Source organism: Dipodomys spectabilis, unplaced genomic scaffold (genome assembly GCF_019054845.1).
Source record: "Dipodomys spectabilis isolate Male_0828 unplaced genomic scaffold, ASM1905484v1 ptg000240l, whole genome shotgun sequence".
In the NCBI taxonomy this organism is placed as follows: domain Eukaryota; kingdom Metazoa; phylum Chordata; class Mammalia; order Rodentia; family Heteromyidae; genus Dipodomys; species Dipodomys spectabilis.
The window spans coordinates 4033213-4174633 of record NW_024870917.1 but is presented as its reverse complement, the minus strand read 5'-3'; the positions used below and the strand labels follow the sequence as shown (position 1 = coordinate 4174633).

The following is a 141421-nucleotide window of genomic DNA, read 5'->3' as shown; positions in this document are numbered from 1 at the left end:
GGCTCACAGCATTACAGTCAGACCCAGGAGGTGCGCAGCCCCGGGCAGCTCTGGGGCCATGCTGTAGAGATACCCCAGTCTGCTGCATAGGAGTGAGATAGAGTCCCCTGTCCACCAGGGGCGACCCCTACAGAGAGCAACGAGAGAGCCGGGCATGGCGAGGCCTGCGTGCCCCACTTCTGTTTCCAGGCACCCTGGCTCTGCCTTTGGGAACTCCCCTTCCCACTGAAGCAAAAGAGGGGAACAAAGAGTCCCCATCAAGTTCAAGCTCAAGTCCAAAACCCAGGCCGCATCCTTCCCTGAGGTCCAGGCCTGGCCACCAGACAGAAGTGGTGTATGGTGCCTGAGGGTGGCTAGGCAGAGCTTGGGCCAGCTCCAGGCTATGGAGAGAGAGAGAGAGAAAGAGAGAGAGAGAAAGAGGGAGAGAGAAACATACTCTAGTGGAATCCACAGAGCCCCTCGACCAGCCTGTGCCCGGAGCTCTCCTCTGGCTCTCCAGTATGAGGGAGGGACAATAAACTGTTGAGCTTTGTTAAAAAGCGAAGCACTGGATTGCGTCCCTTGCAGTAGAGAATTCTTATTGACACGAGGACCTAAAGGTCTTCTCTGAAAAGTATCCATGTCACAGTGGGTCTTTAAATGGTGGGAGTGGGGAGAGAGCTCTGGCCCCATCCTCCAGCCCCCCTGCAGGCTGGGTACGGCAGGTACCCCCACAAACCCAGAGGAGGAGCCTTCGGGGGACCTGGGGTGTGACTCAGTCCCTGCGGACACACACCTGCAGGACAGGCCTGGAGACCTCGGGCATCCCAGCTCCTACCTGAGAATGAGCCCTCAGAGCAAAATGGGGTTCACAGGCTCCCTGCCAGAGGTACGGGGCACCCCACAGTGCTTCTTCCCAGAACGCTGCCTGGGACTTGACACCTGTACATCCCAGCTGACCACCCTCCCCCCCCCCCCCAGGTCCCTCCTCTGCCTTTCAGGAAAAAATCTCACTGTAAATCAGTGATTATATCATCACCCAACTTGCAAAGGCAAAATGGGCTCCAAGCCAGCGTTCTGGTGCCAGGAGCCGAGGAGAGATTTATTCCTTGCCTGTCTGTGGCTGTGGAAATGACCCAGACGTCCCGCGGCAGAGTGTCAGGGAGTCGTTGGTGTCCAGCCAGCCAAAGCTGAGATTTCTGTGCTTGCTGGATGATCTCATCGGGTGCCTCACATCTCTCATTCACAGAGGGGGACCCCGAGAGTCTCGGAAGTCTTCAGAGAGGACCCTGTGCCCGGGATCTCAGAGGGTGGTATAGATGCTGATGTCAGATGTATGGATTTTACAGTTTCCTCCCACTGTCGCTGGCTTGATTTAAAAGTGTCCACTCACATTGGGCGGCCGGCTCAGCTCTCCCAGCCACGCACCCACACCGGGGCCAGAGGGGGCCTGAGCCTGCCCCTTCCCGCCCACCCTCACCCTCAGCTTCCAGGTCAAAGGGATGCTGGTCACAGGGACTGAGATGAGCAGGACTCGTCCGTAAGGACCTCGAGGTCCCACAGAGAGGGCAGTGTGGTGTCCATAGACTGGGCAGCTCAGAGAGGACCGGCCAGGGCCGTGAGGTTCTGCCCCTCCCTTGCCACGTCCTGACACTCTGTCACCGGACCCTCACCCCAGCCCCACGGGGCAGATTCTCCAGCCCCAGATGACAGAGGAAGGAGCTGAGGCCTGGAGAGGTGACACAACTCGTTCATGGCTGACCGATGCCAGGGTTCTTAGGGGCACTTTAGACTTCGTTTTAGATGATTTTACATGTCACCACTTAACCATCTTCTCCACCTGGGTGCTCCCAGTGTCCTGGCACAAAGCAACTTCCGTTTCCTCTCCCAGACGCCCAGTGATTTCCTGCCTGCGGGTCTAAATCAGGGCTCTCCTCGGCCGCTCTGGTGGGTCTCTTATCTCCCTGGGAAAACAGATGGATTAGAAGAGAACTTTTCAGTTGCTTGCTAGGAACTTCCTGCCCGTTCCTACCTGCCCTTCAATGCTTTCCCCCTCACTTCCGGACTGCCCCGTGGTTCCTTGTCTGCTTATCGCTGCTGTAGAGCTGAAAGCTTTTCCTGCTTGTGCAGACATTTCCTCTGCGCATCGGCCCAATCAGCAGCCAGGCCGGAGCCGGAGCGCCTCCCCCAGCTGCCCAGCTCCCTCGCCCCCCTCCTCAGAGCCGCTCCCGCGGGGGACGCCCAACTGGTGTCTTCAGGGAAGGGGAGATGGCTAGATGCCTTGAGTAGGAGCAGCAACGGGGGGAACGATTCCATTTCTTTAGGGGCGCCCCTGGAAGCCATACAGCTCTCACACACTCAACGTTGTTCCGTTGTGCATGATAAAGGAGCTGCCAGTGTTCGTGAGTGGCGTCGTGTGGAGACTAACGGCTGCATCTAAGCCTCGGTTCCGGCTGTGGATTTGGACCAGAGCTGTGCAAGAAGAGACAGCGTGGGGAGAAATCCCCACTTTGTTCTGCATTATCTTGTTTTTGACACTGCATGTGGGGCTACACAGATCTCAAAATAAACTCATGGAGGCGCGTGTGCAGGGGCGCGGGGTGCCGGGGCTGCGCGCAGAGCGAGAGGCGCCGTGGGGACTGGGGGTCCGAGGGGCACGGCCACCACACAGGTCCCCAGAGGCCACACAGAGCCAGTCACAGAAAGAGAAGGACAAAAGGTTTCTTGGTGGCAGGGACTGGAGGACCAGGGATCCTGACAGAGGGACACCGTCACTCTCTGGGGACAGAGAGAAAACTGACTGAATTGGGAGACGGAGGCAGGGCCCAGCTGGCTCCTGGGCCTCGCTGGGCACTTGGACCTTCCCTGGGGGCAGTGGCCATTATGGGACTTGGCCGAGGATGGGAGGGAGGCCTCAGGGCAGGTGAGGGGAAGCTCAGGCCAGGGGCATTGTTTTCCTCAGGGACACGCAGGCCCTTGTCCGGTCCCTGCCCCAGGATCCTTGTGGAGGCTTCTTTCAGAGGCGGCCGCTTGCTTCATCCAAGACCCCACCGCACCCCCAATCCATTGCCAGCCACACGGAGAGGCTTCCTCTGGAGGTCTGGGGGCCAGGAATGTCTGAGCTCAGTGCCAAACACACCAGCATTCCAGTGCTGGGGAGACAGACAGGGTGACCCTGTGTAATCAGGACAGAGGCCTGCTTAGATCCTGTGTAGCTGGGGGGAGGGCAGGGATGGGTCCCCCAAGCATAGCCTGGGACCATGACTCAGACAAGGGGAAATGGACACAGGACAGTGCTCCACTCCTTTTTGAGCAAGGCGGTGGGAGCTGTCTGGATGTCCCGGCTCAGCCTCCTCCCACGGGGCTCAGCCTCCCTCTGGAATCTTCCTTTTGGGTCTTCTTGGAGGGAGGCCGGCCTTCGTGGCTCATGGGAGCCGTGTCCCCAGCCCACTCAGAGAGGACTGAGTCACCCCGCCGGCCCGAGGCCCAGCTGGCAGAGGCTGGGCTGCGAGAGCCCGGGCTCCGTCGGCAGACAGGGAGACCCCGAGGTCCTGACCAGAGCTGAGGGAACGTTGGGGTTCCTCAGGGAACGTTGGCCTGTCCCCATCCTCTCACCACGGAACCTAGCATCATCGCTGTACCAGGCTCACTAGGCCAGCTGTGTCCACCCCGGAGAAGAGAGCACTGGACGCTGAGCTCAAGAGCGGGCTCAGTCCCGACGTTTCCATCTGTCAGCTGTGCGGCTCCACCACGCCGGGGCAGGGCTCTCCCTCAGCCCTCAGTCCCTCTGGTGACTGAGGGACACGGTGCCCAGGTCACTTCCCAGCCTAAAACCTTCTGGGAGAGCGACAGAGGGGGGAGGCGCTCCAGACAGACTGCGTACATACATGCGTGTGCAAAATGAAACTTCCTTGTACAACTAGCTGATGTAAATAACGGCGTAGAGAGAATACACACACACACACGTACACAAGGGATGGTATAGTTGTAACAAATAACTAAGAACCCATGAAGATAAAATTTGGCTGTCATGGAGACTAGCAGACAACTCTTTTCTACAAACATTTGTGTCGAAATGGAAAGAGCTAGGCATTCATCCTGATTTTTCTTTTTTGTCAGTCGTGGGGCTTGAACTCTGGGCCCGGGCACTGTGCCTGAGCTCTTCAGCTCAAAGGCGAGTGCTCTACCACTTGAGCCGCAGTGTCACTTCCTGTTTTCTGGTGGTTAACTGGAGATGAGAGTCTCCTGGACTTTCCTGCCCCGGCTGGCTTTGAACAATCCTCAGATCTCAACCTCTGAGTAGCTAGGATTACAGGCCTGAGCCCCCAGGGCCCAGCTATTCACCCTGATTTTTAAGGAGATCATACTTTTTCTCAGTGGCCAAGAGAAGTCCTTCGAAGAAGAGTTAACAAGCTAACAAGATGGAAAGAAGGATGGAATGAGAGCAGCCTTCAAGCCCATAAGATGTCTGATTCAACAGGATCACCAGTAGAGTCTGAAAGCATTGGGCGGCCAATCTGCAGAAGAAGACGTTCAGTTGGCAGAAACTTCACTCCTTGCAGCAAGCACCAGAGAAAGACACAGGGCCACCATCCAAAGTCACGCCACTCAGAGCTCCTCACAGCAAAAAACATGTACCCCCATCATGGCAGAGGTGGCCGTGCAGAGGAGACACATGTCTAACCCGCAGCTGGGACTGCAGAAGGGGAAGTAAGAGTGGTCCCATCACACAGTGCCCCCAAGTCTGAGAAACAATATATGAGTACCATGGGTAATGATGGGTGCTTACGAATGAAATTAAAATGTTATCCTTGCTTTCATACAGACAGGTAAGCATGTGGACAGACAGACAGATTAAAAACCTGCAAGAGCCAGTCATTGCTCCTGTGATGAGACAGAGTCCTGACCACCCCCTGGCTGGGTCCCTCGGCACTACGCCATCTCCCCTCTCGTGCATCCAGAGCCCCAGCCGCCCTGGCCTTGGGAGTTTTTCCTGCCTCCGATGTTCCCCGGCGTCTTAGCTGCTGCCACCACCTCCCCTCCCCTGTCCATCGCGCACCCTCCCCTCTGAGGAGCCCCCTGGCTCCCCTGGGGCAGGACACAGCTCCACTACTCCAATGCTCACATGCTTGTGTGATCGCAGCAACTCCTCCACAGCTGCAGATCCCACACTCAGAGACTCACAAACCCATGTCTGTGCTGAACATATGCAGATTTTTTTCTTGTCCTCATTTCTGGACAAGACAGTAGAGCAACTGTGTCCGCTGGGTTCGATATCCTAAGTCATCCAGCGGTGATTCAAGGGAGATGGGAAGAGGTGTGTGGAGGCCATGGAAAGCCTGCATCATGCTATGGAAGGGGCTGGAAAGTCTGCAGATCCTGGTCTCTACCAGGGCCCCACAGACACCAAGGGAGAGCTGTTTCCTTCCTGACAGTCTGACAATTCCATGACCTCTTCCGGCTTGTTTATGTCTATCTGTCCAGCACTAGGAATTGGCCTTTCACACAGAAGGTCTTTTCTTCCCTGGGTGAACTCATGAGGAAGGAAGCAGGTACCTACATACTTCTACTTTGATCTGTTACCTGGGACATATACAAACGGCAGATCACATGCTCTCTTTCCCATTTCTTTGGGATCTACCTGGAGTATTCTGTTTATTTTTGGCTTGGTTCTTGGTCTTGTGTTATCGCTGTTCTTCAGGTTCTCGGTGGTTCAGGGTTTGAGGAACTGAAGATGGTGTCATTGCAAAGTGAAGTTCCTGTTGCCTCCTTCTGAACCTTAGCAGGATCATGACTGACCTGATCATGGCTGTCTCTGCAGGGACTGCCAGAGTACACGCCCTTCCTCTTGGAACCCTGAGCCCCCGTGGATGGGCTCCGCCCACTACAACGCCATGCTGTGGGGAAGCCCAAGACCATCCCATGTTGAGTCGTACAGCGCAAAGGGACAGAGATGCCAACCAGGCCCTTTGTCCCTGCAAGGTCCCGTACAGCTGTTAGTCCAGTGAGCTCTGTCCATCTGCTACTCCCCAACATGAATAGCTGTGTGAGCCCTGATGCTGGTCAGGGGCTAGCGGAGACAGGGGTTCCTCAGCCTGGGTGACAGGCAGGCTGGGGGGGGGCTGTGAGAGGAGATGGCAGCTTCACCCCTACTTGTCACATGGTAGGGGGTGGGTCTCCTACAGAGCTCCTCTGGGTAAAAGCAAACAGGCACAGCAGCTCGATGAGTTTCTGACCTACAGGGCGGAAAATTCCGTTGGTTTTGTGTTTTGGAGAGTTAGTCCATGTGGTCTCTTAATTTTCCAAAACAACTTCTCCATTGGTTTTCATTATCCGTGTGACTGCTGGGGAATTCGGATCCCAAAGGTCAGAGCAGCCTTGGAGAGAAACGAGGAAGGAAGCCAGGCCCTGAGGGAGAGGAGCCTCATTCCCACTTCTGGGGGAGAGGTGCTCCGGGACCTGAAATCTCTCTCGCTTTATGCAGACTGGCGGTGGCCCGGGCCTGGGCCTGAGCCGCTTCTTCCACGGAGCTGTGGAAGCCGGGGCAGCGGGCAGCCGCGGAGGTGACTTTCATGTGAATGTCTGCCATGTTCATCTTCTCTGCAGAAGCTGCAACTCCCTGTCCTGCTTAGCTGTGGCTGACATGTCTGTTGGCTGGAGGGAGGTGGCGGGCCCCTCTGGGTCCCGTCTCTAGGGGAGACACCCTCCACGTGGTGGTCGAGAGCGTGGGCCAGCCTCAAGGAGTATGCAAGGAACCGCAGCAGTTTCGGGGTACGGTAGTGGGGTGCCACTGTGAGCCTGGCTCACACCGAGGCCTGGGAGGGGCTGCTCACTCCCAACCGTCTCTGACACTTCACCACGCTTGACTCACTCCTCTTCAACTCTTGTGGCGGCTTCTCAATGCACCCGGGGTGGGGGGTCCCCGCCAACATTCCATTCCGGGGTGTAGCTTGAGACAACCTCTTTGGCCTTGATGCACCCCACAAAGCCTCTGGTTCTCCCAGCTTCCAATGGGCCAATTTGACTTTGCAAGTGCCAGTCCTTCCACTTGACCCATAATAGCCCTCCATCCTTCACATCTTCATCCATTTTTTAGTGTTTTCTTCCCCCACCCCCACCCCAAGGAAATGTCTGGAGCCTTCTGATCACACCCATCCCCTGACCAAGTTCTTCTCCATGTGATTTGAAGTGGGCGTTTGTGGGACTGAACACCATCCCACAAGAGAGCTAGCTCCAAGAAGATCAAAACCTTATATCTTGGGGTCCAGGCTGGGAACCCCAACACCTAGCCCATAGTAGGTGGTGGCGACCTTTTGGTGGCTGGATGATGTGACTCATTCACTTGGGATGGATCAAGTGAGTCACCAGGGTTTGGCTTGTCCTGGTTTACGGTGGACTCATCTAGAACGTCACAGACATTTGTCACTGGAGAGGCACGCCATGCACACTTGTCCCTATGAGAGAAGCAAGGCTTATAGATTATTTTTGTTTTGGGGGGAACAGCTTTCTAGACAGGCCTGAAAACAGCCCCCCTCCTTACTGCAACCACACTTTTCCCCGCACCTGAGCTGGCTGTGGCTCATCTGGCTTAGGCTTTCCTTATCCCTACTTCACATCGTACACAAAGAGCAGCTTTTCCGAGCAATTGTGAATCTCACTGTTAAAAGGTAAGACGATGAAGCTTCATGAGGGTAGCCAGGGAAGTTCTCCATGCTGTTGGTGCAGGCAGAGAATCCCTCAGCAGGACTCGGAGGCGCTGCCTGCGTGGGAAAGGTCACTGAAGTGGGTGGCATTTCAAGCAAGGGCTTCGCCCATCCATCCACAGGAAGTGACCAAGAGAGTCGCAGGGGACCACGGAGTAGGAGGACCCCGTTTCTGTCCAGATGTGTAACCGAAGTCCTGGACATACAGAACAAGAAGAATTCCTACAAATTATTGAGATGACGAAAGCCACAGGGAAGAGGAGCGAAGAGGTGAGAAAGCAGCGGTGTGAAGTTCTGGCAGATGCCATCCACACGTACTAGAGCTGCCTGAACTGAGCCTCGGGTTGTAGCAAGCGTGGGTTAAAAGGCAAGGGCACTGCCTGCTGGGGTGCACACGGGGTAGCTCTGGAGAGCGAGGGGCAGCGCTGGCTCACTTGCGTGTGTGCTTCTGCTCTGAGGCCCATCGGTTTCCTTCGGTGGGGAGGGGATCCACCTGCGCGTACGCGTGTGCGTGTGCACACACACACACACACACTTGCGTGGAACATGCAGAATGGTGTTGCTCATGGGGAAAGCCCACCTGTGCATTTCATGAGATGAGAGAGTGCTCAGAATAAAGAAGGAGGTGTGGGGTGAACAAGTGCCCTGCACCTGCAGCCACAGACAGACGGGGCCACACGGGAAACGCCAGACTCAGAGACCGCTGTCCACCTCTGCTTTGCTGTGGGGACACTTGGGGTTGAGATGGAGGTGGTAGAGAAACTGGGGGACGGAATGCCGCTGCTTCTCCTCTTCATCCTCAGCACCAACATCACCATCACCACCATCACCCTCCTGGACAAGGTCTTTTTAGGTAGCCCAGGTGAGCCTTCAAGTCTTATCCTCCTGCCTTAGTTTCCTGAGTGCTGGGATTACAGGCGTGCATTCCTGACTCCGGAGCGTCTGCTTTTCTTCCCAGGAGGACGATGGATGGGCCAGCGTGGCCCAGGAGATGATGGACAGCCAACGGCTTCTGGTGTGACCACTTTTCTGAAGGTCAGCTGCACATGCTTTTATGAATAAATATCGTTTTCTAAAAGATAGAAAGCAGGCCCACCCTCCCCTCCCGTTCCCCCGCCCCATTTTCCCATAGCACCGATGAAGGTCCACAGCTGCTTCCTCTTTGGCAGGCAGTACGCCTTCAGACAAAAGACTTGGAGCTTCAGAGCCTCTGTTTCCCGACTACGCAGTGAAGACGATGGCAAAGATGGCTGGTCCTGCTTTCCCCAAGGGCCTGGGACAACACCCTCAGAGCGGTGCTCTGAGCCTGCTGACTCGCGCACTTCTACCTCTGCCCCGCACTTCCTGCTCCTCCCACACCTGCCGTGGCACTTCCTGTTCCTCCCACACCTGCCCCCGCACTTCCTGCTCCTTCCCCATCTGCCCTGATACTTCCTGCTCCTTCCCCATCTGCCCTGATACTTCCTGTTCCTTCCCCATCTGCCCCCTGGCACTTCCTGCCCCCCCTACATCTGCCCTGGCACTTCCTGCTCCTCCCACACCTGCCCTGGCACTTCCTGCTCCTTCCCCATCTGCCCTGATACTTCCTGTTCCTTCCCCATCTGCCCCCTGGCACTTCCTGCCCCCCCTACATCTGCCCTGGCACTTCCTGCTCCTCCCACACCTGCCCTGGCACTTCCTGCTCCTTCCCCATCTGCCCCCTGGTACTTCCTGCTCTTCCCACACCTGCCCTGGCACTTCCTGCTCCTCCCGCACCTGCCCTGGCACTTCCTACTCCTCCCACACCCGCCCCCCGCACTTCCTGTTCCTTCCCCATCTGCCCCCTGGCACTTCCTGCTCCTTCCCCATCTGCCCCCTGGTACTTCCTGCTCCTCCCACACCTGCCCTGGCACTTCCTGCTCCTCCCACACCTGCCCTGGCACTTCCTGCTCCTCCCACACCTGCCCTGGCACTTCCTGCTCTTCCCACACCTGCCCTGGCACTTCCTGCTCTTCCCACACCTGCCCTGGTACTTCCTGCTCCTCCCACACCTGCCCTGGCACTTCCTGCTCCTCCTACACCTGCCCTGGTACTTCCTGCTCCTCCCACACCCGCCCCCGCACTTCCTGTTCCTTCCCCATCTGCCCCCTGGTACTTCCTGCTCTTCCCACACCTGCCCTGGCACTTCCTGCTCCTCCCACACCTGCCCTGACACTTCCTGCTCCTCCCACACCTGCCCTGGCACTTCCTGCTCCTTCCACACCTGCCCTGGCACTTCCTGCTCCTCCCACACCTGCCCTGGCACTTCCTGCTCTTCCCACACCTGCCCTGGTACTTCCTGCTCCTCCCACACCTGCCCTGGCACTTCCTGCTCCTCCCACACCTGCCCTGACACTTCCTGTTCCTTCCCCACCTGCCCTGGCACTTCCTGCTCCTCCCACACCTGCCCTGGCACTTCCTGCTCCTCCCACACCTGCCCTGGCACTTCCTGCTCCTTCCCCATCTGTCTGGTGTTATAACCAGCGGGCCCTGGATCTTGGGGGTGGGGCAGCCATGGCTCAGCCCGCTGGAGGGGCGGGGCATCAGGAGGTGAGCCTCACCACCAAGGGGGCGGGGCCACCCAGAGGTGCTGGCGTCACAGCCCGCAGGGGGAGCTTAGCCAGGGCACACGTCAGTACAACTTCATCCGGTGGTCAAGGCAGTGTTTCCAGCCCAAGAGCCGGGGGATGGAGGGTCTGCGGGGCCTCAGGTGGGCCCTGCCTGGGAGGCTGATGCCCCCAACCACACCTGCAGCCGGCGAGGCTCGGCGGCCGGAGACCGGAGGGAGGAGGTGCGGCCCGAGAGGCCGGCGCGCTGGGCCTCTGTCTCCTCCTGCCAGGCCCGAGCGGCGCTGTGTACAGGACAGGCCTGTCTGCCAGGACTTCATTATTAAAACCAAATCTCTTCATCGTTGCCACTCTGGGGAGGCCAAAAGCCTCCGCATTTTAATTAGTCTGTAAATTTGGCTCGAGTATTAAAATGTCACTTGTAAGCAAATGCTCCGGCGCCCGAGTGCGGGCCGTCCTGTGATCCCCTGCCGCACCCCGAGTGCGGGCAGTCCTGCCATCCCCTGCCCAGCTTCCGCCCTGCCTTTGTTTCCTTGTGGGCTTCCAGCGTCGCAAACACGAAATGCCACTGTCCCTGTCACGGTGCATGGGGAGGGGGGTCGCGCCGGTGTGACTGGAGTGTGTCAGGGCGTCCGTGCTGGCTCTGGTGGCCACACGCACCCCCCCCCACCTTGATGTCCCCGGGGGCTGGAGGAGCTCCTCCCTCACCCCAGGCTGGACGCTGGCAGCCCCACTGAGGGGCACTGGGAGGCCTGGAGTGCCGGCCGCCACCTGTACGGCGTGTCTAGGGGTTCCGGAAGGTGGAGAGCTGGAAGGACGTTGCTGTGTCCATGGGGCCCCTGCAGAAGGAAAGCCAGAAGACGAAGAGGAGCCGAGCTCACATGTTCCCCAACTCCAAGAAGAGCGCGGAGCTAATGGCGGGTAGTGGGGGGGAGAGGGGGGCTGAGGGGGGCGAGTTCCAGTCCTTCCCTGGCAGAGTGTCACTCCTAGTCAGAGCATGTGACTAAGAAAAAAAAAAGTGGACAAAGAGCACGAGCCAGCAATGGTAGGAGGAACAATAGCTGCGTGCCAATAAGCACAAGAGGAATCAACCCCATGTTCTGAAGGATGGAAGATACAACGTGGCTTCTGGAACCTCGACTTTGAAGAGCAAGGCAGCACCATGTCGGGGCTGAATCCCAGATCCGAGGAGGATCGCTCCGCCGCCCGGGCACACTCCACAGAGCAGATTCCCTCGCAAATGGTGGAGGATTTTGTGTGGCCGGTTGTGACTTGGAAGGCTGCACAGACAAATAAGAGGGCGGCCTCTGTCCGCCGCATTCCAGGCGCGCACGAATGCATCAGAGCAGCGCTTCTTGCAGGAACTGTTGAGAGGTGGAAGGGTCCGGCTCTGGCCTGCCCAAGGCCCATGGCCGCCCACGGGCCAGGCCCGCCCTGCTGCCCCACCGCGGACCCCCCCCCCCCCCCGTGCGGCTGACAGCACCCCTTCTGTTGCTCTCCCTTGGTGACCACCATGGCAGCGCAGTTCCCTCGGGAGGGAGAGTCCCAAGCCAAGCACCACTCGCAAGACCCCGCTTCTTCCCGGTTCTTATTGTTCCCAAGCAGTGTGGTCTTGGGGAGCAGACAGTGCTGGAGGTTGCAGGGAGGATGTGGGCGGGGCTGGAGGGGGCAGGGGGGGGGGGTCTGAGCTCTGCCCCCCCCCATTCCACTGGAAAGTCCCACACGCCGTAGCTTCCTGCACAGCCAGGAGCGAGGCCAGACTGCTTATTTGTGGTTCCCAGTTGATCAGCCAGCAGGAGTGGCTTGCTCCCCGGGACAGGCTTGGCTCTCCCGTCCCGAGCCACGGGGTGCTGCGGTCCAAGGGCGGGCGTTAGGCCCCGGGGGCTCTGGTGGGTCCATTGTGTGCCCTTCTGCAGGCACAAGTCTGTATGCGTGCGGGAGTCCATGTGAGGGCTGGGGGAAGGGAAGGCATGCCCACACTGATCTCACCGTGTGTGTGGGGGGGGGAGGGTGTGTGTGTGTGTGTGTGGTGTGTGTGTGGTGTGTGTGTGGTGTGTAGTGTGTGTGTGGTGTGTGGTGTGTGTGTGGTGTGTGTGTGGTGTGTGGTGTGTGTGTGGTGTGTGTGTGGTGTGTGGTGTGTGTGTGGTGTGTGTGTGGTGTGTAGTGTGTGTGTGGTGTGTGTGTGGTGTGTGTGGTGTGTGGTGTGTGTGTGGTGTGTGGTGTGTGGTGTGTGTGTGTGTGTGGTGTGTGTGTGGTGTGTGTGGTGTGTGTGTGGTGTGTGGTGTGTGGTGTGTGTGTGGTGTGTGTGGTGTGTGCGGTGTGTGTGTGTGGTGTGTGTGTGTGTGCTGTGTATGTGGTGTGTAGTGTGTGGTGTGTGTGTGGTGTGTGTAGTGTGTGTGTGGTGTGTGTGTGTGGTGTGTGTGTGGTGTGCGGTATGTGTGTGGTGTGTGTGTGGTGTGTGGTGTGTGTGTGTAGTGTGTGGTGTGTGTGGTGTGTGTGGTGTGTGTGGTATGTGTGGTGTGTGTGGTGTGTGGTGTGTGTGTGTGGTGTGTGTGTGGTGTGTGCGGTGTGTGTGTGGTGTGTGTGTGTGGTATGTGTGTGTGGTGTGTAGTGTGTGTGTAGTGTGTGTGTGGTGTGTGGTGTGTTTGTAGTGTGTGGTGTGTGTGGTGTGTGTGTGGTGTGTGCGGTGTGTGTGTGGTGTGTGTGTGTGGTATGTGTGTGTGGTGTGTAGTGTGTGTGTAGTGTGTGTGTGATGTGTGGTGTGTTTGTAGTGTGTGGTATGTGTGTGTGTGGTGTGTGTGTGGTGTGTGTGGTGTGTGGTGTGCATGTGGTGTGTGTGGTGTGTGCTGTGTATGTGGTGTGTGTGTGGTGTGTGTGTGGTGTGTGTGGTGTGTGTGTGTGTGTGTGTGTGCTGTGTGTGTGGTGTGTGTGTGTGTGGTGTGTGGTGTGTATGTGGTGTGTAGTGTGTGTGTGGTGTGTGGTGTGTGTGTGGTGTGTGTGTGGTGTGTGTGGTGTGTGGTGTGTGTGGTGTGGTGTGTGTGTGTGTGCTGTGTGTGTGGTGTGTGGTGTGTGTGGTGTGTGTGTGTGTGTGGTGTGTGTGGTGCGTGTGTGGTGTGTATGTGGTGTGTGTGTGTGGTGTGTGTGGTGTGTGTGGTGTGTGTGGTGTGTGGTGTGTGGTGTGTGGTGTGTTTGTGGTGTGTGTGTGTGGTGTGTGTGGTGTGTGTGTGCTGTGTGTGTGTGGTGTGTGTGTGGTGTGTGTGGTGTGTGTGTGTATGTGTGGTGTGTATGTGGTGTGTGTGTGGTGTATGTGGTGTGTAGTGTGTGGTGTGTGTGTGGTGTGTGTGTGGTGTGTGTGGTGTGTGTGTGTGTGCTGTGTGTGGTGTGTGTGTGTGTGTGGTGTGTGTGGTGCGTGTGTGGTGTGTATGTGGTGTGTGTGTGTGGTGTGTGTGGTGTGTGTGGTGTGTGTGGTGTGTGGTGTGTGGTGTGTGGTGTGTTTGTGGTGTGTGTGTGTGGTGTGTGTGGTGTGTGTGTGCTGTGTGTGTGTGGTGTGTGTGTGGTGTGTGTGGTGTGTGTGTGTATGTGTGGTGTGTATGTGGTGTGTGTGTGGTGTATGTGGTGTGTAGTGTGTGGTGTGTGTGTGGTGTGTGTGTGGTGTGTGTGGTGTGTGTGTGTGTGCTGTGTGTGGTGTGTGTGTGTGTGTGGTGTGTGTGTGGTGTGTGTGGTGTGTGTGTGTGCTGTGTGTGGTGTGTGTGTGTGTGTGTGGTGTGCCACTTTGTGAAGTCAGCTCCTCTGAGGGCCAGGCCACCAGCAGCCACCAAAGCTCTCTGTGGCCTTGAGGGGACCTGGTTCTCACAGCAGCTGTTCAGGGGCTCCGGTGTCCGCGCTGCCCGGCGGGCTGGAGACGCGGGGTCCCTCCAGTACTGCACAGAACAAGCAGGTTAATGAATTACAACGAAATCAATGGACAGGCCAGGAGCGGCTGCCCGCCGCGCGCCAGGGACAGCTCAGCTCATCTTCGTGCCTTGGCCAGGGAGTCACAGCTCCTGTCCAGGCTGGGCCCAGGAGCGCCACTGCCATGCTGGCCCAGCCCAGACCCCACGTGCTCTGGGGGCGTGATGTGGACGCACCTCAGCCTCTAGCGGCCCTTCTAGATGAACCTCGATGCCCCGAGGGCCAGGCCGGGTCTGCCCTCTGCTGCTCTCCTCCTCTGAAGGCTGAGACAGGACGCCTCTCTGCATTCGTCCCCGGCCGTCACTCAGGACAACTCGGGAGCGCTCGGGGCATAACAGTAATAACGCTGGGACAGCTCTAACCTGCTCTCCCTGCCTCCTGCCTAGCCTCCCCCTGCCTGCCTCCACCCCGACCCCCTTCCCTCCCTGCCTGCCTCCACCCCGACCCCCTTCCCCGGCCTGCCTCCACCCCTGACCCCCTCCCCCTGCCTGCCTCCACCCCGACCCCCTCCCCCCTGACCCCCTCCCCCTGCCTGCCTCCACCCCTGACCCCCTCCCCCTCCCTGCCTCCACCCCTGACCCCCTCCCTCCCTGCCTGCCTCCACCCCTGACCCCCTCCCTCCCTGCCTGCCTCCACCCCTGACCCCCTCCCTCCCTGCCTGCCTCCACCCCTGACCCCCTCCCTCCCTGCCTGCCTCCACCCCTGACCCCCTCCCCCTCCCTGCCTCCACCCCTGACCCCCTCCCTCCCTGCCTGCCTCCACCCCTGACCCCCTCCCTCCCTGCCTGCCTCCACCCCGACCCCCTTCCCCTGCCTGCCTCCACCCCTGACCCCCTCCCCCTGCCTGCCTCCACCCCTGACCCCCTCCCCCTCCCTGCCTCCACCCCTGACCCCCTCCCTCCCTCCCTGCCTCCACCCCACCCCCTCCCTCCCTCCCTGCCTCCACCCCACCCCCTCCCTCCCTCCCTGCCTCCCAGGATGTCTGCAGAGAAGTAGAGACCACACAACACCAGTGTTCTCAGAGACCCAGAGTTCAATGAGGGAGGATGAGCCCGCAACCTCTTAGTGTCTCCATGCGGGGGCAAATAATGAGTTCCAGAATCTTCTCCTTCTCCCTCCCCAAACCATGTTTCCCAGTCCGGAAGCTGGCCCCCAGACTATTTCCTCCCAGTAACTTTGCCCCCGCTGGGAGGAGGGGAACTCTGCATTCCACTGGCTTTCTAGATGAGCTCAGAGAGGTTGGATAACTTGCATCAGGACACACAGCCAGTAAGTCGCAGAGACGCAAAGCAGGGCCCCTCGGTCCTGGTGACCGAGCCCTCTCCCCTTCCATTACACCTGCTGCAGGGAGGTTAAGTCATAAACCACAGAGGTGTTTAGGGTGTTAGTTGCATGCCTGCAGGGGACTGGGAAAGTATTAACTATTTCCAGCCCTAAAGTAAGTTGTCTTAATCCTGGCGCAAGTCCACATGTGTGTGGGGGGGGGGGGGGGGGAGGCTGAGGAGGCGCCGGTCTCTCCCTCCAGCCCGGCTCCTGGCCACCGCGGAGCCCAGGGACTCGCTGGGCTCCTAGACAAGTGTCAGTGCAATGCCTCCGGAGGCAAAATCTTCTGTCGCTCGGCTTTGAGCGCACCTTGCCTAGCGGCTCCAGCCCCTGCGCGTGAGCCTGGGGACACCCAGTCTCCCCAATGTCCCTGAGCCCTGGTTTGGAGCGGGAGGCCTGGCCGAGGGACACTGTCGGCTCACCCGAGCTGTCTGCCGGCTGCCGGGCCAGCTCCGGCTGGACGGCACTCCCGATCCTCACGGCCTGGAGAAGAGGCCCCGGCTCCCAGGAGCCCCCACAGCACCTTCCAGCTGATGAGACCTGGATGGGCAGCAGCTGGGAGCCCAAGGCTGGCTGGGTGGAAGAGCAGAATATTCCAGAAAGAAATGAAGCGGCTCTTCAGCTTGTTCAGCCTCCGGGCTGAGTGTTTCATTTTGTTTTGTTTTGTTTTTTCCTCCTTGAGTTTTTTTTTTTAACTGGGCCCTTAAAATGCTTTTTTCCTCAGACTGGAAGTGTGGCTCCACGGTGGACTGCCAGCAGTGAGCAAGAAAGCCGAGCCAGATGGCTAGGCCCCGAGTTCAAGACACGGCACCAGCACGCCTCACTCCCATGAAAGTCCCCTTTCCCCAGGAGAGCCAGCCGCGGGAGGGAGCCTGCCCTGCAGGTGGGCTCTCAAGTGTTTGTCCCCGCCACAGGACTCTGGCCCATGCTTCCAGAACATTCTCACCCATTCATCTTTCCACTACAGTGGGGTCTCTCAATGTTGAGGCTGGTGATGGTCTTGTCGCCTGCCTTGGACTGAACAGTGGGCGCGGCAGGCTCTGGAACCCACAGGGCCTTTGCACATACTGGCCCAGTGCCTCACGTCCTGTCCCCCAGATCTACACGGGGCCACTTCTTGGACATCTCGGCTGTATGTCCCCCTGAGAGCCCCCTGGTCCATAGCTTCACAGAGACCCCCAAGCCCAGCAGACAAGTCCAGCCCATCACCCGCCCGGACTTGCTCCTGCCCCGCGCCCCTGAGGCCACAGCCTCCTCTGCCAGCGGCCTCCTCTGCAGGGAAGGCAGCTCCCTGGAGCCCAGCCTGCGTCACCATCCGCACCCAGAACACCCCACAAGTGCCCACACACAGCGTCCACACACAGCGTCCACACACACAGCGTCCACACACACACAGCGTCCACACACACACAGCATCCACACACACAGCATCCACACACACACAGCATCCACACACACAGCATCCACACACACACAGCATCCACACACACAGCATCCACACACACACAGCGTCCACACACACACAGCATCCACACACACACAGCATCCACACACACACAGCGTCCACACACACACAGCGTCCACACACACACACAGCATCCACACACACACAGCATCCACACACACACAGCATCCACACACACAGCATCCACACACACACAGCATCCACACACACACAGCGTCCACACACACACAGCATCCACACACACAGCGTCCACACACACACAGCGTCCACACACACACAGCGTCCACACACACACAGCATCCACACACACACAGCGTCCACACACACACAGCATCCACACACACACAGCATCCACACACACACAGCATCCACACACACAGCATCCACACACACACAGCATCCACACACACACAGCATCCACACACACACAGCGTCCACACACACAGCGTCCACACACACAGCATACACACACACACAGCGTCCACACACACACAGCGTCCACACACACACAGCATCCACACACACACAGCGTCCACACACACACAGCATCCACACACACACAGCGTCCACACACACACAGCGTCCACACACACACAGCGTCCACACACACACAGCATCCACACACAGCGTCCACACACACACAGCATCCACACACACACAGCATCCACACACACACAGCGTCCACACACACACAGCATCCACACACACAGCATCCACACACACACAGCATCCACACACACACAGCATCCACACACACACAGCGTCCACACACACACAGCATCCACACACACAGCATCCACACACACACAGCGTCCACACACACACAGCGTCCACACACACACAGCATCCACACACACACAGCATCCACACACACACAGTGTCCACACACACAGCATCCACACACACACAGCGTCCACACACACAGCTTCCACACACACACACAGCATCCACACACACACAGCATCCACACACACAGCATCCACACACACACAGCGTCCACACACACACAGTGTCCACACACACAGCATCCACACACACACAGCATCCACACACACAGCATCCACACACACACAGCGTCCACACACACACAGCGTCCACACACACAGCATCCACACACACACAGCATCCACACACACAGCATCCACACACACACAGCATCCACACACACACACAGCATCCACACACACACAGCGTCCACACACACACAGCGTCCACACACACAGCATCCACACACACACAGCATCCACACACACAGCATCCACACACACACAGCGTCCACACACACAGCTTCCACACACACACACAGCATCCACACACACACAGCATCCACACACACAGCATCCACACACACACAGCATCCACACACACACAGTGTCCACACACACAGCATCCACACACACACAGCATCCACACACACAGCATCCACACACACACAGCGTCCACACACACACAGTGTCCACACACACACAGCATCCACACACACAGCTTCCACACACACACACAGCATCCACACACACACAGCATCCACACACACAGCATCCACACACACACAGCATCCACACACAGCGTCCACACACACACAGTGTCCACACACACAGCATCCACACACACACAGCATCCACACACACAGCATCCACACACACACAGCGCCCACACACACACAGCGTCCACACACACACAGCATCCACACACACACAGCATCCACACACACAGCATCCACACACACACAGCGTCCACACACACACAGCATCCACACACACACAGCATCCACACACACACACAGCATCCACACACACACAGCGTCCACACACACACAGTGTCCACACACACAGCATCCACACACACACAGCATCCACACACACACAGCATCCACACACACACAGCGCCCACACACACACAGCGTCCACACACACAGCATCCACACACACAGCAGCCACCACACACACAGCATCCACACACACACAGCATCCACACACACACAGCATCCACACACACACAAGCATCCACACACACAGCATCCACACACACACAGCGCCCACACACACACAGCGTCCACACACACACAGCATCCACACACACACAGCATCCACACACACACAGCATCCACACACACACAGCATCCACACACACACAGCGTCCACACACACACAGCATCCACACACACACAGCATCCACACACACAGCGTCCACACACACACAGCATCCACACACACACAGCATCCACACACACACAGCATCCACACACAGCGTCCACACACACACAGCATCCACACACACACCAGCATCCACACACACACAGCATCCACACACACAGCATCCACACACACACAGCATCCACACACACACAGCATCCACACACACACAGCGTCCACACACACACAGCGTCCACACACACAGCATCCACACACACACACAGCATCCACACACACACCAGCATCCACACAGCACACAGCATCCCACAGACACACAGCATCCCACACACACACAGCGTCCACACACACACAGCATCCACACACACACAGCATCCACACACACACAGCATCCACACACACAGCACCACACACACAGCGTCCACACACACACAGCATCCACACACACACAGCATCCACACACACAGCGTCCACACACACACAGCATCCACACACACACAGCATCCACACACAGCGTCCACACACACACAGCATCCACACACACACAGCATCCACACACACACAGCATCCACACACACAGCATCCACACACACACAGCGCCCACACACACACAGCGTCCACACACACAGCATCCACACACACACAGCATCCACACACACAGCATCCACACACACACAGCGTCCACACACACACAGCATCCACACACACACAGCATCCACACACACACAGCATCCACACACACACAGCATCCACACACACACAGCGTCCACACACACACAGCATCCACAGCACACACAGCATCCACACACACACAGCATCCACACACACAGCATCCACACACACACAGCGTCCACACACACACAGCATCCACCACACACACAGCATCCACACACACAGCGTCCACACACACACAGCATCCACACACACACAGCATCCACACACACAACAGCATCCACACACTGCGTCCACACACACACAGCATCCACACACCACACAGCATCCACACACACACAGCATCCACACACACATGGTGTCCACACACACACAGCATCCACACACACACAGCATCCACACACACACAGCGTCCACACACACAGCTTCCACACACACACAGCGTCCACACACACACAGTGTCCACACACACAGCATCGCACACACACAGTGTCTCACACACACATGGTGTCCACGACACATAGTGTCTACACAGCGGGCCTGGACAGGGCTGTGCAGCCCTGGCTTTCTGCCAACGCTCCTGGGTCCTGGTTCCTGGGGTTCTGGGCAGGAGCAGTGGAGTTGGAGGCCCAGCCCTGGCGGCCGGAGCCTTGACTGTATGTAAAGTAGCTGTTTTAGCAGCTGCCACAGATCGCCACAGACTGATGGCTTTAATAACAAATGGGAACTTCTCCATCTGCTCTTCGAAGATAAGCGGGGCCTGAATCAGTGTGCAGCAGAGGCCAGGGGCGGGGGGTGAGAGGAGGGTGGGGGGGGGAGAACGGAGGGGCAGGGGGGAGCACAGACAGGGGACAGGGAGAGGGGGCACGGGGGGACAGGGAGGGGAGGGGAGGGGAGCACGGGGGACAGGGAGGGGAGAGGGGAGCACGGGGGACAGGGAGGGGAGGGGGGGCACGGGGGGCAGGGAGGGGAGGGGGAGCACGGGGGGACAGGGAGGGGAGGGGGGCACGGGGGACAGGGAGGGGAGGGGAGAGGGGGACAGGGAGGGGAGGGGGGGCACGGGGGACAGGGAGGGGAGGGGAGAGGGGGACAGGGAGGGGAGGGGAGAGGGGGACAGGGAGGGGAGGGGGGGCACGGGGGACAGGGAGGGGAGGGGAGCACGGGGGACAGGGAGGGGAGGGGAGAGGGGGACAGGGAGGGGAGGGGGGGCACGGGGGACAGGGAGGGGAGGGGAGCACGGGGGGACAGGGAGGGGAGGGGGAGCACGGGGGACAGGGAGGGGAGGGGAGAGGGGGACAGGGGAGGGGAGGGGGGGCACGGGGGGACAGGGAGGGGAGGGGAGCACGGGGGACAGGGAGGGGAGGGGGAGCACGGGGGACAGGGAGGGGAGGGGAGAGGGGGACAGGGAGGGGAGGGGGGGCACGGGGGACAGGGAGGGGAGGGGAGCACGGGGGACAGGGAGGGGAGGGGAGGGGGAGCACGGGGGACAGGGAGGGGAGGGGAGCACGGGGGACAGGGAGGGGGAGGGGAGGGGAGCACGGGGGGACAGGGAGGGGAGGGGGGAGAGGGGGACAGGGAGGGGGGAGCGAGGGGGACAGGGAGGGGAGGGGGGCGGCACGGGGGACAGGGAGGGGAGGGGGGGCACCGGGGGACCAGGGAGGGGAGGGGGGGCACGGGGGACAGGGAGGGGAGGGGGGGCACGGGGGACAGGGAGGGGAGGGGGGGCACGGGGGGACAGGGAGGGGAGGGGAGAGAGGGGGACAGGGGAGGGGAGGGGGGGCACGGGGGACAGGGAGGGGAGGGGGAGCACGGGGGGACAGGGAGGGGAGGGGAGCACGGGGGGGACAGGGAGGGGAGGGGAGCACGGGGGACAGGGGGGGGAGGGGGAGCACGGGGGACAGGGAGGGGAGGGGAGGGGAGCACGGGGGACAGGGGGGGGAGGGGAGCACGGGGGACAGGGAGGGGAGGGGAGCACGGGGGACAGGGAGGGGAGGGGGAGCACGGGGGACAGGGGGGGGAGGGGAGCACGGGGGGACAGGGAGGGGAGGGGAGGGGGAGCACGGGGGACAGGGAGGGGAGGGGAGGGGGAGCACGGGGGACAGGGGGGGGAGGGGAGCACACGGGGGACAGGGAGGGGGAGGGGGAGCACGGGGGACAGGGAGGGGAGGGGAGCACGGGGGGACAGGGGGGGGAGGGGAGGGGAGCACGGGGGACAGGGAGGGGTGGAAGCCCTTAGATCTGAAGCTGAAGCCTCCGTGGGGCGTCCAGCAGGAGGACGGAAAGTGGGGGTCACAGGGCGGGGCCTGAGGAAGACAGGTGTCAATGAAGTCAGGCCACAGCCGCCTGGCTCTCCCCAACCACCTGCCCAGTGGTGCCGGGGACAGACGGACGGGTGGAGATGGACGGGTGGAGATGGACGGGTGGAGATGGACGGATGGAGATGGACAGGTGGAGAGGACAGTGGAGATGGACGGGTGGAGATGGACGGGTGGAGAGGGATGGAGATGGATGGATGGAGATGGACAGGTGGAGATGGACGGATGGAGATGTACAGGTGGAGATGGACAGGTGGAGATATACAGGTGGAGATGGACGGGTGGAGACGGACGGGTGGATACGGAAGGATGGAGATGGACCGGGTGGAGATGGACGAGTGGAGACGGGTGGAGATGGATGGATGGAGATGGACGGGTGGAGATGGACGAGTGGAGATGGGTGGAGATGGATGGATGGAGATGGACGGGTGGAGATGACGGGTGGAGACGGGTGGAGATGGATGGGTGGAGATGGACGGGTGGAGATGACGGGTGGAGACGGGTGGAGATGGACGGGTGGAGATGGATGGATGGAGATGGACAGGTGGAGATGACGGGTGGAGACGGGTGGAGATGGACGGGTGGAGATGGACGGGTGGAGATGGACGGGTGGAGAGGACGGGTGGAGATGGACGGGTGGAGAGGTCAGGTGGAGATGGACAGGTGGAGATGGACAGATGGAGATGGACGGGTGGAGATGGACAGATGGAGATGGACGGGTGGAGATGGACGGGTGGAGATGGATGGGTGGAGAGGATGGGTGGAGAGGATGGATGGAGATGGATGGGTGGAGAGGATGGGTGGAGATGTACGGGTGGAGATGGACAGGTGGAGATATACAGGTGGAGATGGACGGGTGGAGACGGACGGGTGGATACGGAAGGATGGAGATGGACGGGTGGAGATGGACGAGTGGAGACGGGTGGAGATGGATGGATGGAGATGGACGGGTGGAGATGGACGAGTGGAGATGGGTGGAGATGGATGGATGGAGATGGACGGGTGGAGATGACGGGTGGAGACGGGTGGAGATGGATGGGTGGAGATGGACGGGTGGAGATGGACGGGTGGAGATGGATGGATGGAGATGGACAGGTGGAGATGACGGGTGGAGACGGGTGGAGATGGACGGGTGGAGATGGACGGGTGGAGATGGACGGGTGGAGAGGACGGGTGGAGATGGACGGGTGGAGAGGTCGGGTGGAGATGGACAGGTGGAGATGGACAGATGGAGATGGACGGGTGGAGATGGACAGATGGAGATGGACGGGTGGAGATGGACGGGTGGAGATGGATGGGTGGAGAGGATGGGTGGAGAGGATGGATGGAGATGGATGGGTGGAGAGGATGGGTGGAGATGGACGGGTGGAGATGGACGGGTGGAGATGGATGGGTGGAGATGGACGGGTGGAGATGGACGGGTGGAGATGGACAGATGGAGATGGACGGGTGGAGATGGACGGGTGGAGATGGACGGGTGGAGATGGATGGATGGAGATGGACGGGTGGAGATGGATGGGTGGAGATGGACGGGTGGAGATGGACGGGTGGAGAGGATGGGTGGAGATGGACGGGTGGAGATGGACGGTGGAGAGGATGGGTGGAGCGCTCAGAGGAGCTGGCGGCTCGGCGCGGGTGCAGCGTCTCCTGGGCCCCCCCAGGCCCCCGTGACTCCCGGGCACGGAGGGCCCTCATCACTTCTGGCTCTGCTATTGTGAAGGGATGTGCATGGGGGGGGCGGGGGGGGGGGTTTCGGGGTACATGGGGCAGGGCCGTTCGGGGTCTGTGTGAGAAAGAACAGGAAGGTTCTGGAAGGGGCCCCTGGAAGGGCCCTGGCAGTGGGGGCCAGGACCAAAGCGGCCTCGACTTTGGTGCACGTGGGAGAAAGCGTGAGCAGGAGTGGGCGCTGAGGAGGAAGCGGGGCGCGGTCAGCGGGGGAGGACTAAACTCCAACACACAGCAAACCTGCTGGAAGTGCCTGGAAGCTTCTAGAAGATAAATCTGGCCAGGAGAGGTGGGATTTAGACAAGTTCTGTTCTTAGTTATGAACCAGAGCTCCTGATATTCTTTAAGAGACACAAGCAAGCCCCAGTGCCTACTGCTGACGCTGGCCCGTGACCAGGGTGACCAGGGCAGCAGCTGGCACTGGGACCCTGTCTCGTGGTGTGACTCTATGTCCCCCACGCCTCCATCTACTGGCGGCTTGGTTCCAGTATGTGCCCATGGGAATGGCCAATGAGACCTTTGAGAGGTGGGCACCATAGCTCACGCCTATAATCCCAGCGACTCTGGAGGCTGAAATCGGAGGATTACGGTCTGAGGCCAGCCCCAGACAGAAAAGTCTCTGAGACTTTTATCTCCAACGAACCACCAAAAGCCAGATGTAGAAGCTGTGGCTCACACGGGAGAATGCTAGCCTTGAGCAAAAAAGCTAAGTGGCAGCACCCAGGCCCTGAGTTCAAGTTCCAGGACTGGCACACACACACGCACACACACACGCACACACAGAGATGGGGACCCGGTAGGAGTACGGGACTGGCCCTGCCCCCCTCTGTATTGGTTCACATTTTCGATAGTATAATGGAATGCAAGAGGCCGGGTGCATATAAAGAAAGGAGGTTTGCTTCAGCCTCTGTATGGGAGGCTGCAGGTCCAGCCCGGAGCTGGCACGGGCTCCAGGGAGATGAAGGCGGGCAGCTCCGCCGCTCGGGCGGAGGCCGGGCCGGCCGAGTCCTGCGCGACAGCTCCCACGTGGAGCAGACGGAGCGGCCACCAGGCTCCAGGGACACTGGATAACAAGCCAGCCGTGCGCCTGGCTCCTCTCGCGTGGACTCTGTCACTCCTGTGCTGCACCGCTGATGAGGAAAAAGCCGCTGGAGGGGCGCCAGGGCTCTGCCCCCCTCCTGCCCCGGGCTGGGGGCCGGCGGCTGCAGTCTAAACTCACTGAACACTGGGGTGATCGTGACAATACTGGAAGGCAGAGCGTCTTCTTGCAGACGCATCAGAGGCCGGGGAGGCCTGGGCGAGGAGGTGCCACTGCCGCTCAGCTCCGCCCCGGGGCCTGTCCCGGGCCTGTCCCCGGCTGCGCTGCGCCCTCCTTGCGCCCTCCTTGCCCACTCTGGCCGCGGTGGCGCCTGGCCGGTCCTGGGGGGCAGAGGGGGGACTTCATGCGGTCATTACGTCCAAAGACCTCTCACCTCCAAGTGTCCTCCTTGCTGGGGTCCTGGAGGTGGCGGGGGGAATTCTGGAACTAAGAACAAAGATTTGCAGGAATTGGGGTGGGGCGGGAAGGAGGCTCAAGGACAAGGCCTCTGGGCCATGCCGGCCGTGGGCAGCTCCGCGCCGCCAGGACCCCATGTGCAGCTCAAGCTGAGGACCGGATGCAGGGTGCGTGCAGCGTGGGTAGGTGGAGGGAGGAGTAAGTGGGCAAACAAGGATACAGAGCAGGAGGCTTTCCACAGACTAGGGGAAGCTGGGGTCCCGACCCCAGATGATACGCTTATTCTAACCTCTGCTCCCGAAATCCAAAAGGTACAATAAACAAACACACTCAGAACGCACACTTTGAAAAGAGAGTCCAGACACAAAAGAATCTTGGGAGAATCACCAAGGAGAAGACACACAGACTGGGTTGTTGAGGGATGTGTAGGAGTTTTCGTCCAGCTCCAAGGAATCAGAAGTGAGGAAGCTCAGGGCCTGGGAGCCCGAGGGACATACTGATGCAAGCGTTGGCGCCCTGCCTCTGTGCGTTCCCCGCAGGAGGCCGCCACGGAGCGCGGCACATCTCCCAGCCCCAGGCCCCCGCGGCCCCCGCGGCCCCCGCGGCCCCCTGCGGCCCCCACGGCCCCCACGGCCCCTCTCAGGACTGACAGAGGTGGGATCTAGTGACTTGGGACATGAGCTCAGTTCCATTCTGCCCCCAGCGAGGCTGGCTTTGGGGTGCAGTGGCCCAGGTGGTCTCCGCTCCTCTCTACTCAGAAGGAGGCAGAGCAGAGCAGGGCAGCGACACCTGCCTGTCAGGCCAGGAGGTCCTTCTCCAGAGAGGAGGCGCAGTGAGATTGTCCAGGACATGGTGTCCAAAGGGCAGGGCCCGGCCCCCTGCCCGCTCAGCGGCTCTGCGGCGCCCCTGGAGGGGGGTCTCCTAGTCGCAATCCCGCAGCAGGCGCAGGGAGCCGGACCCAGACCTCAGCCAAAGCGCTTAGGGTGACGGCCTTTCCGCGACACCACCAGGCTTCACCTGGACGCTGTCAATGTGGAAGGTTCCAGAAGGGATCCGAGACATAGGCTGAGCAGGTGGTGAGCTCACCTTGTGGGATGTAACCAGGCTCTTAAGTTGTTTTAAGGCCCAGAGTCTGGGATGGAAAGTTCCCTCTGAACCTCCCACCGCTCCTCCCTGAGCCCCTAGCAGAGCCCGGCCCCCATCAGAGAAGCCGCCTGCCTGTTGAGATGTCTTGGGCCGAGCTATGGAGGACCTGTGGTCTCTTATTCCTGATACATAAACATTGCTCGTGTACCTACTGTGCGCCAGGTGATCGTACCAGCCTGCCCCTCCCTGGCTCCTGACAGGTTCTTCTGCCCTGGATCATCCTCTTGAGCAGAAAAAGAAACTGAGGCACAGAGAAGGGAAGGATATTACTTACCGCCACAAGGATGCTGGTGAAATAGACAAGACTCGATACCCAGAGGCCCAGATGCGGGTCGTGTGTGACCCGGACTGGCCACCTCTGGGGTGGTCAGTGATGGACGGTCCTGAGCCCGGCTGTGGGTGACCGTGTCCACCCAGCTGTGTCAGGACTCCCATGGAGGAGGGGGTGGGAACAGACTTTGCCGTCCCCGCCTTCGGAGGAGCAACCCCAGCTCGGAGCACAGAGGTTTTGTTCTTCCATAAAAGGAAGCCATACTTGCCTAGTGCACCATCCAATCGGAAGTGCCCGCCCTGCACGCCACCCAATCAGAAGTGCTCACCAAGTTGCTTGCAGCTCCAGCTCTGTGCCATCCTACCCCGCTCGCCACTATTTTGAGCCCAGGAAAGCCCACAAGTGTGTCTATTCTGAGACAGCGACACAAAAAGATCCAGTCAGAAAAGTGCTCGGAGAAACTTGGCAATTATAATTACTCCTACACCCAGCGCCTTCCACCGCTCTCGTTTGATAAAATGCTTCTCCGAGATTACACTTCCAGGCTTTGCCCCAAGGTGGGGATGGCCACAGTTTTGGGACTTGCAGGTAGGCAGGGGAAGCTGGGCAGGACTCTGGGCAGGATGGGGAGGAGAAGGGGAACCGAGCGGGGAGGGAGCGGGGACACCACTGTGTAAAATATCTTAAAATGACATTTACTGCCACCTTATTCCATGCTCAGGACGCAGCTAAGTCCAGGACACTGGGCTCATTTAACCATCCCCTAAAATACACCCTGTTAGAATCCTCCCTCATCTGGCATTGATGGCTCGCCCCTGTAATCCTAGCTTCTCAGGAGGCTGAGATCTGAGGATCGCAATTGGAGGCTAGCCCAGGCAGGAAACTCCATGGACCTCTTATCTCCAATACTCCAGCAGAAAGCGTGTGTGGAGGCCTTTCTTCTGGGCTCGGGTCCTGCATGAGCCACAAGAACTTCAGTACCGCCATCAGCTATCACCCGTCCTGGGCCTCAGGAGGACCCCAGTGGAGCTGGCTCTGCCCACTGTCCTGGGAGCAGACGATGGGGGGCACGGCAGCCTCAGGTCTCCTGTGATCCAGCTATGGACTCCAGAAGTTGAAAGACGGAAGAGCTGGGCCCGGTGGGAAGGACGCTCTTCCACAGGAGTTCCAGTTCCCAGGGGCTGGGGGTGGGGGCTGTGCCAGCTTTGAATAATGCATGAATTCTCTCATTCCTTTCTTTATTTACTCAACAGGCAGTTATTGATCAGCCACTGCAGGCCAAGCTCTGGTTTAGTGAGGAAGCCGCAGCAGGAAGTGAGGGGAGAGGCTGGTCCCTGCAGGAGCTGAGTCAGCGGGGACAAACAGACAGAAACGAAGAAAGCAAATAAATGCTTCCTTCCTCCCCGCTCTCCTCCCCGCTCTCCTTTCTCCCTCTCCTTCTTTCCCTCCCACAGATATTTGCTCTTTGGTGGTCTTGGCTATTTGCTGCACCAACCCCTAGGAACTGACTGAGGTTCTTTAAACCTGTTTCAATCTGCCAGGGAAGGGGGAGGGGGGCTGAGCAGGAAAAAGTTTTTGATTGTTTGAGGCATTTAAAAGTGGAGGGGGAAGCTACCTGCCGGTGGCTCACGCCTGTGATCCTAGCTACTCAGGAGGCTGAGATCTGAGGATCACGTTTTGAAGCCAGCCCAGGAAAGGAAAGTCCGTGAGACTCTTTTTTTCTTTTTTTTTTGGTCAGTTGTGGTGCTTGAACTCTGGGCCTGGGCACTGTCCCTCAGCTCTTCAGCTCAAGGCTAGCACTTAAGCCACAAGGCCACTTCCAGTTTTCTGGTGGTTTATTGGAGATAAGAGTCTCATGGATTTTCCTGCCCGGGCTGGTTTTGAACCTTGATCCTCAGATCTCAGCCTCCTGAGTAGCTAGGCTGACAAGCGTGAGCCACTGGCGCCCGGCCCATGAAACTCTTAACTCTATTAGCCACCAGAAAACCGGAAGTGGTGCTGTGACTCTAAGTGGTAGAGCACTAGCTTTGAGCAAAAACTTCAGGAACAGTACCCAGGCCCTGAGTTCAAACCCCATGACCACTCCCCCCAACACACACAAAACAAGAAAATGAAATGGTAGTGAACTTCTTTCTCCCTGTCTGAAGCTGAATGAAACTTGCTTGGTTCACCCTCCTGCTGTGAAACCTCGGTCCACTGAATCATCACTGAAGCAGGGGCAGGCAGGCGCTGGAACGTGGTTTGCCTAGGTCGGGGAACTGTGGTGGGAGACACCCTGGGGATGCGCAGATAAATGCAAAGATAGATGACAAACACAGAGACAGAGACAGATGGAGATTCAAATAGATCATGGATGGATGGGTGGGTGGACGGATAGATGGATAGTTGGATTAGATGCATGGATAGATAGATGGAAGGATGGAGGGATGGGTAAACGGATGGATAGATGAATTGATGGGTAGATGGGTGGATGGATGGATGGACAGATGGATGGTTGGGTGGATGGATGGATGGGTAAATAGGTGGATAAATGGATAGGTGGATGGGTGGGTGGATAGATTCGTGAATTGATGGGTAGGTGGATGGATAGACCAATGGATGGGTGGATAGATGGATGGATGGATGGATGGATGGATGGATGGATGGATAGGTGGTTGGGTGGGTGGATGGATAGATGGATGAATGGATGGGTGGTTGGGTGGGTGGATGGATAGATGGATAAATGGATGGGTGGTTGGGGGGATGGATGGATGGATAGACAGATGAATAGGTAGATATTCCAAGGAACTGGCTCATGAGATTATGGAGGCCAAGCCGAGAAGCTGGAGCCGATGGTGCAGCTCTAGATGAAGCAGGAGACCACACTGCGCTTGAGGGCAGCCAGGAGAAGGAAGTGTCTTTATGGCAAGCAGCACCAGCTTCTTTGTTCTGTTTGGCTGATGGAGGCCTGCTCACTTTAGGGACAATAATCTGTTTCACTCCATTTATCAATTTAGATGTAAACTCAGCCAGAAACACACAGAACAGTGTTTAACCTAATACCTGGGTACCCTATGGCCCCGTTAAGTTAACATAGAGTTCATCATTGTGCCTACTCTGTGTACAACGGGGCTGAGGAGGGAGAGAAGGGCTGGGGGACTGAGCTCAAGGCCAGAGGGCCTTGCCAGCCTGTCTCCTGATCTCCAGCCCAGGACCCTGCACCAGGAAGCCCTAATCAAATCCTGGAAAATGTAGCATATACTCCAGAACCGTAGCAGTATCTGAATACTGGAATTGCAAGCAACTGATTCTTTACTTTGTGTGTGTATATATATATCTTTTGATTTTTCATACAGAACGTGTGTTACTTGTGTCATTTAAACACCAATTGTTCAGATTGTTATTTATTGATTTATTTATTTAGGGTACCAGGGTTTGAACTCAGGGCCACAGACTTGCTCAGCGTGCTCTACCAGTGTCACACCTCCAGCCTGGCTTTGCGCTGGCTATTTTGGAGATGGAGTTTTTGGACTTTCCTGCCCGGTCTGACCTTGAACCTTGATTCCCCGGAGCTCGGTCTCCCAAGTAGCTAGGACTTTTAGACATGAACCACTGTTTCAGGCATGAACCAGGCTATTTGAGAACTAAACTCCAGGACCAGGAGAAAGGCAGGAGAGGGAAGTGAGAGAGGCAGCAACAAGGAGCGGAAGGAGGAAGGGGGCTCTATGGAGGGGCCCCAGCCCCCCAGGACGGAGCCATGGCAGGGGGTCCTCTGGATGGGGGGGCCAACGAGAGGTCACCAGCAGCCTCTCGTCCCCCAGTAATTTCACCACCAATGTCCTGTGGCCCTCACAGCTCTGGGGCAGCTGGCTTTCCCGGAAGAGCGCAGCCTGGCTGGACTTTGGGACTGAACCCCTCCCCGAGATTCTGCGATTCTTTGTCCCAACCCCATTTGCTCCTGGTCTCAGAAGGGTTGAGCTGCCGCAGTGATCCACACTGGACGTCCTGCCAAACTTGAACTTCCGGCAGTGGCATCCAGAGAGATACTTATTTTTACGCGCATACCATTGCATAAATGTACGTATATGTTATGATATATGGCCTAGGCTTTAAGATGCACAGAATGCTCTATATAGATTCCATTTCTAGGGGGATCTGTGGGAAATCTTGCACCAAAGCACTCTGTTTATTTGTCTTCATGGCCAGCCACATGCCCCCCCCCACCCCCCAGCAGCAGGTCCGGGACCCTCTGCTAAGCTGTATCCCCAGACTGAGGGTCCCCCTGGGTCCCCCCAGTCCCAACAGTCGGTCCACAAGCCAGGCATCTGGCAGGAGCTTCCTGTCAAGCTTGGGCTTGACCAGCCCGAGGTCCTCACCAGGACTCGCCCTGTCCCCCTCAGCCCAGGAGCTGGGCCAGTTCCCCCCCCAGCCCCCCATGCTCCCCACAATGACTCAATCCCTACCCAGGACGCTCCCACCTGCTCCTGGGCCCGACTAGTCTCCAGGCTGATAGCATCAGAGGTGGGGCGCAGGCAGCCGGGAGGGAGGCTCTGGTTTGGGGGAAATTCTTGGGGAGTTCAACGGCAGGACAGACAGCCACTGAGCGGAACGGATGAACCCAGATGAAACCCAGACTGGAGGGAGACTCGCCCCCCCCCCCCGGAAACGCCCATAATTCCCCCCCTGGGAAACACCCATAAATCTGAGCCCAGCTTCAGCCCAGGCTTGCTCTCCGGGTTGTCTCCTCTTCTGACCCATGTTGGGGGGCCCTCAGGCAGGGCTGAGGAGGCCCTGCCCCAGATCACTTACCCAATGGGAGGGATGCCCAACATTCCTGTGCATGGGGGGAAATGTGTAGCTGCGGTAGAAACATGGACATACTCCAATAAAAAGCCTCAGGTCCCGTCTCCCCTCCCCTCCCCTCCCGTCTCTGGCCGGGATTTGCTTGAAGTCAACTAGCGGTGACAAGGTGTGAAGGTCACTGTGTGACCACCAGATGGACACCTGTAACCCTAGTGACTCAGGAGGCTGAGATCCTGTAGACTGCAGTTCGAAGCCAGACTGGTCAGGAAAGTTCATCAGACTCTTACCTGCAGTGAATCACCATAAAGCCAGATTCGTGGAGCTGTTCAAGGGGTACAGTGCTAGGCTGGAGCAGAAAAAGCTAAAAGGTAGCACCCAGGCCCTGAGTTCAAGCCCCAGGATCAGCACAGAGCCAAAGAGAAAAAGAAATGAAGGAAGGCAGGAGGGCAGGAGGGCAGGAGAGAAGGAGGGAGGGAGGGAAGGAGGGAGGGAGGGAAGGAGGGAGGGAGAGAGGGAGGGAGGAAAAGAGGGAGGGAGGGAAGGAGGGAGGGAGGGAGGGAGGGAGGGAGGAAGGAAGGAAGGAAGGCAGGAAGGCAGGAAGGCAGGAAGGCAGGAGGGCAGGAGGGCAAGAGGGAAGGAGGGAGGGAGGGAGAGAGGGAGGGAAGGAGGGAGGGAGGGAAGGAGGGAGGGAGGGAGGGAGGAAGGAAGGAGGATGAGAGGAAGGGAGGGACAGGTGGCTCATCTGTGCCAAGGCCTTGGCACTGCCCAGGCTGCCTGCCCGGTGACTTTCCTGGCATTCCCCGGGCTGCGTTCCCAACCCCACTAGGAGGATTCTTGTGTGAGCCACAGCTCACTTGCAGGGAAATGGACGGAATCAGAAAAAAACGAAGTGAAGTTGATCAGACTGAGAGGGACAAAGGACACGTGTTGTCTCTCATTTGTGGAAGTTAGAGTGGCGTTATAAACACATGACACACGAGAACACACACAGGGTGTGAATCCACGCAAAACAAACCCACGGAAGGAGATGGACTCCCCTGATCAGCTAACCTACAGTTTAACCAAATGAGTACCAGGAAAGCGTGGGCCTCCTCCGGTGGGAGAGCAGGCTAACAGAGTCTCAGTACTCAATGAACATACGGGAACACGGGCCGGGAGCTCGGGGAGCTGGGGATGATGGGAGGGTGGCATTGATCGAGAGTCAGTGTCCTCATCATCTGACGTGTGAAACTGAAAGCCCCGTGTACAACTGCCTAAAATAAACACCAAAAGGAGATCAAATGGAGCCCATTGGCTTTGAGACCCCCTTGGAGGCCGAGGCTGGCGGAGCTCTGTGGACCGGGGAGCAGCCTGTCCCGGCCTCCCTGGCTCCAGGTGCCAGAGTCGCGAAGAGACACACACACACACACACACACACACACACACACACACACACACACACGCACGCGCACACACACACACACACACACACACTCACTCACCCAAGCTTCCGCCTCCCCACAAATCGTTTGTTTACAGACATCTAGAATGTCTAGACAGCTTTCGAGGTCAGACGGGAAGTCCCAGGTGGTCCTCCTGCTGGGTGCGGCTCCCTAGCTCCCTCCGGATCGCCCCCTCCCCACCGCCCCCTCCCCACCGCCCCCTCCCCAGCGCCACCCCTAGCTCAATAGGAATGTGCTGAATTCTTGGCTTTTTTGTCAGTTGACAGCTTCCAGCAGATAAAGCTCATTTCATTAAAGCGTTCACACACCCAGCAAGATAAATACTCCAGATTCCTGTCTTCATAGGAAAAAAAAATTAAAACTGGATGAAGACAGACTCTCCGAGTGGGATTCTGGACCCCAAGTGAGAGGAAGTGGGGGTGGGCGCTGGGGTCTGATGGTGACCAGAGCCAGGGTCCTGCTGGGTGTGGAAGGGGTTGGGACAGAGCTGAGGCCTGGGTTGGGGGGGGGATCACTGCCACCGTGGCCATCCGTGACAGCCGAGGGGCACGTGGTCAGGGGCACACGGGATGGGGACACAGCAGGAAGGGAGAGAAGCAGCCAACCAGTTCAGCCCTCCGGAGGGAGTCCAGCCAGGCTGCCCCCCCACTTCAACAGACCCCAAACCCGTCCTTCTGCCCCCTGCCAGCAGCTGGTCCTGCTCCCGCCACTGCAGTGTGAGCGCCAGGCCCTTCCCGGCAGAGGGAGCGTGGCCTGGGGCTGACTTTGAAATCACTTTGGCTTGCCTTGCGCGGGGCAATTCTGACAAACTGACCTGAATGTTAACAGCACGCGACGGTAATTTGTATTCAGACGGGAAGAACAGCAGCCACTCGGAGGAGAGGGAGCTGCTTAATTAGGTCTAGCAGTTAACTCAGAAGGCAGGCTAGCACACACACAGCCAGCGCCCAGGAAGGAAGGAGCCCTCCCGAGACTCTCCCGGGAGCCTCCAGACGCCCAGGGGCTGCGGAAGCCCCAGTGAGCGGCTTGGAAATGGCGAGTGTACTTCCTGCAGGAAGCAGAGCAGAGCCCGGCCTGCCGGAGCCAGACACGGCGGCCTCTGAGTCAGGCAGAACTAAGAAGGAGACCAGAACAAATGTGCTGCTGCGGAGCCGTGTGCCTCAGTGCCGTATGACGCTTGGGCCACAGAGGCAGGGACGGCAGAGAGGCCAGTTTGTTGATACACACCACACACGCGAAGAGCTTAAAACAGAAAGAAATCTGGAGCCCCTCAAATTCCCATCCAAGGTAAACTGAGTGAACCCAATGAGGGGCCCAGTCACACGATCGAGTACTATGCAGCAGTGAAAAAGGAATGGGCTCCGACCACCTTCGTGTCCACGGATGGACCACGTGACAGGTGGGAAAAGAAGGCAGGACTGAAGGCCAAAGACAAAACGGTTCCATCGATACACTTAGAACCCGAAGAACCGAGTCCACCAGCTGTTTGGGGTGAGTGACCTCGTGGGAGGACGCCGTGGCTCCGGCGTGGCTCCCGTGTGGGGGAGAAACACACCGAGAGACACATTTTCTGAGACGCTCTGCGTGCCGTGGCCCCATTTAAAGAGCTGCGTGTTTAGAGGAGACTCGGTTGGGAGGAGCGGGGTGACCCCGGCGCGGCGCTGCCCCCAAAGCCCTCAGTGCCACACTTCCGCCCGCGTGCCGCCCACGTGGCAGACGAGCCCAGCTCCCGTAATAGAGGAAATTATCCCCACACAATTATAGGTTGAATTCTCTGTCACCGTCTCCTGGGCTCACAAGCTAAATTACAGGCCTCGCCTCGCCTCTTTGCCTCCGCGCTCAGGAAAAGTGGGGAGAGTTGGCGCTGCTTATTTTTCTTCAGGGCTCCGCCGCAGCCCCAACCGATCTGCCACCCACGAACCCCTGGGCCGCGCACAGGCCTGGGCGGGCGAAGTGAGCCCTGCTCCTCACCGCCCGACCAGAGGCTGACGCGGGCATGGCTGGCTTCCACACACGGGCCACCCTCCCTGGCCTCCCACCCCAGTCAGGAACCCCACACAAGCAGCCTGGGTGTGATGTCCCTTCCTGTCCCACAGACAGTCCGTCAGCCTGAGTCAGCCGGGCTGGGCGGCCGTGTCCCCCGCTCCCAGGCCAGCTGTGTGACCGGGCGGGCCAGTCATGAAGTCACATCCTGCCACCTGCGCAGCCCTGGCCAGGGCCTGGGCTCTGCCTGCTCTTCAGGTTGGCGGGGCTTGTGGGTACTCAGCTAGCGGGCAGGGCAGCACCCCTCACAGCTGGCATCCCGGGGGTGGATCAGGAGGCAAAATCATGGTGCCACGCATCTACACCACACTGCAGGCCCCTGCTCTTGGTGTCCCGGTAGCACCCCAGCAAGCAGAGCCTGGGTCCCACATCCCATTAGCAACTCAGTGAACAGAGCCTGAGTCCCATGTCCCAACAGCACCCCAGTAAACACAGCCTGGATCCCACAACAGCCCCTCTAGTAAACAGTCTAGATCCCACAATGGCCTCCCAGTTAACACAGCCTAGGTCCTACATCCCAACAGCACCCCAGTAAACAGAGCCTGGATCCCACATCCCGCCAGCATTCCAGTAAACAGAGCCTGGGTCCCACATCTCAACAGCCTTCCAGTAAACAGAGCCTAGGTCCCACATCCCGACAACATTCCAGTAAATACAGCCTGGATCCCAATGGCCCCTAGTAAACACAGTCTAGATCCCACAACAGAACCCCAGGTCCCCCATCCTCAGTCCCAGACTGAAACGAGCACTACCGAGTGGTGGCAGACGGGAGTCCCGTCCACCAGCCAGGTGCTCCCCTTCTCTAGAACTGGTGGCAGGAGGGAAAGCCCAGCCCCGGGCCGTGCATGGGAGAAGGGGACCAGAGCCTTTGGTGGACAGGTCAGCAGGGCAGGGACTGGCAGGGAAGAATCAAGGCTTCATGCAAGCCTGGCCAGAGTGTGCTCCACACGGGTCTGCCAGAGCACAGCTGGGCGCAGCCCCTGCCTGCCGCCCGCCTTTGTCTGCCGGGGCCGGGAGCGCCAACTGACGTCCGCCTTTCTGAGGGCTGGAGAAAAGTCTACTGTGTGTGGCACATGATCATTATGTACAAGTCATTTGGAACTCCGGTTTCAGGCTCTATAAAAGGGGGTTCTCTGGCCTGCGGTCACGCCCACCCCCAGCTGCCCGAAGACCCACAGTGCCTTCCCAGCGGCAAGGTGGCCCTGACCCCTCTGCCGCTGTGGGAGGGAGGCGAGGAGGCAAAGGGCACTGCGGCGCCTGCCCTGCCCCCAGAGGCCATCACGCCGCTGAGTCCTCAGACAGCCTGGGGCTGCGGCCTGTGGTCCCACGGGCGACACAGACCTGGCCCCAGCAGGACCCAAGCTCAGCACCAGCCTGGGCTCCCGGTGAGGCCAAGCCTATAAGATGAGGAAGAGGAAGGAAGAGGAAGCAGAGGAGGAGGAGGAGGAGGAGGAGGAGGAAGGCGGCAGCTGCTCACGGAGCGAGACACTGGTATGAGGCTTTACACGTTACTGAGTCTCATAAAGGGGAAATAATTCCTTCCGCAGCCAGGAATCCCACACGGTGCCCAGCTCCCATACTTCCAGTTTCTTGCACTTGAGTGCACGCGACACTGCAGACAGCTGGTGAGCCTTGAACCCACGACCTCAGGAGGAGCCGCCTTGCCCCAGTGCCAGGAAACAGGCCTGGGCCCCTTCTGCCCAGGGCGGGACTCATTTTTGAACCACAAGAATAAACAGCGTGTGAGAAGTCCGCGTGGCCCGGGTGGGGGGTGGGGGCCTCGCGCGGCGTGGCTCTCAGAGGTGTGTCCTCACAGCCACGCCCCCATGCCAGGCCCCCCAACTCCAGTGAGTGGAAGCAGTAGCCCCATGGCAGAAGGCAGCTTTCTCCACAGCAGCAGGGATGGGGGGGCAGAGGGGGCAGGTGTGTTCTTCACATCTGCTCTGCACACGGCACCCAGCCTCCTCAGCCTCCTTGGTCAGGCCTCCCGGAGGCCTTCCTGGGCCTCCCTATCCCCGGCAGCTAGGCCTGGCTCCATAGGCACGACTATACAAGTATCTTTCTGGTATGTGCTCTCCTTCTGTTATGGACCCAATAACGGTGATAAGGAGGTGTGTTTTCGGTGTTCTGGGACCTCCACGCTGGCCTCTGAAGTGGGCACACTGGGTGCATAGCACGCGCAGCGTGCGCGGCCCCTTCCCCCGCAGCCCCTCAGCTCCTGGCCTTTGTCTTCTTAACGGCTGCCGTTCTGACTGGGAGGAGAAGAAACCTTAGTAGAGTTTTGACTTGCATTTCTTTATGGCTAAGGATGTTGAGCCTTTCCTCACCGAGTAGCCATTGGCATTTCTTCTTCTGAGAATTTACTGTTCAGTGCCACTGCCCATTTATTAACTGGATTATTCTTTGAGTTCTTTGTCTACTCTATTAGTCCTTTATCTGTTGGATAACTGGTGAAGATTTTCTCCCATTGTGTGGGTTGTCTCTTGGTTCTGATGACTGATTCTTTTGCTGTGCAGAAATGCTGTGTGTGTGAGAGGGGGGGGGGGGAGGGAGAGAAAGAGGGAAAGGGAGAGGGAAAGGGAGAGGGAGAGGGAGAGGGAGAGAGAGACATGGGGCTTGAACTCAGGGCCTGGGCACTGTCCCTAAGCTCTTTTTGCTCAAGACTAGCACTCTACCACTTTAAGCCATGGCACCACATCCGGATTTTGGGTGGTTAATTGGAGACAAGAGTCTCATGGGGATTCTTCTGCCCTGGCTGGCTTCAAAGCATGATCCTCAGATCTCAGCCTCCTGAGTAGCTAGGATTGCAGGCGTGAGCCATCGGCACCTGGCCAGAAATGCTGTAATTTGATGTACTCCTACTTATCAATTCCTGCTCCCACCAGCTAGGCAACTGGAACCCTATTCAGAAAAGATTTGCCTGTGCTGAAAATACCTGGGGTTTCCCTTATGTGTTCCCATAGTAGATTTGAAGTTTCTAGTCGTACTTTGAGCAATTTGATCCAACTGAAGCTGATTTTTTGTACAGGGTGGGGGAGGGGGGTGTCCAGGTTCAATCTCTGGCTCGTGAAAACCCAGTTTTCCCAGCACCATTCGTTGAAGAATCTGTCTTTTCTCCAGTGTGTAGTTTTTGTTCCTTTGTCAAAACTTGGATGGCTGTTAAGTGTGCAGTCTTATTCCCGGGTTTTCTGCATGGTGCCAGGGTCTTCAGGCCCGTGTTTGTGTCAGTACCAAGCTGTTTTTGTTACTATGGCCCTGTAGGATAAGCCGAAGCCTGGTATTGTGATACTTACAATGATGTTCTTTTTACTTAGAATAGTCTTTGCTATTTAGGGCCTCTTACTTATGCCTCCGTATGGAATTTTGGATGGGTTTCTGCAATTCTGTGGGGAATGGTATTGGGGATTTTGATAGGTATCACATTAAATCGATAGCTTGCTTTTTGGCCATTTTCACCATGTTAATTCCACGTGTCCCTGGACACGGGAGTCCTTTCTACCTTCTCATTTCTTCACTTCCTTCATTGGTCAATGCCTAGGTATTTTATTGTTTCTGAGGTTATTGTGAATGGAACAGTTTTCCTGGTTTCTTTCTCAGCCTGTTTCCTGTTGATATACTGAAAAGCTACCATGTTTTCTATATTGCTATCATCCAAAGGTGTTTATCAGCTCTAGAAGCTTTTTGGTAGAGTCTGTAGGGATTGTTAAATACAAGATCATTTCATCAGCACAGGAGCATTGTTACTTCTTTCTTCCTTAAACGAATCCCTCTATTTCTCCCCTGACTTATTACTCTGAGTAGGAAACGAGTATCACGTGGACCAGATCAGGAGCACGGGCAGCCTGTCTCATTCCTGACTTTGGGGGAATGGATTGTTTTTCTCCATTTAATAGAAGGGTGGCTCTTGAGTTGTCATTCTTAGCCTTTATTAAGTTCAAGTATATTCCTTCTATGCCTAAGACTCTAGAGATTTTATTATAAAATGATGTTGGCTGGACACCAGTGGCTCACATCCGTTACCCTTGCTCCTTGGGAGGTTGAGATTTGGGGATCGCAGTCTGAGGCAAGACTTACTGGACAGGAAAGTCCATAAGACTCATCTCTAATTAACCAGCAAAAACCCAGAAGTGGAGCTGTGGCTCAAGTATGGTAGAGCACTAGCTTTGGGGGAAAAAAAGCTCAGGGACAGTGTCCAGGCCCCAAGTTCAAGCCCCAGGACTAGCTAAATAAATAAAAAGGATAGTGAATTTTACTAAGGGTCTTTTCTGCATCCATTGAAATAATCATGTGACTTTAGCTTTTGGTCCTATAAATGTGATACATTCCATTCACAGATTTACATATGCCAAACCATCCTCGTATCACTGGAAAGAAACCAACTTGATCAGGTGTATGGTATTTTTGATGTGTAGTTGAATTCCATTTACAAAAATTTTATTGCAAATTTTTGCACCAAGCATATCAGCAAGATGGGTCTATAACTGTGTGTGTGTGTGTGTGTGTGTGTGTGTGTGTGTGTGTGTGTGTGTGTGTGTGTGTTGGTGTTGTGTTTCTCTACAGTTTTGGGTTGAGTGTGTAATACTTGCTTCATAGAATGAGCATTCTTTCCTGTTCTATTTCATGGAACGGTTTGAGGAATATTGGAATTGGTTCTTTGAAAGTCGAGTGGAACTCCCTGGTGCCAGGATCACCTGGGGCATTTCTTTGTTGGGAGATTCACTACTCCACTTCAGCCTCCTTGCTGGTCATAGACTTGTTTAACTGGTCCAATTTTGGTGGGTAAACTATATTTAAAAGTTTATCCATTGCGTCCAGATTTTCCAGTGCATTAGAGTGTAAGTTTCCAAAATATCCCTCTCATGATATTTCAAATTTCGTTGCTATTCATTATTATATTCCCTTATTCATCTCTGATCTTAAATGATTAGAGAATTTCCTCTCCTTCTTTTGGTCAGTTTACCTATAAGTTTGTCAGACTTCTTAATTTTTTTCAAAGAACCAGTGTTTTGTTGTATTGATTCTTTATATAGATTTTTCATCCCCATTTTATTCATTTCTGCTCTATTTTTTTTTCTATTTCTCTTCATCAGCTAGTTAAGGGATTGGTTTATGTCTCTCTAGACATTTGAGTTATATTATAAGGTTATTTTTGCTTTTTCAATGTTGGTACTCATAGCTATAAACTTGCCTCTCATTATATCCTTTGCTGTATCCCAGAAGTTCTGGTAGAACCTGTTTTCATTTTCATTAGATTCCATGAACTTGGTTATTTCTCCTTTTATGACTTCAGTGACCCAACTGTCATTTGACAATGTGCTTTTCATTCACCACGGTTTGCATATTTTCTCTACTGCCTTTTGCTGTTCTGTTCTAATTTAGTTCCATTATGGTCTGGTAGACTGTAAGGCTGGTTTTCTTTTTATCTTCCAGTTTTCCCATGTTTGCTCAGATTTGCTGAATGCCTAGAAATGTGACCTATTTTGGAGAAAGTTGCACAGGCTGCTGAGAAGAATGTAAATTATGCAGATAATGGGTGAAAAAGTTTTGTGGAAGACTAATATTCTACTTGGTCTTTGGGGCCAAATGATTGGAAGGTTTCCTGGTTGATTTCTTTGTTGCGCTGGTAATAATACCATCTGCTGGGCCAGAGTAGGGTATGGAAGTCTCCTGCTGTCATGGGCTGGGGACTATCCACAATTTTAAGTCCAGAAGTCTTTGTTTAATGGGTCTGAGTGCCCTGCTCATTGGTTCATCTATGTTGACAACTGTAATTTCCTCTTCATTCCCTTGATTAACATGAAGTGACCTCATTGTCTCTTGTGACTGACGTTAGCTTGAAGTCTATTTTATCAGATAGGAGTATGGTTGCTCAGCCTGCTCTGAAGGTCCATTTTCCTGGAAGTTCTTTTTCCATCCCTTCACATTAAGCTTCTGTTGGACTTTGTCAATGAATTGTGTTTCTGTAGGGAGAAAATGGCTGGATCTTGTTTTTTGACCCAACTTGCCATTCTTCATTCTTTGATTGGAGAGTTAACACCATAAACCTTTAAGGTTAAAATGTATGCTGTATTTCTTGTCATTTTGTTAATTTTATCATACTTGCTTCTTGCCTATTCTTGCTTTTGCTACTCAACATTTCTCATAGGATTTATTCTTCCTTGTATTTTTCTATGTTTGCTTTTCTTCTTCTGTGGGTAAGATCCCCTGAAGTATGTTTTCAGTGCTGGGTTAATGGTTATAATTCTTGCAGCTTTTGTGTATCATGGGAGATTTTTGCTTCTCCCTCAATGACAAAGATTATCTTTGCTAAGGACAATAGGCTCGGTTCTCAACTACCATCTCTCAGAGCTTGAGTGTCAGCCTATGCCCTCCTTGCATTTAGCATTTGTGTTGAGAAACCTGTTATTTTAGTGGGCTTGCCATTGTAAGTTACTTGTCTCCTCCTCTCTTTCACAGGGTCCAGTGTTCTCTCTGTATTCTGTACCTGGTGTTGTGGTCATAACGTGTGCAGGATTGTTTCTTTGATTTCGCAGTTTGGAGTTCTGTAAGCTTCTCTCCCTTGCGTGACCCTCTCAACAGATTAGAGACATTTTATTGATTAGATTCTCGATATCTCCAGTTTGGGTTGGTTTGTCCTCCCTCCTCTATGTTCATAATTTGTAAGTTTAATCTTCCTAAGTTTCATTTTCCTGGCAAGAAAATGTTTGCTTTCTGGGTTTTTATATTGAAAGGATCCGATAGTACCAGACACCAGGCCATTACTTGGCTTTGTGGTTCTCCTTTCATGAGCTTCAGAGTTGCTGTGGAACTAGGGAGAAGATCAACGTCGGATCCGCACTGCACATGTGAACATGCTCTTCACCCATCTCCAGACACAGCACTGCACATGTGAACATGCTCTTCACCCATCCCCAGACACAGCACTGCACACGTGAGTATGCTCTTCACCCATAACCAGACACAGCACTGCACACGTGAACATGCTCTTCACCCATCCCCAGACACAGCACTGCACACGTGAACATGCTCTTCACCCATCTCCAGACACAGCACTGCACACGTGAACATGCTCTTCACCCATCTCCAGACACAGCATTGCCCACGTGAACATGCTCTTCACCCATATCCAGACACAGCACTGCCCACATGAACATGTTTCCTCATCCTAGCAATGCCCTCTGATGTGCCCTCCTGCTCTGGGGGAAACTGAGGCTAATGTCCACCCTCTTGCCCAAGGTTGTCTAGCCAGTGGTCACAGAAGCAGTCTAGTACCTTCTAGAAAAGCTGTCTTCTTTTCTCCTTCTCTCTCCAACAATCAGTCCACAGACAACACTCACAGGATGAGAAAATTCCATGAAGAACTTGACCTCTGGTCACTACCGAGATTAGTCGGAATGTCCTCCCAAACCCAGTGACAAATGCTGGGCTGACATCAGGTCAGAAGTAACAGAGCTTAGCAGGTGCTGAGCACCAGGTGCCATTCAAGGGTTCTGCAGAGGACCAGATGTCACTCAAGAATTGTTCATCTAATGGCACACAGCCCCTCAGGAAACGTGCAGAATAAAGCCATCCCAGCAAAAGCAAGCCCAGGGTATCAACCCAGCCTGTAGGTTGGGACTACAGAAGATTCTGAAGTGGGTTGTTCCACGGAAGGGAATGATGGCAGCTGGTATCTTGGGTCCTCGGAAAAGAGTCAAAGTAAATAGATGTGCATTTGCAGGTTACTGTCTCCCATTTTTTCTCTTAATTTCACTAAAAGCCACTGGACAAAAAAATACATATATTTTGCTTGTACAGCTTGTGATAAGAACCATATAACAACAATAGCATAAAGAAACACAGTAATGTAAACTTAAATAATTGCAAAATCTCTGTATCATGATGTTGCAAAATATTAACTTGCAGGAAAGTGTGAAAAGTTAAAGATGTGGATTCTAATCACTATAGCAACAAGTTAAAAATTAATGTTGAGAGGTACAGCTAAAAATTCACCAGGAAAATCAAATGGAACGCTAAAAAAAATATTCAGATAATCCGAAAGTCAAATTGCAGGAAGGGAAAGTTGAAGCATAATTCAGAACAAAACAAAACAGAGGTAGAAAAACGTTATACACAAATGACAAAATAACACACCAAACTATATCAATGGTTAAACTAAATATTAATGAAGCAAACACTCAAAATTAAAGACACAGATCATCAAGAGGATTGTAAAAACAAGACCAAATTATTGTATCCCCAAGAATAATAAGACACCAATAGAGTGGAGTGTGGCTATGTGGCCAGGACTAGTGGCTCATGTCTATAATCCCAGCATTCAAAAGGAACAGGAAGGGAAATAAAACCACATACTTGCAGCTACCTAATTTTTGACAAAGGAACAAAAAACATACACTGGGCTGGTTGCTGTTGGCTCATGCCTGCATCCTAGCCACTCAAGAGGCTGAGATCTAAGGATCACGGTTCAAAGCCAGCCCGAGCAGAGACTCTTCTCTCCAATTAACCACCAGAAAACCAGAAGTGGTGCTGTGGCTCACAGTGGTAGAGGGGTAACCTTGAACAAAAAGAGCTCAGGGACAGTGCCCAGCCCAGAGGTCAAGCTCCACAACCATTTAAATAAAGATACACTGGAGAAAATGGTGTTGGGAAAACTGAGCGTCCATTCGCAGGACACTGAAGCTGGACCCCTATCTCCTACCTGTACAAATTCAACTCCAAACAGACCAGCGATTGAAACCTAACGTACTCTGAAACTGCCGAAGGAAAACAAAGAAAACTCTGAACGGCACTCACCATTATCTCTTCAATAGGACCCTAATTGCTGGGAAAATACACCAAGAATAGACATGAAACTGTATTCAATTTAGAAGTTTCTGCACAAAGTACAGCCATTATATTCAAGGTACCTTATGTAAAAACTGAACTACATGACTTGAGCGTGGCGATCAGAGGGGAAAAGATGGAAAAATGACCAAAGGAGAAACCCTGGTCAAAGTGCCGTGTGCATAACCTCCCTTCTGCAATGGAAACCGCTTTGGACTACTAAATAAATACAAGTAAAATAAAAGTCTCTGTAGAGCAAAAGAACCCCAGACCAGAGCCAAGATATAACCCACAGGAGATCTTCATGAGCTCTTCAGTGGGTAAAGGGTCCATACCCAGAGCATACGAAGGACAAGTAACTCAGTTACTAAAACGTGAACTCAACAGCCAGTTCTGACTGAGAAAAGAAATACCAATGGCTAGGAGATCCACACAGAACGCTCGACACCCTTAGCCATAAGGAAAAGCCAAGTCAAAACCCAGCTGAGATCCCTCTCCACGCAGTCAGACGGGCAGCCTTCAAAACACAGCGAATGCCGGCCACGGTGTCGGTGCAACTAGTGCAAACGCTGTGGAAATCAGCATGGAGGCTCCTTGAAACACTCAAAGTTACCTTCCTTAGGAACCCAGCTTAGCACTACAGGGAGTGTGTGTGCAACGGAGAGTAAATCACTTCACACAAGAGCCAAAGGATGGAAGCAGTGACGGCCCCAAATGGATAAAGACGGGGTCTGCTACACACACCACAGAATAGTACACAGCCAGGAAGAAAAATGTGATCACCTTATTTGGAAGGAAGATCATCCTGTTGAATGAGCCAAACCCCCTCCCAAAAGTCAAATACCCTGGTTTCACTTATTTGCAGAATCTAGACTTAAAGATACGCACATAATACATATACATGTGCACATACACCCATATAGACACACATAGAGCTAGGTTGTAACTCCGAGACTGGGAGGAGAGAGTGTTGGAGAGTGACTATCAGAACACACTGCTTCTAGCTATGAAGATGGTGTAAGAAACATTACCGAAAGTGTTCCACTCTAGGGAGTAGGGCAAGGCAAGTACAATACAGGGGGTTTGGGGAATTGAAATATAATATATGCATGTGCAAAACAGCAAGGGGACATCTCTTGGAACAATTAATACATACTTCAAAATGAATCACAAGAAGCAGGGGCACCGGTGGCTCTCGCCTGTCATCCTAGCTACTGAGGAGGCTGAGATCTGAGGATCATAGTTCAAAGCCAGCCCAGGCAGGAACGTCTGTGAGACTCAGATCTCCCATTAACCACCAAAAAAGTCACAAGTGAATTGTGGCTCAAGTGATAGAATAGTAATCATGAGCAAAAAAGGGACAGTGCCTGGGCCCTGAGTTCAAGTCCCAGGACCAGCACCAAAAAAAAAAAAAAATCACAAGAAAGTCAAACAGGCCTTGTTAGGGAGCTGGGTCTGGGTCTGGGCAGGACAGAACCTTAGCCCTCCTTTTGTTTAGTAGGCTGAGTCTGCTTGAGTTGTTTGTTATGTTTCTTTGTAACAGAATTTCCACATGTAGCCAAGCTGGCCTCAAACTCACAATCCTCCCGCCTCTGCCTCTCCAATGCCGGGATTACAGATGTGCACACCTCACTCTCTGGAGGCCACCATCAGTCTTCCTGCAGCCCCCAGACCCTGCTGTGTTCCTCCTCCCATCAGCCTCCCTGTCCTGATGCAGGGGGGTGGGGGTGATTCAGCTCACTTCCTTCCCTCCTTCCTTCCTTCCTTCCTTCCTTCCTTCCTTCCTTCCTTCCTTCCTCATTTTCTTTCCTTCCTCTTCCTTCCCTTTTTCCTTCCTTTTCCCCTCCTTCCTTCCTTTCGTTCCTTGTTTTCCTTCCTTCCTCTCTTCCCTTCTTCCTCCTTCTTTCTTCCTTTCTCCTTCCTTTCTGCCGTAGCTCAGAGGCCCCAAGGCGCCCCTCCCTCAAGCCTCTGCACTTCATTTATCTAATTAACAATCAGCGGCCCGCGTGCTCACAGCGCTCAGGTCACCAGCACACAAACGCGCCCAGTGCAGGGGCAGCGCAGCCCGGTCCAGGGCCCCCCACCCCCAGCTGGACTGGGGGAGCAGGAGCAGCCGAGCGCCAGGCCGGCCCGGGGCACCAGCCAGCGGTGGCAGCCCCAGCCAGCTGCGCTCCCGCCCAGACCCCACGCCAGAGCCTGCGTGGTCAGTAAGTGTCTCAGGAGGGCCGGGCACGTGGGCAAACTTCTGTCTGCTTCACTGCGAGGCCAGGCCAGGGGAGGGGAGGGGAGGGGAGGGGGGAGGGGTGGGGAGAGGAGGGGAGCACACCCCACTTGCTTTCTAAGAATAGAAGCGGAACTGGGAGGGAAGGGGAGGAGGCGAGGAGGCCACAATCTAAAAATGAATTTGCAGCCCAGAGCAAAACAGCCCAGCCCAGGAGAAGGGAGAGGAAGCAGCTGTGCCCTGGGTATGTGCACACACGCGTACACACACACGCGTACACACACACACGCGTACACACACAGCCAGGCCTGCAGGGGCCGGCTGCTTCTCACCTGGGAGGCCCTGTCCACCTGGGCGGGCGGCTGCCCAACCGTCTGGCAGGGAGGAAAACTGCCCTCCCAGACCTGGTGGGAGCAAAGTGGAACTAGATTTGAACCCAGAGCCAAGCTGCCCCCTCCCACCCCTCCTGGGAGTTCCACAGCAGGTGGCGGTCCAGGCCTACAGAGCCCCCTTCCCTCACGTCCGGAGAGTGGAGCATCTAGACCAGGGCTCTCACTCAGGGAAGCCAAAAACAGCTTTCTCGGAGCTCATTCTCAAATGCTCACACTTCCCTGGCCTTGCTTTTTAATTTGCCCCAACCAGGCCCAGCCCCTCCACCATTCTAGAAAGTTCTAGGGTGTTCCAGCAGCCTCTTCACTCAAAGGAAAGGTAAGAGCCTGGCTGGGAGCAGGTCTTGCTGGGCGAGCATATTATGAGGGCACTTAAGTGGTTCCCAACACCTTTTATGAAGCTAGTGTGGGAAAGTCTGCCATGCTTATCCGTGTAGCACTGTTAAACCGGCATTCACAGTACCCGCCACTGTACTCTGAGATGTCACCATTGATGGCACTCATGAAATCTCAGAAGTTCTGGGCGGGATGGGAAAGCTCTCTGCTCCTAATAAATGTGGGGACTTGGGTTGGCAGACCCCAAACAAAAAGAGAGGTGCCCTTCCTGTGAGTCTGGGTTCACCCTACACGGCCAGCCACTCGCTTACCATGAGACGCTCCTGCCCAGGAGCTTTCTGAAGACCACGCATGAACTCTGAAGGCGCGAACAAAGCCATCCCCGGGTTGGAGACCCCTCTCCCTAACAAACCAACAAAAAGATGAAAGTGGACCTGTGGCTCTTGTGGTGGAGCACAAGCCTTGAGCCTCCAGCACCCAGGCCCTGAGTTCAAGGCCCAGTACCAACAACAACAACAATAATAATAATGTAAGCAAGAGAATCTGTGCATTCAATGTGGTATCCAGAGCTCATAGTTAATACTCAGTAAATTGCATATTTCTTAAGATCTAGAGGTAACATTTCTAGTAGATCAAGTCATATCATTTAAAAGGTTTATGCACCTATCAAATACATCTGTGTATGTATATATATATATTTCTATGATTTCATTTATTTTTATTCTCTAGCATGACTAAGCGCAGCACTTCACACCTGTAATCCCTGCAGAGATAGAAGCTCATGCATACAAGTGGACATACCTGTGTGCCAATAAAACTTTATTGCCAAAGCAGGTGGGGGGGGGGGAGGGGAGGAGGGGGGAGGGAGTGTGGCTGGGCCCACCACCATTTTCAACCTGCTCTAGCCTTGCCTTGCAGGTCACTTCCGGTTCCCCCCTGACAGGCATTTAGGTTGTTTCCCAAGGGTGGCTCTTCTTTATTTGGCTATCCTGGAGTTTGAACTTAGGGCCTCACTCCTGCTAGGTGCCCCTCACTTGAGCCATGCCTCCTCTTGCTTTACGCCTAGGGGTGGCCTGGGTTGTGATTTTCCCATGTGTCCTTTCCCAGGTCACGGGGATGATAGACACTTGCCTCCACACCTGAGCACTGGTTGAGATAGGGTCTCTTGAACTGTAATGCCTGCGCTGGCCTCAAACCCCAGGCTCCATTTCCCAAGGAACTGGGAGCAGAGGCTTCATTCACTGCACCCGGCTCCAAGTGTGACATGTCAAATGTGCTTCTAGGTCCCCGGCCAGGCCTCTGGGAGCTCACTGCAGGGAGACACGGCTCCCAGGGGGCACTGGGTGACGGGGTGGGGCCCTGAATGCCACTGCCCTGCATTGTACAACATACTTGTGCGAGGCTAAAGGGACGGCGGGCGATCAGCTGGTCCTGCTCGGGACAAAAGCAGAGGCCACTGCAGAAATGTGGCCTGTCCCCGGTCCCTGTGGGCATAGTACAGGACACAGCCAGGCCTGGGCTCTCCCTCATCTGCCTACAGCAGCTCCCAGCACCCCCTGCGGCCGGGCCTGCCCCTCCCCGAGCACATGGCTGACCCTCCTGACCCCTGTACAGCACATTCTCCTGTTTATCAGCCCTGCAGACTCAGGCAAACTACTTAATCTCTCTGTGCCTCCGTTTCCCCTACAATAACACAGGAGGCCAAGGCACCTATTTCCCTCCTTGCCTCCTTCCAGCATCTCAGCCCACTGAGGCCTCGGTTACGGCAAAACCTTTGCATGAACATGACAGGGGGTTCCCACACCCCGGCTCTGCCCGAGGTGACTCTCACCTTCCCGGCGTCATCTCACAGATCTTCTCTGGGAGCCCACACACACACACACACACACACACACACACACACACACACACACCTTCACTGCAGCTGACCTTGAAACCTAGATCCTCCTGCCTCAGCCTCCCGGGTAGCCGGGATTCCAGGCATGCACTAGCACACCCAACTTCCTCCAAGCACCACAGATCCAGGTTCTACAAGGAGCATGCCCGCTGGTTTGCTCTGAGTGCCCACCCCACTTAGAACACTCAGCCATTCTGCAGCTCATCCGCCTGTGAGGAGGAGAGCCCGGATTGGAAGCCACGTCCCTCCGACTCCACTCTCCTTCCTTGTTCCCGTCCCCTGCACTGTGGGGCTGAGGCTGCAGAGCCGTGATGCCACGTTTGAGTCCCCATTCTGCTCCTGTAGACCCTGACCTTGGCCTTGACCTTCCCATGCTCATCTTCTTCCACTGAGACTGGACTGCCAGTGTTGGAGGAGGGCTCCGTCTGTGCCCCGAGTGTGGTGAACACACCACCGGCTGTCATCGCAGTCCTGTGAGGCTCTGCTTGGTGCCAGGTCCCCAGAGCACCATTGCGACAGAAAGGCCAGTTGGGGATCGTGGCTCCCACGAGGGGTCAGCTGACACTGTAAGCCCGCCCCCCCCAGCCCACCCTTCCCTGCAACTCCGCAAGGCCCACGCAGCACATCTGCCCGCTTCAGAGCCAGAGGGATGGGGCTGAGAGCCTCGAGAACACGTCCCAGGCAGAAGAGCCAAAGAGCGAGCATGGCTTCTCCCCACACCTGGATTCAGGACCTCACTGCTGTGGCCTGGGCACAGGCTGGTGCGCCGGAGGAGGTCACCGGAAACGGTAGACAGGCAGAGGAGGGTGCTCTTGGCAGCACTGCCCACCGGGAAACCACCCCAGTGCGCAGCCGTAGGAAGAGGCTCCGGCCAACGCAGGCCCTGGACAGGGCCAAGCTGAGCCCATGAGCACGGAGCCGTGACAGCGAGCGAAAAACGCCATTCGTGGGGTGCATCTATTTTTGCTTCCATATATATTTAAACTCACACCCATGTGTGCAAAGGTGCATCCGAGTGAGCCAGGAAGGAGCTCGTGGGACATGAAGACTGGCTGGCCTGGCAGAGCGGGAAGCTTCTGAGTCCTTTCCTCCTTCTTTGCTTTCTCCTTAGAAGTTTCTGCGCCCTCTCTCTCTCTCTCTCTCTCTCTCTCTCTCTCTCTCGGTTACATGTACTCCTTTTATAATCAGGAGCAGGGGGAGATGTTTAAAAAAATAAACAGCGCACAAATTAAGCTATTTTCTTTTTCCAAAAGACATGTAGCTTGTCCTTTCCAACCAGCCCCAGGCCCTGGTCTAGATCAGCAGTTCTAAGTGTTCCCCGGCAGGGAGCCCCCCTTTTTCTGGGCCCCTAGAATAGATGGACAGTCGAGTTAGGAGGGGAGAAGCTCCAGGCAAGGGGGTGTCCTGGGGACAGGGAGTGGGAACAAAGTGAGATTGAGGGGGGAGGGGCAAAGAGGGAGGGAAGGAGGAGGGAGAGGCAGAGGGAAAGAGGCAGCTATAATGCAGCCACTCCAGGTCCTGCCATTCGCCAAGCTCTTCTTTCGTGTGTGCTGGTGCTGGGGTTTGAACGCAGGGATTCATGCTCTCACTTAGCTTTTCTACTCAAGGCTGGTGCTCTACTACTTGGGCCACAGCTCTACTTCCAGCTTTTTGCTGGTTGATTGGACATAAGCATCTCGCAGACCTTTCTGCCAAGGCTTCCAACCCTGATCCCCAGATCTCAGCCTCCTGAGTAGCTAGGATGACAGGCGTGAGCCACTGGCACCCAGCACTGGCAGGGAATTCTAAAGCCAGTGACTGGAGAGCTACCAGCTTGTGCCGGTGACTGTTGCCTGTCTACCCTACAAAGGGATTCCTCACGGCCATAAGCTAAAACCACAGGGGGTGTGAGTTATAGCGGAGATGTAGCAGCCTCAGCAACCAACGCCCATCATCTCCAAGTTTCTGTGGCTCAGCGAGATGTCAGTGTGTCAGCATCTCTTGTGGCTGTAGACCATGGAGTTGGGGACCTGTCCTCAAAGTGGCCGTGACAGCATGCTATGGGGGCCTCGGTGCCAGGCCACACTGCCCACCTCCCTCGGGACTGCTGGAGGGTTGTCACCACACACACCCCTCCGGCCTCCCCAGAGCAAGTCCAATGGGCACCACATGGAGGCCCCAAGGCCTTTGTGACCTAAGATGCCCAAGACCTGCTCCATAATCTGCTCGGCAGCAGAGAGCCACAAAGCCAGTCAACCCTAAGTGATGACAGCATCGTGACAACTGCTGGGTGCGGGGAGGGGATTCAGGGACCAGTCACAGCCAGCCCGCAACGTCTTCCCACGGAGTCTCCTGCCCTGGGCAAGCCGGACACGTAGAAGAGCCTGGCCAATGGGTACTTTCCCGGCCCGCCTTGCATGATTCCAGAAGAAAAGCCAAGTGTGCAATGTGTTCATTTCTGTTGTCACCGAAGGCTGCCAGGACATCTCAGGCTCTGGCTTCCACTGCACAGGGACCGGCTGTTTAACTGAGACCAACGGCCAACTGGGGGCCAACAGCCCCTCACTCACCAGCAGCGATCCTCTGGGAGGCCCCTACGGTGGGAGGTGATGGAGGACAGGAGGAGGCCGGGGCCCGCTGGGGGTTGTGTGGAAGGGCAGGTGACCTTCAGGACCTGCTCAGAAAGGAAGGGGAGTAATACCTTGGGGCGACAGCAGACGGAGATGAAGAGGAAGGAGTTGGGGTTCGGAGCCCTGCACCCTGCTAGCCCAAATCCTCTTGCTTGGGGAGTGGTAGGGCTCGGGCTGCTCACCCCAGAGCGTGACAGTGCCTGGTGCCTCTCTGTGGGTCCTTCCTGTTAGAAGATGCTCTGCTGCATCCTCACCCTGGACCTCCCTGGCTTTGGTGACCAGGGAAGTTCTGGGGAGGAAGATGAGGCTTTCAAGGCACCAAGAAACTTCCAGATTCTGCTAGGAAAAGCTGGGATTGTGGAGTAGGGAAGTCATCAACTCATACACAAGCCAGAGACACCTGACATCTTGCCTGTAGCATCTATTTTGGTCAGAATGCCTCAGTTTTCTTGGGGGCACTCTGCCCCCCCCCACCAGGACAGCAGGCTCAGTCTGTGCAGTTACAGTGGGTCTGGCTCACCATCCCTGCTTTCAGAGATGGGGCATGAGCTAAACTGGGCCAATCACAGTGCTCCAGCCTTACAGCCACATTGATTGGCTAAGGAATGAACATGTGACCGGAGCCAGGTCCATGAGCTTGAGTCCTGGGACCGGTGCTTGTACTGTTAGGAAAGGGCATGTGCGTGCAAGGTGGGCTTGTTTGTCCTGCTGGTGTTGGCTGGTGGAGCTCTGCCTCTCTTCTGGCCTCTGTCCAGAATCACCCAGGATATGGGGAGAATGCATGGTTCTGCAGTCATGAGAACCTTCCAGCCCAGCCTCGACAGAATATCCCGTGACCCTGGTACCCTGCAAGCCGAGTCGCACCCGGGGTATAAACCGAGCTCAGCACTTTGAGAGGCACACACCAACCAAACCCCATCTGAGCCAGGCAGCATGAGGGACCTGTCTACATGAGTCCCGGGCCTCCTGACCGTGCTAATGAGGCTCCCCCACGGTAAGGAACCCGGCGCCTAGCGGAGGGCCGGTGGCTCATGCCTGCCTGGCCACTGAGGAGTTTGAGATCTGAGGACTGTGGTTTGAAGCCAGCCAGGGCAGGAAAGTTTATGAGATGCTTGTCCTCAGTGAGCCACCAAAAAAGCCCGAAGTGGAGCTGTGGCTCAAGTGGTAGAGCACCAGCCTTGAGCAAAAACGTTAAGAGAGAGTAAGAGGCCCTGAGTTCAAGCCCCAGGACCAACACACACACACACACACACACACACACACACACACACACACACACACACACACACGAGACCTGTAGCTATCTTCCTGAATAAAAGCTCCTTGAAGAGAGGGCTTTGATTATCCCCTCTACTCTCTCTCTCTCCAGCTTTGAGATTGGCACAGATGGCTCTCGATTGGCTGAATGCATCACTGAATGACTCGCCCGGGCACCTCATCAGGCCCCTCAGCCCGTTCGCGCCCTCCCAGCCATGTGGCTTTGGGTGGCCTTGAAAAAGCGGCTGTGCCTCAGTTTTTAACTATGGAGTGACCCTGATGGCATGAGGCCGGTTTACACAAAGTGTTTATACAAGGGTGACTTGCGGGGTGGGGGAGGTAGAGACAGGAAGGGACTTGGGGAGGGTGTTCTGAGAGCTGGTCATGTGGTCGGCTGTCACGTGATCACGTGGTCATGTGACTAACTGCCCTGGTGCGAGTTCATTCATGTCACACTACTAAGTGAGGTTGGACATGCCCACAAGGCCTGAGCGAGCGTGCTGGGTATGTGTCCACACCCCAAATGCCACGCAGAGATAAAAGCAACCAGCGACAGAACCACACAGTGTGAGCAAATCTCAAAATAATTCTGGTGAGGAAAGAAGCCAGACCCCAAAAAGTACATAGTGTCTGATTCCATTTCTATAAGACTCTAGGAAATGGAAATACAGGCAGCTGCAGTGACGGAAGCAAAGTGGTTGCCCAGGGGACAGGAGGGAGGAGAGGAGGAGGAGCGGGAGGAAACTTCTGGGGGTACCAGAGCAGGGCGGGGTCCTGCCTGGCTTGTGCTGACATGTTCCCAAGTGTGCCCACAGAGTAGAACTTGCTGAACTGTACACTTCCAACACAAACGATCTGCTGTGGCTCAGTAAGGTCTTAATAAAGCTGTGTCACAAAGAGGTATAGCCCAGGACTTGCACATAGATGGGAGGCAGAGGTAGAGGGGAAAGAAGGGTAGGGTGTCAGAGGGGCCCTAGATCCATAGACCCGGGGACGGGGGAGGAGGGAAGGCCTTCCATCACAGGCCTGTCAGCTGTGTGTGTGTGTGTGTGTGTGTGTGTGTGTGTGTGTGTGTGAGAGAGATGGTCCTGTGGCTTGAACTCAGGGCCTCTTAACTCTCTTAACTTTTTCTACTCAAGGCTGGTGCTCTGCCACTTGAGCCACAACTCCACTTCTGGCATTTTCCTGGTTAATTAGAGATAAGTGGCTCACAGATTTGTCTTCCCAGGCTGGCTTCCAACCCGGTCTCAGCCTTTTAAGTAGCCACGATTACAGGCCTGCACTACTGGGGCTGGCTCCAGGGGACTTGTTGAAGGAGCTCTTGTCTCAATTGTCCCCTGCTGCCTGCCTGGCACCAGGATTCTGTACAGTGGGCATGGGTTCTGCACACGTGCACACACACACACACACACACAGGACCCTGACCACCCATGCCCATTCTTGGGGGGAGGGGAAGGAAGGAACCTATCTGCCTGTAACTGGTCAAGCATTCCCCTGAGAGACTTAGAGAAAAGAAGACTTAGACAAAAGAAGAACACAGGCCCCAAAGAGGGCTAGCCTACCTCACCAAGCCCCTCGGGGCGAGACAGCTAGTGTTGGCTGAGCGCTGCCCGCGGGCCACTTTCTACCTGCCTCAGCTCGGTTAGTACCTGCAGTGCTTGGGCACGGTCTTGTGCCTGGTCTTGTGCCCACTTTACAGACTACCTTCCACCCTGGAGCCATTCTCCTGAACCAACCCTCGTGGGGTTGGCAGATAAAACTCCAGGGCACTCGGTCACGTTTGAACTTCAGACCAACAATGAGTCCCACTTCAGCATAAGTGTGTCCCCGGTGTGTGGAACACGGGGTGCTGTCCTCACACATATTTTTGAGCTATACTCGTATTAAAATATGATTTATTTTTATCTGAAAATTCAACATAGCTGGTGTTCCGTCTTTCAGCTTATGCCGGTGAGTGGAGTGGTGGCTAGTTGGAGGGTGGCAGTTACACAAAGACAGGGCGGGGTCACACGAGGATGGCCCCCACCACAGAAAGCTGCCTGCTCCCAGCGCCAAGGAACACCAGCACGAAGAAACCATGGCCTAAACAGAGTGCCAGTGGCTCACACCTGTCATTCTAGCTACTCGGGAGGCTGAGTGGAAGAGGATTATGATTTGAAGCAAGCCCGGGCAGAAAAGTTTGTGAGAAACCCTCTCAAGAAAGACCTGAAGATGGTGGCCCATACCTGTTATTCTAGCTTCAAGGGAAAACTTAAAATAGGTGGGTCTCCGCACAACACACACTCAGGCAGGAAGTGAGATCCTATCTCAAAACTGAACCAGCAAAAATCAGGGCTGGAGGCATGGCTCTGTAGTATGGGCACCTGTCTAACAAGCAGAAGGACCTAAGTTCAAACCTTAGGACCCTCTGCCTCAAAAGAAAGCATGAGCTAGATGGTCACTTGGGTGGGGAAATTCTGGAGAGACAGACACAAGCAGACACACACCAGTCTGTCACAGGAGTTCCCAGGTGAGGGACAGAGCGTGTGTGCATAGGTGCGGATAGCTCACCTGACACACACTACACTGACAACACGTTACACGTGGCACTCACAGACAAGGCACACGCACACACAACACGTGCACACACAACATATACACACACACACAACATACATATATATACAGAAATACAACTCACATAATAAGGTACCCAAACTACACACACAACATACCTGCTTCCACAGCACACACAAGCACCTCACACACACTCAGAACTAACACGTGCAACATGCATGCCAGGCACAGCACACGTGTCAAAACAGGCACGTGGGTGAATGCCTTGCACACGTGTCCAACGATTGCATATGTCAGAAAAGTGTGTAAAATGACACGCAAGGGTCTAAAAATAATTAAATAACGAACTAGAGAAGCCCAAATTAGGCGTGTGATGGTTTTAGCATGGAGACTTGGTACAGCTTGCTCTGAGCATCATGTTTCCTAGGAGACGTTGGCCACACATTAGCTGTCTTGGGCCAAAAATAAAAGATTTGCAAGAGAAGCCCCAGGACGGGCCCGGGCACCGTTCTAGCACTGCCCCGCCAGGTTCCTGCAGTGGAGAAAGCCTGGCGCTCACTTACTTTGGCTGCAGGGCACAGGGACTCAGACAGTGGCCCTGGCACCAACAGGCCCGAAGGCCAATGCTGGTGTCACACCAGTTGCCTTCCCTGGACATCCTAAGAGAGGCCACGTCCACTTGGTATTGGGTGGAGGTGTCAGGCACAGAATGAATGTCCAAAACCCCCAGATAGAATGGCCCAACGGCCAGTGCACAGCTAGACCCATGCAGTTGCTCCCGCCTCTGGCCCAGGACACCCTGCATGACCGAGTGCACACCCACCTGTCCGTCCACTGCCTTCATCCTGGCCCCTCGTGGCCCCACAGCCTGATGGTCCTCCTGGTGTGGGCTCCTGGGCACAGTTTGGCACCACCCTGGCACTGATGTCCACACCCATGGCAGGGAATCGCCCACCATCATTGCCATCATCTCGCTCCTGGCATAAAACTACAACTCCATCTCTGACATGCAGACGGGGGCATTTGTAAGGCTCCCGAGGGAACCCAGCGGGCGGGCGCGCTACTAGCTGACACAAGAGGAGACAAACTTCTTAAAGGGCTAGAGAATTAAAAAAAAAAAAAAAAATTAGACTGTGTGGGCCGAAATCTCTATCTCCCTACTCACCCGGCCGCTGAAGCTCAGAAGTCACCAGACAACACACAAGTACACAGGGCTCCGAAAAGATGTCTGAACGCCAACAAAACTATTTCCGGGTGCAGAACTCAGAACATCCTCTCCAGGTAATGCAGGATGCTGTTCTTCCATCTCTTTCCAACTATTTAAAACTGGACCGAGCCAGGCACCGGTGGCTCATGCCTATAGATCCCAGCTACTCAGGAGGCTGAGATCTAAGATCACAGTTCAAAACCAACCCAGGCAGAAAGTCAGTGAGACTCTCTAATCAACCAGCAAAAAGCCAGAGTGGAGGTGTGGCTCAAGTGGTAGAACACTAGCCTTGAGCAAAAAAAAAAAAAAAGCCAAGGAGGAGCATGAGGCCCTGCATTGCAAGCTTCATCCCAGCACTAAAATAAATAAACCGGCTAGACAGATAAAAAGGGATGGAGACATTCTTTGACAGGCACCAGACCTGTAGGAAGCAAAGGGCGGCACCAGCAAGGCATAAGTACACTGTTAAGCCAAGGACACACCAGGCAACAGGGACAGGAAGAGCAAAGGCCCTGGGGTGGGGAGGGGAATGGGTCATGTTCAAGGCCACAGAGCAGCAGGCATTGTGCCAGAGGAAATTAGGCTAGCCAGATGGCTGGCTGGGTCACGGCAAGGCACAGGGTGTGGACACGGCTGGGCAGGGAAGGCACAGACATACAAGGGGCGCAGCTGCCTCCCAGACACCTGATCTCCACCTGCAGGCGCCTTGCCGATAGCAGAAGACCTGTCTGCCTGGAAGACCCAACAAAAGCCAGGCCTGATTTGCCCATCCGTGGAGGAAAGGTGACTCTCATTGAGCTGCTGTCGGGCTTCAGGCGAGGAGAAAGGTGCAAGACATCAGTGAAGAATCTGGGGTTTTATCTTTTTTCTTGACAAGTGTGTTCCAAGTGGGATGAGGAGAGTCAGGGATTCGGGAGTTTATTCTGTTCTCTGAACCAGATACCCATGGTCCATTCTCCTTACACCCACCTGCCAGAGGCCTGAACACAGGACAGACTCACAGAAGCCCAGCTTCCTTCCTTCCTTGCTTCCTTCCTTCCTTCCTTCCTCCTTCTTTCTTTCATCTTTCTTTCTTTCTTCCTTTGACTTCCTTCCTTCTTTCCTTCCTTCCTTTCTTCCTAGTTTCTCTCTTTCTTCTGTCACCAACAGCTGGGACAAAATATATCCACAAGCAAACGCCGTCAACAGGGGAATGGCCAGGCTGTCCTCTCGGCTGCACTACACAAAGATGTATTACTGAGCAGTGAAGAAGCAGCCTTGCCTCTCCAGGAGTGAGTGAAAAGGCAGACACAAAGGGACACACACGGGATGAGCTCAGCTATGGGGTTCAAGGTCAGGCAAAACAAATCTATAAGGAAATAAGGCAGAATCCTGATTAAGCCTGCAGCAGCACTGGGCTGGGAATGACCAGGATGGTCTAGAACCATGGGAATGTTCTCTATTGTGATTGGGCTGTGCTATAAACTTTGTGTATGTTATTGATGTTCTATCATAGGAAGAACAAAGGAAGGAAGGAAGGAGGGAGAAGAAAAAGAAAAAGGAGGGAGAGAGGGAGGGAGGCAGAGAGAGAGAGAGAGAGGAGAGAGAGGAGAGAGAGAGAGAGAGAGAGAGAGAGAGAGAGAGAGAGCGCATGCACGCAGGGAAGAGCCAGCAGCCCAGTGGAAGGGAGGGGGGTTGACCACCACAATTCCCACTTGAGCTACAGCCATGTGTCTTTATTCTGTCCTGCAGCAGGCAGCCCCCTACGTACTCCCCAGGGATCTGGAAGACCTGCCGGGCTGTGGCCCACCAGCGGGGGGCTTCCCGGCACCAGGGCTGCTCTGAGCTCTGCTGCTGCCCTCTGGAAATTCTCAGCAGGTTTTGAACAAAGAGCCCCGAGTCTGCTTGTGGTGGGTCTTGAAGAGGAAGCAGAACTACTTAGCTTAGGCCTCTGTGTTCCAGGGAGAGGGGCCTTGGTGAAGTAGTTAGCATTCTGTTTCATCGGTGGAGGAACTTCCTGCCAGGGACTGTGGCTCTCAACCAGCTGGACAGATAGCCACAACCCGAGTGCCTACCCTCTACCAAGCACAGAACCCACATCGCCTCACTCCTGTAATATGCCCAGGGGAGAAACTGCAGTGCAGGTTTATTACCTTGCCCAGGTCACTGCTGTCAGCCCTGCTGGGACCTCATTTCCAGCTGCAGTAACTGGGGCACCGGTGAATGGCTGCAGGACAACCCAGGACCAGACTCTGATGTGACAGGAGGGGCAAGGCAAGGCAGAGTGGCCACGGAAGCCCCCGCCCCACCCCGACTGGAGCTCTGCGAGGGGACAAAAAGGCTCAGAGGCACCAAGGTAGCGAAGAACAAAGTTGGACACTGCGTGTGGAATGTGGCGGGAGGGTTGGGGACGGGGCACCCGTGGGGACAGCTTAGCAAACCTTTCAGCAGGATGCAGACAAAGCCAAGGGCTTCTGCGAGCTGTGCCTAGGGCCAGTGCCTAGGGTCAGCGCTGGCTTGGACTGCGGGGCCCTGTCACGCCCACCTGTGCGCACCCTCGCCCAGCTGGGCCTGGACCTGTGCTTGCGGGAGGTGTGGACCCAGTGGAGGCAGCGGCTGTGAGGGCGCTCCCGCCTCCCTCCGCCTCCGGCCGAGCCCCAGCTGGGCCAGCCCGGCTGGCCTGCCCCCGCCCCTTCCACCGGAGCCGGCCGATCCATGAGGACTGACAGGAGAGACGAGGGCGCCTGGAGGGTGCGGACTGGCGCGCACAGGCCGCGCTGGGTGGTTACGCGGTGGCCCCAGCGCGGGCCGAGGCGACGGCAGACCCGGGTTCGAGCGCGGGCTCCGCTTCTCCTCCCCGCGCCTCCTCTCCCTTGCCTCCCCACCGGTCATGGGGGGGGACCCCGGGCCCGAGTGCGCTTTGACCACAGTAAGTCAGCTGACACCGAGTTTCCAGAACGCGACCTCAGATGTAACAGGCGAGGTTACCGGTCACCGTGCCAGCCGGGGACCGACCCCGCCCCTCTGCTCCCGGCCCCTCGGGAGGAGCAGAGAAAGACCTAGAAGCCCGGTCCGGGTCGCAGGGCAGGTGGCAAGATGGCAAGGTGGGGTTCACACGCGGGTGTGCGTCTCACCCCATCCCAGCGGGGGAGCGCCGTGGAAGTCTGCCCCGCGGGGAGATCCCCGCAGAACTCCCGAAGCCCACAGTCTCGGCCAGGCCGAGTCACCGGCGGCGGCCGGAGGAACCGAACCCGGGCCCCAGCCGCCGCCGCCGCCCGGCCACGCCCACCCCGGCGCGGCCACGCCCACCCGGCCCGGCCACGCCCACCCCGGCGCGGCGGGGTCCCACGGTCACCACGTGGATTTAAAACCCACGTGGCTGCCCGGCTCCTGCCCTTCTCCTCCCCATTGGTGGTTACAAGCAGCGCTCATGTCCAATCGAACGGCCCCTTCTGGAATCCGAACTTCGGATTGGATGCTGCGCGGTGTCATTTAGGGCTGCTTGTGACGTCATCCGTGTCTGGCACCCCGCCCCCTGGGTGTCTCGACTCGGGTTAAAGGAGCCACAGGCCGGAGCAGAGGCCGCGTCCCGCCAGAGGCACGACTTAACCTTTCACTGTGCTTTCAGATTAATATTCATTGCAGAAAGCACAGCAGACGATTTATCAGAAATGCGCTGCCTCCAACCCCTCACACCAAGCTATCCTCTGCTAACATTTCAGCCTTTTCCCTTCTCTTCCCTCATAATTTTATGTGTAAAAAAAATGGGATTAGTTCTGCCACCTATTTTTAGATTCGCTTTATAAAAGGCTTGTCTGTATCCTCAAGTAATCTTCAAAAGCCTGGCTTTGAACAGTTGCATTCTCTCTGACCTTCTGTGCTTCACCATTGCCGGGCTTGTTTGGGTTCTCCTCCTCCCCCTTGATTTCATTGCAATTTGTAAGGAAGGATCAGGATCCTTCCCTTGAATCTCTGCCCAGTTCTTGGGTTGTTTCCCTTCAGTGTGTGGTAGAAGTGAAAGCACTGGGTGAGGACCCATGTACTGAGGGCTTAATCTGTTTCACAGAATTGCTTTCCATCCATTCATTCATTCATTCATTCATTCAGCAGATCTTTCCTGAATACATCACAGGCCAGTGAGCTGTGACCAGGGACACAAATGTTGCCTGTATCCTTTTTAAAAATGTAATGCAACCAGATGCCTGTGACTCATGCCTGTAATTCTAGGTACTCAGAAGGCTGAGATCTGAGGATTGTGGTTCAAAGCCAGCCTGGGCAGAAAACAAGCTGGCCAGCAAAAACAAAACAACCAAAAAACAGAAGTGGAGATGTGGCTCAAGTGGGAGAGCACCAGTCCTGAATGAAAAGGTCAAGTGAGAGTGTGAGACCTTGAGTTCAAGCCCTAATACTGGTGCATTACATGTGTGCCCATACACACATGCATATGCACATACATACATGCACACACATGCACACACACACAAAATGCCAGTTTCTTTGGTTTTGTCACCCAGTTGGTGGCTCCCAGATGGAATGGATGCCACCCCCCAGCTCTGAGGGAGTGAGGACACATGAGGAGCTCGGAGTAGGAATAACTGTGATCAGCTTTTGCTAGAGCTTGCTCCAAAACAGGACTTACACCAGTCCCCATTATAATCCTTTCAGTGCCCCTGAGAGTATCTTTCTGATCTCCTTTGTTAAAGATGGGGAGACTAAAGCCCAGAATAATTCATTAGCTTTCCCAAACAAGGCCACACTGTTAGATGTGGTGGCTTGAGTCACCTGGTAGTTCTGGGAATTCAATGTTGAGAATGAACCAAGAATGAGCTCCCCAGAGGGCAAATCTGTGAGGCCCGCCCGGCTAGCCATAGTCACTGTGTCTCCCCAGTATTTGATGCAGTGGGGGCGCACGTTTGGAGTAGTCTCCAGGCTGGGCCAGGATTCATGTTAGCACAGCACAGAGCCAGGCTGGCACAGGCCCATGAGTGCTCGGAGCTGACTCGGCCTTTGCCCCAGCACTCAGCCCTCTCCAGCCTCCTCTTCAACGTCTAGTAGCAAATGCCAAGCCCAGCCTTACCAGCACCCAGCTCAGTTGACATTAGGAATTCTCCCAACCAGTAATTCTCCTATTATTGTTCATAAAACAGACGCAGATCTCTTTTGTTCAGGTGTTCTTGGTTCTTGAAATCAGCTTGAATGACAGTTCTTTTTAGACGTGTTTAGATGTGAGTTGCATATCTGAAATCTCCCATGCCCATTTCCTTCTAGATTCAACCTAAGATACAAAGGCACATATACTAAGCTACTTACGGTAGTGAAAGACCCTCCAAACCTGGCCCAGAGCTGGTCCAGGCTCACAGTTCTACCTTCTCTGAGCACTTTGACCGCAGCTAGGTCATCTCCTCTGGCTCTCAGTTCACTCACACAAGATGGACTCTAAAGTGTGTGTGTGTGTGTGTGTGTGTGTGTGTGTGTGTGTGTGTGTGTGTGTGTGTGTGCGCGCGCGTGCTGGTCCTGAGGCCTGAACTCAAAGCATGGACACTGTCTCTGAGCTTCTTTTGCTCAAGGCTAGCACTCCACCCCTTGAGTCAGAACATTACTTCTGGCATTTTTGCTTGTTTGGTTTGGGTTTTGTTTGTGAGTTTGTTGTTGTAGTTTATTGGAGATATGACTCTCACAGATTTTCCTGCCCAGGTGGCTTTGAACCATGATCCTCAGCTCTCAGCCTCCTGAGCAGCTAGGATTGTAAGTGTGAGCCATCAGCACCCTGCTAGTTTCCTTCTCATTCCTCCTACCTCTGCTTCCCTGCCCGGCCGCAAAGCCTTGTCTTCTCAGCAGAAGCTTCTTCCAGCTAGAAAGGAGAAATTTCCCAGGAGAAGTAGATGGAGAGCCGCAGCCTAGCCTACGGGCAGGCAGTACCCAGCTTTCCCCGCCTCCCTTGCTTGCTGTCAGAGCTCAACCAGGTGACATCTGTCTAGGAGCTAAGCTGTGTACACATCTGAACACACACAACACAAGCAGGGAAACACTCCGCACACGTGCACACCCAGATATACAGGACACAGGGACATGACATCATTTTTTACTGTTGAGATGGGATCCCACACATTTACAGCCTGGCTGGCCTCCAATTGTGATCCTCCCTGATTTTAGTCTCCTATGTAGGTAGGACTTATGTAGGGCATGTGAGTACCATGCCTAGCTCAGATGAGATTTTTCAGGAAGGTGAGCCACCAGCCAGTGAGGGGAATGATGGATCCAGGGACTTGGGCTGGTGTGGCCTGACCCCAGCACTGATGACAACTAAGGCAGGGGCCCAGAGTCTGCTGCCGAAGACACTATTTGCTAAAGCTCTGGAGTACATCCCTGCGCCATCTCACTCAGGGGTCCCAAGCCTTGATGTGTCCCTTTATCAAGTGGGCACAATATTAGTTTGGATCTAACCTGCCAACACCTGGCTCACTGCAGGAGCCTGGTGTGCATTGGTTGACTGGTTGGATGGAAGAATATGAAGCAGAGAACTGGGCCTGGCATGTGGGTGCTCCCCAAGAAACCTAGGTGAGACAAAAGCACAAAAATAATGCAAAGATCTTCACCAGCAGACAGCTGGCTGAGCCCCAAGAAGAACTTGGCAAAGGAGTCTCTGGGCCAGGTACCCTCTTCTAATCCCAGAACCTAGGCCAAGGCAGGAGAAGCACCAGTTCCAGACCAGCCTGGGCTATATCGCAATACCTTATTTCAAAAACCCCTGAGGACTGGCGGTAGCTCAGCAGCAGCTTGCCTGAGGCTGAGGGAAAGGGGTCGGTGGTAGTAAGCCAGAGGAAGCGGTCATTCGATCCTCAAGCAGCCCAGGATGGGTTCTGAGAGGGCACAGCTCTGTCTGAGGTCCCTGGGGGTGAGGGTGGGGGAGGGGGCTGCCGGGCTGGCCCCTGGTAGTCCTCTCAGAGCTGGCTCTTCCTTGACTCAGTGGTGCCTAGCCACTTCCCACGGTGCCTAGCCACCACTGGCCCAGCGGGCACCATCAGGACACTGCCAGCTACCACCGACCGCAGCCAACTCCTACCTTGGCTCTCCCACACTCCCAGCTGGCAGACAGCTCAAGGCTGGCATCTGAGCAAGACTGGCTACAGAATTTTCGAGGCCCTTGTTCCAAAATTATTAATGATTCCCAGTTTTGTGTACAGCATTAGACAGCACAGCGTCGAGCTGAGCCTGGGGGTCATGAGAGCACCGGGGCTCATGTAACAGAAGGAGCTGCACCCCAAAGGGCTGCCAGCATCCCGGCCCAGACCTTGCTGCTGGGCACAGAGCCTGCTTGGCGGCTCAGACAAGACCTTTCCTCTGAAGATCCCTCCACAGTGGCTCCCACCCATAGGCAGGCCGACAGCAGCCCGGGGACACCATTCCACAGGGCTGACAGTCCCACACTCCCGCTGGCGGGGACAAGGAGGGTCCCTGGGCTGCTCTAATGCCAACAGCTTCAGCCTTGGCAAGTGCTGCCCCTGGCGTGGGGGTGCCCTGCCCTGCACCCCTGACATACCTGGCTCTCAACTCTGCAGAGAGGCCTCCCGACTTGGGGACTCGGAGATTCCCCAGCCCTGCTCTCTGTTTCGCTCTTGCTCTCCGAAGGCGTCACCCTGACCTGCCATCTCTCCTCACAAGCGCCAGCCCGGGAAGCAGGGGCTGGACAGGGCCCTCGCGGGGTGTCCAGCCGCCGAGCTTGGGACGGAATAGAAGGATAGCATTTGTTGAATGAACGAAGGAACTTCCATTCCCTGGCTCATGGTCTTTCTTCTGGGAGCCAGGCTGCCTGGCTCCCCAAGGTGGGGGCTTCCCCGGCACCCCCATTTGCAGCACAGCAAGCAAGCTTTCCCTTCTGGTACATCAGCACCCTGGCCTTGTGCACACACCTGCATACCACACAGGAGAATTGCGCTCCACTGCCTGAACCCAGCCTAACCCCGGACACAGGCCTACACGGCTGACCCTCCGACACCCACAGTGCCAGGCACACAAAGGCTTACAAAACTTAGCAAGTAAAGCACAGACACCAATTGAATCTGAATTTTAGGTATGCAATGATTGATTTTAATATGTGTCCCAACTATGCATACATTAAACATTACTCACAGTTTGCCTGATATTTGGACCTCACCAGGCATCCAAGCCTTATTTTATCTGGCAGCTCTAAACACCCAGAAATTTCCTTGGGGTACCGATGGTCAATCCTCAGCTCCTCCCAGGCCAATCTGGTCCTTTCCTACTGCCCACCTTGGCCAGGGTCCTGTGAGCCTGCAAATCCTGTAACACGGAAGGTAGACGGAAAGACAGAAGACTTTCCTCTCCCAGGCTGGCCCTGAGGCTTAAATAACAGAAGAGCTGCAAGCACTCAGCCCTCTTGCCACCCTTCCACTACACAATGGCACCAGCAACAGCCCAGTTTTCCAAAAGGCCAGAGAGGTGAAGACACCCAGCAGAGGTCACACAGCTGTGTCAACTTGTCTTTGGGAGCCCAGTTCCAACTGCCAGGCTTGCTGGGTCCCACCCAGCATTAAGTCCTGTGGGGTGAGCCAACTTTGGAACAATCCCAGGTGACACATGGACACCATGGAGTCCCCTGAGGATACCCAGTAAAAGGTGCCATTCTGCGGCCCCCTACAGATCAACGAGAGCTCAAATGCTGAGGGTAGGCTTGTTGTTTTAACACACTGAATTAACTGGTTATTTTTGCCGTCTGGCGGCTCAACCCCCATTGTGTAAAAGCCGCCTCATTTCCAAGACAATCAACGTGTGATTTTCCCCACTGCCAAACTGGCCAGATCCCCGTGGCAAGAGACTTCCCTGGCAAGAGACTTCCCGGAGCCCAGAGCAGGGGCTGTGTCTGTCTGGACAACTGAATTCCCCGTGCTAGGGCTGGAATTCAGGGCAAAGTTTGTTGATTGAACAAAACAGGGAAGGCTGTAAGGACGCAGAGACACCTGGGGCCATCCAAGGCCAGCCCTGGCGGGCTCAGGGTCCCCAGCTGCTCCTCCAAGTTACCTAGGCCAAACTACAGCTAGACCTGGTGAAATACCTGGGGGGGGGGGGGGGTAGGAGGGGGGCGGCGAAGCAGACACTAGTCTGGCTGACAGTGGCTGAAAGACCAGCTAAATCGCCTGTGGAAGTCGCATACTGGAAGCAGCGTCCCCTGGGGTGGGCGCTCTCAGGACCCCCCCCCCCCCCCCCCCCCCCAGTCATCACCCTGAGCTGCAGGGCAGGGGAAAAGCCCTCAGCCCCCAGGGACAGCTCAGGGCCAGAACAAGCTCTCCCAGAGCACTGCAGGGTCAAGCCGCTCCACCCCCAATTCTCATTTTTCCTGCTCTAGCCAATCGATTAAAAACCAAGTAACAATAACTTGTAAGTTTTTCCCCTCTCTGAATATAACAAGAGTCTCAGCTCATTAATAAAACTCCAGGCATGACTGGAGCTCTGTAGGTGGGTATTTAAACGTGGTGGTGAGGGGTGACAGGGTGGGGGATGGGGTGAGGAGTGGGGGGGAAGGGGGATGAGGTGGGAGGTGGAAGTTGAGGGGTGGGGTGAGGGGCGGGGATGGGGGTGAGGAGTGAGGCATGAGGGATGTGGGGAGTGGGGTGAGGGGTGGGGGTGAAGGGTGAGGGGTGAGGGGTGAGGTGGGATGGGGGTGAGAGGTGGAGGTGTGGGATGGGGATGAGGGTGAGGGGTGGGAGTGGGGTGAAGGGTGAGGGGTGGGGGTAGGGGATGAGGGGTGGGGGATGGGGAGTGGGGGTGAGGAGTGGGGATAGGGGGTGAGGGGTGGGGGTGGAGATGGAGGAGTGAGTGTGAGGGTGGGGGATGGGGAGTGGGGGTGAGGGGTGGGGGTAGGGGGTGAGGGGTGGGGGTGGAGATGGAGGAGTGGGGGTGAGGGTGGGGGATGGGGAGTGGGGGTGAGGGTGGGGGTAAGGGGTGAAGGGTGGGGGGGGGTAGGGGGTGAAGGGTGAGGGGTGGAGGTGGGAGTTGAGGGTGAGGAGTGAGGGGTGAGGGTAGAGGTGTGGGATGAAAGGTGTGGGTGTGGGGTGGGGGGTGAGGGTAGGGGTGTAGGGTGAGAGGTGAGGGGTGAGGGGTGTAGGGTGTGGAGTGTGGGTGTGAATGAGGATGTGGGGGTGAGGGGTGAAGGGTGAGCTGTGTGGGGTGTGGGGTGAAGGTAGAGGGGTGGGTGTAGGGGTGTGGGGTGAGGGGTAGGGGCATGAATGGGGATGTGGGGGTGAGGGGTGAAGGGTGAGGGGTGGGGGTGAGGGGTGAGGGGTGGGGGGTGAATGGTGAGGGGTGAGGGTAGGAGTTGGGGATGAAGGGTGAGGGTGAAGGGTGAGGGGTGAAGGGTGAGGGGTGGGGTAGGGATGTAGGGTGTGGGGTGAGGGGTGGGGGCATGAATGGGGATGTGGGGTGAGGGGTGAAGGGTGAAGGTGAGGGTGAGGGGTGAAGGTAGGGGTTGGGGATGAAGGGTGAGGGTGAAGGGTGAGGGTGAGGGGTGGGGGTGAGGGGTGGGGGTGAAGGGTAGGGGTGAGGGTGAAGGGTGAAGGGTGAGGGGTGAGGGGTGAAGGTGAGGGTGAGGGTGAGGGGTGAAGGGTAGGGGTGAGGGTGAAGGGTGAGGGGTGAGGGGTGAAGGTGAGGGTGAGGGTGAAGGGTGAGGGGTGAAGGGTGAGGGGTAGGGTAGGGATGTAGGGTGTGGGGTGAGGGGGGTGGGGGCATGAATGGGGATGTGGGGTGAGGGGTGAAGGGTGAGGGGTGAGGGTGAGGGGTGGGGGTGAAGGGTGAGGGGTGGGGGTGAAGGGTGAAGGGTGAGGGTGAGGGGTGAGGGGTGGGGGGTGAGGGGTGGGGACATGAATGGGGATGTGGGGTGAAGGGTGAGGGGTGAGGGGTGGGGGTGAAGGGTGAGGGGTGGGGGTGAAGGGTGAAGGGTGAGGGTGAGGGGTGGGGGTGAGGGGTGGGGGTGAAGGGTGAGGGGTGGGGGTGAAGGGTGAAGGGTGAGGGTGAGGGGTGGGGGTGAGGGGTGGGGGTGAAGGGTGAGGGGTGGGGGTGAAGGGTGAGGGGTGAGGGTGAGGGGTGAGGGTGAGGGGTGGGGGTGAAGGGTGAGGGGTGGGGGTGAAGGGTGAGGGTGAGGGGTGGGGGTGAGGGGTGGGGGTGAAGGGTGAGGGGTGGGGGTGAAGGGTGAGGGGTGAAGGGTGAGGGGTAGGGTAGGGATGTAGGGTGTGGGGTGAGGGGTGGGGGCATGAATGGGGATGTGGGGTGAGGGGTGAAGGGTGAGGGGTGAGGGTGAGGGGTGGGGGTGAAGGGTGAGGGGTGGGGGTGAAGGGTGAAGGGTGAGGGTGAGGGGTGAGGGGTGGGGGGTGAGGGGTGGGGACATGAATGGGGATGTGGGGTGAAGGGTGAAGGGTGAGGGGTGAGGGGTGGGGGTGAAGGGTGAGGGGTGGGGGTGAAGGGTGAAGGGTGAGGGTGAGGGGTGGGGGTGAGGGGTGGGGGTGAAGGGTGAGGGGTGGGGGTGAAGGGTGAAGGGTGAGGGTGAGGGGTGAGGGTGAGGGGTGGGGGTGAGGGGTGGGGGTGAAGGGTGAAGGGTGAGGGTGAGGGGTGAGGGTGAGGGGTGGGGGTGAGGGGTGGGGGTGAAGGGTGAAGGGTGAGGGTGAGGGGTGGGGGTGGGGGTGAGGGGTGGGGGTGAGGGGTGGGGGTGAAGGGTGAAGGGTGAGGGTGAGGGGTGAGGGGTGGGGGGTGAGGGGTGGGGACATGAATGGGGATGTGGGGTGAAGGGTGAAGGGTGAGGGGTGAGGGGTGGGGGTGAAGGGTGAGGGGTGGGGGTGAAGGGTGAAGGGTGAGGGTGAGGGGTGGGGGTGAGGGGTGGGGGTGAAGGGTGAGGGGTGGGGGTGAAGGGTGAAGGGTGAGGGTGAGGGGTGAGGGTGAGGGGTGGGGGTGAGGGGTGGGGGTGAAGGGTGAAGGGTGAGGGTGAGGGGTGAGGGTGAGGGGTGGGGGTGAGGGGTGGGGGTGAAGGGTGAAGGGTGAGGGTGAGGGGTGGGGGTGGGGGTGAGGGGTGGGGGTGAGGGGTGGGGGTGAAGGGTGAAGGGTGAGGGTGAGGGGTGAGGGTGAGGGGTGAGGGGTGGGGTGCCGCGGGACGGGGTGGAGCTCAGGCTTCCCCGTCTGGCCGGCCGCCCCGTCTGGAGAACGGGGACGCGCGGCTGAGGGTGCTTTCGGAGACGTTCGGGAAGCACCGCACCGGGCGTCGGCGGAGGGCGTGTGCGGGCGTGTGCGGGCGTGTGCGGGGCTGCGCCCTGGCGGAACACCCTTCCGAGCCCGGTCCTCGCGTCGCTCTCCCGGCCCACACCGGGTGCTCGGAGCCCGCCGGCCCCGCCCAGGCGCTCGGGCCCCGGACTCGGGTCCCGCGACGGGGCCCCGGAGGTGTCTCTCGGCTCCCCCGGGCGCGTCTCCGCGAGTTCCAGGCTGTCCAGAGCGGCTGCCCCGAGCCCGGCTCGGCCGCGGGTGACGGCCCGCGCGCTCCTCCCCCTGCCCCGGCTCCCGGGCGCGCAGCCCCGGGGAGACGCGGCCCCGCGCCCGAGCTGGGGTGCGGGGAGGGCCGCCGGCAGCCCCCGCCGCCGAGCCGGCCCCGCGCCGCCCTGGCCCTTTAAGAGCCCGCCCCGCGGGCCGCCGCCCCGCCCCGGGCCGGCGGGATTGGCGCGGCGCGCGCCCCCTCCGCGGCCCCCGCGCGGTGGGAACCGGCGGCCCCGTCTGGCGCTGACGTCAGACCGTCTGCCGGCCTCCGACCGCGGCGCGGCCCGAAACCCGATCCCCTTGGACTTGAATGAGGAGGCGGCGGCGGCGGCGGCGGCGGCGGCGCTCGGCGGGGGAAGCCAGCGGCGGAGGCTCAGCCCCGGCGGCCGCGCGCGCCCCGGCGGCCGGCCCACTCTCCCGACGCCGCCCGCGGGCACCGCCGACGCCCCCGGGGCAGCGGAGCGGCGGCGGCCGGGCGGGCGCGGAGGGGCGCGGGCCCGCGCGCTGAGCCCCCGCGGCGCCCCGGGAGCGCGGCGGCGCCCCGAGCCGGGCGGGCCGGGCCGGGCGAGCCGGGGCCGCGCGCCTCCTGCATGCGGGGCCCGAGCGCCGGGCGCCGGCCGGAGCCCCCCCCGGCCGCCCCCGCGCGCCCCGCGCCGCCGCGCCGTCCATGCACCGCTTGATGGGGGCCAACGGCACCGCCGCCGCCGCCGGGCAGCCCAATGTCTCCTGCACGTGTAACTGCAAGCGCTCTTTGTTCCAGAGCATGGAGATCAGTAAGTGACCCCGCGGCCCGCCGCGGCCCCCGGCCCCGCGCCGCGCGGACCCGCGGCCCGCCCCCCCCCCCCCGGCCCGGCGCCCCGCGCCCCGGCTGCGCCCGCCGCGCCCCGGGCGCGCCCTGTCGGCTCGCGGCCGCTGGCGGCCGGCCCGGCTTTGTCCCGAGGCGCCGCGAGCCCGGCCGGGTCCCCGCGGCCCGCGCCCCGCCCGTCCACCCGTACTCGGACCCGGGGCCCGCGGCGGCGCGGCGCGGCGGGGAGCGGCAGCCGCCGAGCCCGGGAAGTTTGCGTTTTATTTCCCCACGGAGCTGTCGGGCCGGCGCTTCCTTAACTTTGGGGCGGGGGGGGGGGGCACCGTCGGGCCGGCCGCGCGTCGGGGCCGCGCGCACGTCGGGCGGGATGGGGCGGGATGGGGCGCGGGGTCCAGGACGGGCTTCCGAGCCACGGGTCTGCGCTTCTGCCTGGGGCTGCGTCCGTCCATCCGTCCGTCTGAGTCTGGGAGCACTTCACGATCTCTCTAGAAGGCGAGTCCCCCCGCGTCGGGGGTGTCACGGTGTCTGGGTGTTTCTCTAGGGTATGGCGTCCGTCTGGGGGAGGGGGTGCAGGCCCATCGGAGGACCACTGGTGTCCAGATATGAGTCAGGGCTCAGCGCGGTCAGCCTGGCCCTGAGTGTGGGTCCCAGTGCGTGCGTGCGTGTGAGTGTGATTGTGAATGTCCGTGGCCCCAGCGCTCCTATAAATAGCTTCTGTCTGGACGGCTTGGCTCAGTCTGCTGGGACGGTTACAAATGAGTCAAAGTTCTGGGCGGGTTGTGCGTGGGACAGCCTTGCTCCAAAAGGCAGCGGTCGGCCCAGCCTGGCTGGAACTGGGGCGTTGGAAGTCTGGGCTGGGTCGGCGTCTGTCCCGTGGCACAGCCCAAGTCCAGACCAGGAAGCGTCTCCCCCTTCTTACTGACATAGCCCAAGGCCCACGGTCAGCTGGGGGGAGGACTGAACCCTCATCCTGTTGTGGCTCCTCCACACTCCTCCCTCAGGCTACCCTTTGGGAGACCTTTCGCTTCTCCAAGCTTCTCTGTTTCGGTCTTTGCCCCATGGCACTGCTTAGCAGCTGGGCACACAGCCCTCTGTAGCCCTAACTTGCTGCTTCTCCCAGCCAGACCCGCAGCCCAGGGGCCACTGCCGCGGAAGGAGGGCAGCCGCCTGCGTTGACTCACAGTTGTTTCCGCAGGCCATGGGGTTTGGGCCCCCTGAGCCTTTATGGTGAGGCACAGGAGGTAAAAATAACCCCTGAGCGGCCCTGTGGGGGTGCCGGGCCAGGCTTTGGTGGGGGGTCCCACCGACTGCCACCCACTCCACTCCTGCTGTTCCCAGCCCCACCCCAGCTGCCTGGTTTCCAGGCCCAGAGTTTCCAAGAGGACATGCACAGCGCCTGTGCTTGCAGACTTGGCTTGCATTAAACCCAGTGGCGTGGCAAAGGCCCCCAGTGAACTCTGGAGGCTTGCCTGAGGCAGAGGATATGGCTGAAGGATGTCCCCACGTGACGGGAAAAGGGCTCTCGGCGGTGGCTTTCTGACAGGCTGCCTTGGGAGAACTTCCCCACAAGGCCCCCCCCCCCCATGGCACGTTCCCCTCACCCCCAAGGGGTGGACACCCTTGGACATCCACTGTCTGTATTCCAGATTGTTTTTTAAAGTGTTGTTCTTATTTCCCTCTTCCTTGGCATGTGTATTGACCGACCACAGGAGAACATCCTTATCAAAGTGCTCGCCCAGGGCCTAGACACTCACTTTTCAGAGGCCTCTGAATGGGACCCTCACCTCTGCTTATTGGAAGAAAGTGCCAGGCAGGGAAGGAAACCACCTTAAAAACCGTGTGTAGAATGTGAGCTGTGTGCTGCGAATACGGATGAAGGTTTCCAGGAGAGAGCAGGGTGAGGAAGACTTGGGGCTTGGCGTTTCCTAGAATATTTTTTTTTTTTAGATCAAAAGAGGAGGGAGAAGGGAGGGAGGGAGGACTATTGTTTTTCATTTAGTAGATCTGGGAGTTAGTTGCAGTTATATAGACCTTTGAAGACACAATGGGGCCTTCTAGAAGACTCTCTGTGTGCAGAAAGAGGTTGACCTTGTAGGCTTGGGCCTTAGTTCCTCATTTTCCGTTTCCTGAGGTCAAGGGTCATAGGATGGAAGACTGAACCGGGTTTGCTGTCTCTGCTCTCCATCTGGATGAGGCACTGTGTGGGGCCTGGCTCCTGCCCACGGGTGGCTGCTTCGTGGCTTTTGGCTGCCACGGATTGCAGACCCCGGAGCGAGGCTCGGTGAGCTTGGAGTTAGTTCATGGCCTTGCTTTGGGAGATCGGGGAGTTCATGCTGGAAAGCTTTGCCCCTGAGCACCCTAGTGCCCCATGGGCTTGTCTCCCATGGAGCCCACATTCTGCCTCCTGGAGTGAGAACCTTGAGCCCTGAGAGGCCCACTTGAGCTTGGAGCCTGGAAAACATCTTTCACAAGACGCTCCAGGATGAGGGAGGGGCGGGGGCAAGGCAGGGCTCTCATCTTTTCCTTCTCTTGACTCTGCTGGAATTCTCTGTTCCCCAAACACACAATGAAAACATAAGCTTTTGTTGTTGTTGTCCTTGTTATTGTTTAAGCCAGAATCCTGAGGACTAAATGCGTCTGGCCCAAATGGCAGCACAGCCACCAGGAGGCCTTAGCCTGGCGCTGAGATAGTCTTTTCTGGCCTCTGGTTCCACTTGGTCATGGTTCTCCTCTGGCTTTTGCTTGAATCCTGGGGCTCGAGTAGGTAGGTGCTGGTGTGTATGCTTTGTGAGTAGACTGGGGTCACCGCAGGCATTTATTTCTCCAGGGCCCCATGGCTCACCTGCCCCAGCTTACCCCAGACATGTGACTACTGTGCCTGCCCTGCCCCGGGCATTGTGGGTGGGCAGGGATGGTGGCCTGTGGGTCTGACAGCTCTGGTCTAGAACTGCACTTACCCAGTACCAGCTTCTCCAGAGGGCTTTGGGTGCCGAGGGCAGCATCTGAATTGCGAGATGACCCTGGCTCCCCCCTTCAGAAACCAGGCCCTAGCCAGGCTGCCACCTGCGCTCCAGGTTGATACCTGCCACTCAGCCTTTAGGAAGGCCGCTTGTGCCCCTGGGGGCTCCTCTGGGGTGGGAGTTTCTGCTTTAAGGAGGCTCTGGAAGCAGAGAGGCTGGTGTTTCCCACTGGGTGGAAATGTGGAGACCAGACAGTCGCTGCTTTCCCCTTGGGCCTCCGCACTGGGACCCCCAGGCCTTCCCCGCCGTCTGGGTTAGGTCTAGTGTCTGGTGCAGTGGGAGAGCTGTGTGTTGTAACTGTGGTCTTGGGTCAGGCAGTGGCTGCTGCGTCGAAGGAGGCCTGAGAGAAGCCAGCTCCAGGTGCCGTTTGACCCAGGGTCAGGGGCTGCTCTAGCCTTTGTCAAGATGCAAAAATCGCTGCTAGTTTCTATATACATATGCGTGCCACATGTCTGGGTCCACGTGCACACAGCCTCTGCCCCTTCCCTTCTGCCCTGTCAGCTACTCTTAGGTTAGAAGTGGTTAAGACATCTAGGTTTGTCAGGGGGAAGAAGTGGTGTGGGAGGTGGCATTGGAGGGAAGTGTACCTTGTCCTCTATGAGTTAGGCAGTCCTGAGACAATGGCTGTTGGGGCCGGGGTCTCCTCCCTACCTCCCATCAACCCCCACGCTGAAAGATGCACTTCAGTCCCAGACTTGGGGGGACAGGAACCCCACTTGGCCAGGCACTGAAGCTTTTATGGGAGGAGGACGCTGGTGGACGGGGCGGCCGGCCAGACAGTGGGATGCTGCTGCCCCGGGAGTGACCCCTGCCGTTGAACTTGGGAGGCGGGACGGGCCAGCTACCTGCTCCGAATTCGGGAAGGAGATCACAGCTGAGGGCTGGATGCTGCGTTCTGAAAGGTGTTGTGTAAGGCGGGCGTGTCTGGGGCACGCGGGGAGCCGTGAGGCAGGCAGGCACCAGGATTGCCCTAGGTGGGGAGAAGAAAGTTTGGGGGAAAACTCAAAGACGTTTGTCTCTGAGGTGGCCCGAAGCTGGGCTCCAAGTTTCCACCAAAGGGGCCTCCGTGGGCTGCTCCGTGAGGAATCGTGGTTCCGCCCCCAGCACTGCAGGAAAATTAATAAGAGAATAACAAGAGTAAAAGATAGGCCTGTTCTTCCGCCGCTATCCCCTGACACCACCCGGAGCTCGTGTGGCCACTATGTCCACCCCGGGGCACCCTGTGGTGCGATTTCCGTGTCAGACTCGCAGATTTCCAACCCTGGCTGGCAGTTTCTTTCTCTCACCAGTGTTGCTTGCTTCCTGTCGCAGAGAGGTTGTAGACCCCACGCACATATGGGGGTCCCACCGTGGGTCTCATCTGGCATCGTGCCCAAGGGTCAGAAGCCTGGAGCCCCTGCCCTGCTCTTGGCTGGAGGGCATGGAGTTTTGGTGCCTGCCTGGCGCACCGCAGACCTGCCTGTTAGAAGCCCCAGCGCGCATGCCCAGTCAGGGCGCCCCACAGTGTCCTGGACTGGCCAGCGGTTCCCTCAATCCCAGCTGCTCTGGTGAAGAGGCTGGGGGTGCCACCAAATTCGGGTCATGAATCCCACACCCCCTTATGTCCCGGCACCCCATCAGGTCCTATTCAGAAACATGGGGAAGCAGAAAGGCAGAAGCTTGCCAGGGGGCGAGGCCCCAGTTTGTGAAGTGAGTGTATGGGGGGCCCAGCCAGCAGCACAGGGGCCCTGCGTGGGGGGGCGGGGCCGCCTCTGGCTTGTGCAGCTGTGGCAATGTTGAGTGCAGCCGCCCCCTCCCACAGGCCCTGACCCCGCGGAGCCAGCCCCTGCCTCATCCCGGCCTGCCAGTCACTGGCAGACACATCTGTTGCCAAGAGGGGAAAATTCCCAGGATAGCTTGCCTACAGGAGCGTGGGGAGGGCTCAGTGCCCCCGGGGAAGCCTGGAAAAGTTTGGGGACATCCTTGAGCTTTCTGAGAGCCACAGAATGGCTTCGCTCGTCTGTTCCCAGGAGGATGGAGTCTTGCTTCCACTCTGCTTCCTGGTTGGGAGTGGAGGCATTATGTGCCCGGCACCAGCGATGCAGAGTTCTGAATCTTCAAGGGACGCTGTTATCACCGGTTTATGGAGGCAAACTTGGGATCCCGGAGGGCAGAGCCCTTGCTGCAGGCCACATAGTATAGCCAATGCTCAGTGGAGACACAAACCCCAGTTCCTGGTCCAGAATCCACACTGGAGTGCTCCCTGCCCCCAGCACATTTCCTTTACAAGACTCGCCCCCTTGGGATGTTTTAGGTTCTGTCCCAAGCCTGGAGGCCCGAGTTGGACCGTGCACCAAGGAAGAGCACTAAGTTGTCATGGCCACAGGAAACCACCACACATTGCATTGGCCGTGGGAGGGAGGAGATGGAGTCTCGGCCTCCAGCTCCTGTGTGCATCAGGGCCCCGGCACTGGGAGCTGTCGCTGGCGTGCGTGATGATCAGGGGTTTCGCGGGCACAGAGCACCCTTTCGTGCAGAGGTCTTACTCCACCATCTTGAGCTGGGTGCTGATTGCTGTCTCGGGTCTTAGCTGCTGTGTTTTGGAAGGAAGAGCAGGAATTCCTACACCGGGCTGCTGAGCGTGCTGTTCGTGCAGTGCCTGGGAGGGGTGTGGTAAATGGTATTGGGGTGGCGATAGGGTCCCCCACCTCATTGGCCTGCAGTGGCTGCCCGTCAGCACGCGCCAGCCCGGCCAGGCAGCTGCTCAGACTGCACGGCCCGTCCCATGCTCAGAGCCCAAGGCAGCCAGATTTGGTCTGAGCCTGGGGCGAGTCATAGAGAGGCCCCCTTCGTTAGGGAGACTCCGCATTTGCCCATGGCTACAACAGATGCTATCCTTTAGGCTGAAACAACTTATCCTGTTGGTGGACAGCTGGACTGGGAGTTTAACCTTTAAGAAACACAAAGTAACAGTTTATGCCCAGACTCCCGCTGAGACTGCACTTCAGTACTGGTCTGCCTTCCCAGGTGGCCGTGCCTGTCTTAGGTTACCTTCCAGAAGAAGGTAGAAAGTCAAAGGTGGAGGAGGCCCCTGAGCCTGCCCAAGTCCACACCCCCTTCCCACCCCATTTTGTAAATTCCCAGCCCACTAGCCGAGCGCTTCGCCTGGCAGCCCGCGGCTCAAATCACCTTCTCCCAAACCTGTCGGTAATCATTCCCTAAACCCATGAATCAACTTTGCGCAAACACCCTGAGTAATCCCTTTGTTCTTTTCTTTCTACTTGGTAATGGGTGTCTGTGGAAGCCAAAGGTTTGGTCTTGCCGACGGAGTGATTCATTTATAGTGTCTGTGCCACCTCCGTCACTCAGTCATTTCAGATCGCCAGCCGTGCCGCTGAGCCGCGGGTGATTCACTCCAGACCCAGCCGAGCAGGTGAGGGGTCACGGCCGCCGGGAGAACTGTCTCTCTCTTATCTATTTATAGGCTGCCGAAGGAGCGGGGAGGGCTGACAGGTGTCAGTTATATGGGTCACTATTACCCACGAAACACCACTCACCCACTTTTTGAAGAGACCCCGTTGCGCCCGTCGATCTTGGCAACAGATGCCCGTGGCCCGCTCTTGTCCTTGGTGCAGCTGTCCTGTTGGTGGCTCGTGGTCTCTGAGCAGGCTGACACGCACGGAGGCCTGCTCCCACCGATCCTGTACTGTTCCGGCTCACCATGATGCCTTTTAGAAACTCTTCTGGCTGGGTCCAGCGTGAAACTTAAGGAGGGGTCCACCCCTGAGCATTGGGGACCCCCTGCCCTGTCTGCAGTTCTAATAAAAATTATTCCATGTTTTCAGTCTTTAGGTCTTCACATTAGGCTGTGAAGTCTCTGAGTTTATATGTGATGCTAATTTTCCCTAATTTTACTAGTTGCTTTGGGCCCTAAATAAAATTGTCACTGCTCTCTCATCTCCAGGGTAATTAGAACGGCCTGCCCGCGTGGCCCGGGGGTCGGGGGCGGGTAATTAGGAGCCCAGCTTCTGGCATCCAGTAAATCGAGTTGCTTGTGATTAGCGGAGGACTATTTCTTCCTGCAAAATGTCTTTCCTGTAGGGGCTCCTCTGCCTGACCTCCGTGTGCCCGCTGCCCGGTGCGCTCAGTCTCACTCCTGGCTCGGGTGTCCTGCCCATCCTCGGCCGGGCACAGAACACGTCAGGTGGCAGCCCGGCTGCGTGGCTTGGGAAAGTTCACTGTGGGGAGATTTGCTAGTGACCCTCTAGTGACCCAGGCAGGATTTATTGACCTGCTTTTTGACTCTGGCTGTTGAGAGCATGGCATTCGATCTAACACTCCACTTGCTGCCTGTGACAGACATCGCTAATCGATTTACCATCATCCTTGCTGGGCTGTGATCCTTACCTAGGTGGTGGTCTGAGCTCCGAGTGGGCTTAAGTGATGAACTCTGTGTGTACCCAGGATGTAGAACAGGGGCTGGGAGAACAGTGGGCTGTGACATGGCCGGGAAGGGAGGGGGGACGGGGTCTGGGTCCTTCCCTTGTCACCATGAGTCCGGGGCTAGTAACGAAGTCTCCACAGCCCCTTCCACGAGGTCCGAGGATGCCCCCACCCGTGGGCGCCAGGACCCTGGACCTACGTCCTCCTCCCCTCCCCAGCAGGCTCACGGGCCTCCCCACCTGGAGAGAGGTGCCGTCCACATGCGTGATTCCTGGAACAAGAGTCTCCCAGTGACTGTGGTTAGCTCCAGGGAGACTCGTTGTGAGTGTGGTTGAGGTGAGGGTCAGGGACCCAGAAGTGCGCAGTGCCCTCTGGTTTCGTTACCAGCCTCTTCTTACAAGTCTCGATGGAGGTCCTTCCCAAGCACCATGCAGCCTTCCTTTACACTCTAGTGAGAGTGAGCTCTGGACCCTTTCTGTGCAGTAGACTCAGAAGTAAATAGGGGTGGTGTTTGGGATGAGACCAGGAAGGGGAGACTCTGAGAGGCCTTGACTGCAGGTAGGCTTTCCCTGGTGCCTGCCCCAGCGTGTGTGCTCAGCAGACTCCAGCAGCTCCTGTTGGCAGTGCCACCCAAGGCAGAGCCGAGTCACCTGCCAGAACTCAGCAGGGGGACGAGTGGCTTTGAACTTGGGCTGCAGCTTGTCCAGGCTTGGAGCTCAGAGGCTCCTGTCATGGTGTAGACGCATGGCTGATTTGGGACCTCTGCCTGTGTATGGACTTGAGATTTTCCCACCTGAGCCTGTGTCCCTTCCCGCAGGCCAGGAACACTCCCCCTGCCCCCCCCCCCCCCCGCTTCCTTTCTTGACTCAGGACAGGGAAGTTGGCTGCTGGAGGAAGAAGGGATCACTGGGACTCTTGGGGCACCAGGCATGTGGGAGAACGGCTGAGGAGCAGGCCCAGGGCACACGGAAGCAAGCCCACACGTAAGACAATGCTCCAGCTCGGCAGCCACCAAGGAGCCCAGGCTCATCCCCTTCCCGTGCCCCCTCCCCCATCTCTTCCCTGCCCTGTTTTCCCCTCTCAAATGAGCATAACTGCGCCCCCCACAATCTTGAGAGAGTGACGGGGGTGGGGGCTCCCAGCTCGGGAGCTGTTCTCTGCAGTTGTGTGCACACTCGAGCGAGGTGGCGTGTCTGGGCAGGCGTGTGCGTGTCTCAGCTGCCCACAGCCGGCTGGGACCTCGTCCCCCCACAATGCCCCAGCCCTCCGCAGGGCCCTGTCCCCACCTGCCCGAGCGCAAAGGACCCAGCTGCATGTGCACCGCATTTGTCAGGCTTTGACGCGGACACCCATGACCCCACTCTGGGGTGGCCTAGGTCTGGGGGCCCGGGGTCCTTCCCAGTAGAATACACCATGTCCATGAGACAGGGCGGAAGGGCTGTGCCCTGGGATGCCAGGTGGGAACACGTTCTATAACCTGAATCTGAGTCCCAAGGCCTGGGCTCTGTCTCAGCCGCAGCCGGGAGAGGCCTTCGGGGCCCCCACAGCCATGCGGGCCAGCCCCGAGCGCCTCTGCCATGTGCCCGCCCGCCACACCTGGCCTGCACCTCAGGAGCGAGGATATGGGTGACCCCAGACAGATGAGTCATGTCTTGGGGAGGAGGTTACTCAGAGGCGGTAAGCACAGACAGCCGCTTAGAATGTCTGGGGCTGGGGTGTGGCCCGTGAGTGGGTGCACTTGGTAAGTGGGTGCACTCGGCGTCCTGGAGAGGGGAGGGGCCGGCAGTCTGTGGTCTGGTGTGCTCTGCTCCAGCATTTTCTTTTTTTGCGGGGGGGGGGGGGCGCCAGTCCTGACGGGGGCTTGAACTCAAGGCCTGGGCATTCTTGCTTAACGTTTTTTGTGCAAGCCTAGTGCTCTACCACTTGAGCCACAGCTCTGCTTCCAGCCTTCTTAATTGGAGGTGAGTCTCACTGACTTTTTTTTTTGTCCAGGCTGGCTTTGAACATCAATCCTCAGGTCTCAGCCTCCTGAATAGCCAAGGTGATAGGCAGGCATGAGCGCTCCAGCATTTCCTGAAGTAGAAAAGCTGGCATGAGAGCGGCCTGGAGGACATGCCTGTGGCTCGTGCAGCCTGCAGTGCTGGCTTTCTGGGGCTCTGAGGACAGCCCCTAGCTGCCGCCTGGCATGTTTTCCCAGTGCCCATGCTGTGCCCAGCATGGTGTCACATTCAACTCATGTGGGAACTGTGAAATCTGTTCTACAGCTGGGGAAACTGAGGCTCCAGGACTGCAGGGCCAATGGCTGGAGAAGCTATCCAACCACTCTACTGTGAAAGTTCCAGAAGATCTGAGGGCCCAGAGCAAGCTAGCCACCCGGGAGAAGGTTAGGGATGGTGTGTGTGCTGGCATTTTTTAAAGCTTATTGCCATGTGCTTGTGATCACGTGTATTAAAAATACGCTGGGAAGATAGGGGGAGCGTGGACCGATTTCGGTGCTAAGACCAAGCTGAGCAGCAAAGCCAGTAGGCTGAATGGCCATCTCGGTTGCAAAGAAAGCTGCTTTGGAGCTTTAACGGGCTGCCTGGAGGTGGCAGAAGCCAGGAGGGCTGGAGTGACTCCTGGGGAGCTGGGTCTGAACCCCGGAGCCTCTCACACGTCTTTAACAAACAATTACAGACCCAGCTTTCCCTCCAGAGTGAAGCACTTTCTTCCCTGGCCTTCTAAGGTCACCCAGTCATTTGAAGGTCAGGGTCAACTCCATCGTAATGAGATGGAGCCATGGGGTCATGTCCAGCGGGAGTGGGAAGGGCTGTTGGTTGCTGGGGGCTGAGAACACCGGGACGGGGGGGTACCCTCCCCGCACTTGCCGAGGCCCAGTGCAGACACAGAGCGGGCGGTGGGCCACCGTCTCGGGATGACAGGTGGCGAGATGGCTGGGGGTCATGTCAGTGCCCTGCCAGCCTCTCCCACACACTCAGGTGTGCCCGAGCTCTCCGGGTGTGCGTGACAGGCCCGTGGCGGCCTCAGGGCACAGATGTGTGCAGGCTGATCTCTCCGTGGCCAGTGTTTGCCCAGTGGAGCTGTGGTAGGCTGTGGGACGTTTCTTTCGCTCCTGGCAAGGGGGACACAGTGGGGAACAGCAAGCAGGAAGAAGCCTGCTGCGTTCATCCCAGGACCTGTGCCCACCCCACGCCTCCATCCCCCACTGCTCACAGAGAGCCCCGCAGGGAGGTGGCTCCCTCAGTCAGGCCCTGGATCCTGGGCCTGGAGGCTGGTCCTGCACCACCAGGAGGGGGGACAGACTGAGAGGAGTCACCCCCAGCTTCTGCCTGCAGTGTGGGACGGGGCAGCAGTTCCCCACGCCTGCCTCTCTGCTCTTCCTGCGCCATCCCGTGCGCCGCCCCTACCTGACTACCTGTCTAGGAATTTTTATTGCTGCCCACAGGGGCTTTGCAGCCTGGCGGCTGGAATGCGATCTCCCGGCCCCGGGAGGCCTTGGTCCGGTCGCTTCAGACAGACAGCTCCTGGCAGCTGGCACAGCCCCCTGGCCTGCTCCCAGGTCCGGCGTGGGCATCCTGGGCCTCTGCTTTGCGGCTGGGCTGGGCTTTGTGCTGGTTCTTTGTGCTCTGATTCCTCAGGGTTCGTTCCTCTTCCATTTCAGTTTGCCCGTTTCTGGGAGCTCTTGACGCAGGGCGGAACTGTGAGACGAACAGCGGATCCCCAGGACAATGGGTGTCCCGGGTCCCTGAGCTCGCAGGGGGGCTGGCTCCCTCCCACGGGCGCTCGCTGCCATCCCGCTGCACGAGGGTGGACACAGAGGCCAGGAAGGTGTCCGTCTCATGACTGCAGGCCACAGAGCCTGGCCATGGTCTGGCTCTAAGGGCCATCGATGGTGCCAAGCATGTGCTGTGTGCTCAGCCAAGGGACGGTCCTGGCCCCCTCGGTCTGGCCTGTCACTGTGAGTTTGGGAAAGACGGAGGCCCAGGACCTGGCAGTGCCAGGCTGGGACAAGAGGCGGAAGGCTGACTCAGCCTCCACAGGCCCCCCTCCAGGGGGCACTCAGCTGGCAGAGGAGAACCACCCTGTCTGCCCTCCACCTGGCAGCGTCAGCCCCTGGAACTCCTCCATGCCTGCCTCCCTGGCAGCGAGTGAGCCCTTCTGGAGAAACACTGGCCCGAGCATGGACAAGGAGCGGGCCCAGGCTCCCAGGCACCAAAGACTGTGAACTTGGGGTCTCTGCCCCTCTCCTTCCTGTCTCCAGCCTCCACAATTCCACCAACACACCTGCCCAGAATGGAACCATCAGAGCCCTGATGCTAGCCACTTGCAGGCATCTTCCATCAGGCCAGGTGGGGCCGCGCCCAGTTAGGGGGGTGTGTGTGGAAGCCTGGGCACTGACCAGTGCTGGCTCAGATGGCCTGGCCTCCCACCCCCACCACTTAGGAGTGGGTTCGTAGGGTGCCTCCTCCCCAAGCCTGTTTCCTAATCCTACACAGGGTTCGAGTCATCACCCACTGCATGGGTCTCCAAGAGAATTAAAAGCCAGCACAGCAAACGCTCAGAACTCAGAACGAAGTGTGTGTTCTTTTATTGAGATGTGTGTTCTTTTATTGAGCCCAAGCTCAATATTGTGGCTCAGGCCTGTAATCCTAGCTACTTGGGAGGTAGAGTTCGAGAGCATGGTTCAAGATCAGCTCGGGCGTAAAAGTTCACAAGACCCCATCTTAACCAGTGGCTGGACGTGGTGATATCTGCCTGCCCTTCCAGCCAAAGGGGTGGCATGTTTAGGAAGATCACAGCTCAGGCAGAAAGCGAGACCCTACAAAAAGGGTGTGGGGATGTGGCTCAAGTGGCAAAGCGCTTGCCTAGCAAGTACAAGGCTCTAAATTCAGTCTCCTACGAGGGGTGGAGATGAGGTTGGTACTGGTGGAGAAGAGGTTGTAGGTGCCTTAGGACTCTGCTGTAAAAAGGGAGAGGAGGAAGCAGGGCATCCCTGACTCCATCTGGAAGAGTCTGCAGGCTTCTGGAGCCAGAGATGCTAGAATGGGTCCCTAGGTATGAATAGGAGTTCTTCCCAAAGAGAGGGAAGTTTCTTGGAGAGATTGCAGACTTCAGCTCCCCTCCCCCATTTCTGCAGCAGGAGACACACGGCCCATTGGAGCTCAGGCTGTGGTGTCCTGATGTGGGGCCGAGCCCGAGGTGGTGCCGCTTTCTGACCTTCCACAGGCCCTGGGGCAGGGAAGGGTGAGTCACGGGGCCTGCCATGCCCGCTCTGACCTGGCTGATTTTCCCCAGCTGGGAGTGATCGCCTTTGGGGAAAAGCTCCTCATGCCTGGGGGACAGGACAAAAGCTGTGGGGCATAGGAGCAAGGGCCAGCCGTGCAGGGTGAGGGGTATCGGCAGGCTCTCAAGTCCCTGCCCTGAGTTGGGCCAAGTTGGGCACCGGCACAGGCCTGGTGAACCTTCAAGACTCAGCCCTCGTGTGGAATCTGCGCTGCTCCTTCTGAACCCACCTGGGACCCCAGCCAGGCCTGCTGCAGAGGGAGCTGATCAGAAGCGGGGAGGCGGCTCCCCTCTTCCCCCGCGGGCACAGGGGGCCCTGGGGTCCTGGAGGGGATGTGTCCTTGATGGCTGATCTTGATATTTCACACCATTGATGGGTATGTTGAGCACGTTTCTTGAGCACCTGCTATGTTAGATGCCACGTGGTTAGTAGATGCTAGAAGCCTAGAGCCACAGAATGGACTCATCTCTGTGGAAGGCATGGAGTGAGGCGGGAAGCCGGGGTGTGCACAGCAGGCGTCTGTGGTGTCCTGCTGGGCCAGCCCCGGGTCTCCACCGTCACCAGGAGCCACTGCCTTCCCTCTGCGATGAGAACTGCCGTCGCAGATCCTGGTGGCGCTGGTATTTTGGTATGCCCTGGCCCTGGGTCTCCCCTCTCTGGAGGGGAGCAGCTTGGAGGTGTCAGGCTGGCAGGTCTTTGGATGGAGTCCACGCCGTGGGATCCCAGCCGTAGCATCTACCTGCCACATCAGCCGGCCCTCCAATTCCCCGAGCTCCACTCCCAGATTAGCCAACCACAGATCGAAAAGACTTGGAACATCTTGGGTCTGTGCGGACCACGTGCAGACTTTGCTCCATGACGTGGTGCCAGTTAGCAGCCTCAGTGTGGTGTTAGGCATTGTTTTGGTGCAGGCTGCGGTGAAGCCCAGGGCCTCCCGAGTTCTAGGCCATAGTATTAGGCCTTGTGAATGGCCCAGACATGATTTAAATAAACTCCAAGACTGCAGAGCAGATCAGAGGCCCTGGGGCCTTCTGAGAGCCAGGGAGGGCTCGCGGGGAGTGGAGGTCCCGCACTGGTAGACGTGGTGTCTGGGGATGAATGGAGCGCTCCCTCGATTTGCAACACGCTCCCAATCGATCTGAGAGCCAGGCAGAGAAGACCCTTGAGTCCCTGGGCCACTTGGCCTGCACTGCACAGGGAGCTTCTAAACTGATGGTGATAAGAGCTAGTGTGTGAGATGCGTCTCAAAGTAGTGGGGGAGGAGGGTACTTCATCGAGAGAGTGACCTAGGTCGAATTACCCATGCTGGCTTCCAGCCTTATCTCTGCCCCCAGAGCACAGGGCTGCGTGTGTACGATGCGCAGGGGTGGTCCCAGCCGGAGTGCCCCCCGCTCTCCCCAGGCCTGGCTCACCCACTGCCCCGGCTGCCCGCCACAGCCAGAAGCTGTCCTGGTCACACGAAGCCCTCCTTACATGCTAGACACCCTTGCTTGCTTTTGTTCTAAGAGGTCATAGATTTAAGAGTGGCCCCAGAAAGTGGGCCTTGGGCCTAGACAAAGAAAGGGTGGAGTGGGTGAGAGGAGGCCCGGGTTCGAGGGACAGCTCACCACTCAGTTTGTACGGATGGCGGGTGCACGGACGGCAGGGGACCAGGCCGCTCTCCTATGCAAACACCCTTCGCAGCCCCATCCAGTGGACGCCCCCTTGGCTGGTGTGCCCACAGCTGCCCAGCAGACACCATCTACATAAACCCACAGTCCCTGCCAAAGTGTCTGCGCAGGCTGCCAGTGGGCACCCAGGGCCCCAGGCCTGAGCCAAAGCAGCCAGTGCGGGGCAGGCAGCCGAGCAGCTCTGCCAGTGTCTTCAGCCGCCTGGGTGCTGTCCATGTCTGTCCGGGTGCTCAAAGGGGCCAGCAAAGCCCCCAAAGAAATGGGACCCTCAAGCCACCTTGTCGCTGGCCATTAATGACCAACAGGTCCAGTATATGGCCAAGGAGAGACCCAGTCTCCAGTGCGGAGTCCCGGTTGCCGACCAAGCAGGCCGTGGCTTTGGGGCCCCAGCAGCCTTGTCTGTGAAGTTTCAGGTGGCTCACCCAGGAGGGAAGTGTGCATTATCTGGGGACAACCACGCTCCCCACTGGTCTGGAGCCTTGGTGACTGTCCTGTCGCCAGGCCCAGACACTTCCTGATGCAGTCACCTGGTGACTCGCATCCACCTCCTGGATGCTGGCGATGCCTGGAGACATTTTAATTGCCCAAACTGGGGGTGCCTAAGGGTTTTCCTGAAGCCCAGTGGGCAGGGGCTGGGGCACTCCTGAGTAGCCCGTAGTGCCCAGGCCCAGAGAGCCAGGAGAGCGGGGGTATCACACAACCCAGGTCCTGAGACCCCCAGCACGACCCTGCCATCACTGTTTAAATGCACCCAAATAGAAAACGGGTTTCTCTGACCTACACGGACAAACAGAGGCCCTGGGGAGGGGAGGAGGCCCCCAGGGGGGCTGGCAATTTGTGAGGCACCCAAAGAGGCCGGTGCCAGGTGCTGGGTGCAGTTAGAAAGAGACGGGCAGGGGAGGCAGGGAGGATGTGGTGTTGGTCAGGCGAGCACCCCCCCACCCCCGCCTTGGCTGTGCCACTGTGTGCTGTGTTGCCATCCGCTTGCCCTCTCTGGTTACCCCTCCTGGTGCTGCTGCTGCTGGAAGAAGCCCCAGGACTGGGGTGGCACAGAGCTCATTAACCCTTGGAGAAGGAGGAGCAGTTTGCTCTGGTGGATAAAGATGCATGCCAAGGCCCTGAAGAGGGTGTGACACCTTTGGGGACTGCAGAACTGCCAGGGTGGCTGGAGATGGAAATTAAAGAGAGAGCAGATGGAGACAGAGCAGCAGAATGGGTCAAGAATGACCCTGAGAGTCAGGCAGGGACCTGGGGGGTGGGGGGCGGGACGGGGGGCTGAGCTCTTCAAGAAAGGTGCAGTGATTGATTAGTAATGTCTGCTGTGGCACTCATACAAAGGAGTGGCAATGAATATGTTGGAAAAAATCGCAAGTCTTTGAGATAGCTAGGCTTTTTCTCATCCTGGCAGTTTACCCTGGGCAAGTCACAGCCCTTCTGGCCATGGAGTGTGCTATTAAGTAGTAGGCTGAGTCTGCTGACTTCTCTAGGTCTTATATCATCACTAGACGTCTTGCAGCCACCATGGCCCGAGAGTCCACCCAGAGAAGGAAATTGCCCTGCCGGCCTCCTTAACAAAAAGGAACCCCATGCCAGGGCCTGGTCCACACCTCTGCCTCAGCCACGTCTTCCAGAGCCCATGCACCATGTCTGGAGGACCCAAAGCTTTGTCCTCTGAAAGCAGAGTCCTGGGGCCGCCCCGGCAGTCATAGAAATGAGCGTGTGGAAGTGGAAGGAGACCAGAGGACACAGGAAAACACCAGGGGCTTCTGCCCTCTTGACAGGAGCCGTGGCCTTCCCACGGTGATTCTCCAAAGCCTCTGGCCTGTAGTGCCGTCCCTGGTCTCCTCCTGGGACACAGTCTGGTGGAGACGCTCTCGGTCGGTGCTCATGCGTGCTGGGAGCCCTGCCCTGTTCCCTGCCTGGACCAGGGTTCTCACCGGGGCCTCGCTCCCCGGTAACAGCCGCAGACACGAGAGTGAGCCAGGCCGGTGCTCGCAGCTGACCTCCGCCCAGACGGCAGCCCTGCAGATGGGTGGGATCCCGTCTCACAGTGTGGGAAACTGAGGCGCGAAGAGATGACCATCCATGGGCCACCGAGGTTGAATGTAGTGGATCTGAGCTGTGCTCTGTCTCACATCTGGTCTTTGGGAAGGAAGAAGGGGAAGAGGAGGAAACAGGGGAACGGGGTGGCATCTAAAGGAGGGACCCTGCGGCCGGCACTGGCAGGGGATGGGCTGGGCACTGCTGGGGGGCTGCAAATCCTCAGGGGGGAATAAACTTAGAGACGCCCTCCCGCTTAGGGTGTCCCACCCCTGGTGGCCTCTCAGCCCGTGGCCTGGTGCTGAGTTGAGCACGTGGCCTTTGGTGAGACCCCAGTGGCCCCCCAGAGGAGCTGTTCCTCTGCCCTTTGATCCCAGGGCCACCCCAAGGACACGCGCTGGCAGCCACCCCCTCTGCCGTGCTCCTGCAGAGAGAGGGTGACAGTTCACCGGGGCCCGTTTCGCCCAGAGCCAGGCCCCCACAGAATGCAGAACTGGGACACCTCCAGTCTCCCCCTCCTTTTGTTCTTCACTGTGCCCCTCACCCCGAAGAGGGACGGCTGTCCCTGTGTGTCCTGAGCTGACCCTTTGGGTGGCACTCCCCCCCTCTGAGGCCAAGCCGCCGCCACAAAACCAGAACCCTCTTCTTGCAGCTTCCATGAGATCCAGAGTGATCTGCGGGTGAGCCCCAGGCAACCATTCCTCTTCTTTTCCTCCTCTCCAGCCTCTTCCCCTCCTCGCTCCCCGGCACACCCCAAAGCAGACCGATAGCTTCACGTGTTCATTTGAGGCCATCTGACAAATGGTTTTCGATGGAGAAAGCAATCCTGCTTCTTTAAATGGCTACTTTGTCAGCGTGTCTCCCGTGCTGTAAAAAGTCTTTGTTATGTGTCTAGACGGCACGCCGGCGGAATATTTGGTCTGCGTGAGGGGAGAGACCTGACAAGGTTGGGTTCGTTTACGGCCTCATTTCAAGTGGGATTTCCAAACGCTGGCTCATAAACAGACGCTGGCCCAGACTCCCCGGCCACCTCGGCCCGCAGCGGCCCTTCTTGGGTTTTGTTTCTATGTTGTTTGATTTTTAAGTCATATGCTGAGGGCTCTGGCAGTGGGGGGGGGGGGGGGGCTGCGAGGGGCACACCTCCTTTCTATGTCTTTCTGACTGTCTAGACGTCCCGCAGATGTGCGTTCTGGGGGAAATTGCTTTTCCCTCTACCCTGCTCAGTGTGGAGGTTACAGGCACTGGGGGCCCTCCCCCCCTTCAAAGGAAGGCACTGTGCCCCTTGAAGGGTCTGTATTTATAACACATCTACTTGAGTGTGCTAATTTTACACCACCATCGAAAGAAAGAGACATTGCAAACGATGACTCCCTCCTAAGGGGGGAGGGGCCTCCCCCACACAAACTCCCCCTCTTGAACACTTCCGTGTGTGTGTGTGTGTGTGTGTGTGTGTGTGTGTGTGTGTGTGTAGAAAAGAGGGAGGGGGAGAGGGAGGGAGGGCTATAGACTGACGAAACAGCAGAGGGTGGTTTGGAAGAGGTCGGGCCGCTGGACGGCATCTGAAGCTCGGTTTCGTGCTAACGGATGCAGCAGTCAGCTGTACTGCCATCCTGACCGGGTCATGGTTGTCCCCTTTCCAGGGCAGAGGCTCTGAACCCCTGACTGGACATCATCCGCTCCCATATAAACGGAACTCCTTGTCTCCCAGCACCCTGAGAAGTGAGGTCTTCTTCTGCCAGACCGCCATAGTGACACCCCCACCCTGGGGCAGCGGGGACTAGCTCCAGAGGGCCTCTCCCTCCCTTCTACCCCCCCCCCAGCAAGGGCTGAAGGGTGGGGGCCCACCTTGCCTGCCTCCCAGCCGCCCGGGACCCCGCCTCGAACACTTGTCATCACTGCTGGCTGAGCCCGAGCGTCTCACGGCCCGCCTGCAGCCGCCCTCCGCGCTCTGCGGGTGGAGCCTGGAAGGTGGGGGGGGGCAGTGTGAGGCTGGGGCTTGTCTCCTGGGACCCCCGAGAGAGCTCATGCCAGCTGCCACCATGCCAGGGCAACCAGCGCTGCCCCCGGCTCCTTCCCCCCCGTGACCCCAGTGGAGTGTTTGGAGGGGAAAGGCCAGACAGCACCCCAAGTCCGTGAAGGGTGCTCCCCCCACAGCCTGCGCCCTCCGGAGCCCCTCCCCAGGAGGGGCTCCATCCTGGAGCAGGGGAAGGAGCACAGTGCGGGCCAGGCCCCGGCCCGCGCGGCACGTGAGGGAGAGGGGGCCACCGAGCCCCGCCGCCCCCAAGCCCGCCTTCTCTGCAGCCAGAGAAGTAAGCGTGACCGGAGGGAGAGAGTGCCCGCCCAGCCCCGCGCTCCAGCACGCACACCCTAATTATGACCAGCTACGCGTCCTGTGTATTGGTGGGCAGGGACCCCAACGCCACCTAGCCTGTGAATGCCCGAAGCCTGGGACTTGAGACCTGAGACCTCCTCCTCTTTCCCCTTCTCCCCCTCCTCCTCTTCCTCCCTCCTCCTCCTCCTCCTCCTCCTCCTCCTCGTCCTCCTCCCCCTCCTCCTCCTCTTCCTCCCTCCTCCTCCTCCCCCTCCTCCTCCTCTTCTTCCCTCCTCCTCCTCTTCCCTCCTCCTCCTCCCCCCTCCTCCTCCTCTTCCTCCCTTCTCCTCCTCCTCCTCCTCCCCCTCCTCCTCCTCCTCCTCTCCCCCCTCCTCCCCCCCCTCCTCCTCCTCCTCCTCCCCCTCCTCCTCCTCTTCTTCCCTCCTCCTCCTCTTCTTCCCTCCTCCTCCCCTTCTTCCCTCCTCCTCCTCTTCTTCCCTCCTCCTCCCCCCCTCCTCCTCCTCCTCCCCCCCTCCTCCTCCTCTTCTTCCCTCCTCCTCCTCCCCCCCTCCTCCTCCTCTTCTTCCCTCCTCCTCCCCCCCTCCTCCTCCTCCTCCTCGTCCTCCTTGTCCTCCTCCCCCTCCTCCTCCTCTTCCTCCTCCTCCTCCTCCTCATCCTCGTCCTCCTCCCCCTCCTCCTCCTCTTCTTCCCTCCTCCTCCTCCTCCTCCTCGTCCTCGTCCTCCTCCCCCTCCTCCTCCTCCTCGCCCCCCTCCTCCTCCTCCTCCTCCTCCTCCTCGCCCCCCTCCTCCTCCTCCTCCTCCTCCTCCTCCCCCTCCTCCTCCCCCTCCTCCCCCCCTCCCCCCCCTCCTCCTCCCCCCCCCTCCTCCCCCTCCCCCCCCCCCTCCTCCTCCTCCTCCGTAGCGTTGGAGAAGCCGGCGTAGGAGGCCTGGGGTGCTGCCTGGTTCAGGCGGCGCGCTGCTGCTCATTTGTCAGGGAACACAGATGTGGCGGGGAGACAACATCTATTTTCATAATTCGAAACAAATCTGGCGTGCCGCCCTCCCTTCGGCACGGCGCTCCCGCAGAAGCCGGCTCTGGCTCGGAGCAGGGGTATTTATAGCGCCTCCACTGAGTCCCTCCCTCCCGGAGGAGTTGGTTTGGGGGGGACCCAGGCTCCAGGTGGGGGTTGGGGCTGCCGCAGGGACTTTGCAAAAAGCTGGAAGTGGAACAGCGTGGCTGGGGCCCTCGTCTTTCCATTTGTGGGGTGCTGATGGAGGACGTAGAGGCTGGACTTGGCGGGGGACACCCCAAGGGAGCAGGTGCCGGGTCCCCCAGAAGGCACAGGGTGCCACTTTCAGTGCCTGGGGACCTGATGCTGGGGTTGGTGAAGGCGCCTGGCTCTCATCCTGGCACCCCAGGATCAGAGCGGCTTGTTGGGGGGTCACCAGTGGACAGGGACCCCTCAAACGAGGTGCAGGGAACTTCCTCTCAGAAACCTTCAAGGAAATTGGTCACCGGGTGGTCATGGGACGAGCTGGCGTGGTGTGCCCTTGTGAATGATTGAAGCCCTACTGTGCGCTCTCAGTGCCGGGAGATGGCTGGTGATGGAGGCGCTGTGCCTGGTGGGGGGGGGGGGGGAGGAAGGGGAGCAGGCAGAGGAGTCTCACACCCCTTACTGCGAGGGGCTGATGGCTGGGCCAGGACCGCCAGGTGGCTGCAGGCAGAGTGCCAGAGGCCTCAGGGCTGAGGACCAGCCAGCCACGGGGCGGGGGCAGGAAAGTTGGAGGGCAGGGGGCAAGAGAGTCGAGGGGCAGGGGCAGGAGAATCAGGGGGGTTGGGGGCAGGGGCAGGAAAGTCAGGGGTAGTGGGGGGCAGGAGAGTCGGGGGAAGCAGGGGGAACAGGAGAGTCGGGGGAAGCAGGAGGGAACAGGAGAGTCGGGCGACCTTCTAGCCCAGGGGAGACACCTGGAGGGAGTGGGGATTTGCTGAGATACTTGCGATGACTTCCTCCAGTTCCCAGCTGGAAGTACAGGTTCCAGAACCTTCCTGGAGAGAGTGAGGACTGACTGACTGCCAAGCAAGCCCAGGAGTCTCTGGTTTGCCCAGGAAAGCCACGGGGTGGTTTGGGGGTGCGGCTGCTAGGGGAGAGTAGTGTTGAGTTCGAGGGAACTTTTTTCTTAACATGGCACCATGTTCTACAGGCCAGTGTCACAATAAAACAAATCAAGTGAAAGGTGTGTGCGGCCTTTGCCACCCGGGTGCCAAGGGGTCACTGACCCAGGCCAGGTCCAACCCAGGAACCAGCTGGATCTGCACAACCTGCACCCTGGTTCCCAGTCACTTGGCACAGGGCTTCCTCTCTGGCAAGATGGAGTCCAGAACTGATGGGGGAGTCCCCACTGGCAGCAGAGGTAGGGGACTTCCCATCCGCTGTAGTTGTTCATTTAACTCATCCTAGCACTGGAGAAGTGAGGAACACACATGGATGCCTGATGCCTGTCTAACGCCCACCCCACCGGCACTCAGAGCAGACATCACTAATCAACTCCAGATCGCTTCGATGCTGGGCCTTGACACTCCCTGAGATGCTCACAGTGACCAGTACAGTGACCGCTCTGGCTTTGGGTGTGTGCAGCGGGTCGGGAGGTAGCTCGGAGGCAGAGCTTGCGTAGCTGGCACCAGACCTGGGTGTGATGAGGGGAAGAGGTAAGACCAGGTGGGTGGTGGGTGGGCAGAGGCTGTCCTCACGCGGCGTTGCCTTCCGGAGGGCACTCAGGACCACTCTGGGTCTTAGAGAGCAGATGGAGATGTGGGCCTCGCTCCGTGGTTGAGGGACTCCCGGGTCTGCAGGCATCAGCCCCGGGGCTTCTGTAGGAGCAGCACTCGGGATCGGGGAACCCGCGCCCGCGCCCCCTCCACGCGCCCTCTGCGCCCCCTCCCTCCCACCCTCTCCAGCTTCTGCCAGCACCGGATGCCACGTTGACGTGTGCGAACCGTTCTTACACTGCGTCGTGTGGTGAATGACCAGCAGAAAAATAAGTCTGGACGAGTTCAGCACGCTTGGTTTTTCCCCAGTGCTTTTGGCTTAGGGTTGGTTGGATTCAGGGAGGGGGTGGGGAGATGTACCTCTGTGCTGCCCCCCCAGCATGTGTCCTCCGTGCACTGGCCCCAGAGGCTTCCGAGGTTCCAGGTGATTCCAGGTGGAGGCCGGAAGCGGTCTGAACTCCCGTTTTCATATATCCTCACCCCTCAGCTTCGCCACTCCAGCATCGGCCCTGGGGGCTTGGAAATGCCGCCCATTGCCGGTGACATCCGCAGTGTGCATCTAAATCACAACCCAGCCTTTGCTCTGACTTCCACGCTTCCCTCTGCTAGGTAAGAGCCTGAGAGACTCTGCTGACCCCAGGAATGACTGACAGCGCTGGCCTCCCCTGAGAGCCGTGGGTCTGGCGTGTGGGCCGCCAGCAGTACTCGCATAGCGCCTTGTTTGTAAACTCACACTGGACAATGGTACCTGACTCGTGTTCAAGCTCCTGTTCTGTGTGATGCCCCAGGGCATTTGCATTTTCTGTTCCCGGGTCTGGTCTGGAGTGGTGGTCTCCAGGTCTCAGCCTAAAAAGACCAGCTCCCTCCTGGGTGCTCAGGGTCGCAGGCTGTCCCAGCTGGGCCCAGGCTTCTTGAGGGGACACAGGAGGCCAGGCCCTGCCAAAGTCCCAAGTGCTGTTCCCACCCACTTAGTACCTGACAGGAAGGGGCGGTGGGCAGAGGAGTTTGTGGAGGCCCTGGCATGGACTGGAGCTCCTTTCGGGGGGCGGGGGAGGGGCGAGGCATCTGGACACAGGGCTGGGAAGATCTACGGATGTGGAGATGCGTGGTGGGTGTTTGGTTGCATCGCGTTGATACTTACATCGTTGATGCTTCCTCGGCGGCCCTGGCGGTGGTGGACGGGGTGTGTGATTACCCAATCCTGTTTCATGGCGTCTCTCACTGCGCACGTGTGAGCCGCACACCCTTGCCTGCCCCTCCCACCCCCTGGGAAATGCTTCGAAGCCCGTTCTTCTCAGGCTCTTTGGGGTCCTTGGGAGCGAGGCTGGGCCCCTCTGCGCACAGCGGCGGGGGGAGGGGCACTAGGACCCAAAGTCTCCAGGGGACGCCGGGTCTTTCGTTTCCAATTTTCAGTGGCACGTTCAGAATGTCGTGTGCCAACCCGGGAGCCGGACCTGTCCGGGGAGAAGCGGCAGTGGGGAGACCATCTCATTCGGCTGACTCAGCCAGAGGGCCAGGACCCCGGGAGAAAGGAGGAGGCCGGGAGAGGGGCCGGCTGGGTGGCTTCCCCCATCCCGCACCCCGCACTGAACCCCCGCCAGCCAGGCTGGGCCCGCGGAGGCTGCCAGTGAGTTTCTTCAGGGTCAACTCACGACACCAGCCTGCACTCGGGCTGCAGGAAGTTCCGTGTCATCTGCCGTGGCTGCTGGGCACTACTGTGGCCCCCACCGTGGCTATGGGGGCGGTACTGTGGCCCCACCGTGGCTATGGGGGCGGTACCGTGGCCCCCACCGTGGCTATGGGGGTGGTACCGTGGCCTCCATTGTGGCTATGGGGGCGGTACCGTGTCCCCCACCGTGGCTATGGGGGCGGTACCGTGGCCTCCATTGTGGCTATGGGGGCGGTACCGTGGCCCCCACCGTGGCTATGGGGGTGGTACCGTGGCCCCCACCGTGGCTATGGGAGTGGTACCGTGGCCAGGAGCAGACACTGCACAACCCTCCAGCCTTACTCCAGTTTGGCACATGCTCGTTGAGTGTGTATTTAGTTCCATGAGGTTTTACCCCATGTAGACCTGTGTACCCGCCCGTCAAGACGCTCCAGCTCCGTCCCCGCATGCCTCATCCCGCCCTCCTGTGGCCTGTCAACCACTCCCTCAGTCCTGACTGCACTCATCCACTCCGGAGCTCTGTAATTTTGTCATTTGGAGAAGGTTTGACGGAGTCAGGCAGTAGGCCACTTTCTCAGATTGCTTTTCCGTCAGTGGAATTCCTTGCAGTTTTATCCAGCTTGCTTGTTCCTTTTAAGTGCTCAGTAGCACTCCAGGGCATGAGGGTGCCAGGCTGGGCACTGTGTGGCACAGGTGTTGTTTGGCACTAGCATGTGGCACCAATGCCACGTGGCACTGGTGTCAGGCAGCACTGAGAACATTGGTGTGCAGGGTTTTGTGTGTGTGTGTGTGTGTGTGTAAATCGTCCTGTCTCCAGCATCAGTACATTCTGAACGATCTTTTACTTTTTGTGACTGCCCGTGCCCTCTTCTACAAGAGCCCCGGGAGCCTTTGCTCTTGAGCAATGACTCCCAGGTCGCCCCAGCATCGGCCTGCAGGTCCCTGGGTCGGGGCGGGCCCCACACACACCTGGGCGCAGGTGTACCCCCACACACACCTGGGCACAGCTGCCGGTGGATCAGAGCCACACAGGTCCAGCTGGGGACGAAGGGTCAGGGCGGCTGGGTTGTGAGCCTGACGCAGCCAGGGTCCCGCCCTGGGGAGTTGTGCTGGCGCGAGGCTCCGTGGGGGTGGCCCCAGGTCCTGCCCTGGGGAGCTCACCCCGGCCAAGCCCGTCACACAGGCCCACTCGGTAGTGGCCGCACAGGTGCGCTGTGTTCTTCCACGCGGGGCCCTGCACTGCTTGGAGGTAGCAGGCTCTGGACCAGCCTGTGGGCTGGCTAGCGGTCCCCAAACTGCCCGGTCACCAAGGCCGGCTGCTGGGAGGGACTGGAGATGGGGACCCTCTCGTCCTTGTCCTAGAGTGGCCTGCCTTGGCGTTGTAGCAGGCACCCTCGGGTGGCCAGCACTGGGCTTTGAAGGGTAAAGAGGAGTTTGCCAGTTACAGACTGAATTGTGGAGCTTCTGTTCACCTGGCCCACCACCGTGTGTGTGTGTGTGTGTGTGTGTGTGTGTGTGTGTGTGTGTGTGTGTGTGTGTGTGTGTGTGTCAGGGAGGGTTCCCCAAGATGAGATGCTCCTGAGACCGGATCCACCAGAGAGAGACACGGTCACCAGGTCTTGTGTGTTTTCCTAGATATCCTAGCAGGTGTCCTGGGTGGTATTTACAGAACCAGCCACCGCCTTGGAGGGGCAGAGAAAGCCAGGGAAGGGAGTAGCGGTCAGGGCCGTGCTGGGGACCCGGGGCTGGGGCAGGAGAGGGGCCATGCCAGCACACAGGGGCTGCGGAGGGGTGGAGGGACAGCTGCAGTGCCAGACAGCCAGGAAGCCGGCGGGCTCAGAGGGGCGTACGGGCAGCCGGGGGCTGATTCTGACCCCACCCCCACCCCAGCCGTGTGCCAGGCCTTGCCCCTTGCACTTAGGGAGACCATCATCTGCCAGGTGCCCGTGGCTCCCGCCTGTAATCCTAGCTACTCAGGAGGATGAGATCTGAGGATCGCAGTTCAAAGCCAGCCCGGGCAGAAAAAGCCCTGTGAGATGAACCACTCAAACAAAAACGCAAGTAGAACTGTGGCTCAAAGTGGTAGAGTGCTATCTTTGAGCTAAGGAGCTCAGGGTCAGCGCCCAGGCCCTGAGTTCAAGCCCCACAGCTAACTCAAAAAAAGCCATCATCACCACCATCAAAGCAGCTACTGGTGGGCTCTGCTCTTCCAGATGAGGAAACTGAGGCACAGAGAAGGAAGTAGCTTTTTGTTGTTTAAATTATGTTTTAGCTTATATGCTCAATGGCAGAGCATAGGCCCGTGCGTTTCTCTACATTATTGCCAAATTTCACACGCTTGAAAATTTTGCCAACCTATTGGATAGGATTGGTATGCAGTTACTGCTTCATTGGAAGTAACTTTCTTATGTCACACGTTTGGCCACTGAAAGCTCGGATTTGGGCTTCCCCTCCCCCAATTACAGGACTGCAGTGAATGGAATTCGGTTCCTGGGGGCTGTGTGGTGCGACAGGCGGTCCACATACCCCTGCTGAGATTATGGCCACCCCCAGATCAGCACCGAGACCCCCCCCTCCCCCCGCAGGCTGGGCACCGTGTCTGACCCGCCTGAACACACGGCCAGCTGCAGGGAGGCCCGTCAGATTGAATGATGAGCTGTGGAGAGGAAGCTGAATGCCGGCCGCCTGCACCATTCACACTGTTTTTGTCCACGGGGCTTAGACACAGCCGCGCGTCCCTTCCTTCTGCTGTCGAAGTGGGAAACACCAGGCTCCTGAAATTCAGTCGTTGAGAGAAACAGCCGCTGTGCCGCCGGGAGCGAGAGGCCCCCTGGGTCCCGGGGCAGGCGCACGCGTGCCGGACCGGCGTGCCCGGCTGGCGCACACACACACACACACATGCACATGCACGCACGCCCTGCTCCTCACCAAGTTCGCGTGTGTGCTTAGTGGCAGTAACGAGGCTTGAACTTAGTCCCTGAGCTTTTTCCATTCAAGGCTAACACTCCTTGAGCCACAGCTCCATGTCTAGCTTTTTGCTGGCTAATTGGAGATAAAGAGCCTCACAGACATCGCTGCCTGGGCTGGCCTTGGACAAGTTTTTAAAAATTAAAGTGATCACCATTTATAAAAACACAAACCGTGTAGAAGTATCGAAGACAGAAAAGACCCTCTCCTTCCCCAAGTAGTCGTCCTTAACTTGATTTTTTGGCCTCCTTTTTGCTATAAAAATGGGTGCATATTCTATGTCTTGTCTCTCCCTCCCTCCCTTTCACCATTCCTTCCTTCCTTCCTTCCTTCCTTCCTTCCTTCCTTCCTTCCTTCCTTCCTTCCTTCCTTCCTTCCCTTCTTTCTGCCAACTCCCATCCTTCCTCAACCTGCAGCCTGGGTTCCGTATCTGGCAGTGTCAGGAAGAGTCCTTGGTTGTCACGAGAGAGGTGACACTGATTCCCGCGTCCCGAGAAGCACAGAGCAGCTGCATTGCGCCGACGCGCCGTGTGGGCTGGCGCGGTCTTCCGTCACCGTCGGTGCGGTTGGTCCCATTGCACCCCGCGCTGCGCTGCACTGAGTTGCTTTGCCATTGAGGTGGTCTCTGCTCATTCATTTTAGACAGTGTCTTTGCACGTAGCCACACCCGGGGCACACGCTCACACACACACCTGAGTTTTTCTGTCAATACTGCCCTCCTCCTGGTGGCTAGAGTAGAAGGGCTGAGCGGTGACCTGTGTGTCCCTGTGGGGACGGCCTGGCCTTCTCGCAGGCAGACCCCGCGTCCCCCACCCTCCCGCCTCGGTCAGCAGAGCGTGTGGGGCTCATTGGAAATGACTTCCATCGCAGTCCGACGGCCCCCTTTGACAGTAGCGCCTCCCCCTTCCCTCTCCCATGAATTCCCTCCATCTTGCCAATGAATCGCAAACAGGATTGATACTCCCCTGACAGAGGGTGTTTAACGATGTTCAGTGTTGGTGACAACAGGAAAGAAAAATTCCCGCTCATTCTTTCCATGTGGATAATGGCCAGGAGGATAAAAGGCGCTGCTTTGTGGTCTCTTATTGAAAGAGCGTTCAATCAAGAGGCTCCAAAATGATCCCCGGGCCCTTTGCTCCCCCCGAGGCCTGTGTCCCCTGTGAGCACTCAGACATGCAGCTCACCGTGGCTGCCACCGCAGCTGCCCGCACCACCACCTTCCTCAGACTCCGGAGGCTGGGGGTGGAGGTGGGGTGCTAGGTTGCCCAGAAATGAGTGCTGTCAGCTGCTGGAGAAGCAGGCAGCTCACCCCAGTCCTCTGGGTCCTCCGCCACCTCGCATGAGTCCCAGAGCGACCGCACCGCAGGATGCGGTTTGCTTTACCTCTGGAATTTCAAACCCAGCCCCGCAGCTCCTTGAGATGACCGTGCATGCGTGCGGTCTGTCTGCATGGGCCCTGGGTGTGCAGATGCCCCGCTGGGTATAAAGATGGATCCCCCACTGGGCTCTGGCAGTGGAGATGGAAAGGGGGTGTTTGCAGCGTCAGACCCAGACACCCAAAGATAACTGCCCAGGAAGGAAGGGTCTCTGAGAGCCTGGGGAGGACAGCTAAGCCCAGCAGAGAGGGTCGTGGGGGGGGGGGGCACGTGCTGAGTGTGGGAGTTCCTTAAGGCCCAGAGGTTCACCCTTGGCCTAGTACAGAGTAGGAAGGGAGAGTGGCGAGATGGACGGATGGATGGATGGATGGATGGACGGATGGATGGATGGTTGACAGAAGATGAGTGGATGGATGGACAGACTGATGATGGCTGAGTGGATGGATGGTCGGTGATGGGTGGATGGACAGATCGATAAATAGGTGAGTGGATGGATGAGGATAGGTGGATGGACAGATGGACAAGGGTTGGCCGGGTAAATGGATGATGATGGATGGGTGGACAGATGGTTGATGATACAGCAGTGGATGGAGGGATGGATAGATGGACAAGTGGGTGCATGGAGAATGGATCTGTGCACGCATGAGCAGAAAGTATGGGAGAGCACTGTCCACAGAGTGAGCGAGCCCAGGTCCTGGGTGTGAAGGTGGCAGAGACACAGAGCCCCAAAACCTTCTGCTGTGTGGCCACCTGGAGGCTCCTCCATGGCGTCCGTGTCCCTTGGATGATTCATGCTCTGCCCCCCCCAGGCATGGGTGGGGAGAAAGTGTGTGACTCTGATGCCTGACGGCCTGAGCAGTGCCTCCCTGCCAGCCGGGGGGCAGCGGACACAGGCCCAGGACACTCAGAGACGCCCTGCAACGCCAGTCTGCTCGTACTGACCGGCGCTCCTTAAGTCTTCTCTCTTTTACTCTAAACTAATTTCATTTGCTTGAAAATACTGAGAAAATGCTGCCACCCCCCCCCCCATGGCAGGGGCCCCTGGATGGCCGGCTTGCGGGCACCTGCCGGCCCTGATCCACATGGCACAGGTGTTCTCCTCCGGTGTGGGTGTTTATGGGTGGTTTTTGAACTCCAAATGGGCCCGCCTATTTGGTGGCTTCCTGCCTGCTCCCTGCTGCCCAGGCCTCGGGAGGAAAAGCCGTCGTTCGCTTGTAACTCATGTAAGTTTTAACCCTAAGGCACAGTGATGCCTGGGCTGTTAGAAGTGGCCTTCCCGAGGGTGGGGCTGGGGGCGCTTGAAAGAAGGCAGGGGGAGTGGAGTGGAGGCCGGGGTCCGATGCGGGGAGGAGGGCAGTCGTGGAGCGGCTGGAACCGGTGCCTGGGGCGCTGCCCGGCTGCGTCCCCGGGTCTCACCCAGGCAGTCTCTCAAGATGAGATTTTCATCCATTTCAGACAGTGCCTGTCCCTAATCCTCTGTGCGTGGACAAAAGAGGCCAGACAGGACACTGCCCCCCACCCCCTGGAGCGGACAGGGGGCCTGGCCTGGGGTCGTTAGGATCTGGTACCGCAGCATGGCAGCGGTGGTGGGCGCCGGGTGCACTCTGCCAGCAGAGGAAGGAGACACAACTCCAGCTCCCGCCACCGGACCCGGCTGCGAGGGGGCAGTCACGCCTCTCCCCTGCATGAACCTGGGAAGGAGCCAGCACGGATTCGAACCCAAGCCTAGCCTCCACCAACCAGGGTCAAGGGTCTGAGGAGCAGGCTCTGAAAGCAGCCCTTTCCTCAGCTGCGAGTGCCACCCCACCCCGGCGTCCCTCCCGGGCCCCGCCGATGCCATCCTGGGTGCCGCTCATCTGAGAGTCCGGTTGGGAGGCGATGGCTGTATGTAGAGGCTTCCCATGAACGCCACAGTGCGGTGTTGGGTCCAGCCGGGACCTGGGGCCAGGCGGCCAAACAGCCGCCCGCCCCACCGTCCTGCAACCCCCGGTCAGACGTCCTGAGCCTCTAGCTTGTGCCCTGGAGCGGCGTCCTCCCTGGAGAGCTGGTTCCCTGCTGTCCAAGGCCCAGAGCACAGACTGTGGGTGGAGCCAAAGGGCCCATCTCTATTACACCCATGGCCTCTAGAGGAGGTCGCGCTTACCCTTACAGTGAGGGCGACTAGACCGTGACGTGACTGAGGTCAGGACCCCGGCCAGGCTGCTCCCGCCGGCTGAGGGCCCCTCTCCCCTATGCTGTGTGCACGGGGCACTCCAGCGGGGCCCTCCGCCTCCTCCCCACCCCCCTGCTCTCACTGTGCCCTCCTCCCCACCCCCCTGCTCCCATGGTGCCCTCCTCCCCACCCCCCTGCTCCCACGGTGCTCTCCTCCCCAACCCCTCCTGCCTGCTCCCACGGTGCCCTCCTCCCCACCCCCCTGCTCCCACGGTGCCCTCCTCCCCACCCCCCTGCCTGCTCCCACGGTGCCCTCCTCCCCACCCCCCTGCTCCCACGGTGCCCTCCTCCCCACCCCCCTGCCTGCTCCCACGGTGCCCTCCTCCCCACCCCCCTGCTCCCACGGTGCCCTCCTCCCCACCCCCTCCTGCTCCCACGGTGCCCACCTCCCCACCCCCCTGCTCCCACGGTGCCCTCCTCCCCACCTCCCTCCTGCTCCCACGGTGCCCTCCTCCCCACCCCCCTGCTCCCACGGTGCCCTCCTCCCCACCCCCCTGCCTGCTCCCACAGTGCCCTCCTCCCCAACCCCCTGCCTGCTCCCACGGTGCCCTCCTCCCCACCCCCCTGCTCCCACGGTGCCCTCCTCCCCACCCCCCTGCTCCAATGGTGCCCTCCTCCCCACCCACCTGCTCCCACGGTGCCCTCCTCCCCACCCCCCTGCTCCCACGGTGCCCTCCTCCCCACCCCCCTGCTCCCACGGTGCCCTCCTCCCCACCCCCTCCTGCTCCCACGGTGCCCTCCTCCCCACCCCCCTGCTCCCACGGTGCCCTCCTCCCCACCCCCCTGCTCCCACGGTGCCCTCCTCCCCACCCCCCTGCTCCCACGGTGCCCTCCTCCCCACCTCCCTTCTGCTCCCACGGTGCCTTCCTCCCCACCTCCCTCCTGCTCCCACGGTGCCCTCCTCCCCACCCCCCTGCCTGCTCCCACGGTGCCCTCCCCACCCCCCTGCTCCCACGGTGCCCTCCTCCCCACCCCCCTGCTCCCACGGTGCCCTCCTCCCCACCCCCCTGCTCCCACGGTGCCCTCCTCCCCACCCCCCTCCTGCTCCCACGGTGCCCTCTTCCCCACCCCCCTGCTCCCACGGTGCCCTCCTCCCCACCCCCCTGCTCCCACGGTGCCCTCCTCCCCACCCCCTGCTCCCACGGTGTCCTCCTCCCCACCCCCCTGCTCCCACGGTGCCCTCCTCCCCACCACCCTGCTCTCACGGTGCCCTCCTCCCCACCCCCCTGCTCCCACGGTGCCCTCCTCCCCAACCCCTGCTCCCACGGTGCCCTCCTCCCCACCTCCCTGTTCCCACGGTGCCCTCCTCCCCACCCCCTCCTGCTCTCACAGTGCCCTCCACCCCACCCCCCTGCTCCCACGGTGCCCTCCTCCCCACCTCCCTGCTCCCACAGGGCCCTCCTCCCCACCCCCCTGCTCCCACGGTGCCCTCCTCCCCACCTCCCCTGCTCCCACGGTGCCCTCCTCCCCACCCCCTCCTGCTCCCACGGTGCCCTCCTCCCCACCTCCCTGCTCCCACGGTGCCCTCCTCCCCACCCCCCTGCTCCCACGGTGCCCTCCTCCCCACCCCCCTGCCTGCTCCCACAGTGCCCTCCTCCCCACCCCCCTGCTCCCACGGTGCCCTCCTCCCCACCCCCCTGCTCCCACGGTGCCCTCCTCCCCACCACCCTCCTGCTCCCACGGTGCCCTCCTCCCCACCACCCTCCTGCTCCCACGGTGCCCTCCTCCCCACCCCCCTGCTCCCACGGTACCCTCCTCCCCACCCCCTCCTGCTCCCACGGTGCCCTCATCCCCACCCCCCTGCTCCCACGGTGCCCTCCTCCCCACCTCCCTGCTCCCACGGTGCCCTCCTCCCCACCCACCTGCTCCCACGGTGCCCTCCTCCCCACCCCCTGCTCCCACGGTGCCCTCCTCCCCACCTCCCTGTTCCCACGGTGCCCTCCTCCCCACCCCCTCATGCTCTCACGGTGCCCTCCTCCCCACCCCCCTGCTCCCACGGTGCCCTCCTCCCCACCTCCCTGCTCCCACAGTGCCCTCCTCCCCACCCCCCTGCTCCCACGGTGCCCTCCTCCCCACCTCCCCTGCTCCCACGGTGCCCTCTTCCCCACCCCCTCCTGCTCCCACGGTGCCCTCCTCCCCACCTCCCTGCTCCCACGGTGCCCTCCTCCCCACCCCCCTGCTCCCACGGTGCCCTCCTCCCCACCCCCCTGCCTGCTCCCACGGTGCCCTCCTCCCCACCCCCCTGCTCCCACGGTGCCCTCCTCCCCACCCCCCTGCTCCCACGGTGCCCTCCTCCCCACCCCCCTGCTCCCACGGTGCCCTCCTCCCCACCCCCTCCTGCTCCCACGGTGCCCTCCTCCCCACCCCCCTGCTCCCACGGTGCCCTCCTCCCCACCCCCCTGCTCCCACGGTGCCCTCCTCCCCACCCCCCTTCTCCCACGGTGCCCTCCTCCCCACCCCCCTGCCTGCTCCCACGGTGCCCTCCTCCCCACCCCCTCCTGCTCTCACGGTGCCCTCCTCCCCACCCCCCTGCTCCCACGGTGCCCTCCTCCCCACCCCCCTGCTCCCACGGTGCCCTCCTCCCCACCCCCCTGCCTGCTCCCACGGTGCCCTCCTCCCCACCCCCCTGCTCCCACAGTGCCCTCCTCCCCACCCCCCTGCCTGCTCCCACGGTGCCCTCCTCCCCACCCCCCTGCTCCCACGGTGCCCTCCTCCCCACCCACCTGCTCCCACGGTGCCCTCCTCCCCACCCCCCTGCTCCCACGGTGCCCTCCTCCCCACCTCCCTCCTGCTCCCACGGTGCCTTCCTCCCCACCCCCCTGCTCCCACGGTGCCCTCCTCCCCACCCACCTGCTCCCACGGTGCCCTCCTCCCCACCCCCCTGCTCCCACAGTGCCCTCCTCCCCACCTCCCTCCTGCTCCCACGGTGCCCTCCTCCCCACCCCCCTGCCTGCTCCCACAGTGCCCTCCTCCCCACCCCCCTGCTCCCACGGTGCCCCCCTCCCCACCCCCCTGCCTGCTCCCACGGTGCCCTCCTCCCCACCCCCCTGCCTGCTCCCACGGTGCCCTCCTCCCCACCCCCCTGCCTGCTCCCACGGTGCCCTCCTCCCCACCCCCCTGCCTGCTCCCATGGTGCCCTCCTCCCCACCCCCTCCTGCTCCCACGGTGCCCTCCTCCCCACCCCCCTGCTCCAACGGTGCCCTCCTCACCACCCCCCTGCTCCCACGGTGCCCTCCTCCCCACCCCCTCCTGCTCCCACGGTGCCCTCCTCCCGACCCCCTCCTGCTCTCACGGTGCCCTCCTCCCCACCCCCCTGCTCCCACGGGGCCCTCCTCCCCACCACCCTGCTCTTACGGTGCCCTCCTCCCCACCCCCTCCTGCTCCCACGGTGCCCTCCTCCCCACCTCCCTGCTCCCACGGTGCCCTCCTCCCCACCCCCCTGCTCCCACGGTGCCCTCCTCCCCACCCCCCTGCTCCCACGGTGCCCTCCTCCCCACCCCCCTGCTCCCACGGTGCCTCCTCCCCACCCCCCTGCTCCCACGGTGCCCTCCTCCCCACCCCCTGCTCCCACGGTGCCCTCCTCCCCACCTCCCTGTTCCCACGGTGCCCTCCTCCCCACCCCCTCCTGCTCTCACGGTGCCCTCCTCCCCACCCCCCTGCTCCCACGGTGCCCTCCTCCCCACCCCCTCCTGCTCCCACGGTGCCCTCCTCCCCACCCCCCTGCTCCAACGGTGCCCTCCTCCCCACCCCCCTGCTCCCACGGTGCCCTCCTCCCCACCCCCTCCTGCTCCCACGGTGCCCTCCTCCCCACCCCCCTGCTCCCACGGTGCCCTCCTCCCCACCCCCTCCTGCTCCCACGGTGCCCTCCTCCCCACCCCCCTGCTCCCACGGTGCCCTCCTCCCACCCCCCTGCCTGCTCCCACGGTGCCCTCCTCCCCACCCCCCTGCTCCCACGGTGCCCTCCTCCCCACCCCCTCCTGCTCCCACGGTGCCCACCTCCCCACCCCCCTGCTCCCACGGTGCCCTCCTCCCCACCTCCCTCCTGCTCCCACGGTGCCCTCCTCCCCACCCCCCTGCTCCCACGGTGCCCTCCTCCCCACCCCCCTGCCTGCTCCCACGGTGCCCTCCTCCCCACCCCCCTGCCTGCTCCCACGGTGCCCTCCTCCCCACCCCCTCCTGCTCCCACGGTGCCCTCCTCCCCACCCCCCTGCTCCCACGGTGCCCTCCTCCCCACCCCCCTGCCTGCTCCCACAGTGCCCTCCTCCCCACCCCCCTGCTCCCACGGTGCCCTCCTCCCCACCCCCCTGCTCCCACGGTGCCCTCCTCCCCACCCCCCTGCTCCCACGGTGCCCTCCTCCCCACCCCCTCCTCCTCCCACGGTGCCCTCCTCCCCACCCCCCTGCTCCCACGGTGCCCTCCTCCCCACCCCCCTTCTCCCACGGTGCCCTCCTCCCCACCCCCCTGCCTGCTCCCACGGTGCCCTCCTCCCCACCCCCTCCTGCTCTCACGGTGCCCTCCTCCCCACCCCCCTGCTCCCACGGTGCCCTCCTCCTCACCCCCCTGCTCCCACGGTGCTCTCCTCCCCACCCCCCTGCCTGCTCCCACGGTGCCCTCCTCCCCACCCCCCTGCTCCCACGGTGCCCTCCTCCCCACCCCCCTGCCTGCTCCCACGGTGTCCTCCTCCCCACCCCCTCCTGCTCTCACGGTGCCCTCCTCCCCACCCCCCTGCTCCCACGGGGCCCTCCTCCCCACCACCCTGCTCTTACGGTGCCCTCCTCCCCACCTGCCTGCTCCCACGGTGCCCTCCTCCCCACCCCCCTGCTCCCACGGTGCCCTCCTCCCCACCCCCCTGCTCCCACGGTGCCCTCCTCCCCACCCCCTGCTCCCACGGTGCCCTCCTCCCCACCTCCCTGTTCCCACGGTGCCCTCCTCCCCACCCCCTCCTGCTCTCACGGTGCCCTCCTCCCCACCCCCCTGCTCCCACGGTGCCCTCCTCCCCACCTCCCTGCTCCCACAGTGCCCTCCTCCCCACCCCCCTGCTCCCACGGTGCCCTCCTCCCCACCTCCCCTGCTCCCACGGTGCCCTCCTCCCCACCCCCTCCTGCTCCCACGGTGCCCTCCTCCCCACCTCCCTGCTCCCACGGTGCCCTCCTCCCCACCCCCCTGCTCCCACGGTGCCCTCCTCCCCACCCCCCTGCCTGCTCCCACAGTGCCCTCCTCCCCACCCCCCTGCTCCCACGGTGCCCTCCTCCCCACCCCCCTGCTCCCACGGTGCCCTCCTCCCCACCCCCCTGCTCCCACGGTGCCCTCCTCCCCACCCCCTCCTGCTCCCACGGTGCCCTCCTCCCCACCCCCCTGCTCCCACGGTGCCCTCCTCCCCACCCCCCTTCTCCCACGGTGCCCTCCTCCCCACCCCCCTGCTCCCACGGTGCCCTCCTCCCCACCTCCCTCCTGCTCTCATGGTACCCTCTGCCTCCCTCCACTCCTTCAGCAGCAGGTCCCCTCTGGCCTGTGCCCACCTCTGGGCTCCATCTTGGTGGGGAGAAGGGTCCCCGGGGACCAGGCTGGGGACCCACCCTCTCCTGCTGCCCCGCTGCCCCTTAGGTGTCTCGGGCGCCTTGCACCCGCTCCCACCTCCACACCTGGCCCAGGCCTCTGGCTGTCTGGCCAATCACGGTGTCTTTGTGGAGCTGTCCCTTCCTCTGTCCTCACGTGAACCTGCGGGTCCTTGCTTCGAAGGGCTGGTGGCACGTTCCTGCTTACTGAGCTCGCAGCTCCCCCGCCCGCCAGCCAGCCTGCAGACCCCCCCTCACTGTGGCCTGACCATGTCCTGTGGTGGCCACAAAGGCCACCCATGCCTCCCTCCCTCCCTCCCTCCTTCCTTCCTTCCCTCCCTCCCTCCCTCCCTCCTGGCCTGGGCAGAGGCCCTGGAGACAGGCGGCCCAAGGGGGGCTCCCAGACTGGGCAGAGGGTGGAGGGGAGGGGATTACAGGGCCTGGGGTGGGTGTGGGTGTTGCACAAAGCCAGCCCTGTGTGTCCCCTGAATGCCCAGCTTTGTCCCAGGCCCCAGCAGACAGACTTGGGCCTTGCACAATCGGGCTGGGCCGCCCGGGGCTCTGGACGGGCCTCGCCTGGGGAGACAGGAGGTATGGCCACGGGGGAGTGGTCCCAGGCCTGGCCCTTGCGTGACCCGGGCTCTGTCGTTCCCTTGGGAGTGTGAGTGTCCCACAGGCAGCGACGGGCCTCGGGCAGGCCTCACCAGAAGTGACGTCCTGGGAGGAGCAGCTCTGACTTGGTGGCGCTTCTGTGCCTTGTGTGGTGGAGAAGGGGTGAGGGGCGGCGGGCGCTGGAGGCTGGCAGGGACTTCTGGGGGGGAAGCCGCCACCCACCGGCACACCTGGGGCACATCGGTCTAGTCAAAGCTTCGGAGAAAACCACGCTGGTGGCAGGAGGGGGTTGGCCTCCCAGGCGTGATGGCTGGGGCCAGGCCCGGGCCGGCAGGAGGCTGGCAGTGGCCTGGGATTTGAACCTGTGTCTCTGGGATCCCTCCCTCAGCTAATTGCTTAGTGCCCGGGGGCGGGGCGACGGGAGGAGGAAGGGCACCAGGGAGCCGTCTGTCCACTGCGAGCGCCCCCTCTGAAGACCCCGCCCCTTGCCGGTGGCTCCCACCAGTGGCGGAGGCCCCGGCTGGCCTGCGTCCGCAGAGCCACCTCCCTGGGCAGGACCAACACAGCCTCTTCCCTTCCCACCCAGGAGGCTTTCCTCCCGAGCAGCGCTGCCCCCGAGGGCTGAGCGCCCGCTCAGGCGGGCAGCCGCGCCCCCCTGGGAGCTGGTGTTTGCTGGGGGTGTGCCCTTGGTGTTGAGGTGGCACTGTCAGGGTGGTGTCTGTGTCGGAGGTTGAGCTGGTGTTTGGTGGGGTGTAGGAAGTTGGGTGTTGCCTGTTGGGGTATAGGATATCAGGGTGTTGGTGGTGGAGGTGGAGGGGTATCCGGGTGTTGTCTGTTAAGGTACAGGAGTTTCAAGGTGTGTCTCCTTGGGGCTAGGTTGAGTGCTGTCTGCCAGAGCATTGGGGTTTCTAGGCATCTTTGGTGGGATGTAGTTGTGTTGGGTGTGAGAGTGTGGAGGCGTGCTCTGGTTGTGCACGCATGCACACACATGCACACAACCCTGCACATATGTTCCTGGTTTCACGGTACCCGACTCTGGCTTCCTTCCACACCGTTGGCCCGTGGGCTCTTCTCGCTGCCCCTGCCCGGCCAGGTACCCAGGTCCTGTTCCATGGTCTCCACGCAGTCTTTCCCTGCTGGGGCCCTGGCCCGGCGTGCCCTCCGCTGCTCACGGGAGACGGTGTGAACCTCCCCCTGCACCCTCATGGCCTGCCTAGTCCATGGGGGATGGGGGGGGGGGGGTGAGCTGCAGTCCTGCAGGGGTGGGGGCGGGGGTGGTGAGCTGCAGCCTCCACCCGAGTCTCACGTGTACCCTGTCTCCACAGCCGAGCTGGAGTTCGTGCAGATCCTGGTGATCGTGGTGGTGATGATGGTGATGGTGGTGGTGATCACGTGCCTGCTGAGCCACTACAAGCTGTCCGCCCGCTCCTTCATCAGCCGGCACGGCCAGGAGAGGAGGAGAGAGGACGGCCTTTCCTCGGTGAGTGGCCGGCCCGGTACGCGTCTGAGCCCAAAGCCAAGGCTAGAAGAGAAGCCGCCTGGCGTGGTCTGGAGCAGACCCTGGGGCCAGGCAGACAGCTTTGAGATGCCAGGTGGCCTCCGCCTTGTGCCAGCACTGCGGACCTCATGGCTGGGAGGAGGAGGCTTCCGAGCAGGAAGGCCTTGGTGCGCGTACGCTGTGCGGGGAGTGGGGAGCAGGGAGTGAATCGCAGGGGCCAGCATCGCCCAGCCAGGGCTGACCCGGGCGGGACTGGAACAGCAGACGGGAGACCGCTGCAGCTGGCCACCACGGGACTGGAGTTCTGGGGACTTCAGAGATCTGGGGCCGAGGGACAGGTAGCCCATGGACCGCTGGATAGATCTGCTGAGCCCCCTGTGCACCAGGCTGGGACCGGGGGACGGGCCCGGCCCGGGGCTGCAGGCAGCAAGACTAGCGGGTAGAGATGGGGCCGCCCCCAGTGGGCCAGGCTCCGATGCAGACGGGTTGCGGGAGAGGGCAGAGACCCAGCCACCGGCCTCCTTATCCTGGGAGGCTCAACCTCCGCAGCCTCCGCTCAGAAGTGTTCCAAAGCAGGTTGTGCATCTGCTCCAGACGCAGATGTGTCCCTTGCCATTCCCTAAACAGGGCAGGGTTGTAAGCCAGGGCCCTCGAGAAGGCCCAGGCTCCAGGCTGGGGACTCCTGTTTCCTAGCAGAGGCCAAGCATCTGCAGATTTGACGCTGCTGGCCTGGAACCATCTTCACGGTGCCAAGAGCCCTCATCACCAGCACCTGTTGGTCCGGGGCTCCTGGAGATGAACTCAGCCTAGAACTTGCTGGGCAGACACTGCCAGTCAAGTCATGTCCCCTGCACCACCCCCGCCCCCTTTTTGGCCTTAGTTATTTCTCAGACAGGGTCTCATCTCTGCCAAGGGCCACCTGCAGGCCACAGCCCTCCTGCCCAGGGTCCTCGGGATCTGGGGGCCACCACAGCCAGCTTACTGATTGAGATAGGGTCTCACTACCTTTTTGCCTAGAACTTGAGTCACTAGGATTACAGGTAGGAGCACTGTACCCAGCAGCCACCGTTGTGTAGGTAGGACGTGCTGGTATATGTGTGTGTGTGTCCTTGTGCTGGTCCTGGGGCTTGAACTTGGGCCCTGGGCATTCTCCCTGAGCTTTTCACTCAAGGCAAGCACTCTACCACTTGAGCCACAGCCTGACTTCCTGTTTTGTGGTAGTTAACTACAGCTTAGAGTCTCATGGACTTCCCTACTGGGCTGTCTTTGAACTGTGATCCCCCAGATCTCAGCCTCTTGAGTGGCTAGGATTACAGGCGTGAGCCACTGTGCCTGGTGCCCATGTTGTGTGTTTTGATGTGTTGGAATGCGGGCACTCCCACGTTATCTCCTTGAAACCACATGTTGAGGCCTTGGCGTGGGGGGCAGGCATCCAGTGGCTGAGAACTTTCTCCATCTGTGAGGCCCAGGGCCGGCTGAGGGGGCTCTGTCTTGCTGTTGAGTGTTTGGAACAGATGCGCATTTCTGCAGCTGGGTTCAGTGTTTCACGGAGGGAGACTGGAAGTCACCAAAGCCTAGGCAGGCCGGGTGACAGGAGCAGCAGCCTGTCCCCAAAGCTGGGGGCCCCCAGGTGCCAGGACGGCAGGGCCAGGGCTGGCCGCGTTCCCGGGGACGCCTGGGGCTGGCAGTGCCACCCAGGATCTCTGCGCTGAGCCAAGGGGTGTTGGCCTCTGCCCGAGCGGGCGGGGCCGCCCCAGGCAGGTCGGGGCACCTCTGCAGGCGTCGGGCCCGGCCTCGGTGCGTCACCCCACTGGCAGGACAAGAGCTCCGGCTCTGGCAGCGGTGGCAGGGACGTGGTCAGTCCCCACCCAGGCCCGGCGTGCATCTTGAGGGCCAGCGGCCTCCGCCCAACACGTCCACGTGCTGCCAGCCCGGAGCCCCCGGCTGGTGTTTGCTGTCCCCGTCACCCAGCAACGACGGGCGCTGCCGGCTGCGTGACGACTGATCCATGTGTCCTGGCTGCGGTCGGCCATGGCCGGGGTTGGCCCCGCTTCGAGGGAGAAGCTGGGGCTTCTGGAGACGGGACTCTAGCCCGAGTCCAAGAGCTTGTCCAAGCCGCGGAAGCCCGGAGCTGGTGGGGAGCACCAAGTGTGGGAAGAGCAGAGGGAAGCCCGGAGGTGGAGCTGGCCCTTGAGGGCGTGGGGGGCAAACGGTCGGCCGGCGGCTCCCAGCTCGGCCATGCCTGATTTCTGGGGCACCTGCGGGCTGAAGAAGAGCCCCCCCTTTGCCGATGGGCTGATCGCAGGGTGCCTGGGACACCTGGCCGGGTAAACACCACGTCTAGTGAGGACCAACCCGGACAGTGGCTCCCTGCGAGTCCCCTCCCACACGAGCCTCAGCTGAGGAGTCTCTGCGCCTCGTGGCCTCTGGAGAGACCCCACGCGGCCGCCAGACCTGCGCCCTGTCTGTCCACTCCGGCTAGCCCCTGACATGGCTTCCAGCTGTGGCTGCTTTTCAGGAAAACTTGGGGACCCCTATCCTCACTGTGTGGAGCCACAACTCCGCCCGCCCCGCCCCGCCCCGCCCCGCCCTGGGCACTGGGGACAGGTGCACAGGAGGGCCCGAGACGGTGCTGAAGTCAGTCCTGACGCAGCCCCCCCCCCCCCCAGCTGCGTCGGGGAAGAAGGACACCTCACGCTGGGACACGGGAACACGTGGAGGCTGAGGACGCATCCCAGGCTTCCTTCCCTGCCCACACAAGGCTGTCATGCTGCTGGAGCTGGCAGAAGCTGCCCGGCATCCCAGCCGCCTTTCCCCGCTCAGCCAGGGTCTGGGATGAGGAAACCCCGTGTCCTCCTCTCGGTCCCCAAATAGGTCCTCAGATCTCCGCTGGCTCTCCTCCCAGGCCCAGCCACAGGCAAGGTCCGCCCAGAGGCCTCCGGTGTCCCGGCCCACCCCAGGCCTGGGGCCAGGCTTCTTCCCTGTCCATTGTCACTACCGCCTGCCACCACCGTGTGTCTGCCAGGCGGTGGCTTGTGGGGCTGGAGGGTATGATCTTGGCATTGGGGGCCGAGGCTGGGGGGGGGGAGGCTGAGGCTCTGGAGTGGGGGCGAGGCTCTGGGGTAGGGGCGAGGCTCAGGGGGGGCCGAGGCTCTGGGGGGGCGAGGCTCTGAGGGGGGGCCGAGGCTCTGGGGGGGCTGAGGCTCTGGGGGGGCGAGGCTCTGGGGGGGGGCGAGGCTCTGGGGGGGGGGCCGAGGCTCTGGGGGGGCCGAGGCTCAGGGGGGGGCCGAGGCTCTGGGGGGGCCGAGGCTCTGGGGGGGGCCGAGGCTCTGGGGGGGCCGAGGCTCTGGGGGGGGGCGAGGCTCTGGGGGGGCCGAGGCTCTGGGGTGGGGGCAAGGCTCTGGGGTGGGGGCGAGGCTCTGGGGGGGCGAGGCTCTGGGGGGGGCTGAGGCTCTGGGGGGGGGCGAGGCTCTGGGGGGGGCTGAGGCTCTGGGGGGGGGCGAGGCTCTGGGGGGGCGAGGCTCTGGGGGGGCCGAGGCTCTGGGGGGCCGAGGCTCTGGGGGGCCGAGGCTCTGGGGGGGCGAGGCTCTGGGGTGGGGGCGAGGCTCTGGGGGGGCCGAGGCTCTGGGGGGCCGAGGCTCTGGGGGGGGCCGAGGCTCTGGGGGGGGCGAGGCTCTGGGGGGGCGAGGCTCTGGGGGGGGGCTGAGGCTCTGGGGGGCCGAGGCTCTGGGGGGGCGAGGCTCTGGGGGGGGGCGAGGCTCTGGGGGGGCAAGGCTCTGGGGGGGCCGAGGCTCTGGGGTGGGGACGAGGCTCGGGGGGGCCGAGGCTCGGGGGGGGGGCCGAGGCTCTGGGGGGGCGAGGCTCTGGGGGGGGGCTGAGGCTCTGGGGGGCCGAGGCTCTGGGGGGGGCTGAGGCTCTGGGGGGGGCGAGGCTCTGGGGGGGACTGAGGCTCTGGGGGGGGGCTGAGGCTCTGGGGGGGACTGAGGCTCTGGGGTGGGGGCGAGGCTCTGGGGGGCCGAGGCTCTGGGGGGGGCCTTGGCTCTGGGGTGGGGGCGAGGCTCTGGGGGGGCCGAGGCTCTGGGGGGGGCCGAGGCTCTGGGGGGGGCCGAGGCTCTGGGGGGGCCGAGGCTCTGGGGGGGGGCCGAGGCTCTGGGGGGGGGGGTGAGGCTCTGGGGGGGGGGGCGAGGCTCTGGGGGGGGGGCGAGGCTCTGGGGGGGGGGCCGAGGCTCTGGGGTGGGGGCGAGGCTCTGGGGTGGGGGCGAGGCTCTGGGGTGGGGGCGAGGCTCTGGGGGGGGCGAGGCTCTGGGGGGGGCGAGGCTCTGGGGGGGGCCGAGGCTCTGGGGGGGGTGAGGCTCTGGTGGCTGGGGGCGAGGCTCTGGGGGGGGGGGCGAGGCTCTGGGGGGGGGGGGCCGAGGCTCTGGGGGGGCCGAGGCTCTGGGGGGGGACCGAGGCTCTGGGGGGGGCCGAGGCTCTGGGGGGCCGAGGCTCTGGGGAGGAGGGACCAGCCGTGTGGCTCTGAGTCTGGGGTCGAGGCAGGCACTGCGCCCCACCCAGCTGACCGCTGTGTCCCGTTCCAACCTGCAGGAGGGGTGTCTCTGGCCCTCAGAGAGCACGGCGTCCGGAGGCGGGATCCCCGAGGTGAGACCCACACCACATCCCCCACCAGCCACATCCCCACTGGCCACGTCTCCTGCCCAGCCACGTCCCCTGCCCAGCCACGTCCCCTGCCCAGCCATGTCACCCACCGGCCACATCCCCACCGGCCACATCCCCTGCCCAGCCACATCCCCACCGGCCACATCCCCTGCCCAGCCATGTCCCCTGCCCAGCCACATCCCCCGCCGGCCACGTCCCCTGCCCAGCCACATTCCCCGCCGGCCACGTCCCCTGCCCAGCCATGTCACCCACAGGCCACATTCCCCGTCAGCCACGTCCCCTGCCCAGCCACATCCCCCACCGGCCACGTCCCCTGCCCAGCCATATCACCCACAGGCCACATTCCCCGCCAGCCACGTCCCCTGCCCAGCCACATCCCCCACCGGCCACGTTCCCTGCCCAGCCACATCCCCCACCGGCCACGTTCCCTGCCCAGCCACGTCCCCCACCAGCCACGTCCCCTGCCCAGCCACATCCCCTGCCCAGCCATGTCCCCCACTAGCCATGTCCCCCACTAGCCACATCCCCTGCCCAGCTGTGTCCCCCACCAGCCACGTTCCCCACCAGCCACGTCCCCCACCAGCCATGTCCCCCACCAGCCACGTCCCCCACCAGCCACGTCCCCCACCAGCCATGTCCCCCACCAGCCATGTCCCCCACCGGCCACGTCCCCCACCGGCCATGTCCCCCACTGGCCACGTCCCCTGCCCAGCCCTTGCCCAGCCCACTCCCCTGCCCTCCTGTGCTGATGCCATGGCCACCCTGTGCCAGGGCCAAGGCCTGACCTCAGAGGCTGCTGCCACACAGCCTCTACCACACAGCCTCACTCCTGCTACTGACACCCTCCACACCTCTACCCATACCCCACCCCATGCCCTCCACACCCCACCCCACGCCCTCCACACCCCACCCCATACCCTCACCCCACGCCCTCCACACCCCACCCCATACCCTCACCCCACACCCTCCACACCCCACCCCATACCCTCACCCCACGCCCTCCACACCTCACGCCCTCCACACCCCACGCCCTCCACACCCCACCCCATACCCTCACCCCACACCCTCCACACCCCACCCCACGCCCTCCACACCCCACCCCATACCCCACCTCACGCCCTCCACACCCCACACCATACCCTCACCCCACACCCTCCACACCCCACACCATACCCTCACCCCACACCCTCCACACCCCACGCCCTCCACACCCCACGCCCTCCACACCCCACCCCACTCCCTCCACACCCCACCCCATACCCCACCCCACGCCCTCCACACCCCACCCCATACCCCACCTCACGCCCTCCACACCCCACACCATACCCTCACCCCACGCCCTCCACACCCCACGCCCTCCACACCCCACCCCATACCCCACCCCACCCCATACCCTCACCCCACACCCTCCACACCCCACCCCATACCCCACCCCACCCCATACCCTCACCCCACACCCTCCACACCCCACCCCACACCCTCCACACCCCACCCCACGCCCTCCACACCCCACCCCATACCCCACCCCACCCCATACCCTCACCCCACACCCTCCACACCCCACCCCACGCCCTCCACACCCCACCCCATACCCCACCCCACCCCATACCCTCACCCCACACCCTCCACACCCCACCCCACGCCCTCCACACCCCACGCCCTCCACACCCCACCCCACACCCTCCACACCCCACCCCATACCCCCACCCCACGCCCTCCACACCCCACCCCAAACCCCACCCCACCCCACGCCCTCCACACCCCACACCCTCTACCCCTCACTGCGCTTCTGCCCCTGCCCACGCCCTCCTCACCCCTCCTCCCCCTCTCCAGCCCCAGGTCTACGCCGCGCCCCGGCCCGTGGACCGCCTGGCAGTGCCCAGCTTCGCCCGGAGGGAGCGACTCCACCGCTTCCAGCCCACCTACCCGTACGTGCAGCACGAGATCGACCTGCCGCCCACCATCTCCCTGTCGGATGGCGAGGAGCCCCCGCCCTACCAGGGCCCCTGCACCCTGCAGCTCAGGGACCCCGAGCAGCAGCTGGAGCTGAACCGAGAGTCGGTGCGCGCTCCCCCCAACAGAACCATCTTCGACAGCGACCTGCCGGCCGGGACGGTGCCAGGCGGGCCCTGCGCCCCCAGCAGCCACTCGGGCATCAGCGCTGCAAGCTACAGCGGCGGCGGGCGCATGGAGGGGCCGCCCCCCGCCTACAACGAGGTCATCGCCCACTACCCACGCCCCTTCCAGCACCAGCAGAGCCCCGGGCCACCCTCCCTGCTGGAGGGACTCCACGCACCCCACCTCACCCCCCTGGAAAGCAAGGAGGACAAGCAGAAAGCTCAGCCCCTCTAGGAGCCGCGCGCGGCTGTAGGAAGAAACAAACGACAAAAACAAAACAAAACAAGGCAAACACTCTGCACTGGAGAGAAGAGGGGCGCCCCAACTCCACGTATAAATATTTACATGTTCTGTCGGGTCTAAATGCACAGCTCCGAAAGCTTGCAAAAAAGCAAAAAAAAAACAAAAAAAAACCACACAAAAAAAACATGTTTCAAGCCACATCGTGAAAGCAAAAAAGGAAAAAAAAAACCATTCTATAGTAGTCTCTTTTTTTTAGTTGAGCTGTGTGCACGAATGCTTAATTTTTTTCGTTAATGATGGTTTCACTTAACTTTAAAGACATATTTGCACAAAACCTTTGTTTAAAGATCTGCAATATTATATATATATAAATATAAATCTATATAAACTAAGAGAAACTGTATGGGGGGCAGGAGTATTTTTGTATTAGAAGAGGCTTATTGAAAGGAGTTGTTTTCCGAACTCGAAGAGGAAAGAAAAAGGCAATTTTTGAGTGCCAACTCAAAGTGTGTATTACCTTGTAAAGAAAAAAAAATATACAAAGCAGGGGTCTAGAGTTATTTATATAAATGTCGAGATTTTGCACTATTTTTTAATATAACTATGTCAGTGCTTGTTGGATGGAAAGTTCTATTGTGTCTGTCGAGACGTCTGCCAGGCAGGGGTGTCCCCTGGTCTCCTGGTCCCTTTGTCCCTGGTCCCCTCATCTCTCCCCCGTCCCCCTCCCCCTCCCCCTCCCCCGTCCTCCTCCCTACCCTCCGTCCCCCATCCCCTCGGTCTGGAGAGGCCCTGGCAGAAGGGCACCCCGTCCTGCACAGTACACATTCCCGAGAGGGGACACATTTCCCCACTGGACCAGGGGGACCCTCGGATTGTGGGCAAAAAGAAGCGCGAAGCCCTCTGAGGCACCAGCCTCCTGGAGGTGGTTTTGGGGTGGGGTTTTTTTTGTTTTGTTTTGTTTTGTTTTTGTTTTTGCCTTTTCGCAAATGAAAATAAACTCTTCTTGAAGGAGTCTTCGTTTTTCTTCCTCTTGGATAAGCTAGGAGAGCCTGCTGGGTAAGTGGGCACTGCCGGCCCCACGCCCTGGCCAGGCGGGGCCGCAGGGCGTGGGCACGGTGGCTCTGGCCAGAGCAGGCTGCCTGGGTGGCACTCAGTGCCCTCGGCACAGGGCCCAGGTGTTAGAATTTGGTCTCACCACAGCCTCATCTTTCATTGTATGTAACAGAGAAACAGGTGCCCCCCCCCCCCGGCCCAAGAGGCCATGGAGGAGCCAGGGTCGCTCCCAGAATCCAAAGAGGGGTTCCCTTGGGAGAAGAGAAAAGCCAGGCCATGCACCCCTTCTCCCAGGCGTCCACGTTCCTTCCCACCTGCAAATGGTTCGGTTTGGGGATGTTTGTTTATCAGTGTTTCCATCGCAACGCGGCAGCCCTCAGCTCGGGTCTCGTTAGCAGGCCCCGAGCTGGGGGTGCACTCAGGCACCCTGCCAGTGGCAGGTGGGGTCGGCAAGGGGCAGCGGGGAGCCACCTGCCACCACTCCTGTGCCAGAGGCATCTGACTCACCTGAGTGCTAGTGAGCGCGCTAAGCGGCCTCTTCCCTGAAAATCAGCCCGTTTTGAAAGCTTGCCCGCGGGCCTCTGCGGGTGGATGTGGATTCTTCTAGTCTCCGGTAGCCCAGGCTGGAACCTACTTGCTCTGCAGCTTGGCCAGCCCCGAGCTTCCCGCGCACACCTGCTCTCCACGCTTCTAAACAGGGTTCTCAGGGCCGGGTGCCCGTGCGCACGCCTGTCATCCTAGCGACTCAGGAGGCTGGGATGTGAGGACTGCATCTCGAAGCCAGCTAAGAAAACAGTAGGGTTTGCTGTGGCCGCTGCGGGGTCCCCTGGCCTGGGCGCCCTCCGTGTCTGCCCTGTGTGGAAAGCGTCTGTTGCCTGGGGGGGGTCAGGTGCCCTCTTGTCTGGGGCCAGGTGTTCCTGGACAGGGTCACACCGAGGCCTGTCCACAAAGGGCGGCTGCTGTGTCCACGTCGCAGTGCCCCGCCCCGCCCTGCCCACCTCCCTTCACTCACCAGCAGCGTGTGACCGTCTGTGGACCTCAGGCCCAGCCCGGAGGGCCCCCTGCGGTTTGAGTCTTACGCCCAGTGGTGCAGCTGTGTGTCCTGCCTGTGAAGAGGGCGGGGAGGGGGGAGGCTGCCCAGGCCTGAGGGCAGGGGCACCCCTTGAAGGTCGTGCCCTGTGGGTGCTGGCGGGAGGGTCCGGGAGGGCCGGCCAAGGCCGCTGGCTCGTGCCTGTGATCCTGGCTGTGATCCAGGAGGCAGAGATCGGAGGACCGCGGTGCAAAGCCAGACCTCGGTAGGAAAGCCTGTGAGACTCGGATCTCCAACGGACCAGCGAAAAGCCAGAAGCGGCGCTGGGCCAGGCTGGAGAGGAAAAGCCGAGGGACGGTGCCCGGTGCCCGGCTGAGCTCAAGCCCTGTGACCCGTGGGGCCCAGGACGCCGCTCCGGGCCTGGGCCGCTGCAGCGTTCGCTGGGGTCCCGGGAGAGGCTGAGGGGGCCTGGCTGGCCTGGGGGTGTCTGCAGCTCCAGCCCAAGTTCAGAGATGGGAGCAGCCTCACCGGCGCTCAGCCCCTCCCGCCGTCGGGGGAAGATTGGTCTCCTGAGAAAGGCCAGGTCCGCGTGGGTGCCAGCCTCTCTCCAGAGTCCCGGGCGGTCCAGGTTTGAGGCTAAGGCCAGCTCGCTCCGTAGCAGAGCCAGGGCTGGGTGGGGCGGGGTGCCATCCTGGGGGCCCAGGACTGGGCTTCAGCCTGTGGTTTCCAGCATCTAGAGCCAGAATCGCACATCTGCCCCCAGCAGAAGGAAGGCCGCCCCGGTGAGGGGGGGGGGGGGAGGAAGGGGAAAGGGAGAGGGGGGAGGGAGAAGAGGAGGAAGGGGAAGGGGAGGGAGAGGAGGAGGTGGAAGAGGAGGGGGAGGGGGAGGGGGAGGAGGAGGGAAGGGAGGGGGAGGAGGGTGCGTGTGCCTTTCCGTGTTTCCTGTTTGGATGCCAGCTTGGAATCCGTGTGGCTCCCAGGGCCTCTGCCCCTCCGCCGGCCCTAGGGCGGCCAGAAGTGCTCAGCACGGCTGGCTGTGCAGCCCAGGGCTGGACGGAGCACTCTCCTGTGCAGTCTGGCCGAGTCTGCGCTAACCCCAGAACTCAGCACACGCCAGCGGCCAGAGCTCAGCACACGCCAGCGGCGCCAGACCTCAGCACATGCCAGCGGCCGGAGCTCAGCACACGCCAGCGGCGCCGGGCCTGGGAGACGGCTTGCCGTGTCCCCTCGTCACTGCGCGGTCACGGTGACATTCGGGAAAGCTGCAACACTTGCCAATAAAGGGCGCCGCTCTGGAGCCAGGCCTCTCCTTTTGTCCTCTCAGGTGGGTTGCTCACCCTGTGGCCCTGCCCCCTTCTCCCTGCAGGCAGTGGAGGAGGAAAGGGTGTGCGGCTGCTGTGCAGCTTTAATAATGTGCTCAACCTCTCTGTTTAGTTCAGGCAGCCCTGGAGATCCCAGTGGAAACCCCTCTCTGGCGGGGGCTCACGCCGGTAAGCCTAGCTCCTCAGGAAGCTGAGGTCTGAGGATAGAGGCTCAGGGTCAGCCTGGGCAGGAATGTCCATGAGACTCGTATCTCTAATGAATCACCAAAAAGCTGAAAATGGAGGTATGGCTCAAGTGGTAGAACGCCAGCCTTGAGTATAAAAGCTAAGGGACAGCACCCAGTGTCTGAGTTCAAGGCCCAGTACTGGCACGAAGGGAAAGAATAGCAGGAGGCCTCAGCCTCAGCAGCAGGAACCCCTCGCCCGTCTGAGGGCAGGAAGCCGGGCTCCCCCGGAGCAGCCACGCCTGCCGCGCTCTTCCCAGCACCGCGTGGCTCAGCCCTCAGGCTGCATGGGCGTGCGGGCGTCCTGCGGGGAGGGGGCTCCTCGGCAGTGGGGGGCGGGGCTGCCCCCTCCCTCCAGTCCTGACCCCAGCTGGCATTGGCCGAAGTGACTTCAGCTTCCAGGCTCAGGTATGGCCAAGACAGAACATTCCAGACATGAAGAAGTGGGCGCTGGCGCTGGGCAGAACCCGTGGGGCCGTGCCAGCTGGTGCGGCTTTGTTCAGCACTTTGTTCTGAAAGCAAAAGAACTTTTTCTAAAAATAAAGCAAAGTATGACCAAAAGCTTCGTCGTCAAACGATGTGGGACAAAATTTATCTGAACATACAAATGATTTTTTAAATCAGCCTGTTTCTGTGCAGCTCACTCCTGTGGCTGCCGTGGTGCTGGGTACTGGGTGCTGTGATTCTGTGGTGCTGTGGTGCTGAGTGCTGTGGTGCTGGGTGCTGTGATTCTGTGGTGCTGTGGTGCTGAGTGCTGCAGTGCTGCGGTGCTGTGGTGCTGGGTGCTGTGGTGCTGAGTGCTGTGGTGCTGAGTGCTGTGGTGCTGGGTGCTGTGGTGCTGTGGTGCTGAGTGCTGTGATTATGTGATCCTGTGGCGCTGAGATTATGTGATCCTGTGGCCCTGAGACTATGTGGTTCTGTGGTGCTGAGATTATGTGGTTCTGTGGTGCTGAGATTATGTGATCCTGTGGTGATGAGATTATGTGATCCTGTGGCCCTGAGACTATGTGATCCTGTGGCCCTGAGATTATGTGATCCTGTGGCCCTGTGATTATGTGATCCTGTGCCCCTGTGATTATGTGATCCTGTGGTGCTGAGATTATGTGGTTCTGTGGCCCTGTGATTATGTGATCCTGTGGTGCTAAGATTATGTGGTTCTGTGGTGCTGAGATTATGTGGTTCTATGGTGCTGAGATTATGTGATCCTGTGGTGCTGAGATTATGTGGTTCTGTGGCCCTGTGATTATGTGATCCTGTGGCCCTGAGACTATGTGATCCTGTGGCCCTGTGATTATGTGATCCTGTGCCCCTGTGATTATGTGATCCTGTGGTGCTGAGATTATGTGGTTCTGTGGCCCTGTGATTATGTGATCCTGTGGCCCTGTGATTATGTGATCCTGTGGCGCTGAGATTATGTGGTTCTGTGGTGCTGAGATTATGTGATCCTGTGGTACTGAGATTATGTGGTTCTGTGGTGCTGAGATTATGTGATCCTGTGGCCCTGAGACTATGTGATCCTGTGGCCCTGAGATTATGTGATCCTGTGGTGCTGAGATTATGTGGTTCTGTGGTGCTGTGATTATGTGATCCTGTGGTGCTGAGATTATGTGGTTCTGTGGCCCTGTGATTATGTGATCCTGTGGTGCTGAGGTTATGTGGTTCTGTGGTGCTGAGATTATGTGATCCTGTGGTGCTGAGATTATGTGGTTCTGTGGTGCTGGCTGCTCAGTCCTCTCCCTCTGGGGCCTCCTCCCTTGCCGCTCCCCGCCCCCCTCAGAACTGAGCCCAGGGCTAAAATCATGATGGGATTCTCAGCTCATTAAAAGGCTTTTTATTGAGCTCAAAATAATTAAATGTGTCTGTGAGAGCATCTAGCCTAACTCGGTGGGCGCATTCCAAATGATTTTCTTCTCCTGAGACAGGGTCTCGCTATGCAGCCAGCCTGGCCTGGGACTCACGGTCCTCTGCCACAGCCTGGAGAGCCAGGCTCATGGGCCTGGCCTCCAGGGCCGGCTTAGAAATGAACTTTTGAGTGTCATACTCAAGAGGCTGAGATCTGAGTTCAGAATTCAAAGCCAGCCTGGGCAAGAAAGTCCGTGAGTCTCTTATCTCTAATTAACCACCAAAAACCCTGACTGGAGCTGTGGCTCAAGTGGCAAAGTGCCAGCTTTAAACAAAAAAGCCAAGAGGGAGTGCAAGGCCCTGGTTCCAGCCCCAGAACTCAGCACAAGAAAAAAAGTGATTTTTATAACTTATTTTTATTTTTATTGTTTGATCATTGGCTTGAACTCTGGGCCTGGGCGCTGTCCCTCAGCTCTTCAGCTCAAGGCGAGTGCTCTACCACCTGAGCCACAGCGCCACTTCCAGTTTTCTGGTGGTTTATGGGAGATAAGAGTCTCAGGGACCTTCCTGCCTGGGCTGGCTTTGAACCGGGATCCTCAGATCTCAGCCTCCTGAGTAGCTGGGATGACAGGCGGGAGCCCTCAGCTGGGATGTTTGTTCCTCCATCGAGTCTTGGCGATGCGTCCCCTCCAGCAGGTTTTGGGGTCTCTGACCTGAGCCCCTTGTGCGGACAGCTCAGCCTCCACATGTCCAGCAGGGCCACCTGACAAAACCCAGGCCCCCAAGGAAGAGGAGCTGGGGCTCACCAGGCCGCGCACGGTAACCATGTGTCTCTCTTACAAGCTGGAGCGGAGCCGGAAGGCTTGAGATCGGACACGTGTGATTATTATCTGGTTTGGGCCGAGCCTTCTGAGAGTTTCCAGAAAAACCCGAACCATGGAAAAGCTGGCACCGTCTTGGAGGTCCTGGGGCTCCTAGGCTCTTCCTGGTGCAGGAGGCTCGCATCCTGCTGGCTGGCTCTGCCCCTGGCCTTTCGGGCTGGACGGGCGGTTCTGAGGAGGCAGGCGCTGGCCTTGAACTCTGCACCTCTCTGGTAAGCAGCCTCTGATAGACTCGTCATCGACCTGGAGGGCTGAGCCTGCTCCCTGCCTTGAAGTACGTTGAACTTGTGAAATGCACGCTGACAAGGGAGACAGCTGTCCTTCTCTCCTTCACTCCCTCCAGACCAAAGTAACGCAGGTGTGAGGGCTGGTGCCTGGTAGCCAGTGCAGAACCTGAGGCAACCTGCCATTGGAAGCCACACATGATGCAATAAAGGACCCAGAACAGTGCACCAAATCGGACTGCTCACAGGCCCTTACAGGAAGGACAGACAGATGCTCCTACACAGTCCCAGCCACCCCTGTCTGGGCTGGAGACAATCCCCGGGCTCAAAAATCAGCTTGGAAATGTCTTTACTTGCAAGAAGGAAAACAAGGCCATCTACACCAGAGAGAATTCCAGGCTGAATGTGGTGGTCCCTCTTGGGACCCCGGCCAGGCCTCTCCCGACTCAGAGGTCCCTGGGGGAGAGGCTGGGGAGGGTCTTGATGCTTCCGGATGGGGTCATCGGGAAGGGAGGGGCATCCAGCCCTGCATCCCAGGGTCAGGACCCCTGGACTCCCTGTGTGTGTGTTTTTTGGGGGTGGGGGTGTTGGCGGGCGCCACCTGGTGGCCATTCTCAGGATGGCGCCCTGGCCGGTCTCTGAGCCGCGTTTAGGCACCCTGGTGACCCCAGCCAGGGCGCAGGGGTGAGCTGCCTGACACGTGCCTGACACCTAGCTCAGTCCTTGAGGGGCGCTTGTCACGTGGGGCGGCGGCGGTGAGGCCCAGTGCCCAGCAGCCGCCCACGGGCGCCCTCTGCCCTGAGCCCCCTCCCGCCCTGCCCCTCCCAGGCAAAACTGCCAGGGCGGAGGGGTGAGGGCGAGGGCGCCCCTCCACCAAGACCCCAAAGAGCAGGCCTGGGCCCAGGGCCGGTGCTCGGTGGGCCTCTCTCTCCTCTGCACGGGAGCGAGCTGGGGGTCGCTGGCCGCCCTGACCCCGTTTCCAGGCCAGGCGTGCGCGCCAGCAGTGCCCAGGATTGGGGGTGAGGGGCTCTGGCTGGAGGCTCAGCTGGATTCACTCCTGAAGGATGCATACCACCCCCTGGGAGAAATGGGCAAAGCGAGGTCCAGAGAGGTTAAGGACTGCGCCCAAGCACACACAGCCAGGAGCGCGGCGCCCGGGGCTGTGCCCTCGCCAGCTTTCTGGTCTTTGGCTCTGAGGCGACGGCGATTGTCTGGGGAGGCGGGGGCCCCTCCCTGAGCCTCCCAGCCTCACCTGCTCCCCGCCCCTCACGACTGGCTCCCATCACGCCCCCCCCCAGCAGAAGATCCTGCGGGCACTGCAGGACACCACCTCCCCCGTGAGGACCCCCAGCTGGCCAAGGAGCGCCAAGTCCCCCAAATGAACCGAACCCCGTCCTCTACCACATGCGGGTGGAGGCCAGAGTCTGCCTTGCAGTGCCTGCCACGCGTGGTGTCTGGCGGCGGCGCCTCCAGAGACGCAGCTCCCAAGGGGCCGGCCCAGCCCCGCCCAGGTACCCAGGTAACCTGCACCCCTTCCCCTCCCCCCAGCCGGGTGACAGCCCTCCAGCCCAGATTGGGGCCTGGGTTCAAATCTGGCTCCTAGCACCGGTCTTGATGCTCTTCTTTATCGGGTTGCTGAAGATGCCTGGTCAGGGTCAGCCACCCCGGGCTCAGCCCTGGTACAGAGCCGGTGTGTCCCAAACTCAGCACAGAGGCGTGCATGTGGCGTGACGCACCCCTGTCAGCCGCTCAGGAAGTGGAGATGGCAGGATTCTGGGAGTCTGAGGCTCCCTGGGCAAAATGAGCACAATATGAGCTGTTGACAGCTGGGAGAGAAGCCCAAGGGGTAAATCACCCGCCTAGCAAGCACAGGCCCCGGGCCCAACCCCCGTCCTGCAAACAATAGTAATAATAATAATAATAATAGCCAGGCGCCAGTGGCTCCCACCTGTAACCCCAGCTGCTCAGGAGGCTGAGATCTGAGGATCCCAGTTCAAAGCCAGCCCAGGCAGGAAAGTCCAGGAGACTCTTATCTCCAATAAACCACCAGAAAACCAGAAGTGGTACAGTGGCTCAAGTGGCAGAGCACTTGCCTTGAGCTGAAGAGCTGAGGGACAGCGCCCAGGCCCAGAGTTCAAGCCCCACAATCAACAAATAATAATAATAACAATCAATCATAATAATTCTGGCAGCAGTAGCCAGGGCTTGCGGCCCGGCAGTCCCTCTTCTCTACAGAAGCCAAAGTGGGCCCAAGGAAGCCACAGGCAGAATTTGAGGGTCCACCCCTGCCCAGCCATGGGGCTGCCCGTCCCCATCCGATAGGGATCATCACCCCTCTCCAGCTCCCAGGCCCCAGAGAGACGGGCTTCCACCGCGGACAGCACTCCCTGAGCTCAGCACACAGGGTGAGTGACGCGTCCTGTTGCGCCCCGCCGCCCTGTCCTCCCACAGGCACGGGGGGGGGGGGGGGGGGATAAGGGTTCGGGACCGCAGCCCCTCCTACAGGGCACGGGGTAGGGTTCCGGGGCTCCCCGCCCCCCTGGCCACCCCTCTCCAGAGGAGAGAATCCTTGCGTTTCTGGAAGGCAACCAGCCGAGCTGGGCTCCACATCTCCGGAGCTCTGGAGATGACGACGGTGAAGGACATGAACCCTGAGCTGTGCGCTGTGGCCGCCAGCCCTGGAGAGAGGCGCGGTCAGCGGCGAGGTGGGCGTGGTGCCGGGGCCTCGGCCGAGCGCCCCTCCCCTCACTCCCTGCACAGCCCCGGGGGGGGGGGGGGGGGGGGGGGGTCCGGGAGGGCGGCCGCCGTCGGGGAGAGCGTCCTGAGCTGGCTGAGGGCCCTGGCGCCTGTCCTCCCCGTAGCTCACCTCCCCGGCGCCCGTCAACCCGACTTTGGCACGACTCTGACCCGGGGCTTTAAAGTTACCTAAGGAGCCGGGCGCCGGTGGCTCACGCCTGTCATCCCAGCTGCTCAGAGGCTGAAATCTGAGGATCACAGTTCGAAGCCAGCCCAGGGCAGGAAAGTCCGTGAAACTTATTTCCCAACTAACCAGCAAAAAGCCAGAAGTGAAGCTATGGTTCAAATGGTAGAGTAGTCTAAAGTAGCCTGAAGTAAAAAAACTAAGTGACAAGAGTCCAGGCCCTGAGTTCAAGCCCTAGGACTGGCACACACGCGCACACACACACACAGACACACACACACACACACACACACACACACACCCAGTGTCCTGAAGGAGACCAGGCTGGGCTGGGCACGGCTGCATCCTAAGGAGGCGGCCCGCATCATGTCTGTCTTCAGAGTGGCTCAGTCCTCGCCTGCAACCCTCCTCTACTTCACGGGACAAGTTCAAGTCCTCCTACGCCAGATGGCCCTGGGTGGCTGTCACAGCGCTATTGTGTGTGTGGTAGGGGCGGGGAGGGGGGGGAGGCCCAGGGCTGGAGGCTTGAGGCTTGGGGCTCAGGACGGCTGGGGAATTCCCAAAAGACAAGGGCTCCGGGCCAGGTGGCAAAGGCACACAGGTGGGCCTGCTGGGGAGACTGCCAGCAAGGCTCCACGCGAGAGCCCCGAGTGTATGCCACCCAGGTGGGAAAGGAAGACAGGCTGGTCCGGGGGCCCTCCCGACCCCTGGCCCCCACCCCGGGACCGCATCTGGGGACTTGGTGTACCGACCCGTGCTTAGAAGAATCACAAAGGGATTCTGTGGGATTTTCTTTTGCAGAAGATTCTAGAAGAGGAAGCTGGTGTGCTGTGATTATGTACCAGGAGAACCCACTCAACGTGATCCTTCAGAGTGGGCCCAGTTCCCATATTTCCGTTGAGAACTCGGAAGCCATCCAGATGGGAAACACGAACGCCCTGGTGACAGCCAGCGGTGGTCCCAGGGGAGGGCGATGGTGAGGCCCGAGGGGGAGGGGCAGTTCCTAGTCTCTGACGCCCCCTCCGCCCTCTGAGAACAAGGAGACCGGATCAAACCTCTCCTGCACTCCCTCCACTCGGTACCTTTTCCCGTGTTTGATAAGATCAGACGTGCTTTTTCCATGAAAGATAACTCAGCTCCCTGTCCCCCAGGGCAGGCTGAGGGGCTGTGGTCGCATCTGTCTGTTCTGGACACCTCTCCCTATGTGGGGCTATGTTGGAAAGCGGGGTGTGCCTGGCAGCTGGTGATGAACTCCCAAGCTGCCAGGTGGACGCGCAAAGCCGGGCCCCGTGGGAGAGGGCAGGAACGGCTCCGCACCCCGTCTCTGTCCCCACACGGGGGGGGGCTCGCTCCCAACTCCCCACCCCAGCCCCTCAGAGGCTCCGCTCCGGGTCTGCTTCCACAAATGAGGGGCTCCGCTCCAGAACCGACCTCATCGCCCCCTCATTTGTTAGCGCTCCCTTAAGGAGAAAGCCGGAGGAGCAGGTGCAGTGGCGCCCACCTGCAGTCCTGCTGCTCAGAAGTAGCAAGATCGCAGTCTGAGACCAGACAGGGCAGAAGCACCAGACCCTGTCTGAAGATAATAAAAGTAAGAAAGAGGAGAGGAAGCCGGGAAGACCACTGCCAAGATCCGCTGCAGGGGCAGATGGGGCGGAGAGGCTGGCGGGGGCTTGCTGTCTGTGCCCTGGGCCGGGCAGGTGGGGGAGGAAGAGGTGCGGCTCCCTCGGCCCAGCTGCCTTAAGCATGGCGCCGTCAGGTCGCCGGGGAGAAGGAGGGGAGAGGGAGGGGGAGGGAGGGGAGAGGGAGGGGGAGGGAGGGGGAGGGAGGAGGGGAGCGAGCGGCCGCTGGGCTCTGGGCAGTGTGGCAGCGGAGACCCGAGGCCCAGGTTGGAGCCTCCGCTCTTCCTGAGCCCTGAGAGCCCAGAGCAAACGGGGCGGGGGGGTGGAGAGGGAGGCCGAGGGGAGACGCGCAGGGCCCAGGAGTGGCCAGCCGGGCCGTGAGGTCACCTCCCGGACGAGAGCGGCCAGAGGCCGGAGGGGGACCCTGAGGGCTGCGGCCGCGAGGCTCCGTCCCCAGCCCCGTGACGCCGGCGAGGACCTGCTGGCTGCCCAGGGGGACCAGGCTCTGACCAGCTGCCGGGGTCCAGGCCCTGTCACCCCGACTGGCGGTCACCAGAGAGCTGCCCGGGACACTTTCAATCCCACAGGCCCTGGGGCCCCGCCGCGCCCTCCTCCACCCCTGCAGCCTGGGCAGGAGGGCCCCACACTCGGGGACCCCGCAGGGAGGTTCCCAGGGGAGCAGAAACCCCCAGAACGGTGCCTGACAGGGGCAGGGGACAGTGGGGGTTCCTGGGGGAGCGGGACCCTGGCCAAGACAAGAGGTCACCTCAGCGACCCCAGCCAGATCGGATAAGAGGGAGGGAGGGAGGAGGGAGGGAGAGAGGAGGGAGGGGAAGAGGGAGAGAGAAGAAAGGAGGGAAAGAGGGAGGCAGAGAGGGAGGGAGGGAAGGAGGAGGGAGGGGAAGAGGGAGGGAGGGAGGGAGGGAGGGAGGAAGAGGGAGGGAGGGAAGGAGGGAGGGAGGGAGAGGGAGGGAGGGAAGGAGGAGGGAGGGGAAGAGGGAGGGAGGGAAGGAGGGAGGGAGGGAGAGGGAGGGAAGGAAGGAGGAGGGAGGGGAAGAGGGAGGGAGGGAGGGAGGGAGGAAGAGGGAGGGAGGGGAAGAGGAAGGGAGGGAGAGGAAGGGAGGGAAGGAGGAGGGAGGGGAAGAGGGAGGGAGGGAGGGAGGGAGGAAGAGGGAGGGAGGGAAGGAGGGAGGGAAGGGGGATCTAAGGCTGGGGAGACCACAGGCGGAGCTGCACCATGCAGGAGGCGAGCAGGGCTGGCCAGGCGGGGCCCTTTCTCAGGACGGCCCTCCCACACCCGCCCGCCCCGGGGAGACTGGGGGGTCAGAACCCCACACAGGAGGACGTCCCGCGGGGTGCAGGGCGCCACGCCCCCCAGAACACAGAAACGCAACAGGTGTGGCAGGGCAGAGCCAGGCCGGGTGGCAAGGAGACATGTGAAGTTACCTTTCAGCCCGCTCGCCTCGGCTCGCCTCCGCTCCCCTCCGCTCGCCTCCGCTCGCCTCCGCTCCCCTCCGCTCGCCTCCGCTCGCCTCCGCTCACCTCCGCTCCCCTCCGTTTACCTCCTTCCCTCCTTCCCTCCCTCCCTTTTCATTCTCCTGTGGACCCATGGACTTCAGGAAAGGCTTTATCCAGCCATGGGACGGTGAGGTCAGGGATCTCTCTCATCTCTAGGTTTGACTTATCACAGAATCGGCCCTTTAGGGCTCCCCACGGAAACTCCCTATAGCTACAAAGTGGCAGCTGGGGTTCCAGCCCTCACATCCCCACAGAAGACAAAAGCCCCTTCTAAGCCTCCCCAGTGTTGGTCCAGGTGGGGCCAGTCCTGATGTTAGAAAGCAGGGCTCAGACGCCCAGGCCACTGTGTAAGTGGACAGAGAACAGAGTGCCCAGCCTCCCCGACATCTCCCCTGAGTCCAGAAGGGAGGCTGCAAGGTCCTGGTGCTGAACCCCGGCCTGCACCTCCTTGTCCTGGGGCCCCACGGCCGCCCCAGCAGCTCTGGGCCTGCTGCGGGGACACCGAGGCCTGGGGCAGCCCCGCCTCCGTCCCCAAGGGACCAGAACTTCCCAGGAAGCCCCCCAGAAGCAGGCAGCCCCCAAGAATTGGGAAGCCCGAAGCACAGCGGCGGCGGCAGCAACCTTGGGCTACGGGGAGATGAAGGGCTGGCACCTGTACTGGAGGCCCAGCCCCCAAAGGGTGGCCCCCGAGCCCCGTCTCTGTCTCTGGAGCCTGGAGCCCGTCGGGAGGTGCCCTGCAACCCGGTGCCTGAGCGTCCTGCAGCCCCGGAGGATGCCAGGCAGAGGCTGGCGGCCAGCGCCACCTGCTGGCCTCCAGGGGGACGGCACTGCCTGGTCTGGGGAAGGGACCAGGCTGGCTCAGCCTTGAGCCGAGCGCCCTCTGCTGACCACAGTGTCCCAGACCGGCCTGGGAACCTGCAGGAGGGAAGGGGCCCAAACCCCCAGTCCCAGCAAGACCCCATGCGGGCACGTGCCACTGGGCACACATTTCCTCCCGCAGGCAGTGACAGCGCCCCAAGGCCAGGGCACGGACGCCAACCCAGCACCCTCGAGGACACCCCAGCGTGCCCCTCTGCCCTTCCTACAGGGACGTCCTTTCTGCCGTCCCAAGGCCTCCGTGGGGAAGGAGCTTGACCACTTCCTGCCATGGAGAAAGGGAAGCACAGAGAGGTTTAGCTGCCTGATAGAAGTCACACAGCCCAGAAGACACCCAGGGACACACAGAGTGACAGCAGCCCTCTGTGGGCACTTGTGCAGGGCAGGGGTGGGCAGACACAGACCGCGCTCCACAGCCACTCGCACACAGAGACACCCCCAGATCTGACAAGGCAGACCCCAGGGAACCAGGTTAGTTATGCTGAGGTCAGAGTTCAGCCCTGCCATCTGGCAGCCCCGTGCTCTTAGGCAGGTCCTGGTCTCTGCGCCTCAGTTTCTCGTGTAAAGAAGACCCCTCTGGGGTCCCCAGCCCCACCCCTCTATGCTGCTCATCCCAGAGCCCCCACCCCACATCCCAGGAGCTTTGCTGCTCCCCGACTCTGGGGACACCCCGATTTTCCTCTGAGCATCAGCTCAGCCCTCCCAGGCCTCCTCTGCGCAGGGGTGTCTTTGGGCCTTCTGTAGACGAAGCAATCTAACCGCTGGCCCAGTGACAGGACAGTGTCCCCCCGGAGAGCCTGGTCCCCCCCGCCCTCTGGGGCCTGGACTTGGTGGGCCTGGGCTGAGGTGGCTGTGGCCGAAGCTCTGGCCACCAGGTGGCGCCCCTGCTCTTGTTTTGAAGACAGCTCCAACTTGAAAATGACCCGCTGTGGCCCCTAGGACCAGTCTGGGAGCCCAGGAAGTGACCAGTTCCTGAGGGCCTCACTCTGGGGACCCTGGACCCCGCATCGGGCTCCCTCTGTGGAATGAATGAAAGCTTCTAGGCCACTCACGTGCAGTGGGGTGGGGTCAGGATGAGGACCGCCAGCCTGGCCCCACGGGGGGGGGGGGGGTCCCTCCTTCGTGGCCAGGACCGAAGACAGGTCCAGGATGCCCCTTGGTTGCCCCCTGGCCTTTGCTCCCTGAGGGCGGACTCGTCTCGACTCTGACATTGACTCTGGTATCACGGCCCCACCTAAACCCCGCCCGGGAGCCCACTGCCTGGCTTCTTTCTGGTCAGCTCTGATCTCTGCTCTGAGCTTTGCTGGGCTCTTGGGCTCAGCTGGAGGCCATGGGGGGACGGGGGGCTCACAGGGGCAGCCGCGAGGGACCGGCCCGGTCCTGGCCAGCTTCGGGCCCCAGAACCAGCATCTGCTTGTGACTGGATGGACACTGGCCAGGCCAAAGCGGAGGAAGAAGCAGCGCTGACTTTGATCTTTGTGGGCAGCACCCTGCGGGGTCAAGGAGACCCCATGACTGCCCTCCTGGCCCCAGAGATGCCTCCCCTGGGCCGTGTGGCCCTGGACCAGAGCGCGCACTCCTGGGTCAGTTTCCGGCTGGTAGCATCTCGCAGGGCCGCGTGTGGCTGGGGCCCTGCAGCCCCCAGCCTTGCCGACAGCGCTGAGCAGAGGATGCTCCAGGGTCTGGTGGAAAGGAGGCGTGAGGCCGAGCGAAGACGGAGGCCCTGAGCCTCGAAGGCCTCCCAGGGAGGCCGGGCCTCGCCTGTCTGCCTCTGGCTCTGCCCCCACCTGGCCGCACGGCCCCGTGGCAGGGGCTGGAGCTGCACTCAGGGCGGCTCCGCTCACCTGAGCTCACAGGGCAGCCCCCAGCCCCGCTCCTGGGCCCACAGGACCCTGGCCCTTCGCCTCTGACCCAGTCAGACCAGGCCTTACCTGTGGCGGCCGGAGGCATAGCCGCCACAAACACCCGGGGCTCCCCGGGGTCGGGGTCATGACCCCAGGATGAGGGGAGACTCTGTGACCCCCACGCCCGGCCTCCAGGCCCCTCATGCGGAACTCACCCTGCGGACTTCAAGCCTCCACCCGGGCGCGAGTCCTGACACTGCTGGGCACTTGGGGGGGGGGCTCTGCGCTGGGCTGGGGGAGCGCAGAGGCCGGCCTCCGTCCATGGGGGGGACTCTGCGCTGGGCTGGGGGAGCGCAGAGGCCGGCCTCCGTCCATGGGGGGGTGGACTCTGCACTGGGCTGGCTGGGGGAGCGCAGAGGCCGGCCTCCGTCCATGTGGGGGGCTCTGCGCTGGGCTGGGGGAGCGCAGAGGCTGGCCTCCGTCCATGGGGGGGACTCTGCGCTGGGCTGGGGGAGCGCAGAGGCCGGCCTCCGTCCACGTGCAGCCCCCGTGGAGCCGCTGTGTGAGGCACTGGTTTCCGGCTGGTTCCGGCTGGGGACAGCCTCAATCTTCCAGGAGGCCCTGCCTCGGGCCAGGGTCACGGGCTGGACGGGTGACCCCTCCTTCCTGAGCGACCTTTTCCCTGCTGACAGCCAAGATCTGGCCCAAACCCTTCCGCCCTCCCTCGACTCCTCCGTCCCAGCCCCGGGAAGCCCGGCTCCCAGCCAGGCCCTGAGACCCAGCACCCGCTTTCCATGGCCCTGTGAGTCTAGATGGCTCCCCGGGAGCCCAGCCACACAGGACCAGACCCCTGACACCCCGAGAGCAGGGGAGAGCCCCACTGGAGGGCCAGTTCCAATGCCCCAGGCCCTGCCCCTGTCCCCCAACCCCGCCCTGTCCTGGGAAAGCCCCCTGGGGAGACACCATCAGAGCTCTGGAAACTTGGGTTTGCCTCCTCCTAGCTCCTCACATGTCAGCCAAGCCCCCCACTTCTCTCTGAAGCCCCTACAAGGCCCCGAGCGACCCCTCCTGCCCAGCAGCCGGTCCTCCCCCACCCCACAACCCCACGGCCTCCCATGGCCCAGACCTCCAATGTGCCCCACGGGTGACACTGGGCAGATGTTATGGGGGACAGCAGCACCCCGGGGCCCAGGACGCACTGGGCTGCCCAGCGCGTGGTCCCGTTACCTCTTCTCACCCAGTGTGGGGCACGGCCGTGTCCCGGGCTGGCCAGAGGCCCAGGGCCCCCCCCCCCCCGTCCTTCCCGGACCCAGGCACTGGAACCCCATGCACGTTCACGCCCCACTGCTGTGCTAACCCGTGCCCTCCCCGGCCTGGAAAATCTGACCGGGCCTCAAAGTCCGAGCCATGATTCATGGGGCTGGCCGTGGCTGGATCACCTGCTAGAAACTTCCATGGCAGAGGCTTTGGTTCTGGGCAGGTGGAGAGCCTCGCAGCCAGTCCGGGCTTCTGGATAGAGAAACCGAGGCTGGGCCTGTGTGGCGACTGCGCCTCATCCTCAGCCCTGGAGAGGTAGAGGCAAGAGGGTCGCGAGTTCGAGGCCAGTCTGGGCTAGAGGGAGTCCTTGTCTCTAAATGAAGACAGAAGACGTGGGAGAGGCGCGGCCTGGTGAGCGTCTGAGGAGAGCAGAGTCGGCGGGGTGCCACCATGACGGTGACCCCGGGCACACAGTGACACCCCGCTTTCCACCGGCCGCCCATGGGCGAAGCACCCCCCCCAGCGCAGCCCCGGCCCAGGCACAGACCGAGCCGGGCCGGAGCGGGTGGCGGAGGCCGCCCAGCCCCTCGCAGGCGCCCAGCCCCTCGCAAGCGCCCAGCCCCTCGCAGGCGCCCAGCCCCTCGCAGGCGCCCAGCCCGGGCCACGTCGGGCACGTGGTGGGGTACGGCCGACAACGGAGCTGTCAGGACTGCACGGGAGGGGGGGGGTTGAGGACGGACACTGCTGAATTCCAGCCCCTCCTCCCTCCCTCCCCGCGCTGCCCAGCGGGCCTCTGGCTCGGGTCTTGGGGTTCCCTGCCCCAGCCCCCCGCGGGTGGCCGGGCGGTCCTCAGCCTCGCTCCTGCGGCCGTGGGCGCTGCGGGTTTGCCCCGGGGGCGCGGGGCCAGCACACGGGGGGCGTCGCTCACTCCCACTCAACCCCTGTGCCCTCCAGCCTCAGTTTCCCTCCAGCCATGTTCACGGGTACGGCCCTGGAGCCACCCCAGGGGAAGAAGGGGCTCGAATCCCGCCTGCCGCCCGCTCTGGCCTCCTGTGATTCCAGCTCTGGCGTGGGAACACGAGGGACCACGGGCCACGGCCTGTGACACAGGAAAGCCGCTCAGGTGAACCCGCAGGGACAGAGGCACAAAGAAATCCCCTCCTTCCAGAAAAATCTGCCGGGTGGGTGGGGCTCTCCCTTCCGGTTACCATTCCTCCCACTGTCTGGGGCGCAGGGGTCCGCCCGACCTGGCCCAGGGCTGGGCGCGTCCCCCCATCCCCACCTCAGCCCCCGCGCGCCCCGCCGCCCGCCCGCGAGGCCCTCTGCGCGCTGCGCCTCCCCCGCACGCTGACTTTGCTCGAAGCTTCTGCCAGGCCTGGGCCTCCCCCTGGCACCGCCACCCGCCCCGGCCGACAGCCAGGAAAAATGGCTCCCGAGCCACCCCCAAGGAAATCATCTTCCTGAACGCGATCCTGTGTGGGGCCTGGGGACGTGGCTCATGGGGTAGAGCGCCCGCCTGAGGCCAAACCCCAGCACCACCCAAAGAAAGGGACGTCCCCGATCTGAGCATCTGGCAGTGGGATTCGTCCTCCCGGGGAGGGCTCCAGAGGCAGCTGGGCTTCTGGAAAGTTCAGGGCCTGGAGAGAGGTCAGCCCAGAAGTGACAGGTGTCAGCCCTCCGTCGGTGAGCCCGCCCTTCACCCCCCACCCCCCCCCCCCCAGCGCCCCACGCTGGTGGAAGACAAGAGTTCTGCCGTGACGTTGCCCTGAAATCACCACCACCCCACATCTGTGTGCCCGGCCCCCTCTGTATCCCGAGTCCGACCCTCCAGCTGCCCCTGTCCTCCAGGATGCCCCCCTCCCCCCTCCCCCCCTCCCCCCCAGCCTCCCCCTCCTCCTGCCCATCCAGGCGCTGTCCCAGAGCCCTCTTGTGGCAGAAGCAGGAACTGCAGCGGCAGGCTTGCTCTGGGGGCAGCAGGCCGTGTGGCCCCCAATGCCCTGAGATGCTGGGGTCCCCCGCTGCACAGCCCCGGGCAGGCCCCGGCTGTCCAAGCCCTCCCCCGCCGTCAGACCGGACCCAGAACCAACTTCGCAGCCAGGCTGCTCGGGGTGACCCCAACTGTCACCCAGTGCCCCTCAGACCCCGGCCGTCACCCCCAGTGCCTGCGCCCCCGGCTTAGCTCTGCCCCCCCCCACCCGCCAGCTGACTTCAGCCCTGGGCACCGGAGGCAGGGTGGCGCTGTCGGGCAGATGGGCGAACCTGTGCCTCACATTTGGGGACCCGGGAGCAGAGCAGGGACCCCGGGCGTCTGGGAGCAGCCCCGGTCTCCTCCGGGACTCAGATCAGCACCCATGGCTCAGGTCAAGGTCATTCTTGGGGTCACCTCCCGTGGGAGCCAGACAGAGCAGGGGTGGGCGGGGTGTCCCCCGACACCGCCGCTCCCTCCAGCTCCCACAGTCCCTCCCCCCCCCCCACCCCACCCACCCCCCCTCCCCCCTGCCACACACACGGCCTCTGCGTCCCCACAAGAAGCCCGGGCCTGCGGCCCTGAGCCCATCCCCAGCCACAACGCAGACCCCAGGCTGCCCCATCTCCCCTCCCCTGCACGCGCCTCCCCTGCACGCGCCTCCCCTGCACACGCCTCCCTGCACACGCCTCCCTGCACGCGCCTCCCCTGCACACGCCTCCCCTACACACACACCTCCCCCTACACACACCTCCCCCTACACACACACCTCCCCCTACACACACCTCCCCTACACACACACCTCCCCTACACACACCTCCCCCTACACACACACCTCCCCCTACACACACACCTCCCCTACACACACACCTCCCCTACACACACACCTCCCCTACACACACACCTCCCCTACACACACCTCCCCTACACACACACCTCCCCCTACACACACACCTCCCCTACACACACACCTCCCCTACACACACACCTCCCCTACACACACACCTCCCCTACACACACCTCCCCTACACACACACCTCCCTACACACACACCTCCCCTACACACACCTCCCCTACACACACACCTCCCCTACACACACCTCCCCTACACACACACCTCCCCTACACACACACCTCCCCCTACACACACACCTCCCCTACACACACACCTCCCCTACACACACACCTCCCCTACACACACACCTCCCCTACACACACCTGCCCTACACACACACCTCCCTACACACACACCTCCCCTACACACACCTCCCCTACACACACACCTCCCCTACACACACACCTCCCCTACACACACACCTCCCCTACACACACACCTCCCATACACACACCTCCCCTACACACACACCTCCCCTACACACACACCTCCCCCTACACACACACCTCCCCTACACACACCTCCCCTACACACAACTCCCTAACACACACACCTCCCCTACACACCCCTCCCCTACACACACACCTCCCCTACACACACTGCCCTACACACACACCTCCCCTACACACACCTCCCCTACACACACCTCCCCCTACACACACACCTCCCCCTACACACACACCTCCCCTACACACACACCTCCCCTACACACACCTCCCCTACACACACCTCCCCCTACACACACACCTCCCCCTACACACACACCTCCCCTACACATACACCTCCCCTACACACACACCTCCCCTGCACGCGCCTACCCTGCACACACACCTCCCCTACACACACACCTCCCCTACACACACACCTCCCCTACACACACCTCCCCCTACACACACACCTCCCATACACACACCTCCCCTACACACACCTCCCCTACACACACACCTCCCCTACACACACACCTCCCTACACACACCTCCCCTACACACACCTCCCCTACACACACACCTCCCCTACACACACACCTCCCCTACACACACACCTCCCCTACACACACACCTCCCCTACACACACACCTCCCATACACACACCTCCCCTACACACACACCTCCCCCTACACACACACCTCCCCTACACACACCTCCCCTACACACACACCTCCCCTACACACCCCTCCCCTACACACACACATCCCCTACACACACACCTCCCCTGCACACACCTCCCCTACACACACACCTCCCCTACACACACACCTCCCCTACACACACACCTCCCCTACACACACCTCCCCCTACACACACACCTCCCCCTACACACACCTCCCCTACACACACACCTCCCCTGCACGCGCCTACCCTGCACACACACCTCCCCTACACACACACCTCCCTACACACACACCTCCCTCTACACACACACCTCCCCTACACACACACCTCCCCCTACACACACACCTCCCCTACACACACACCTCCCCTACACACACACCTCCCCTACACACACCTCCCCTACACACACACCTCCCTACACACACCTCCCCTACACACACACCTCCCCTACACACACACCTCCCCTACACACACCTCCCCTACACACACACCTCCCCTACACACACACCTCCCCTACACACACCTCCCCTACACACACCTCCCCCTACACACACACCTCCCCCTACACACACCTCCCCTACACACACACCTCCCCTGCACACACCTCCCCTACACACACACCTCCCCTACACACACACCTCCCCTACACACACACCTCCCCTACACACACACCTCCCCTACACACACCTCCCCTACACACCCCTCCCCTACACACACACCTCCCCTACACACACACCTCCCCTGCACACACCTCCCCTACACACACACCTCCCCTACACACACCTCCCCTACACACACCTCCCCCTACACACACACCTCCCCCTACACACACCTCCCCTACACACACACCTCCCCTGCACACACCTCCCCTACACACACACCTCCCCTACACACACACCTCCCCTACACACACACCTCCCCTACACACACACCTCCCCTACACACACCTCCCCTACACACCCCTCCCCTACACACACACCTCCCCTACACACACACCTCCCCTGCACACACCTCCCCTACACACACACCTCCCCTACACACACACCTCCCCTACACACACACCTCCCCTACACACACCTCCCCCTACACACACACCTCCCCCTACACACACCTCCCCTACACACACACCTCCCCTGCACGCGCCTACCCTGCACACACACCTCCCCTACACACACACCTCCCTACACACACACCTCCCCCTACACACACACCTCCCCTACACACACACCTCCCCCTACACACACACCTCCCCTACACACACACCTCCCCTACACACACACCTCCCCTACACACACCTCCCCTACACACACACCTCCCTACACACACCTCCCCTACACACACACCTCCCCTACACACACACCTCCCCTACACACACCTCCCCTACACACACACCTCCCCTACACACACACCTCCCCTACACACACCTCCCCTACACACACCTCCCCCTACACACACACCTCCCCCTACACACACCTCCCCTACACACACACCTCCCCTGCACACACCTCCCCTACACACACACCTCCCCTACACACACACCTCCCCTACACACACACCTCCCCTACACACACACCTCCCCTACACACACCTCCCCTACACACACCTCCCCCTACACACACACCTCCCCCTACACACACCTCCCCTACACACACACCTCCCCTGCACGCGCCTACCCTGCACACACACCTCCCCTACACACACACCTCCCCTACACACACACCTCCCCTACACACACCTCCCCTACACACACACCTCCCTACACACACCTCCCCTACACACACACCTCCCCTACACACACACCTCCCCTACACACACACCTCCCCTACACACACACCTCCCCTACACACACACCTCCCCTACACACACACCTCCCCTACACACACACCTCCCCTACACACACACCTCCCCTACACACACCTCCCCTACACACACCTCCCCCTACACACACCTCCCCTACACACACACCTCCCATACACACACCTCCCCTACACACACCTCCCCTACACACACCTCCCCTACACACACCTCCCCCTACACACACACCTCCCCTACACACACCTCCCCTACACACACACCTCCCCTACACACACACCTCCCCTACACACACACCTCCCCTACACACACACCTCCCCTACACACACCTCCCCTACACACACCTCCCCCTACACACACACCTCCCCTACACACACACCTCCCCTACACACACCTCCCCTACACACACCTCCCCTACACACACCTCCCCTACACACACACCTCCCTACACACACACCTCCCCTACACACACACCTCCCCTACACACACCTCCCCTACACACACACCTCCCCTACACACACACCTCCCCTACACACACACCTCCCCTACACACACACCTCCCCTACACACACCTCCCCTACACACACACCTCCCCTACACACACACCTCCCCTACACACACACCTCCCCTACACACACACCTCCCCTACACACACCTCCCCTACACACACCTCCCCTACACACACACCTCCCCTACACACACACCTCCCCTACACACACCTCCCCCTACACACACCTCCCCTACACACACCTCCCCCTACACACACACCTCCCCTACACACACACCTCCCTACACACACACCTCCCCTACACACACACCTCCCCTACACACACCTCCCCTACACACACCTCCCCTACACACACACCTCCCTACACACACACCTCCCCTACACACACCTCCCCTACACACACACCTCCCCTACACACACACCTCCCCCTACACACACACCTCCCCTACACACACACCTCCCCTACACACACACCTCCCCTACACACACACCTCCCCTGCACACACACCTCCCCCTACACACACACCTCCCCTACACACACACCTCCCCTGCACACACACCTCCCCTACACACACACCTCCCGTACACACAGACCTCCCCCTACACACCTCCCCTGGTATACCTCCCTGCACACACCTCCCCGCACCTGCCTCCCCCGCACACGCTTCCCCTTCTGGGGGCCTGCCCCTCTCCCAGCTAGCTCACCCTCAGCCGCTCTCAGGCCCCCCAATCCTGCCCTGCTTGGCGTCTCTGAGCCCCACTTCCGCCTCCCCAGACACTGGCACACCCGGGGCCCTTGCTGGCTGGAGGGTGGGCGGGTTGGTGTGGAAGTGTCCAGCTGAGCGAGGACAATCTCACCCCGTCCCAGCCCCATGGCCCCTCTGAGCCGGGATGGTCTGAGACCTCGGGCCGGGTGACTGGACTCCCGGTGCTGGTGGGAGCCCGGGCTGAAGGATCCCTCAGCACCCCGGGTGGGGATGGTCCGGGGAAAATCCACAGCCCCTCCTCTTCCAGCCTTGGCCTCCTGGAGGCCTTGAACATGGTTTTGGATTTGGTGGGGCACAGGAGAGAAAGAGAGCCAGTTAAATATAGCGTATTGGCATAGCTTTATTGCGCCACATACGATCTCACCACGAGGCAATAAAAGCCCAGAGGAAGGTAGCTCAGGGTCAGTAACACCAGCTAGGAGTCACTAAAGCCCAGGTCCCTTCTCCCTTGTTGCTCCTCACGCTTATCATAGAGCTTTAACTTTATAGCCCAACATGGCTGCTTATGCTCCAGCCATCAAGGCCCCATTCCAGTCTTCAGGAGGAAGAAAAGGTCAAGACACTTCCTGGAAGATGTCATATGCGAGTGACTTTCTCTTACATCCCACCAACCAGCATTTGGTCACATATCCATGTACCCCAGATTTGGAGCTTCTTGGGTGAGGAATAGGAGGACAGTGTGTTATGGGGCATGGGCAGCTCTGACTGGTGACCTTGTTTCTCTTCTTGGATTCATCTGCGAGGAGCCAGGGACTGGGGCAGCAGGGGGCCAGCTTGGGGAGCTCTGTCTCCAGGGCACCCTCATTCCTGGGGAGAGTCTGGGGTCCACAGAGAACACGGGAAGGTTGTGGGAGAACAGGGTGGCGCTGGGGGGCCTGGCCCTGGGGCGGGGCACTGCACAGGCCCTTGAAGAGGCCTCTGGCCTCTGAGCTGCCCAGGCCCAGGGCGGCTCTCATTCCAGCCCAGCCACAGCTGCCCGGCTGCGGCTCCCTGAGCCATGTGGATGGCTGAGCTCCCTGGAAGGGGAGGTGTGGGGTCTCCATGGGGAAGCGTCAGCCACCTCTGCCAGCCCCCCGCAGAGACCAGGGGACCACAGGTCCATGGAGGCCACACCCCAGAGCCCCCTCCTCCCCTCCCCTGCTGGATCCCAGAGCCCCCTCCTCCCCTCCTCTGCTGGGTCCCAGCGTCCCCTCCTCCCCTCTCCTGCTGGATCCCAGAGCCCCCTCCTCCCCTCCCCTGCTGGGTCCCAGAGCCCCCTCCTCCCCTCCCCTGCTGGGTCCCTGCGCCCCCTCCTCCCCTCCCCTGCTGGGTCCCAGAGCCCCCTCCTCCCTTCCCCTGCTGGGTCCCAGAGCCCCCTCCTCCCCTCCCCTGCTGGGTCCCAGAGCCCCCTCCTCCCTTCCCCTGCTGGGTCCCAGCGCCCCCTCCTCCCCTCCCCTGCTGGGTCCCAGAGCCCCCTCCTCCCCACCCCTGTTAAGTCCCAGAGCCCCCTCCTCCCCTCCCCTGCTGGGTCCCAGCGCCCCCTCCTCCCCTCCCCTGCTGGGTCCCAGCGCCCCCCAGCCCTGTGGGGTGCCCTGGGTAACAGGACCCAGCTCCCTTAGCAAACTCCAGGGTGGCTGGGAGGGGGCTCGGCGCTCGCGGCGCGCAGGCACGTCCCGGCTGCCCTCTGACCCCCGAAAACCCATTGCAAGTTTCAAGTACAGCTATTATTTTTACAGCCCCGCTTAGAAATGGCTTGCAATCTCTAATTTGCTAAATGGATGTGTATATTGACTAAATAAATATTCGGCTCAAAGCCTGCGTGCCCCTCCGCCCTTATTAATCTTCAGGAAATGGAAACACAGGACGCGAAATGAGCTTCTGCTGGGAGCCGCAGACAGGAATACATTATGCTGTTTTCCCCCGCGCGGCCCGCGGGGCTGCGCTGCGGCAGAGCCCACCCAATCAGCAGCCCCCGCTTGGCCGGCCCACCCAATCAGCAGCCCCCGCTTGGCCGGCCCACCCAATCAGCAGCCCCCGCTTGGCCGGCCCACCCAATCAATGCGCAGCCCCCGCTCGGTGACGCAGGCGTCTGCCCGGGACGTGCCTGTGTTGCTAAGCTGCTCGAGCCGACTTCAGAAGTCTGGGACAAGAAAGTTTAACTCCATGGGGGAGAGGGCATCTGAGGTGACAGCTTCCGGGAGAGCTGATCTGGGGGCTCCTAGCAGGACCCCGAGGGGCGACCCCGGGCCCATTTCCTCCTCTCTGCGGGCACAGGGGCCGTGGGCTTTCTCGGCTCTGAGACAGCCTGGCGGGGGGCATGTGCCTTCTGTAGTCCCCTGGACGGTCCTGGGAGGGGGGACAGGTAGGTCCTGGGGAGGTGAGAGGGCTCTTGGGGGGCTGGCGATGTGGGGTGCACAGAGGAGTACACTGGTGCCTCACACTGACAGGACACTGGATGTGCCCCAGGCTGGTCCTGGGAAGCAGGGGCCCAGGCTCAGGGGAGAAACTCACGGTCGGGGTCGGGGTTGGGGGGAGTCGGAGCAAGGGAGGCCAGTGCCCCCCTGCTGTCCGGCTGGAGGCCCTATCCCCAAGGGAGGACTGTAGGTCACCTTGCCTCTGCCCACACCAGGAGCATCCTCACTGGACAGGTTGAGACAGCGCGTGTCTCTTCCCACCTCGGAAGTGTGCTGTGTGTCTGGTCAGTGTCAGGACCTCCGTGAGTCTTGGGTGGCTCACCATGGTGCCACGTGACCGCCCCTTCAAGCACCAGACTCCCAAAGGCAATGGACGAATTTACCCATAGATGAGGTCTAGGTTGAAGGAGCAGGCTGTGCAAAGGCCCTGGGGTGGGAGCTGACCTCCGGGTCTGGGTCAGAACAGGGCTTGCTGGTGGGATGTTGGCATCAAGGCCACTGGGCATTGGCCTGGGGAGAGGAGCGAGGGTGGCAGCCAGGAGAGGCAACATTGGCGTCTCGGCCTCAGCCACCCAGAGCCAGCTGCTAGCCCCATTGGAGTGGCAGTTCTTAGGTACTTGGCTCTTGAGCTCAGCCTCAGAAAGGAGCGAGAGGAGGATGGAGTGGGGGCTGCCCTCCTACAGGCCCAGAGGAGGCTTTGTGAGTTACGCTGGGGTGGGGGGTCCCCCAAAGGAGACCCTGGCTTGCTCGCTCGGCATACGCGATGCCTGACCACATGCAGGTGAAGGTGTGAGGCCCCGGCCGTGGCTGTAGGGCAGACGTGGAGACCCAGACTCTGCCCATCTCATGTCTGTCCCTGACCCCCAACAGTTCTTCACAGAGAAAGTTCCAGAAAAAACAGTGTGGGGGTTCCACAAACAGGCAGGACCAGACACAGCCCGGGGGGCTCAGGAAGCAGGAGAAAAGCACTTCCAGGGGAGAGAAATGGGGGTCGGGACCAGCCTCGCTTGGCCCCTGGGGAAACTGAGGCACACGGCACCAGCCAGGTCCACCGTGAGATCATGGAAGCCCAATGTTTCCAGAGGGGGAAAGATCCGTGTTTGCCTGGACTAGGGGTGGGGATGGGGGGGCACAACAGGGACAGACACAGGGGTTTTGTGAGTGATGGTAGAATGTTCTAGACCTGTACCACAAAGGTATCAAGCCCTTCTCCTCCCCTTAAGCCTGTGTGCTTTGTGCTTGTAAACACAATCTCAGAAAGGCTCTGTCCGCCCGGGAGGTCTGG

At 60.0% G+C, this 141421-nt stretch overlaps 1 protein-coding gene across 1 annotated transcript; it reads left to right on the top strand.

The window, feature by feature from the left end:
* The first annotated feature begins 69515 nt into the window (after window positions 1–69515).
* On the top strand, window positions 69516–115085 carry Pmepa1 (prostate transmembrane protein, androgen induced 1). The gene is made up of 4 exons (XM_042699240.1): window positions 69516–69621; window positions 106884–107038; window positions 111641–111694; window positions 113546–115085. The coding sequence occupies exons 1-4, from the start codon at window positions 69516–69518 to the stop codon at window positions 114062–114064; spliced, it is 834 nt and encodes a 277-aa protein (XP_042555174.1). The 3' UTR covers window positions 114065–115085.
* The last annotated feature ends 26336 nt before the right edge of the window (window positions 115086–141421 follow it).

Excerpts from the sequence above, each read along its gene's own strand:
- Pmepa1 (XM_042699240.1), top strand. The coding sequence starts at position 69,516 with ATGCACCGCTTGATGGGGGCCAACGGCACCGCCGCCGCCGCCGGGCAG. Across the intron at positions 69,622-106,883 it reads GTTCCAGAGCATGGAGATCA|CCGAGCTGGAGTTCGTGCAG; the intron begins GTAAGTGACCCC and ends CTGTCTCCACAG. Across the intron at positions 107,039-111,640 it reads GAGAGGACGGCCTTTCCTCG|GAGGGGTGTCTCTGGCCCTC; the intron begins GTGAGTGGCCGG and ends TCCAACCTGCAG.